The 144,179-nt window shown below is 41.0% G+C and overlaps 1 protein-coding gene across 4 annotated transcripts; it reads left to right on the top strand.

Annotated features, from left to right (window-relative positions):
* Positions 1 to 33,704: 33,704 nt before the first annotated feature.
* SOCS5 (suppressor of cytokine signaling 5) lies at positions 33,705 to 94,670 on the top strand. 4 transcript variants are annotated; one of them, XM_087436814.1, is made up of 4 exons: positions 33,905 to 34,098; positions 50,795 to 50,871; positions 51,514 to 51,824; positions 91,579 to 94,670. In XM_087436814.1, exon 4 carries the CDS (start codon positions 91,591 to 91,593, stop codon positions 93,199 to 93,201), a length of 1,611 nt encoding a protein of 536 aa, XP_087292940.1. In that variant the 5' UTR covers positions 33,905 to 34,098; positions 50,795 to 50,871; positions 51,514 to 51,824; positions 91,579 to 91,590; the 3' UTR covers positions 93,202 to 94,670. The 4 variants fall into 4 exon arrangements, with proteins under 4 accessions (XP_004436739.1, XP_087292940.1, XP_087292941.1 ...); XM_087436815.1 differs by lacking the exon at positions 51,514 to 51,824; XM_004436682.3 differs by lacking the exons at positions 33,905 to 34,098; positions 50,795 to 50,871; positions 51,514 to 51,824 and adding an exon at positions 33,705 to 33,761.
* Positions 94,671 to 144,179: the final 49,509 nt, after the last annotated feature.

Raw genomic sequence — 144,179 nt, 5'->3', positions numbered from 1 at the left:
GGGCCAAGGCCTCTGGGAGTCAGAACAAGACCACTGAGTATGGGAAAGCTCAGCCAACGTCAAAAAGTGATGTGAGGAGCCAGCCCTGATGGCCTAGTGGTTAAAATTTGGCACACTCCTCTTTGGCAGCCTGGGTTCTGTCCCCGGGCATGGAACCATACCACTCGTCTGTCAGTAACCATGCTGTGGCAACGGCTCACATACAAGAACTACAATAATTTACAACTGCACACAACTATGTACTGGGGCTTTGGGGAGGGAGGCGGAAAGGAAGACAAAGGAGGAAGATTGGCAACAGATGTTAGCTTGGGGTGAATCTTCCCCTGCAAAAAAAAAAAAAAAATTGCACTTAAAAAAACGGCACTGTTTAAAAAAAAAAAAGGTGATGTGAAGCTGTCTCTGCTTGTTTTTATCAGCCCAGTGGCCCAGGAACATCATAAAGGTATTAAACCTCTATCATAAGCTTTCTTTGGGGAGGTTTATTAAGGAACTGGAATTATTTATTCTAAAAAAGAGAAAAACTAGGAGTGACTTAATTGTTGAGTACTGTTGTAGGCCAAGCAGATAAGTGAAATGGGAAAAGAAGCCAGAGTTGGGGCTTCAGATTCACAGGGATGAATTAGTATCACAAGGAGACAAACCTAGCTGAACCCATAGTACCAGCCCATTTTCTCTCAAAGAGAATGTGGATGGTTCCAGTACAAATCTATGTCCATTATTGCTTTTTTTTTTTGGTTTGTTTGTTTTGTAGGTAACACCTATTGAGCATTTACTATGGGCCTGGCTCTCTTCTAAGCACTTACCATGTATTAATTGATTTAAATCCCGCTCCCCAACCCAAATCAACTTCAAGTATGTATCCAACTGATGACGGATCAGTTGGCATGTTCCCACAAGGATCAGATCACTGAAGGAGGCTGAGGAATTCCCTTTATGTAGAGACCTTTAACAAGCACTCTTCAAACTGGTCTTTTGAACACTTCCTAGTGGATCTTGTTTGTTTGACCTGAATGGGAAAATATAAAGCCAAGAGTCAGGTCACGGAGTTTAAAAACAAAAAGAAACAGGATCATGGTGACCACATTTTCTCTGTGGAGGCAGGCAGAGGGAAGGGCTGAGCAGGAAGAGGGGTATTTCAGAACAGACTGCCTGGAGTAGCCATTATGCCCTCCACAGAGGTGTGTGAGCGAGACTTGGCCCCTTGCTCCAGGCCGGGAAGTCCACAGTATCAGATGCCAAGTATTGGCATCAAGGGTTTTCCAACAAGAAGGCAGTGCTTCAAATCCTTTGTGGAGCAAGACAGGTTATAAATAGATCTATAAATTTTTTTTCAACTGGAAGGCAACAGGCTTAGCACAGCTATTCTTCCCTTCTGGTTCCCCTCCCTGCACCATTTTGCCTATTAAATCCCTGCTACCAGGCAGAGCCACCTGCCTCTCAGCCAATCCGCTGCAGCAGCCTCAGGAGAGCCAGGATGGAAACTGGCTTCTATTATGACTTCAGGTTGTGACCTTGCTTGTGGAAAAGAGTAAATCTTCCTATCTTATCTCTGCTAATTGAGCAGGAGGTAGAGGAGACAAGAATTTATTGTACAATGTGCCACCTGCTGACCAGAACACTAATGTTTCCATTTCAGAGGCTGGCTCTGATTTTAGCGACAGGCTGAGGAGAAAGAGGATGTGGGCTGGGTTTCTGGGACACATCGTGAAAACCAGCTCCTGGGGCTTTTAACGACAAGATCAGAAGACTGGTAGAGGCCGAGAGATTGGTTTCATCTCTCTAACAAATCCAAAGGCATTTGAGCCTGCAGGGACTTAAAAATTATTTCGCCCAGTGCTTCTCAAACTTTGTTGTACATCAGAATCACCTGGAGGCTTGTTGAAGCACAGATCGCAGGGTCCCACTCCCAGAGTTTCTGATTCGGTAGTTCTGGGGTGGGACCTGATAATCTGCATTTCTCATACATTACCAGATGACGCTGAGGCTGCCTGTCTGAGGACCACATTTTGAGAACCAGTGATTTAGCCCAACCTCCTGAAGTCACAGATGAGGAAACTCAAGACCAATAGTTAATGAAAATACATGTCCAAAGATCCACAACTGGTTATCGGCTATAGACAGTCTAGAACAGAGACTTCTGACTCCTAATCTAGTGCTTTTCCCACCACTTCAGACTGGTGTATGGCCAGAGTGCCAGGGAGGTGATGTTCTAATAATAAACATGTTATCCTTTATGCTGAAGATTACTAGTCTCCATGTTGTTTCCACTTCCTCTGCCTTCCCCAGTCCAACATCACTGGCCATGCTGGCTCAGGACATGAACAGCCCAACCCAGCTCACTTACGCCACTATCCAGTGGGACTTAGAATCAGGTCCTATTCCCACAACCAGGTGCCCATTCCTAAAGGCCTGGTAGCTACTTTACTCCTCTAATATATATCCTTGCTGGCAAATGAATCAGAGATCTGGGGCCTTTGCGGTGACCACTGGTCATGCATATTATGAGTTATAGCTCTTCCTACATCCTCCATGTTCACTAGTGCTTTGACCTTATGTCTGACATTAACTTCTTTATCCTGCCTAGTACCTAAGTCCCCTTCTGAGGCTGGAGCTCCACTCTGGGTGACCATCCAATGGTGCGGGACTATGTTTCTGTTGGTCCCATTCCTGGGCTGGGGTGTTGGCCTATACCCAAACCTGGTGGCTGGGTCCTGCAGGCCATGGGCAAACCTCCTACGTGGTGTCTTCCCACCCAGTGATCTTCTGAGCCCTAACTGCCTCTTGAATTCCCTGGGGCTGTGCTCTGACTGCCAGATTGGAAACCTTAGCCTTGACCTGGTATGAAATCAAAGCTGAGATTTTCATGGCCTTGGATGCTTGTCTTCCTATCACTGGCACTTCCAGAGCCAGCTTCTGCATCGGATCAGTTCTCCAACCCCATCTCCCCCTGGCCACACTCCTTCATTTGCCCAGTGAGATCTAGTACAAAGATGTCCTAAAGAGGGCAAGTGCTTCAAGTGGTCTTTCTCCCGCATGGGGAAAGGATACACTGACCCATCCACAATAGTACCTCAGAGGCCTCTTTTTGTATGAAGGTGATGCTCCAAAGGCATGGTCTGAAAGGAGACAAAGAGTTGGCTAAATTATTCTGCATAAAGAATTGGTAGATACTGGAGGTGAGGGAGAACATATGAAAGAGGGGCCTGGAGAAGGTTGCAGTTGTATGAGGAACACAGTAGGAAGCTGGAACCTAGGGGAAAAGTAGCCAATAAGTGATTCCCCGTGTGGCGTGAACTGCTGCTGTTCAATTTTAATTTGTCTGCTGTGGGACAATATGACCTGCTTTTTGCTCCACATCTTGATACACCTTTTGTGGTGGTGACATGGGGAGTGAGAGAGTAGGACAGTGTTCAGAAGTGTGGCCTGCTCCACTCACCTCTGCTGAGACTCATGTGCAGCTAGCAGCATTGTATCTTGATTCCACGCTGTGATCTGCTAGGTCCAGATGGTCAACACCAGCGGGGTGAGCAGTGGCTAAAAGTGGGGCTGGGGGAAGCAGGGAGGAGTGCTTGACCCAGAAACAACTGCCAGGTGGACGACTCAGGCAGGGACATGAAACATACCCCCTGTTTGCCAAACATACTGGAGGCTTCGAAGGCAACTCTTAGGTGATGGTGCTGGATTATTCTGGGACTCGTTGCTACGCTCTAACCATTTGCGAGAACTAGCCTATGAGACACACTAGATTCTCTTTAATTTGGATCCAATTAACTTGGAATCTGTGCTCCCTTGGTCAGGTGCTTTGGGTAAAATTATCTGTTTCTTGTCTACGAAGAAACAAACCAGAAGCAGAGACAAGATGGTAGGAAAAATGTTTAGCCTTTGTAAGGGAACTAAGTAATTTTTGCATTCTAACAAAGTGTTTACCACCCTAGGAAAAAATAGTTTGCAGTAAATGCATTGATATTGGAAGGGTTTATGGTTTTAGAGAAAAATTTTGTAAAACCTCAACCCTCTTTTTGCAATTTGGTTTGAAGATAGTTCCAAACCTCTTCCTAACCACTCCCTCCCCTTTATTTCTCCCAAGCAGACCTTGCATGATGAGGAGACGATATGGAAAGCCAAGTTGCCATTTTTTAAAGGTTCCCCAAAGCATCCTGGAATGGGATAAATTTTCCTTCTCCTCTCCAAATAAGTGTCAATCATCAGGGCTGGAGTGGATGGTCAGGATATTGCAGTGGGAATAGAGAGAGAGGACAGGAAAAGGTTCTTGCTGAAACTATTCCCTTTCCTTTATTTGTTCCTAGTCCAAGAGCTGCTGGAAAGTGTCTCTCAGAGAACACCTTGGTCCTTTTCTTGAGAAAGCCAAACTTGGAAGTGACTAGCAGGTCTAATTGTGCCTCTCTGGAATTCAAACTGTGGAAGGAGACAAAGAGAGGTCTGGAGGCCTCCGACTAGAGAGCCTGATGGATTAAATCCAAGCCTCAAACAGTCCCAAAAAACTGTCAGTGTGCCTGGGCAGTGTGGAGCCGATCTGGACGATGCATTCCAGATGGTTTGCCTTCCTTGCTTGGGTTTGGGGCCAGTTGGAGCTCCCGGGCAGTCTCCCAAGGTAGACCCCCAGAGAGATCAGGGCAACTGTCCAGATGGGAGGGACAAGGCTCAAGATGACTGTGGCAGGCTTGGAATTAGAAAGAAGGGCCCCCTCCTTTGTGTGGAGCATCTGGATATCATTTTTCAGGCTATTAAAAACACTAACTCTACTCTGCTAAATGCAGCCAATTCATTTAAAAAAAAAAAAAAGGAAAGAATAAAGCACTCGGGGGACAATTCCAGGCCAAGCAGTTGCCCCAAAACGGATCCAAGTAATTTTGGGCTATATAATATGGTGAAGCTCAGAGAAGGGGCTCCAAAACTCTAATAGGCGTCCAACCATTACCCCTACTCCCATCTCCCAACTTCACCAGCTCACAGGCAATGATGCCATGACTGCAAAGACTCAAGGGCAATGCCAGGGCTTTGCAGCATATTTTACTTTTTGTTTTATTTTAGCTTGTGCAAAAGGTACAAGGCAGATGTAGAAGACTTTCTTCCACATTCAAGGCTTTCCGGCTAGGTGACAGAAAATAAGCATGAGACAGAGAGAATAGCAGGGACATGCAGAACAAGTGAGAGAATGGAGAGAAGCAGCAGACTCCATGAGCCACCTGAAAATTCCCAGTGGACTCCATAGTCTGTGAATCAGCTTTAGCCAGGATCGAATTTCTTACTGTGAAGAGGAGGCTATTTGCCTGTGGTGCTGTCGAAACCAGGTGGCTGGATGGTAACCTGAGGTCAGTCAGCTAACAGAAGCCCCCTCCCCAAGGAGCTGGGGAGGAAACAGGAGATGAAAACCGTGCTTCTGCCTCACGAGCGTCCCAGGCTGAGTGGGAAAGAACTAGTCCCTGCTCTGGGGAAATCCTGGCTAATAAGGCAGCAGGTCCCAGTGCTGGTGAGCTTCTGGCTTCCTAGAAAAGAGTGATCACAGAGCAGTATGCACTAAACAAGTCCAAAGGAAAGAAGTCCATAAATAATGAGGGGAAACAGTGAAGGAGTGAACAGAACAGGTCGGAGTTATTCAGAAGGAGAACAGAAACAGAAAACCCTTTCCAATCCAATAGTCATATACAGAGGAAGCCCAGGTACAGATCCTGCCCAACCATCCCCACGTCTATTCTGTTGCTTTTGGAACTGTGCTTTAGTGAAATTATTTTGGATACATTTTCAGTGGGTAGGTATGAGAGAATTAAAATCTTATACATCCAATTAATCCCTTAAAGTTGCCTTGTTTGAGGTGTGGAAATGTCTTCTATATATATCTCCAACTCTATGAACTACTTATAATGGTAAAAACACGTTTCCTAAAATTTTCAGGCTAGTCCACGTTGGGAGAAAAAAATGACATTCAGTACATAAATGTCTACTATAAATATATATCATTGACAAAAACAAGCCATGAATAATCAAATGCACAAGTCTATACAGTGCAAACTTGTGCTGACATACCCTACACGACATATCCACGCTCTCCTAACTGCTTACTGGGTCCTCAGGGGTCAGTCAAAAGTGTTGTTATCTCCGTGATTCAGAGACTTCATTTGACCCTGGTCTTCCTGGATGTCTCAGCATGTAAATGTACAGCCTTGAGGCTCAGACCCTCGCCTGGCTTGACAGGGCTTCTCTGGGCTGCCAAACAACCCCCTGCTGTATGCCAAGGTGTCATTAATTAATGTTGATCTCGCTCATGGCAGCTCTGCTGTGAAATGCCAGTCCTGTTAATAGCTCACCATTGGGCTCCATGCTTGTCTTCTTGGAGTCATACCTCAGGCCTAACCTTTATCTCCTTGTACGATTCTAGGACATTGACAGACTCAAATGCCATAAACAATAATTTTCTGAAACTCATCCACGTGGCAGCTGAAACACATCCTGAGCACCAGCCAATCCTTCTGAAATAATATTGATGTAAGTGACAGGCACACGAGGACATGACAGGTATTTTTACCTCGCTATTTAAATGGAGGTGTTTGCGTATTGTTTCCCAGACCAGGAGACTTACATGGTGGAGAATGTCCCTGGACTGAATGTTTCTTGCTTACTTGAACTTTAAGAGAAACTTTCTCAAGGGGTCCAGACAAGCGTTGCTCTAATTCTTTATATGGAGCAGTGTTAGTTCATGTCTTGTCCATACCTGGTAACCAGCAGCGTTGCTCTTCTGCATGATGTTAGGTTATTTCCCACCATGGTTGGACCTCTCCCTTTGTGACTTCTGCTTCTCAATGACAGGTTGAGTGAGGGAGCCCAGGGTTTTCCCAGAGACACCTGAGACTGGCTCCAAATTGGCTTGCCTAGGGAACAATAGGTGCAAGGCGTCTCTGCCCAGCCCCAAATTTCACGGCCATCTAGTCCTCATTTCCTTTCCTGGAACTGCCCATAAGCTCTACTTGAGATGGAGGCTCCAGTGTTTGCTTAAGAAGAAGATGCTTGGGGAACTACTCCATGATGAAAACCAGGGTCCATGAGGCTCTGCTCCATAGGGGTTTGTCTAGATTTTCTAGGAACTGGAGGAAATGAGCTCATCTGATCAGTGACCTGACAGATGGCAATGACTCTGGTCATGAGTGCCAAGGAAAACTCCCCAGAAGATTGTTACTCCTCCCTGTGGCTTTGGTGACAATGTCACATGGATGGGTCTGTCTGCTGGTAGCCTTCTTATACCCACAGAGTGTAAACACCAAAAGAAGCCATGTTCTCTGGGATCTGCATAGGGGATGTCTCGACGGGAATCTGACCTGATCTGAGTCAGCAGAGGAGAATCTGTCAAACCAAATTTCATTTGGGAAGTGTAGGGCTGTTCTTAGACTCTAACCCGGTAGAGTCCACCCTAGAAACTAAGAGCTGAGGAAAGTTGGCTGAAAACAACAAGCCATCCAAGAAGCGTGATCGAGGGATACCAGTTCTGCCCTGATGGCTGGCTGCCAAAGTAGATTGGCTCCAGGTAAGTCACTGGCAAAGAAAAGAATACCTGTTCCTGCTCTGCATCAGTAACCTGTGCGTGGATCATGAGCTGCTGGAGCAAGGACACAGTGTACAATTGGAAGGACACCAAGAGGCTTTTGCAATGTGATGGTATTCCTGGGGCTCAATGAATTCTTCCATCTGATCTCCTACTTCCAGGAGGCTTCCTCCCCTGGCTTCTCTCCAGGGACGCAACAGGCCTTTCATTTGATAGTGAGCAGCTCTTTTCACACTGTCTCTGTCCATGCCTCCATCGGAGAGAATCTGGTGTGTGCTTGGCTGACCCAGGTGATCACAATCTGAGCTTTTGTTTTCCCCCAGCTTCTTTCACTTGTAACTGAGAAATGAGATTATCCTGCAGTAAGTACTGAAGGAAGAAGGTACATACATTTGTTGTTACCAAGACTATCTAAATTTACTTTAATCCGTAGCAATTCATGTTAGGGGAAAAGGCACAGCAATTTTCTTTTCCAAGAATTTTCCTCCTGGTTTTTCATTTCACCCGTGTAACTCTCGGGACCAGGTAGGGACTAGTCAAATTACCTCCATCTGACAGGTGAGGACAACGCAACCCCATAGTGACTCGTTTGAGGGAGTCCAGAGAATTGGTGACAAAACTGATGTCTGGTCTCTTGATTTCCATTCTGGGGTTCTTTCTATCACTCTTCCTTAGTTCATTTATTTAGTGTACCAACTAAAATGAAAAAGGGCCTACTACATGTCACGGAAAAAACAGATTTCTAGTGTCTCTCCTACAGCCCGCCCGCACAAACCATCTGTCCAGCCTTACCAAAACTACGTTGTGTTTTCAGCCTCTGAAACTTTGCTCCCGCCATGTCTCTTGCTTGAACTCCCCTCCCCCAATTCTCCGCTTAATGAAACTTAATCATCCTTTAAGCCCAAGCTCAATTGTCCTCTCATCTATATGGCCCTCTTGATTATTGCAGCCGGAGGTAATTTCTCTTGCTGGGGCTGAAGCTAATTTTAAAAAGGCAACTCTGATGCCATCACATACTACCTTGGATTATAATTTTTTGCAGGTGAATTTTATCTCCCCAAGTAAACTGTGAGCCCAAAGGAGGCAGAAACTGTGTTTCATACATCTTAGTGGTCCCTAGAGTCTTGCACATAATATAAGCTCAATATTTATCGAATGAGCAAATGAGACATGAGGAGGTTAAGTGGCTTCTGCAAAGTGTCACACTACTGGGACTTGAACTCAGAACTCCAGAATCTGATCTCCATGTTCTTTCCACCAAGTCATGCTGAAAATAATGCAGTTTTCACTATAATTAGCCTCTTTGTAGGTAAAAAATGGTTGAAAATCAGCTATTTCATATGGCTCGGTCTAATACAATGCATATTGAGCTGTTCATAAAGTATAGAAGAGTTTAAATGGTTGGGCTTGAAAAACTGAACTTCCTGTGCTATTGGCTAGCGTAAAATGAGTAGCCCTCCCCAAGGATGCCTCTTCCTTTCATAAACTTGAATTGATTCTCACCATGAGTCAGTGTAAGAATAAAGTATGATGGTCATTAAGGTGTCTTCATGGACCAAACGAAGAGGAAAATGAGAGAGTGATCAGTGTCATCTTCTTTCAGTCATCATGCACTATTTCCATCAGCATTGACTAAGCACACTCTGTCTGCCCACACTGAGCTAGATGATGAGGATACAGAAATAATACAAAATCTCTACCCTCGTGGAATGCCAGGATAGTGACTATCTATGAATACTGCAAATAATTTAAGTAAAATCTTAAAGTTACTGGATGATTTTTCTCACTCTTCTTTTTATCTGAAGAGCTGAATTAAAGGTGAAACTCCAGGCATCATTCTGTAAATGAAATGTGTACTCAATCTGTAGACTGAATCAATCTGTACACTGAAATGTAATAAAATAGAGATAATATGGTTACTCAGAACCTCTGAGAAAACTGCTTGGGGTGGAAGACTCCCAAGGGAGCTGCTCAAGTAACAAGAGAAGTTCTCTCACCTGCCTTCAAAGAGGGGTAGAGTGTGGTTAACTTCTGCTGAGCAGAGGGTACAAGTTTGGGTCAGAACTAAATTGTTCAAGCCAATAGAGAAGAGACTGATCCTATCCTCTTTCCTCTGTGTTTGTCAGGCTGTCTTTAAATAAATATTAAGCACATATTTAAAGAGTATGGGTTTCAAGCAATACCAAATTGGCCTATTAAGGCAGCTGTCTGTCTCTGTCTAGCTTTGATTATCTGTGTCATTTTACTTATCAAAGGGAATGGACCACTCCTTGGGCAGTAGCCGAAGCCACAATGGAACTCAGGAGTCTAAACCCAGTCTTGCATCCTATGCATTAACACCCCATTACTAATAGCAATTCATGCCATTTGTTTATTTATTAATGACAATTATCTGCATTGCTCAAATGATTTCCTCATCCAAATTAAATATTAGGATATTAGGTCAACAACATCAGTTTACTGAAGGCCACACCTCTCTGTAGTACAAAAGGGATTCAACAAATCACACAAAGACTAATAGCCTACTTCCTACCAGGCACAGTGCCAGGCACTGAATGTCACAGTAGGTAAGACCTAGTATGGTTCATTCAGAAGACTACACTGATAGACAAACCAAGAAATGTTTTTGTGGCTGGATAAAAATGATTTTCAATACATCATATTTACAAAATTATAGACATATTCTAAACACCTCTTGCTCCCTTTAACAACTCCTTATGAGTTCTTTCTCCATGCAGTTTCCTAAATTCCTACAGCATTTATTTTGTTCCTGTTTCTAGCACTTCTTGGTATGACGAATTTATAATTCAAAGAGTAAAGTAGAATTTCCTCTTATATATTCTAAAATTACTTCTTTCAAAGTTCAACGGCTCCTTCTTCCCTTTAGTTTTAGTGTTGGATAATCTGGTGAATCATTCCTGATTACACAGTATATAAACATCATATTTTCATAAAAGTTAATCATGCTCCTGTTCAGTCTTCTTTCCAAAGTGCTTTACCCCCTGCAGTAAGTCACCAGTCTTCCAGACATTTCTGAGGCCTTTCTGGAACTTTTCTAGTTCTTCCTGTTTGTATTGATGTATATGGCTTCCAGAAGAGTAGGCAAAAGCATGCAAGGTGTAGACTACCATGATTCTATATATATCCAGGTTTATGTCTACATAGTTCTTTAATAATAAACAGGTCAGTATTTCACACAACCCTTTGTCATCAATCCATGCTTCTTGTCCAGACGTCTCTTTGCTGTATGAACTTCCTTACTGCAAAAACAAACAGAACAGCCCTACTGCAGCAAACACCTATCTAGAATATTCCTTTAAAACTCCTTGTCTGCTGCTGCATTCTCTTCCCTGATTTGGGTTTTCTGTATACACTTAAGCACTCATCTATGTGCTCAGAATAAACAAACACACAAAACAAAAGAAAAAAAACAGCATATCCTCCTTTCCTCCTGCAAAACACCAAACAACAAACCCTCTCGTTCCCTACACATCCCCACTTTCTCTTTAACCTATTTCTACTCCCTCATTAAAATCTATTTTCTCTTCTGGCCTCTAGGGGTTCTTTCTCATCTTTTTTTTATGGGGTATATGTTAAAAAACACAACAAAAAGAAAGACTCCTTATTCTCTAGCTAATGGGTAGCCAATGCAGTGAGGAGAAAATAGGTCTCTTAAGCAAAATAAATTTTAGCAATTAACAGTATCTTCTCTGCATGGAACTTAAAAACAAAGTTTTTCATACTTCACAAATGCCAATCGTGAAACTTGCATTTGGGTAATAATTAACCACTTTAAAACTAGATTCCACAACGTTGGGTATGATTTAGCATGGCGCCTTGTATATTGGAAATGTATAGTAAATAATTGATGAGGCTTTACTCATAACTACATGAGAAATGTCGCACTATCCTGCAGGTTATACTTCTTAACGCAGATGTCTGGTGGAAGTTTAATTAACTCTTTGAATGTTTTTGATGGATGGATGGAAATCATGGGGTGGACTCAAGAGGAATGGATGGAGCGTATGGGTTTTAAGTTTTTAGAAGGTAATATTCCCTTTGGGACCTTCTACATAGTCTGCAGGCTAATATTCTACAGAATTAATACAAATATGACAGCAATATACATTTAAATAAATTAGTTCTAGAAATTGATGCCTTTTAATGTTTCATTGGTGTATCTTCAAAAAAGGCAGCACTGTACCCATTCACTCAGGAAAAGCTGTATATTTATTTATTTATTTATTTTGAGGAAGATTGGCCCTGTGCTAACATCTGTTACCAATCTTACTCTTTTTTTTTTTTTTCCTTTTTTCTCACCAAAGCCCCAGAACATAGTTGTATATCATAGTTGCAGAGTTGTAGCTCTTCTATATGGGACGCCGCCTCAGCATGGCTTGATGAGTGGTGAGTAGGTCCGCACCCAGGATCCAAACCGGCGAACCTAGGCCACTGAAGGGGAGCATGCAAACTTAACCACTATGCCACTGGGCCAGCCCCAGGAAAAGATTTTTTTAAAAAGCAGATGAAATTTGGGAGCGGAGGCATTCAGGGTGTCTTCAATCTTTCACTGAACTGTCCACTCTGAGTACTGTTAGTCTAATCTAGAGAATCATCATTGGCCTTGAAACTCCCCAAAGAAAGCCTCTAGAGTTTTCATCCTGAGTTTTCTAGTGACAGGTTCAATGCCAGTGGGGCTGCATGGAGATGTAGGTGAGATCTTCACCTTTACATGATGATGCCACTGAGTGGTGGCATCATATTTCAGTGAATTGAGAGTGACCACAGAATTTACAGGGACATATGTTGACCCAAGCTTAAGGAATAAGATTGCTGAGTTGATTATTTTAAAATATATATTAGTCAATGACTAGGAACCCTTCCACACATTAGTCTGGAAAGATAAGTCAAATACAGAATGTGTTCTTTTTCTACCTTAAATATCTGCACTAGTTGACTAGAAAATACTATGTCAGTTGCTAATTTTAGAGGCCTTGGACTCATTTTTACAGTATAGACATAAACTAAATACGAGGTCCAAAAAAGCTAGTGTTTTTGAGAACATAACTAAAAGTCCCTGTCAGAAGCTGCCTGTTGTTAATGAGAAGCCTGTTGAAATCAAAGAACATGATAAAAACCAACTGTCCTTCCCAGCTGACTTAATTTTTGAAGAAAGCTGAAAAAAAATCAGACATGTGACCTGTGGTTTGAGAGATGCCCAAGTCAACTCCTCCAACATATTTATGTTCAAACTTGACCCTGCAGAGGTCTTCAGTTTCTGTGTCAAAGATGCTATGGCTTATGGAAGAATTCACATGCACCTTTCTCCTGAATGGGCTTCTAGAAGGCAGTATGTTTCCTTGTCCTCCATCTGTATTAATCATCTCAGAGCAGCCCGTAAAGATTCTACAGAATTTAAGATCCCACTAGCTCTTATTTACAAAGCTCTTTGATACGTCTTTGCAGACTTCGGTTCAGAATGAGAATGCGTAGGATGTATAGCCTTTTCCCAGAGTGGTCACTATGCTCCTCCTGCTCTTTAGGAATAAGAAGTCTGTTAATTTAGAGCAAATGTCCACAGGAAGCACGTCATCCTCCAGGTAATTTGGTAATATCCACCAAATTTTAAAATGAGGAGGGATTCTGGGAAGAGCAAGAGGTGGCAGCATAGCTTTGAATCTCCCCAGATCCCTTCACAAAAACAGAGTAACTAGACAGCAAAACTAAAAACCGTTGAAATATTTACAGTAAAGCTAGGTGACAAAGTATCTCCATGAACTTCAAAATACAAGCAGAAGGGGAGAGTCACAAGACCCACGTGTTATCAGCACCTATGCAGAAAGAAGCAAAAGGTATCCAAAAAGAAGGGTCTATTCAAAAGATATGGGAATGGAAAGCTCAAAAATAGCCAACAGATAATCACTGGAAAGCATAGTGGGCTGATGTGATAACAACAGCCAAATCTGGAGGGATTTTGTCCTCCATAGTAGGTGAGTGCATGGAGCCCACAGTGAGAAGGACTGAAGGGGTTGAAGCCATGTACACCCTCTGAACTCTTGAGATTGACAAGCCAGAGCATCTTTCCAAGACAGGACCTACAATGAGGAGAAACTTTTGAGAATAGAACTAAAATTGAGCTGGACAAGACAATAGAGACAACGTAGAGAAACTTCAGATAAAAATGGGAGAACAGAGCCAGAAAATCCCAGAAAGCCAGCCTCCTTGTTTTTGAGTGTGTCACAAAAACAACAACAATTGAGAGACGTCTGTGAAGTTAGCTTTTCTACATTCTGAGCCATGTCTTTTAACCAAGCCGTGCCTCCTTCTAAAAGTTCAGGAAAATGAATTTTACATAGAAATGAACCACAGATAAGGATGAGGGTCAAGTCCTATACAAACATTATTAGAAAAAAGAGAATAAGGAGCAGGGTAACGTTCCTACAGACAATGAAATCTCTCTAGAAAGGTAAGTCCTCAAACTGTAACCTACTATTTCAAAATGAAGTGAAAGACATTAGGAAAGTTGTACAATACATGAAAAGATAATATAAGTCAAAATTAGGAAAAATCAGAAATGAGGAGACAGAACTCAGAAAAGGATTAGAAATAAAAGAAAAATTTATTTCAGAAGTGAAAACTGAATTAAAGGAACACAAAAGCAAATAAATACAAGAAATAATGCTTTAAAATAAATATAAGGTAAAAAGGAAGGAAAATCTAGGGCCAGCCTGGTCGGGTAGTGGTTAAGTTCTCGCGCTTTGCTTTGGAGGCCTGGGGTTTGCGGGTTTGGATCCCGGGTATGGACCTACACACTGCTCATCAAGCCGTGCTGTGGCAGTGTCCCATATACAAAACACAGAGGAAGAGTGGCACAGGTGTTAGCTCAGGGACAATCTTCCTCAAGCAAAAAGAGGAATATTGGCAATGGATGTTACCTCGGGGCCAATCTTCCTCACCAAAAAAAAGAAAAAGAAAAAGAAAAAAAGTAGGGAAAATCTTAAAAATCTATATGAAATAAAGAAATAAAAAGTTCAAGAGAAAGCAACCAATATTGACAGTAGACAAAGAAAATCCAACGTACCATAATGGGAGTCCCTGAAGAAGAAACCCAAAACAAGGGACAAGAACAAATATTTCTTTTAAAATAATCAAGAAACTTTACTGAATTAAAAAAAAAAAGATACATATAGAACTACATATAGAGAAAGCACATCATGTACCTGAAAATATTGATTCAGAATGATACTCTTAGTGCGTAGACTATGGTTTTGAAATGCCATTTCCTGCTAAAAAAAAACAAAAAAAAAAGAGGGCTTGTTGAAGAAATGGCAGATTCCAGGTCTGGGGCCTGAGATGTACAACATGAGCCTAGAATATCTTGTCATATCAGATAGCAAGGAAGCTACCAAAGACCAGTAGGATCATGTCAAAAGGATTCAAGTGTCAATGGAAGAGGCTCTTGCTGGCCAAAGATGAGACAAATTGAGCTGCAATAAAGATAATGATTGCAATGACTTGAAATCCATAAAATATGTTGAATACATGTATGAATATGTGAGTTCATGATGACTGAAATAAAAAGTCACCTTTGTAGGATCACAGTAGAAAACATTCATTATCTTGAACACTGGTAAATAAAGAATCAAGCATTTACTTTGCCTTGCCTATCTGAATTGTATCACTGATTAAACAAATAATAGACGAGGGGAAGTGTCTTCTTATAGAAATATTCCAGCTAGTAAATGAAAAAGATATAACAGAATTAGAATATTCTGCAGCCCACAATAAATGAATGGATCTAGGCATTGAGCATCAATAACTGCTAACATCACACAGAGACAACTAGACATACGTACCTCCTGATGTTCCACCCATCATCTTTCCAAAGAAATCAAACTTGAGTCTCATCAAGCCTCCAAATCCAGCTGCCAGTTTGCAGGAAATATGAAGGAAAGAGGAACTGCTGAACTGCCTCAAGAGTATGCAACATACAGACTGCAGGAAACTCTACTAGTCAAATGCCCTGGTTTCTTCAACAGAGAAATTGCATGGAAAAGAATAGTTTGGAGGGGAAAACTGTAAGTTTAAAGAGATTTAAAAGACATATTAAAGTTTTTTAAAATGGACAAAACTAAGCTATTGTGTTTATGGATGCCACTTGGGCAGTAGAACCACAAAAAAATAGAAGGAAGTGACTTCTGTAGAAGTCAGTATAGTGGTTACCTTCAGAGAGGGAAGCAGTGGTAATCACAGAGCACATGGAGGCCTTCTGATGTGGCTGACAAAGTTCTGTTTCTTGATCTGAGTGACAGTTAAAAGGGTTCTTGCTTTACGACAATCCATTAAGCTCTGCATCTGTTTGGGTTGGTTTTCTGTATTTTTGTTGTATTTTATAATAAAAAGAGACTTTAAAAGTAAAAAGTGCACATATACTTTGGCCTAGCAATTCTACTGCTAGGGATTCATTTATAAGATAAACTCACTGAAATATGCAAAGATATGTGTATAGTCGTGTCCATTGAAGCCCTATTTGTAATAGCTAAAAAGTTAGGGGTGTGGTGGAAATGAATGTCTATTAGGTGGAGACTCATTGAATAAATTATCGTATGTCCATACAATGGAATATTATGCAGCCAAGAAAAATTGAAATGGATCTATATGGGTTCCCAGACATATCATTAAGTGAAAAAAAAGCAAGGTGTAGAACAATATTATTATGATCCTGTATGTATAAATACACACACACATGCACACTGTATTTGCATTGAAAATATTGGGAAGAATATCTAAAAAACAGTTGAACTTGTAACCTTTGAAGTTGAGGTGGGACTAGGGTCAAAGGTTGAGAACTTACTTGTCTTTTTATATGCTTTTATACTTTTTTAAAGTATTGCATATTTTATTTTTATAATTTTTTAAAACCTAGTTCAATTTTTAAAAAATTTTTTAAAAATTCCTTCACAGTCATCTCAAACAACAGGTGATAGGCCACAGAAAGTAAGACTGTTAATGGAGAAAAGTCCACTCCCTTTATGAGAAAATGGAGTTAGCCCTTCTTTTATTAGACACTCTGAGTTGTTAGTCATGTTGGTAACTGACTGGGACCGCCTTTGGAAACTCCAAGTGCTAAAAATCTCTTCTTTCCTCTCTTGGATACAAATGCAAATATGTCTGATGCTCAGTTTCTAATGGAGTGTAGTTAAGTGCCTGGCACATGATACCATAACAGATCCACAATAAATATAGTCGAAGCCATTCATTTGACAGCTCTTTGTTGAATATCTACCATACGTTAAGCCCTGTGATAGGCACTGGGGATATAACAGAGAACAAGATGGATGAAGTCCCTGTCCTCATAGAGCTTACATTCCAATGAAATGTATAAATGAATATTTCCTTAATTGATTCAATTAGTTTGCCCACTGGCTAAGATGATCTGGGCTACTCAGTGGCCTATGAATGATATAAGTAAATAAAGCCATTTGCTGATGAGTGTAAGAGACATGAAACATATAGATTTCTGGAGCATTTTTTCCAAAGAAAGTACTTTTGTTCTTGAAGACAGCAATTTATTATCTCTATGCTATAAAATTAATGGAAGAATAAAATAAGTTGATGTGGTAGACAGCTCTTAAGGTGGCTCCCAGTAATACTGCTTCCTGGTATTCACAGCCTTATGTAATCCCCACCCCTTGAGTGTGAGCTGCTCTTAGTGACTTGGTTTTAATAAATAAAATACTGCAAAAGTCAATTCTGAGATTAGGTTACAAAAGACTGACTTCCGTCTTCCTTGCATATTCTCTTGGCGTTCCTTGCATATTCTCTTGGCGTTCTTTTGCTCACTTGCTCTGAGGGAAGCCAGCAGCAATATATCAGCAGCTGTGGAGAGGCCCACGTGGCACATGGCATCAAACTGAGACAATCTCTGGCCAACAACCAGTGAGGAACTGAAGTCCTCAGTCCAATAGCCTGTGAGGGACCAACACCACTGAGTGAGCTGGAAGATGAATCCGCAGCCCCCCTGCTGATGCCTTGATTGTAATCTTGTGAGAGACCCTTAGCAGGAGAAACCAGCCAAGCTGCAGGTGGTTCCTGGCAGAAAGCAACTGTGAGATAGTAAATGTCATTTTAAGCTCTGAGTTTTGGGATATTTGTTACACAGCAATATATAACTAATATGGTTGACTAAACCCCATCTCCCTTTAGAATCAGACCACATAAGGCAAGACATTTACCTTTGGGAGTGTCATCTGGTGCATAGGATGGATGTAGCAAAGCCATGATGGTTTTCAGCAAATACATCCATCTGTGACACTTTGCTTTGTTCCAACTCTTTCCAATGAGCTGACCTTGTCTCTGAAGGCTCTTAGTTCAAAATGGACTTTTTTTACGAATTGATTTTGTTATCTTTTCTGGCAATTAGTTTTAGTCTTTTCCATCTCATATTTTATTTGAAAACTGCAATTTGAAAGTGATTTAGTTAAGAATCATCCCAGACTCTGATTTATTACTTTATACACTTATTTTCTGTACTCCTCTGCTTTTCACCATTTTCTACATTCTCCTTTTCTTTAGAGCTTAATTCTTTCAGCTTTTGGTTGGAACATAAGAATCTACTTGAGTAAAACCTCATATTGTTTCCACATTTCAACATTTTTTCTCTTTTCTTTTTTTTTTTTTGGCTGGAACTACATTTTTATATTATAGTCTTTGCTCTGAAAGCTTGTGCATAACTACCTTTTATTTCTCATTTAATTAAAAAAGAAGGAATAAGTTCTACTTTAAGAGACCATATGACTGCTCTTAGCAATTTCTATTGGAAGGAGAGTATTTACATTATTTTTTCTAGAATTTTCAGAATATTTAGTTCTTTGAACAACATAGGTAATCCAGACTTAGGAGGTCTTGAATGAGAGGGAGGCTTTCCCCTACCATCCCTCAGACGGCAATTCCTTGGCTATACGGGAGAATTTAGGAAGCTAAGAGGAAAGGGAAGATTTTGGGTACATTTTTACTTTGTTTTCCAAGTAGGCTTTGTTTTCCAAATAGGCTTTCTGAAAAAGCCTATTTGGCATGAAATACAAGGTGACCCAAAGATTATTTTGATTGAATCAAGAAAATAGGCTCTCTAAACTACGGGGCAAAACAAACAAACAAAAAAAGAATAACGAAACAAACAATGCATTACTTTTCCTGCAGAAATATTTAAAGAGAGAAGTAAGCCATAGCAGGAAAATGGCCTTAGAAGAACATGGCAATTTACATCTTCTACCAAGAAAAATACACATGAGATACTGTCAAATAAGTGCTTTTGGAGATCACAGAAGCTGGCAGCCAGTCCTGGAAGGTTCTTACTTGCAGGAAGTATTTCGCCCCTTTCTAACTGCAGCATAGTCCTGAAACATAAACGTGCTCTTCACCAATCAAACAACAGCAGCAACAACAACAAAGACAATTGCATGAAAGATTTTTAAAATTTTATTTTGTTTGTTTTATTAGCAACTCCAAAAAGGCACATGGCCCCAGAGAAGCTAACCAAAGACCCAGTCATCTAGCTATGTGGAGTTCCTCTGAGTTGCTCCTCAGGGCAATGCAGATGTCAGATATGTGTACTTGGGGATGAAAGATACTCCTTTCCAACTTTGAAGAAAATATGCAAGGATTTGGGAGAGGGCACATGATGTTTTTCAAGATGCCACCAGCCTTTCTCAATAAACCAACCCAAATGAAAAAACACAGAGGCCAGAAAGGGTTAGTGTGGGAAAAGTAGGACAAGAATGGCCAGCAAAATTAGACCCTTGGTGAATTCACCCCAAGAAAGCAGACTTCCTACAGTGTGCAAGATTTGTTTAGCTTAGTTTTAATAAATAGTAAAGAGACACAAATTAAACTAAAGGTCATCTTACCACCGATGGTTCCTTAGAGTCTTTAGAGTATGGTAATTCAATTTAAACTTGGAGCCCCTGTCCTGCTGGGCGTTGACAGGAAATTCAACTCGGGTCAGTCTGAAGTATCTTTCGCACCCTCCCTGAGGGCTCTGGCAGGGACCAGCATCTTTAGAAGCACCAGAACATCTGGAGGTCCTTCCCATCATTACTCCACACAAGCAAGTACCCATGGGCATGGTCCCTTTGGGTTTACTCCTCTGCTATTTTCTAGAAAACAGAGATTCTGGCAAAGACTCAGCCTCCTTGAGGCATACACAACAAGGGTACTGCCAAGAGACACAGTGACATCTTTGCTGCTTCTGGGAGAACACATCTTTATAGTCTGGGGAAATATAGCTGTTCTCAAACCACATTCTCCTCGATGGGTTTACTCAGAACAAAAGCCTGGAAGCCCAGCTTCCAGTCTCTCCTGTGGTAAAGACACATACAATCAGTTAGAATGGGAGAGGGAAAAGGGGAAAATACAGAGGGAGAACATAAATCTATATCTCAAATGTTTTTCTCACTGAATTCCTTTCATTTTCTTGTTCACTTTAGAGTCGAGGAAACATGGGCATGATGACCAAAGGCATACAACTGGTTACTGATAGAGCTGGCTCTCTCTACTATATCACAGTGCCTCTTCACTTTTCTAATTTCCAACCTCTGTTCTATTCTAATTGCTCTGTTAATTGGCACTTAATTCTCTGTACCTAGAGTTTTAGACATATTTGGAAACTTCTATTACTACCTTGATCCACTCAGGCCTGAATTATTTGTGACAGCAAAAATAACTCCACCCTGGGGCATATCCTGCAGGATGACGGATTCAGGGATAAATCACGTTGTGTTCCATGCTTCCTGGCTCGATATTTTCACACAGGAAAAATCAGTTTCCTGAGAGTGGCCCCAAAAGGCCATTGTCAGGCTGTCTGTGAAGGAAGGAAGGCAAAGTCCCATGGGTCAGCCACCTTCCACAGACACCCTTAGGATGACCTTGGGGAACCTGATTCCTCCCGTGGCAATGATGTATGTGGACTGGGTGATTTGGGAGAGGCAGGTTGAGCTATTTATGTGTAGTTAAGTCTTTGGTCCTTCTTAGCATCAGCTGACAAAACCATGTCCTTCTCCCACTGCCTCTGAGAGTCATGGTTCAGCTGCATCTAAGCAAGGAGGGGAAGACAGAGTGGTATGGTGTCTAATTTGGAGAGTAATCACTACTGTATCACTGTGCAAATGACATTCTCCAATGGGCAGTGTAGGAGTGCCCACACTTATCTAGCTATCTTGTATATTATAAGCATGGTCTAATACTTCCTTATACTGTTTCTTCTAATAGTGAATTAGGAGAGAACAGAATGTACTATTGTGCTTTATAATTCAGGCAAACAATTCAGGTATTGGCTAACATGGTTTGACATGATCAGCTGCTCTTTTTTAAGCCAATCTGGCAGAAAAGCATTGGTCTATTGTGGGAGTTGCCTCGGCCCTTCCAATGCTTTTCTGTCCAGACATTAATCAGCAGCAGAATAGCCAAGGGACCACGTTACTTCACTGTAGCACAAAGAGATCTGTGGTTGTGAGTGGGTTGACTGGGAACAAAGGTATATCGTTCCAATTCTGATTGATTAGTGCTGAAGTCATTGCTAAATAAAGATTACCAGTCCCAGTCTCCATAAATCATTCAGTAGGTGATTAAGGACTAAGTTAAACAAACTTGGCCCTGTGAACACAGATTTTCCTTGCAGTGGAGGCAGAGGTGTGGATATGGGGGAGAAGGGGAGAGAAAAAGTAGATGTGACTAAACAAGTGAAGAGAAAACTGCAGTTCGGGTTCTCATGATGTCTTGGGCACATCCCTTCCTCATGCTGTTGCCTTCTCTCTGTCTTTGCGTTCACCATCTCTCTGCAGTCAGAACACCTCTGAATGCCACCACCACAGTCACTCTTCTGTCACCCTTGGCTCCCTCCTTACAGAGTCCATGACTAGCCAGATGGAGGTTTTGCCTACTCAAATGATTTAAACCTCCCCTCTCTCAAGGCTTTTCTACCCACGTTCTCCAACTCCCTCCAATTCTTCCCAAAGACTTGTTTCTAGCAAAGTACATTCCATGTCATTCCCCTTGTCTCTTTCTCTCTGTGTCTCTTTTTTATCCCTCCTATGTCCAAGTATGCTCATGCATGGAAAGATAACATTCTTCTACTTAGGTTAGATGACCTTTTCAAAAATGTTGAGTGTATTTCCACTAATCTTGGACACAGAGTGGGTAGGATATTAGAGTCACAAGAATGTTTCGAAAAATGTCAAATTTAAATATTGTTTTTCTGCTTGTGGTTCTTTGAGATGTATCCAAACAACAAATGAGGAAAAAAATTTTTAAGTTTTAAGGAAGCTCTGGTTGCTTCGGTGTCAGCAAGCTCTAACGTTGCTTCTTGCCAGCTTTCCACTTGGTGGAAGGTGCTTCCTAAAGATGCACTTTTGTGAAGTACGAATCAGTGTAGACTGAGCCAAATCGTGATTAAAATTCTTGCTGGCTGCTCCTCTGGCCAGTATAGTTCTGTGTTTCCACTTGTCGGAAATATATCTGGCTGTCAGTGTTTGAGAACACCAGTACTTTTTTGATATTACAAACTCACAATGTTCCTCTCAAGAATGCCAGCATTCATAATTTTTAAGCCTCAAACTTTCAAGAAATGGAAGCAATTGAATTTCTCTGCATTTTAAAGTAGAAATGGTAATATTACATAGCTGGAAATTTCTATAAAGTATAGATTGGCAATAATGTTATTTATGCTTTCAAAAATGGGGTCCTTCTAAATTTATGTCTGTGTATCAGTCACAAGCTAATACATTATTTAACTTCAAACTACTTTCTTTCTTGTCCCAGAAATTCTGAATGATGGCTACTGTGCAGAAATTTACAGAAGTTTAAGTTGAAATGAAATGTTTCAAAACTCAGGTAGACATAAATTATAATTTATTACTGCGAGGAAAACACTCAGTTGCAACATCTCTTGCAGGAAAGTTTTTGAATTTTCTAGATATGACAAATAAAGATTTATGAGGTGTGATTTCAGAAGGAGAAAAAGCATTTTGGTGCAAAATTTTTTTTTGTAGGTAAAATAGGAAATCACAAGAGTAACTAGGTGAACTTCTGTGAAAATCATCTGCTAACTTAATAGAGCAAATGTAATCCATTAAACTCTGGAAAGCCAAAAATGCATATTTATTATTTAGTTTCTGGTACAGAGTGTTTTAAATTTTCCTACAGAGTTGTTTGTGAGCTCTATTATTTTGAAAACATGCTAGTTTAACAAAGGTTGCCCCAATAACTGCATCTAGTAATACGGTAGAAAGGGCATTCAATTAGGAACCATATGATATGGCCTGGGTTTCATTCTCGCTCTGCCACTCACCAGGTTTGTGACAACGGTCATTTCTCTTCTACACTTTGGACCTCTATCTTCTCATCTGTTTAACCGGAATAAGAAACACCTGATCTCCTTGCTTTTTAACCTTGATGTGAGGATCAAATAAGATCCTAGTTGTTAAATTGCTTTGAAACTATAAAGTGCTATACAATATAAGGCATTCTACTCATTATCACCTCAGAATTCCTCTCAGATTACATTGCCTCAAATGCATTATTTAGGAAAAGTACAAACTTGAATGCCATATGGAGTCCTTGTTGACACTGCAGATGTTGGTTAATTTTAGATTCTAAAAGAACAAAAGAACAGAAACACTACCAAGCAAATTAGCCTCTCTCTAGCTTTTTCTTCGAAATTTCCTATTATACAAATACCAAACTAAAAATGGCAGGCTAAATATCATAGAAAATTACATCATTTGAAGCATTGAAATTCTGTATATCCAAGCCCTTTTGCAGAAGACGAGTTTATTCCATCCACAGCACATCGCCAATGAATTTAATGCTATAAGATTAATTATGGTTATTTCTTCAAGAACCAAGTAAAAGGATTTTCATCTTGAACTTGAACTTCAAACAACACAGAGCCAGGGGAAATGTAGAAGTCTCAGAAGAGTCACAAAAAGATATGCAATCCATTTTGGTGGTCATAGTCTCTCTTGAACTAATGGAAAACTGAACTAAGCTCGGCTAGCCTTGGGCTCCAATTCTGAAGATCCATATTTACAAGCAGGAATTTCTTTGCAGAACAGGTGTGACAGACATGCACATACTCATGACAACTGCTTTTACAGCTCCATCCGTTTAGGAAGACCTGTCGTGCTCACGTGTGCCATCTGTAAGACATCTCTTTGTCAAATCCTGTCAAATCCGACTTCCTGCTTACACATGCATAAGCAAGAGGTGTTTTTGTAAAATATATAGATGGCATCTGTCATTCCATCTCTTGTTTGCATACCACCCACTAACAAAAAGTATCCTGGAACGAGCTGAGCATTTTGTAAGTGTCTTGAAATTATTTATATATATGAAGCAATAAAACAAAGGATGCTTCATATCAGAGCATATTCATTATATTACCCAAAGCAATTTAAAAATGGTCGTCGATATTCTGAGCCTAGATTTTGAATAACATTTTCCAGAGAATAATCCCTTCCCAAAATTTCTCACTAAGTCTTAGCGCCTTAAGATATTGACAGACTATCACTCTAATTAGAAATAATTTTCAAATAGAGGCCATAAATATTTCACCTATAAGATACCTGTTTCTCTAAAAGAGGCAAAAATTTCAAAAGATGTTTCAACCTATATTTTAGTAATTTGGTGGATACTATGCGATATGATATTTCAAAGTGTGCTCTCATGTGGATTAGAAATATTAAAAGTAAATCTGAAGGGCAGATTTTTCTGACACTGCTTATTATGGATGTAGTCGAGGCTGATTATTCTAGTATTAAGTACACTATTAATCACCTCTCTATCCTGCCCATATGCCACCTCTTTTAGCACAAAGGCCTAATAAGACAGGTGCAACTTGATTTCACGTTATATAGTTCCTCAAACTGGAACAAAACTTTAACCCCCCTCAAAATATTTTTCCCATGTGAAGGACTTTGGATTACGGCAGATGATTACAGGCCCAAACCAGGAATGGATACAAACAACTTTCATTCACTGCTGAAACTGAACTGGAACTGACCCCCAAAATAAATTGGCTTAGTTCCCTGTAAGAAGAATATGAATCAGGTTGCCATCTGCTCCCTTCCTTCTTTACCTTCTCCAGTGGGCTGGGTTTAAGCATAGAACTGGAGGAGTCCTTGGGGAGGGGGAAGAGAACTCGGGCGTGGTGTTTAGATGGGTATACTGCAATGGTAGAGTCACCGCAAGTGTGAGAGGAGAGGAGTCTGAGAATTAGCTGGGGAAATCATGTAATTTGTCAACCATGGGAACAACATGAGTTTAATTTGCCTAATTTTGTTTGAAGATATTGCATCAACTAAAAATCCTTTGCTTGCCAGAGATGAAAAATATAGTCCAAACTAGCTTAATCAAAAAGGTAAATTTATTGGCTCATGTACATGAATAATTTAGAGTTTCTGGTTCAGGTGAAGCTTGATCCAGGGCTCAAGCAGTGTGACCCAGGACCTGATTTCTCTCTCTCTCCATTTTTCAGTTCAGCATCTTCAATATTGGCTCCACTCTTGTGCAAGCTCTCTCCTCATGTACCCAATATGGATGCAAGCCATTCCAGGGACAACTTGCCTCTAGCTTCAAATCCAGAGCCAACTTTTCTAGTAGGTCTAGAATGGATTACTGTGGCCAGGGGAATAGGATATACTAGATGACGTAGACCAAGGTCATATGTTTCACTCCTGAGGCTGGGGGATGGGGGGTGGGCATGGAGACCTCACTCTTCTCCCTAAACCTATGGACTGAAAGAAAGGAAGGACCATAGTCCCCAGAACAAAATGAGAGTGTGCTCAGTAGAACTGATGTCCTCTGCAGATACTCGGGGACCAGATGCAGAAATAATTCCATCAAGTATTATTTTTCACTTAAGAAGGAATTCTAGCTATAGCCTAAGGATAGAGTCCAAGTCTTACCAGCTGAGGGGGGAAAAGAAAGGTAATGGCCAAAAGACAGACTGGAAAATCCTTACATGAGACATTTTAAAAATGGAAGGTAGTTTCAACTAGAGCTGGGACTAGATACTCTTCAGAGAAATTGGACAGTTTTACAATTTGTAGATTTTGTGATTCTCTCTTGAGGAAGTGAGCTTTAGAGCTAAGAAAAGCTTTCTGGGTGGCTATTTGCTGCACGTTGTCAATCTCATGGTTTATTTTTAAATGCTTTCTCTCATGCTATAATTAAAAAAAAAAAAAAACCTCACACGTGGAACGGAACCAACAAAGTATTATGTGGAAAGATATTTTTATTTTCTAACAATGATAGTAATATGGCTGGGCTAGCATCTTAAGATGTACATATATATTTTTAAATGGCAGCTTTCATTGCTGCATCACTTGTACATATTTCTGCATCTGTATATGTTCTCCCAAAGATTTTATGTAAATTAAGTGCTCTAGGATTCTTCCATCCTGGTCTCATGTATCTGGAATCTAATAAATAAGAAAAAGTCTTGGGGGGGCGGTGCCTAGAGTAAAGATAGAATACTTACTTTACATGGCCCAGTTATAAAGTGCTTTACCAAAGTCTACCCATTTTAAACCTATTTTCCAAAACCAACTATGGAAAAATGAAGACGTACTAAGGGAAATGAAAAGGGATGCTACTCAAAAATGGCCAACGGGTATTTGTCCCTGGGGCTAGGGTAGCACTAGAGCTGTTTGGGGCACTTTATAAGTTCTCAACTCCAAACCCATCATCTCCATTTGAGACTTCATTCTAGAGATGCTTCTATATGTTGAATTAAGAAAACTCAAGTATTTTCTAGAGCTTGCAATTCATTAACTGGGGCATAATCAAACTGAATTTTATTCTCTTTCTTCTATTTTTTTTAACATCATGCCAACTATTGTTGGTTGCAGGAGAGGCAGATTAAATATAAAAATTTTCCCTTATTGGAAAAAATACAAAGATATAATTTACAGGCCAAAGAATGAGGAACTACTCTTAATGGAATGTGAGAGTTAATCCTTGGAAAACTGAGGTTCTAACTTGGAAACCCAGTCACACCATCTTAGAATATTCCTTTGGAAGACTTTATTCAAGTCTTTGGGAGACTTGTAGGGATTTATCCTAAGGATATACCTGCAGACAAAGGTGCCAGGTTATTCATTACAGCATTGTTTGTAGTAAAAAAAAAAAAAATAGCAAAGACTGGAAACAGCTCAAGTGTTCATCAATAGGGGAATGGTTAAATAAACTGTGGTATATCCTGCAGTGTAATACTATGCACCTCATTAAAAGAATGAGTAGGGGCTGGCCCGGTGGTGCGGTGGTTAAGTTTGCAGCCTGGGGTTTGCTGGTTTGGATCCTGGGCGCACCTACACACCCCTTATCAAGCCATGCTGTGGCAGGCGTCCCACATATAAAATAGAGGAAGATGGGCACGGATGTTAGCCCAGGGCCAATCCTCCTCAGCAAAAAGAGGAGGATTGGCAACGGATGTTAGCTCAGGGCTAATCTTCCTCACCAAATAAAAAAAGAATGAGGAAGCTCTTAGTACTGATATGAAAGATCTCCAAGATACATTGTTAGAGGGAAAAGCAAGATGCAGATCAGAGGATATAATATGCTTGCTTGTGTGTAAGAAGAGGGGAAGAAAAGAACCTAACAATTGCTTGTATTTGCATGAAGACACACTGGAAGTATACACGGAGAAACCAATATAAAGAGTTATCTCTACCTACGAGGGTGGGTAGGCATGGAGAGCTGGGCGGAAGGAACAGGGATGGGGAGAGACTTTTCACTCTGCATCTTTTTGTTTTGTTTCGATTTTTGGAACATGTGACTCTATCAGCTGGTCAAATATCAATAATTAAATAAATACCAGAAAGAAAAAGGCTTGAGAGAAGTCATTCAGGAGTCATACGGTAATTTCATAAAAGTTACCGTTGCAATTAAAACTTAAAAAACCTGGAATCCATCCTCAACTGAAGGCACACTCTTGGTAGGGTTTGAGTAGGGGCTATAGCAGAAGCCCAGACCATACTGACTCCCATTCTTGTTAGCTGAGCACCTGGCCTCTGTCCAGTCTCTTTAGCCTACTGGCTCTTTTTCCATATCCTTCTTTCCTTAAAAATCAGAGATCCTGAAAGATGCTGCTGACAACTACTATACTTTATTCATAAAAGGTTAAGTTACAGCTTTACCTAGAATGTGGATTACTGCACATATTCACAAATGCCGAGAAAGTCTCCTAGTTATCGTCTCAAGAGTATGGGACTCCTGGTTCACAAAGCTGGACTGGACGAGGGGCTCCTTCTTGATCCTTTCATTGTAACCTGTGCATAGCTCTGTCATTGTACTTAAAGCATCTCACAGAAAACAGTCTTCCCTACTAGGTTGTGAGTTTTTCAGTGCAAGGACTGTGTCTTCTTCATTGATCTCGGTATTCTCAGAGCCTAGCACAGCGCCTCCACAGGCATTGCGTAAACTCAGTAAATTGAACCTTCATCTACCTAATTGCTTAGACCATAATCCTAAGAGTCATCTTTAATGTCTTTCCCTCACTCACTGTCATTAAATCCATCAGTTAGCCCTGTCAGTTCTACCTGCCAAACATACCCCCAAACCTACTACTCTCGATCATCTTGGCATTACCACCCTAATGCAGACCACCAATATCTCTAGTCTGGACCAAGACAACTAGCCTGCCTTCTGAGCCTCTCTCCCTCTGCCCCTAGAATGCACTCTCCATATGCAGTTAGGGCAACCTTTTTAAAAACAAATCAAATCATACATTTCTGCTGAAAACCCTTCAATGGTTTCTATTACAATTAGAATACAATGTAAACTCTTCACCCTGACCTTCCAAGCCATACAGGATCTGGCCCCTGTCTGCTTCTTTGCCTTCATCTCCCACCACTGCCCCTCACTCCCTCCACACCTCTTCCAGCTCCTCACATCTGCTTTGCTGGCTCCTGTCTCAGGGCCTCTCTCTGTGCTCCTGCCTGTGCCTGGAAGGCTGTACCTCCTTCTTTTTGAATGGTTACTTCCATACACAAATCATTGTAAGCTCCAGTATCATTGATGCTCAAAGGATGAGGCTTTCCTTCCCAGGGAGGCTTTCTCTGACCACACCAGTTACATCAGCCCCGCCCTCAACATTGTTCTCTTTGTAGCACCTTGAACTATACAAATTAACATCTTTATTTGTTGGTTTGTGCTATTGTCCCCACTATAATGTAAGTTCTGTGAAGTCTCTTGTTCGCCTCTGTATCACCAGTGCCTAGAAAAGGGCTGGACATATAATGGCTAGGCATTTAAAATTAATCATGTATAGAATATTTATTTCATGTCCTTAGAGATCTTTTAATGTAACTATTCAATTATAAAGGCAATAAACAATTATAAAAAAAAATGAAGATGTCATGATTGGCTTTTGAAGAAATATTGTGAAAATAGGCTAAGAGAGTTAATTAAGACAATATGATTCTACCAAAAATGGTAACTTATGTCATAAATCAATCTAGGCAACAGGCAGCCCCAGGTACTACGTTAGGTAGAAGGGATATAAAGATGCGGACATTGGTTTTGCACTCAAGGAGCTCAAAATCTATCAGAAGATATAGGTTTGTAATTATACTATATAATATCTGTAAAGTGCAAATCACATTCACATTTATAATTACTTCATTTGATCACCACAAGAGTCCTATGCGGTAGGGTATTATTATAACTGTTATTATTACCATTTTATAGGTTAAATAACTGGGGCTCAGAGAGGTTAGGTGACTTGCCTTTGACGGCACAGCAAGTGATGGATGAGATTTTTAAGTTAGACTCACATCTTTTGACTCAGCTCTCCTGCTCTATTTTTCACCACTATATCTATTCAGTGTGATAAAAGTATGTGTTACATGCTATGAGAGGTCAAGAGTAACAGAGAGAAAGGCTATTTTTATCTGGAGAGGTCAGGGAAGGCCTCACTGAGGAAAAGTCATATAAATGGGGCTGTGAAAGTTGAGCAGGAACTTTCAGGTGGAGGAGGAGGCACATTACAGACAGAGATCTGATGAAAAGCGCAGAAAGATAAAAATGGATGCTCTTTGTGGTAGGGAGCAGAGGAGTTCAGAAGGGGAGGTTGGACCCAGCTGTGAAAGATTTCAGTGCCATTTTGTACGCAGTTGGGCAGTCCCTGAATGCAGAGGATAGAAACAGTCAGATCTGGGTTTTCAACAGAAAATTCAAGTGGCAGATTGGTGAATGAATTGGATCACGAAGAAACAAGTTAGGAGTTTTTTATGATCCTGCAAGCAAGATAAGCATCTGAATGAGGATAGTGGAAATGGAAAGGGCTGATTACAGAACGTTTGTGTGAAGCAGAATCACTTTTTTGGGAGGTGGAAGAGAGGGAGGAGTAAAGATTGTTTTTAAAAATTTCTAGCTTATATCACGTGGTAGATGATGATTACTTCAACCAAACTGAAGAATACAGAAAAATGTTTGAGAAGGGAATTGGAGGTGGGAGACGAGGGTTTTCTCATAGCTAAGACAAAGCGTGGGCTTTATTTTTTATTCATGTTTGGTTTGAGGTGTCTATTTATAACATCCAAGTAGATATGTCAAGCAGGTAGCTAAAAATATTGGCCTAGACTTTGAAAGCAAGGTTGAACCTGGAGATTTAGATTCTGTAGTCATCAAAATACAGGTTGTAATAAAATTCCTACTGCAAAAGGGGCACAAGGGAACTTTTGGGGGTGATGGAAATGTTTTATTTCATGATTATGATGGCAGTTACAAGGGTGTACATGCCTCAAAAGAGCTCATACTGCACACTTAAAATGGGTGAGTTTTATTGAATCTTAAACTCCTTAAAAAAAAACCCATTAAAAATAGGAGAGGTGAGGGGCCGGTCCATTGGTGTAGCAGTTAAGTTCATGCGCTCCTCTTCAGCGGCCCAGGGTTCGCAGGTTTGGATCCTAGGTGCAGACCTACGCACTGCTCGTCAAGCCATGCTGTGGCGGTGTCCCATATACAAAATGGAGGAAGATGGGCACAGATGTTAGCTCAGGGCCAATCTTCCTCAGCAAAAATAGGAAGATTGGCAACAGATGTTAGCTCGTGACCAATCTACCTCACCAAAAAAAAAAAAAAATAGTAGAGGTGAACTGCCTTGTACAACATAGTAAGTGCTAAATAAATTGTTTTTAAAAATTGTTAATCAATTGTTTTAGGGAAAAGAAGAGAAGGGAAACTGTTCTACATCATCAGTTAGAAACAACTGATTGGCAGCAGGGAAAGCTGCCATGGTTTCGGTTGTTCCAGAAGCAGTGCTGGATGTGCCGGTTTATGTGCCATTTGACAGCCCTCCATTCAAAAACGTATTCCCTCCTCAAACCACCCTCCTGCATCCTCAGCCCACCCTGGTACCACCTGGGCTGACTTTCACATTTGGAAGAGCTGAGACAATAAACGTACTTGAAGAATATAATATGACTCATCGCTGAACAAGAAATCTTTCCTTATTGATTGATTTTAGGCTGATGGCCAATTTGGCCTCCTTGCTTGGCACCATTCCCTCAGAATCACTTCTGAATTGTCCCTTCAGTGTTCAGCTGAAAATCTACTTTGTACAGAAAACTATCTTTAATTTGATAGACGGAGGTGAAGTCAGATACCTATATTCATCTACCAATGTGGACACATCTACCATGAATATACAATCACCAAATTTGTATATTTATGTTGAAATCTCAGTTCTGTCATTTAGTAAGTCTTTGAGAACTTGAAGAAAATGAGGATAATAAAACCTACCTTGTGGGGTGGTGCGGATTAAGTCAGACAGCATATGTGAAAATGCCAAGTATGGCACTGGAGTAGGCGCTCGATAAAAGGCAGATGTCTTGTCAAGCTTGACTACACTTTCTGAATTATTTAGTCTGTATCATAAGTTTCTTGAAAGTAAAAGCATTCTTTCCTGCGCTCTGTACTCCCACCCTAATGAATACATCCTCAGGAGACATTGGGGAATGATGTTCAGGAAGCTAGCAAGTCAAGGATAAAGCTGAAAAAGATTTACACAATAAATAGGTAGATGAGAAGAGATCATTCTGGGGAGGTGAAAAAAAAAGGAACTCGATTCAGAGGTGATAGCAAAGGTCTTTCTTTACATTTCCTCTTTCCATTCATTTAAAATTTTATCTTGCCAAAAAGAGGGGACAGAAGGTTTCATCTTGAGTGGAGCTGCAGGACTGTGTGCCAGTACACCTGGTACTGACTCATGCCAGCTGGGAGACAAGCTTGGCTTCTCAGGCTCTCACTAGTGTGGTTTCCTGGGCTGGGCAGCTGGGTGCCTAATAATGATAAAAATCATAATAATACTTCATAATTACGTACTGCCCTTTGCCAGAACTTGGGTTTAATTACAATGACTATGACGGAACTGGCAACATCTCGCTCCCTGTTGGGGTGCAATACCCAAGGGCCTGGAAATACAAAGTGAAGTGGCAACTGCAACCTTCTCCTGCAGGGCCTCTCCTGGCAATCCACCCAGAGTGCTCTGGGTTTGAAGCTCAGCACCAGAAACAAAGAGTACTTGTAAATTGCCCACACGCACTTGGCACCATGAAGTAAAGTAGTGTTTATGAGCAACTACTGCCACACACAGGGCACAGCACCATGGAATCCCGGGCCGGGAAGGGACCAACACAGGTGATCTCATTCATTCTTACCCTGTCCCCAGCAGTGAGGCTTCACTGAACTTCATCATGACATATCCAGATCTGAACTCAGATGCCCTCACAAGTCCACAAAACCTGCTCCTTCTCTGTTCCTTATCTTCATTGATGACATCACCATCCATTCGCTTAGCTAAGTGAGTTCAGATCTGGATATGTCATGATGAAGTTCAAGTGGAGATGCCCAAAGCACTTACATAGGCAGATCGGGACCTCATTAAAGGTACACTCAGCCATCAAAATGGTTAGATCACCTAGTGTGCAGTAGAACGACCACGTACCTAGTGAGGATCAGATCCTGGGACTCTCTTAAAGAACCAACAGAAAACAGATTTAGAAAGGTTAACAGAAGAGAAAGACAATCCGAGGGTTTATGGTCTCAGGGAAACTGGGGTGAGGGGTGCGTTGGGGAGGAGAAAAACCTTCAAGAAGGATGAGTCCATAGAATCTACTGCCACAGAGATCAATTAAGAACTAAAACGTGACCGTTGAACTCAGTCGTAGGAACATCACTGGTAGCCTTGAGAGGAGCACTTTCAGTGGACTAGTAGGGAATATAATTTAGCCTGTAGTACTTGAAGCATGAATTGAAACAAGGATGAGAGCTAGACAGGGTCTCATAGGCAAGTTTTGTTTTGTTTTTTTAAATTCAGAGGCGTTGGAACACGATCAGGGGTATGTCTAACACAGAAGTGGCCGCTAATTTGGTGAATGACGACAAGGTTTCCAAAAGGCCAGATGGAAAGAGTCCTGGCGCCGTCACAATGCCTCAACTATGCTTCTACCCTTTCAGCCATTTCTAGGGCGGGGGCCCTTCCCTATAAAGTGCAGGCAAGAAGTGGGAGCTAAACACCCCTCCATCAGATCTGTGAGTCTCGTTTGTGACAGCTGGGAGTGGGGATGGGAGTACTTGAATTAAACGCAGTGCCCAGTTGCCCGTGGATCTTGGAATTTAGTAACGGCGAGGCTCCAGGCTGGAGGGAGCTTGGGAGACTCATTCACATTTTCCGACCCGGCACTCATGCCCTCCATTCATCATTTTTTCTTTCCCCTAACAGAGTTGAAACCAGGGACAAAGCTTTCCCCCTTCTCCCACCTCAGGTTGACCTTCCGCCCCTAAGCCCACCGAAGGCCCTTCTCCGACCACGTGACCGTTCTCAGCCCCCGTGACTCGCCGCCACCGCCCCCTCCCCTCGGGCCGCAGCCCGCTTTGCCCCGCCCCTCCAGCCCACGTGACCGTCTCTCGCCCACCTGACTGGCTCCTCCCTCTTCCCGCCCCCCCAGGCCGGACCGGGCCGCCGTCGCAGCTGCCCGATTCCAAAATGGCAGCCGCGCACAGCGCGCAGCCGAGCGGCCGGACCTCCCTGACTCCTGAGCCGCCCCCCTCTCCCTCCCTGCCTCCCTCCTTCGGCCTTCACTTACATGCCTCCGGATTGGCCGCTAGGAATCCCGCCCCTCCAGAGCCCCGCCTGCTATTGGTCACGGTAGGCTGCCCTTCAGAGAGGCGTGCCCCCGCCGCCCCCCGCCCCGGGAGGTATTTTCCATTCCGGTGGGGGTTGGGGGGAGGGGGGAGGGGAAAAGGGTGAAGAGGGGGAGGCGGCCGGGGAAGGGGTGGGGGCCTGGCGGGGGCATCCGGCGGAGCTGGGGTCCCCGGGCTCCGTCCGGAGGAAGCGAGAGTGCGCTCGCTCGGGCGGTCAGAGGGGACAGGACGGGACCGGCGGGCGGGCCGGCGGATTCGCCCTTTCGGTGACTGCGCCGTCCGGGCCCGTCCTGCCTGGCCGCAGGTGCCCCTGGATGAGGCCGCCCCGCGCGCCCCGGCCGGTGAGTGTCCCCGTGGCCCGCTCCCCGGCCCCCGCGCTGCCGTTAGCGGCTGCCTCTCCGGCCCTCGGTGCCCTCGCCCAGCGCGGTGCGCCTTCGGCCGGCCCCTCCACACCCCGGGCGGAGGCAGCGCCGGCCCTCTGGCCGGGAAGAGGACGGCGGGCGGGGGACGGCAAGCCCGGGCCGCAAGCCCCGTGCAGACGGCGCCGCGCGTAGTGGGAGCCTGCGCTTAGTAGGCTCTCGATGCATTTCTGTGCAATTGTATTTCTGGTGGAGGAATGTGCGGCGCCTACGGGGAAGGGGGTCGCCCCGGGCTAGGATGAGGGCGTTCGTGATCCGGGTCGTGGTGGGTCGGGGGGAGGCCACTGGAGACTGGGGGGCAGTTGCGCGCGCTGCAGGGAAGGAGGCACCGGCCGAGTCGCTTGGGGCTGTAAGGCTCCAATCCGGGGGTCCTCAAGGTCGACGAGAAGAGGTCCACTTGGAGATGAGAGAGGGAACCGGGGAGCTTGGATGGGAGAAGTGACTGGAGCGCCTCAGGGGTTTAACTCAAGGTGGAAAGGGATTCGAAGGCGGGCGCTGGAAGACCCCTCTGCAACTCTTGGGGTTCTAAGATTCTTTGGTGCTGGGATTTGGGCATTCAAGTAGCTGAAGCGAAGTCACTTTCTGGAGAGGGAGTAGCATTTAAAGGATGCTAGGAAACAGTTGAAGTACACATCTTGGCTTGGTTCTGAACTTTGAAGGGCTTGGGGATTGGAGTCACGAGGTGATTTTTGACATTTTCTTTTGGCATTCCAACCAAAAGGTGGCTCGCTGCTGGACCTTGTCAGTTATCCTTTATTTTAAAATGTATGTATGTGTTTGGTGTTTTACCAGTTGTTAGTTTTACTGGAAATTCTCATAACTGCACCTTGAAATTCTTGTAGCAGCCTCTCCATCTGCTGAAGATCCTTTCTTCAGGTCTCTCCATCTATAGCGGTGGCTTACTTCTTCCCAATTTAACGTTTAGACTGGACTATACTATTATAGTTTGCTACTAACTTTTATTCTGCAAGATTAATAAGTAATTCCCATGCTTTCTTTCCCTAGGTTTTAGTTGTTTCTTTACAAGGTCATTGCAAAATTGAACCACAAATTTTATAGAAGTTTTAAGATAATTTTTCTAGTGTTGAATTGGGAAGATGTTGGTAAGCTAGCAGCTGTAGAAAGCAGTACTAAAATCAGGTTGTTTTGGGAACAGTTGGGAATCTTAACGTCAGATGCCTAGTTTAATTTTAATAATCTTGTATTTGCATAACACTCTTGAGAATGGGTTAGGAACATTGAAAATGCATACCAGGGTTAGGCAGTGGCAGTCCACAGAATCCACCTCTTGGCAGCCCATGGAGGTTCTTCATGTCACTGAGAAGAGGAAGCTAAGAATTGCACAGCTAGATCTTTAATCGTTTTAATATTTTCTTAATCATATATATGTTATGTTACTAATTCCTCACAATTTACAAAATGAAAACTTTTTTTTAGGGAGTGCTTAAATATATTTGAGAGAATTTTATAGATCATATTTTGCCCTTTAATGTAATTCATCAGTCAGAGAAAACATTTCTGCAAAAAGGTGTTAAAATTTTCGGTTGATGTCTTCCGAGTTCTTGAATAACTAATGGATAATTACATTTTTTTCCTTCCTATTGTCCTTGAATTTTACAGTTGGTCCTTAGGGAGAATATACTGGCACACAAAACAGTAGCCTAAAATGTTGAAACCTAACACCTTTTAACATTATAATAGCTTCTACATTATTCACCTTGAGACTCATCTATGGCAAACCATTGGTCAAGAAGGCTTTCTCCTATCTCCTTTGTTTAGAATGGGCTGTTTTCTCCTTTTGTAGAACTAAACAAAAATAATGCTTAATGCATGCAAAGTAATGGTAATAATTAAACAGAATGAGAATGGGAAGCTTGGAAAAAAGATGTATGTGTATGAGTCACATTTCTTTTAGAACTGGAAGAGTAGACCATGGAGATGATTATTTTGCAGATCAGGAAACCAAGGCCCAGAGTAGTGGAAGGGACTGAATTGCTAGTTAGTAACCAAGCCAGGATTGGTAGGCAGGTCTCTTGACTCTAGTCTAGGATTTTTCTACTTTGTCACATTCACATTGTTTATTTCTAAAGCATTCTAGTGACAAATATAAATGGTTTTTGGATTATTTGTTATGTTGTTCCCTTCTAAGGATGGGGAAGTTTGAGTCGACTACTTTCATACATGAAATGATGTAAAACTGTATGAGGTTTTATTGAAGTTTAGAACAATATGCTGCATTGTTAGTGGAAGTGCTGATATTTCCCTCTTGTTGGAAAGAGACAAACTGTCATCTAGATTAAAATATTAGATGACCTTCTTAGAGTAGGCTAGTGTTCTATAATTTTTATGCTAAAAATTAATTGCTTAAAAGATTTTAAGAAATCAAAAGGCTCTTATATTTTCAAAGTAAATTATATGAAAATTATTATTTTCAGTAACTCTGGGGTTTTGTTATGTTAAAATGGATTTGAGTACCTTTGAAAAGAGCAGTAGTAAGATTACATGATAATTATGAAAACATAATTTCTATCATAGTTGTAATAGAGAAAGACTGGATTTGTATCTCAGCCGTTTAATAACATTATGATCTCTAGCAAGTGATTTAACCATTGTGTACCTAGGTTTCCTCATCTGTAAAGTGAGGGTAATAAAAGTACTTACCTCCTAGGGTATTCGTGAGGATTAAAAGTGCTTCCTTAGCGCATAGTAAGGGTACAACAAATATTAGACGTTATTCTTTATGGTTCATTAGGTATATACAGGCACTTGTATGTGCATTTGTTTCCTTACTGTTAATGAAGTTACTTTGAGGCTACAAAAAATTCCTAGATAAATACATGATCAAATAATAATCTGCCTTAAGAAGCATTTAGTGCAAATGAAGCCCTCCTTTTTTTTTCCTCCTTCCTCTGCTCACCTTGGACTTTTAATTAGGTGTACATATCAGATGAGAGTGAATGTTTCCGTTTTTCTGAATGTCATTGGGACAGCTTTGTTGGAGTTTCGTTATTCTAGAACCAAAATGTTAATTATTGATTTGCAAGTATTCTATTGAAAATACAGTGAACTCTGGAGGCCTACTGGGTAAGCTTAGATGAGGAAACCAGGAATTTCTAAGGTCTGTTATGAATTGCGACTCCTTCCTGCCAGTGGAACCAGGAGAAAAATCATTGAACCTTGAATATTTTGATGACTTCATTCATTTAACTGTTAGATTTTAGTGATAAAATTTGTGTAACTCCAATTTTGTAACATTTTGTTCTTTTCAATTTGCTGTAACTCAGGTCTAATTAGTGTCATGAAAATGTGGTTTAGCAAATGTTTTTTGTGGTGACAGTGGTGGATTTCTTCTCCTGGATGGTCTTTGATTTTTCCCTGTCAGGTTCTTTTATTGCTGTTATAGCAGTTCTTCTGTTTGTAGGGCTCTAAACTTTGATTCTCATGCGTATTTGTGGTCTTTCCTTCTACAGCATCTTTACCTCCTGTAACAACATGTAACTTCTTACCATCTGTCATACAAGATTACTTTTCTTATGCTTTTAAACTTTAATTTCAATTATTTTTTTAAATGTATATCACATAATATTTTTTAATTGTTATTTTTAGAGTTCCATTGAATTGAGTCTGTTTTACAGATTAGAGATTAAAATCAGAAACAAATTATAGCTCAAAATCATCTTTATTATAGCAAGTAGTAGATTCTTGCTATTTTGTTTTAGATCTCAGGCAGGCATTCTGTTGGTGGTACTTCAGCTCTTAAATACATGGGTCATTCATTCAGTCTGAAGTAATGCTAGCAGGGCAAAGAGAGTTACTTGGAGCCACCAAGTTTCCAGGGTCATATTTTTCTTTCACTGATATAGAATTTTAATGTTTGAGAGTGACCAACTCCTGATCTTCTTTTGATTAACTACTATAATAAAGATTATGAAATTATTATAGTTAATTGGACATTTTTGGACTCATGACATGCTTTTAGGGATTTTGCAGAACTTAGACAAGTAGATCTTTTCTTCAGTCTATTACATAATCTAATGATGTGAATAGAATATTTAGTTAAATATGATTTCAAAAGACATCAGAAATACCATGTTATAATAAAATATAACCAACCATTGCTCAATTTTTCATTAAGTTGGAGTTTTCTTTATATATTTAAAAATAGTTATGGCATTGTGAATTGCCTGTTATTCATGTTTAAAATTCATGGATACATGGAATGAGTAGATGTAGACCATGCAAACTACTTTCTTAACTTCAATGTAGATGTTAGAGAAGGACAGAGGGAAAATATGAATCATTTGCTTTGCCCACCTTAGTATTGAGTTAGCCCATTATCCTTTTTTTTTTTTTTTTTTTGGTGAGGAAGATTGGCCCTGAGCTAACATCTGTTGCCAATCCTCCTCTTTTTGCTTGAGGAAGATTGGCCCTGAGCTAACATCTGTGCCCATCTTCCTCAATTTTGTATGTGAGTCACCGCCACAGGATGGCTTGATGAGTGGTGTAGGTCCGTGCCCAGGATCCCAACCGGTGAACCCTGGGCAGCCGAAGTGGAGCACGCTGAACTTAACCACCAGGCCAGCCCCTCACTATCCTACTTTTAAGGAGGGAAAAGGGCATTTGAATCTGGTTAAAGCAGAAGTAATCTTGAAGGGTAATTGGCTAGACTGTTGATTCATGTTAATGTTGGATAAATTTACATCTGAGTAGTTTGAGAATTAGTTGCCTGCCTTTACCCTCCATGTGGGTGAAAAATTCTAAGGAATGACTTGAGAGAGACTATAATGACACTATTGCCAAATACAGTATAGCGAGAATATATTTCCACGGGTTCTGTAATAGTCCATAAGCATTTTACTTATATGCTGTTTAACACCAAAATTCAATTTACCTTTACTTTGATGAGATGTCGTACAGTAATCTTTTATCAAAGGTAATAAGAGGAAGCAATGATGAAGATAATTTTGAAAAAATTATTTTTGAAATGAGCTTATCTGCTCTGGGATTGTCTTCAAATTGTGACTTCCTCATTTTGTTTGAAGACTACTATAACAGGAATAATATCCAGTCTTTCAATTTTGAGTGAAATTCTTCAGTTAGAGGTGGTAATTAAGTATTGATATGCTGTATTTCAAGCAAGTGAAAAGGATAGAAGTTTATTTAAATAATATATATACTTAAAATGGAACATGAAAGATAGAATGTTGGAATGGAAATGATTTGGGAGCTGAACTTCAAGCCTGCATATATGATGGGTAGTCAGAGGAAGGGGAATTAAGATAATAATTGGAGGTTGGTTGGAGAAAAATCTTGAGGAAAACGAGGATTTTGTTGGACTTTAGCCCTAGTTTAGATCCTGGATTCTACAGATTGGCATGTCTTTGTATCAGGAATATGCTGAAGTATATTCTAAAGCTAAAGGATAAATTTGCTGAACAGTAAATATAATCTGTTGGGAGAAGTCCAAGTACTTTCTTAAGGGTTAAAATAAGCATGTAGCCAAAGGGGAGCTGATTTATCTAATATTTATTTAGTTTTTGACTTTGGTTATTAACGTGAGACAGCAATCCAACCTCATTACACTTCAGGTGATCAGTGCTGGGACCAATTTTATTTAACATTTATGTAAATGATTTAAAAGACACACTGGCACTGGAAGTTGCCAGATTTGCAGCTGACTCTGTGTGCTGTTCCAGGTAGTTAAAAGCCAAGCCAATAAGAAGAAGCTACAGGAACATCCTTTGATGAGTTTTCATGTGGCAGAGAACAAGATAATGCATTTAGGAAGAGATATTCCAAATCATATTTCTGGAACCTGAGTTGTGACCCAGGAAGGGGATGCAGAAGTCATGGAGATAACTTCCTTGAAGGCATTTATCGTAGTTGCTGCTGGGCCACAAGTCCAAGAACGTGTTGAGGGTTGTTGGGCATGGTTCTGAAAACAAAAATGATGTTGTACATAAAAATAATTATAAAAGGGGTTACCATTTTTTGACTATTATGTTCCAGGCTAAGTGATTTGCAGTCATTCTTTCATTTAATTCTCTTAACAATTCTGAAAGGTAGGTGGCATTATCCAGTTTTATCAGAGAGAAAATTTGACTCAGGGAGGTTAAGTGACTTTCCCAAGTCAGCCAGTATGTGGTGGAGTTAGGACTCTGGTCTTTTGATTGTTAATCCTAAATGGTTCCCAGAATATTGGGAGGCATCTCTTATAACTTGTAGTAGGTTAATTTAGGGTTTATGAAATGCTGTTCTATGCCTTTGCTGTGGCAGCTTTGGATGTCATTACCACAAGAGATAGTATCTAGATATTTTGAAAGGATTTAGAGACATTCCTTAAATTCCTGATTTTTAAGGAAAGCTAGGGATGTTTTGGTGTATAGTTTAACCCTCGAGATTGGTAAAGCAGTGCTGGCCACTCATAAAATGTTTCTCCTGTTAACTTTATAAAATGCTGGATCATTAATGGGCATTAATAAAGCTAACATTAGTTAATAAGGAAAATATTGTTTGGTAGAAAAGACACCAGAATAGAAGTCCAGAGACCTGGATTCTTCTAGTGGTATAAAATAGCAGTATGGCAACATTAGGATAGCATTGAAACAGGCATAACATTCTTGCTCTGGGAGGAGGGGAAGGCTTGAGCTGTGTCTTAAGAGATGAGCAGGTAAAGAGGGGTTGTGGAGTTCTAGGCAGAGGGAATAAGCAGTATGTTAGATGAATCTTGGAACTTTTTTGAACTGCAGATTTCCTCAGATGTGAGTTAAAATTCAAGAAAGTGTTATATGTACACCCACACACACACACATTTTATGTTTGTTGATTTTGGAATCCCAAAAAATGAGGTTGTAAGAACCAACTGAGTAAGTATATGTGAAAGTGCTTTGTCAAGTTTTAAGCGCTCCACCGATAAGAGAGATGGAGGAATACTGATGTTCTCGTGAAGGATGGACAAAGAGGATGCTGTGAAAACTTACGTAGCAGGAGGAGAAAAGTACAAGAGGAGAAACAGCAGAAGTGGGGAAGGGAGGTGTTAAAGATGAAAGAAAGGAAAGGATAGATGTGAAGAAAATTGAATTATAGTTCTCTTTGTGCCTGTTGATCACAAGGAGAGTAATAAGTCTGTAATTGAAGGCTTTTAACATTAATTTACTGTAAGGAAGAAGCTCAGCAGGTGGATGAAACCTTGTATTCACTTTTTCATTTAGTCTGTACTGACCATGTTAATAAGGCTGTGAAAATAAGCTAATTGAGAGTTGGCTGTATTGTCTGATTGTTTCTTCACTCATTACTTCTGTACAGGTTTAGCTAATGGCTTTAAATAGTATAAGGGTACTCAAAAAAATAAAATACGCTGGACTGAGTTACTATTTAGTCTAGATTATTAAAAATGAAAGGGCATAGTGTGTTTAAGGAGAAGGGTGAAGTTTGATCTGTCAAAATGAGTGCAAAAGAAAATTAGGAAATCAGACTAGAATGAAGGTAGAAGGGGAACAAATTGTGAATAGTCTCGTATGCCATACTAAGAGTTTGGATTTTTATTTTGTTTTATAGGTGAGGAAGTCACACAAATAATTTGGTGTTTTGGAAAACTATAGTTTTCTAAACAGTCTGGAGGAGCAGAGATTAGAGACATTTATTTACCAAGCATACATATGGTAGGGTGAGTGAGGCATTGTCCCTGGCCTCTGGATGTCAAGGATGCCATTTAAGGCTCTGCCCTAGTTCAGGAAAGAGATTTTGGTGATCTGAATTTTAAGGAATTTGTAGTGGAGATAGAAACAAGAGCACAGATTGCAGAGATATTTAGGAGTTTCAAGTCCTCCAGACTTGGTTAATATTTGGAGGTGATAGAAGTTGGGGATGTCTAAGATTCCTGACTTGGCAGTAGAATAACGTGCAAGTTTGAGAGGGGGAATACTGAGTCTGCTTTCAGATGGGTAGTTATGCTTTTTACGTAAGTAATAACGTGATCAAGATATCGTTGGAAATATTGGGTGTAGCTTAGGAGCATGGTCAGATTTATATTTGGAAGGCAAAAAGTTTATAGTTGAAAGTTGTGAAATTAGATGACTAATGATCATAATTCCTATATAATAATGCATGCAGAACAAAAAGTAACTGCCAATATTGGCACTTAGTTCAAGAATGTAGACATTTTTTAATATTTACCTTTTGCCTGCCTCCAATGAAACCCCTACCACCTAGCCTTACAAAGAATATATAGAAATATTTGCTGCAAGAAAGCCAGAAATATTTTAGTGTCCTTGAAACTGTGTACTGCATCTTGTCCGGCCATCCAGTACAACACAGGGAATTTGTAGACAAATGCACTTCCCTAGTCCTCACCTGAAGTCTCCTTTTGAAATCCTGTTTGCTTCTTTGGGCTGGTGAGGTAGTCTGAACAGATCCTGAAGCCTGAAGGCTTTTTTCACCTTTTTTAAAATCTAGTCCAGAGCAGCCTTCATCAACCATCTCTTTGCCGCTCTTTCTCCTCTATCCCTCCAGCCGTGTAGAGCTTAAGGCTCTCGCAAATAGAATGCACTCCAAGAGGGAAAAGTAAAAACAGCACAAGAGAAAGAACCTTGAAGAGGACTGTAATCTTTTCAGTTCTCTCCCAGAAGTTCTACTCTCTAAGCCAGAGGATGGAGTTGGTGAGTCATTAAGAAGAGATGTCCAAATTCAGTAAAATAAATACATCTATTAGGAGCAAGATCTTCAAGTGCTGAGGGAATTTGGAAAGAATCTGAGGTGTTTTAGCACTTAGTGGAAAAGATGAGTTTTTGGTTCAGTTTTAAAGGAGGTAGAAAGACAAGGCTGCGCAGTGAAAAGTAAGAATAACGCTATTAAGAGGTGGGGAAAACAGTACCAAGGAAGTAGAACATTAAGGAAGAAAAAGCTAAGGAACTGGTGAACAGGATTCCTCATCTAAAATGCACAGTTTGAGTTGGGATTAATGAGAAATTAGGGTAGTTAGGTGATTGAAAACTAAAATTTGGAATTGGAACTCCTTGCAGCACATAAGTAGAAAATTGAACATGAACAGAGGAGTATTATAACATGATTTAAATAGCAATTAAGCACTTATGGAAGATGACAACTATTATGTATAGTTTATGATGTATCTAGCACTGGTTTATTTATATACTACCTAAATCCCTTATATTTTCTCTTTTTGTTTCTTATTGTTTATGTACTTTTGTAACCGTGGTTCTCAAACTTTCCTGAGCAGAAAAATTATACAAAGCTCTTGTTTAAAATTGGATTCATCCATGTTACATGTAACAATAGTTAGTTCCTTTTAGTTGCTGACTAGTATTCCATTTTATGGATATACTGTAGTTTGTTTATCAATTATTATTGTGGAAAGGATTGTTTCTAGTTTTCACTCTTATGACTGAAGCTGCATGAATATTCTTCTAGAAGGCTTTTTGTGACGCTGGTATTCTTCACTGATAGGTGAATGCCCAGAAGTGGAATTGCTGGGTTATAGGATAGATGTATATTTAACATTATGAGAAACTGACAGAACAATTTCCAAGGTGGATTTACCATTTTACACTCTTCCCAGCAATGTTCCCTCTTCCTTTCTTTAATGGAAGAGTTTGGGTGCAATTGATGTTGTTCCTTAAATGTTTATAAAATTCATCAGTGAAGCCATCTGGAGATTTTTTATGGAAAGGTGCTTAATTAAGGATCCACTTTTTAAAAAAATAGATATAAGACTATTCAGATTTCTGTTTCTTTTCATGCCTGTTTTGATAATTTGTGTCTTTCGAGGAATTTGTGCATTTCATCTAACTTGTCAAATTTGTTGGCTTGAATATTAATGATACATTTTGTGAAACAATATTTCCTTTTAATGTTGGTCAGATCTGTACTGATATTCCCTTTTTCATTCCAGATATTGGATACATTTTGTCCTTTCCCTCCTTGATTAGTCTAGCTAGGGGTTGTTGATCTTATCAGTCATATTAGTCCTTTCAAATAATCAACTTCTAGTTTTGTTGATTTTCTCTGTGGTTTATCTGTTTTCTATTTCATGATTGGAGCTCTTATCTTTCTTTAATTCCTTCCTCCTTACTTCAGGTTTAATTTGCTCTACTTTTTCTAGCTTTTAAAAGGTGAAAGCTCAGATCATTAATTTTAAAGTTTTTTTTTTTTTTAATTATCGGCATTTAAAGCTATAAATTTTCATTATCATTCCATTCAGAATATTTCCTAATTTCTCTTGTAACTTTTACTTTGACCCATGGGTTGATTCAAATAGTGTTGCCAAGTAATTTCCGAATATTTGGGATTTTCCAAGTGTTTTGTTACTGTGTTTTCAGTTAATACCATTGTGGTCAGAGACCACACTCTTAATAATTTCAATTCATTTAAGCTTTTTTATTGTTTTATGGCCCAACATATGGTGAATGTTCAGTGTATACTCGAGGAGAATGTATATGCTCTTGTTGTTGGGTGGAGTATTCTGTAAATGTCTTTTAGATTAGGTTGGTCTTTGTATATCTTATATTTTTACTAATTTTCTGTCTATTCTGTCAGTTACTGAGAGAGGAGAGTTGAAAGTTTTTATCTACCATTTTGGATTTGTCTATTTCTCCTTTCATTTCTATGAGATTTTGTTTCATGTTCCAAGCACTGTTACAGCACCCTTAGGTGTATGCACATTTAGGATTGTTAAGTTTTGCTGATGAATTGACCCCTCTGTCATCATGAAATGTCCCTTTTTATCCCTGGTAATTTTCCTTGTTCTGAAGTCTCTGTGTCTGATACTGAAATTTCTTTTGATTAATATTTGCATGTTGTATCTTTTTCCATCCTTTTACTTTTAACCTATTTTTATCATTATATTTAAAGTGGGTTTCTTGTAGACAGCATGTAATTGGGTCTTGCTTTTTTTTATCCGATCTGACAATATCTCTTTTATTTTGGTGTGTTTAAACTGTGGGTTGGCAAATTGGCTGGCAGACCAAACTTGACCTGCCACCTGTTTATGTAAATAAAGTTTTATTGGGACACAGTCATGCCCATTCATTTACATATTGGCTATGACTGCTTTTGTGCTACAGTGGCAAGGTTAAGTAGTTGGGACAGAAACCATATGGTCCTCAAAGCCTGAAATATTTTCTGGCTCTTTATAGAAAAAGTTTGCCAACCACTGGTTTAGACCATTTACACTTAATATAATTATGGATATGATTGGATTAAAATGTACTGTCTTACTGTTTGTTTACTATTCTTTTTTCCTTGATTTTCTATCTGCTTTTGGATGGGTTATTTTTTATGATTGCATTTTATTTCTTCTATTGGTTTATAACATTTCTCTTAAGATTTTTTTTTTTAGTGGCAGTCCTTATAATTTATTAATCAATTAATAACAGTCTGCCCTCAAGTAATATTATACCACTTCATGTGTAATGTAAGAATCTTACATAATGGTATACTCCCAATTTCTTCCATCTTTTGTCCTTTTTTGTCATACATCTTGATTTTATGTGTGCTTTAACTCCATTGCTGTTCTTTTTGCTTTTTGTCAGGCAGTTCCCTTTTAGAGCAATTAAAAATGAGAAAAATGTCTTTAATATTTACCTTCATTTAACCATTTTTTTAGATCTTCGTTTCTTTGTGTTGATCCAAGTTTGTGTCTTGTATCATATTCCTTTTGCTTGAAAAACTTCTTTTTACATTTCTTATAGTGCAACATTCTCTCTCTCTCTTATTTTGCCTTTAGTTTTGAAAGTTATTATTAGTGGATATAGAATTCTAGGTTTTCGGGGGATTTTTCCCCTTCCAGCACGTTAAAAGTGATATTCCACTATCTTCTTATTTGCGTAGTTTCGTTGGACAAGAACTCTGTGGTGATTCTTATATTTGTTTCTCTGTATGTAATGTGCTTTTTCCCTTTGGCTGCTTTTAAGATTTTCTATCACTGGTTTTCAGCAACTTTATTATGATGCCCCTTGGTGTGGTTTTGTTTGTATTTATCGTTGGGGTTTATTGAGCTTCTTGGATCTGTAGGTGTATTGTTTTCATCATATTTATAAAGTTTTTAGCTATCTTCAAATTTTTAAATTCCCAAGTATTTCTTGTCTCTTCAGACTCCAATCCTGCATATGTTCGTTCAACCACTTAATGTTAACTCACAGGTCACTGAAGCCTTGTCCATTTTTCTTGCACTCTCTTTTTCTTTTTGCTTCAGTTTGAAAAATTTCTGTTGCCCTGTCTTCAAGTACACTGATTTTTTTTTTGTCTTCTTTGTCTAATATGCTATTATGCCCATCCAGTTAATTTTTTGTATCAGATATTCTTTTTCTCAGTTCTAGAATTAACATTGGTGTTTTTTTGTTAAATAATTTCCACTTCTCTGTTGAGATTTTTCTTTTTTTTCTTTATTATGTTCATGTTTTCTTTTAAGCCTTTGAACTCTTTTCTAATAGCTGTTTTAATAAGGATCTCATATTAAAATTCTCTTTATCCCTGCCACTTCTGGATCCTGATTATAGGTTACAATTTCTTATTTTTTCTTATGTCTGGTAATTTTTGATGGAGTTATGATGTTGAGTGTCTTGATTTTTTTTTCTTTCTTGAGTATTAAGTTTTGTTCAGCAAGCAGTTAGTTTATTTGTAGATGAGCTTGATCTTTTTGAGTTTTGTTTTCAGGGTGTTTTTGGTTTTGGCTTTGGGCAGTTCTAGAGTAGCTTTCAGCTTAGGGCTAGTTTGAGCCCATTACTGAGGTGTGCCCCTTCTTGTGTCTCCCTTAATTGCCACATATGCATCAAGGTTTATTCACCCTGGCTGGTGGAAACAGAATGATCCTGGCCCTGTGTGAACTCTGTAAGCTGTTTGGCCTAGAGCTCCCTAGTATTTGTTATTTTCTTGGAAGTTTTTCTGTGTTTAGCCTCATAGATTTGCGCACCACACATATGCAGATTGTATTTAGCCAGAAACGCAAGGAAACCCCTTTTGCAGATTGTTGGAGCATTTCTGTTTAGTTTCTCCTTTGTGGTAATATGCCCTGCAAAGTCTGGCTGTCTCAGACTCCATAGATTCTAAGCTCTTTGTCACCTCAACTCAGTGAGACTATTGGCTCTATTTGGGCTCCCCTTCCCTGTGTTGTAGTTCCAGACAGAAGGCTGGAGCAGTCTTTGGGCCCACCTCATTTGTTTCCCTTCTTTTAGGGGTCATGTTTCTACACTGCCTGTTATCCAGTGTCTGAAAACAATTGTTTCATATTTTGTCTGATTTTCTACTTGTGTATGGCAGGAGGACAATTCTGGATCTTGTTATCCCCTTTGCCTTTGTTTTTGAAGGATATTTATGCTGGATATAGAATTTTAAGTTGTCAGCTTTTTTTCTTGTAGCACTTTAAAGTCATCATTTCAATATCTTCTAGCTTAAGTTGTTTCTGATGAGAAGTTTTTCCCCTCTGGCTGCCTAAAGATTTTCTCTTTATCTTTGGTTTTCAGCAATTTTGTTTATTCTAGGACTAGCTTAGCCCTATTACAGAGGCACAGCCTCTCTGGGGTCTCTGTCAAATGCATGTCATGTTCAGTGAGGTCTCTCCACTCTGGCTCCCAGGAATTCGAACGTTTCGCAGACCTTTGCAAGCTCACACTCCGCAGTTGTTCTTTCCCCAGATTCTATTCTTTGTCTGGCCTCACGGAGTCTTGCTTTGTGCATATGCAGCTTAGTCTCTAGGCAAAGAATTAAGAGATCTCTCTACAGATTTCTGAAACTTTTTCTCTCTACAGCTCCCTTCTTCCTTGTATTCTGCCTTTTAAATTCCAGTGACTTCAGTAGCCTCAAACTTAGAGTTCTATTTTCTCAGCTCGGTGAGATCTCTGTGTTCTTTTTGGGTTTCCATTCCCTGTGGCACAAGCAGAAAGCCAGGGCTTTCATGAGTCTTTGTTTCCCTTCTCTCAAGAATCACAGTCCTGCACTGCCTATTGTCCAACATCTGAAGATAACATTTCATATATATTACCCAGTTTTATGGTCATTTACAGCAGGAGGTCTAGCCCAGTAGCAGTTACTCCATCATAACTGGAAATGACTGTAGAATTTAATTTTAATTTTTCTTCTTTTTAAAAACGCTTGATAATTTTTGGTATATCATATGTTTTAGAGTATGGCTTCATTTAAAAAAAAATACTAGCTCCTACTTTAATTTTCAAGGCATACAGAGAGATACAAAGAAGAAAGTTTTGGAAAAAAGAAAGAAAAATAACTCAGTATCCCAAAGCCCAGAGTTTACCATAGTGGTCTTCATCATTTCAGACATCTCTCATTGCAGATATACACATAGAAGAATAATTTTATGTTTAAAATGGATTTATGCAATTCATACTATTTTTAATTAAAGGCATTTACATTTAATTAACAGAGGTAAATTTGTCAAACAAGCAACACTGGAAAAAATTGCTCAACCACAGATAAATATTTATTTACTACAAGAGATATTATTTCATAAAAGATTTTCTTCTAAGCTTATGAAATAAGATTATGGAAAAAGCCTAAGAGGTTAGAACCATTAGGTCATAGACTACGTGCTTTAATAGGTCTCTCATATAAAAAAGAATCAAGTGTTGGCAAATCAAGTGTTGGTAGGAGCATAAATTGGTACAACTTTCTAAATGGCTATCTTAGCTCAGGCTGCTATAACAAAATACTATAAACTTACAGTATTATAAACAAGTGGCTTATAGACAACAGAATTTATTTCTCACAGTTCTGGAGGCTAGAAGTCTGAGATCACGGTACCAGCATGACTGAGTTCTGGTGAGTTGCAGACTGCAGAGTTCTTGTGTCCTCACATGGCAGAAAGGGAGCTACTAGCTCTCTGGCTTCTTCTTGTAAGGGCACTAATCCCATTCATGAGGGCTCCACCCTCATGATCTAATTACCTCCCAAAAGCCCCACTTCTATATACCATCACACTGGGGATTAGGTTTCAACATATGAATTTCGGGGGACACATAAATTCAGTCTGTTACAATGGCAATTTGGTAATATTCAGAATCCTTAAAAATGTTCATACCCCTTGCCCAAATTTCAGTAAGGAAATAAGAGATGTGCACAATGTATGTGGGGGTGTGTGTTACTTATATTACAGTGCTATTTATAATGTTAAAAAATTGGAAGCCTCTTAAATGATTAAATTATGCTATAGACATATAAACAAATATTATAAAACCATTGTAAATCATGTTCTTTAAAATTTTGAGGGGGCTGGCGTGCACTTTGCTTTGGCGGCCCGAGGGTTCACAGGTTCAGAACCCCAGGCGGGCACCGCCGCACTGTTTATCAAGCCATGCTTGGCAGCATCCCATATAAAGTAGAGGAGGATGGGCACGGATGTTAGCCCAGGGCCAGTCTTCCTGAGCAAAAAGAGGAGGATTGGCATCGGATGTTAGCTCAGGGCTGATCTTCCTCACATACATACATACATAAATAAAATAAAAAATTGTTTTGATATACTGATTATAAAAAAAATAATTGACAGGTGATAAAAATCATGAGCTTTAGGATGTTTAAGGGTTTAAAGTATAAGAAAACGTTCACAATATAGTAAATGAAAAAAGTAGGATGAGACTTGAGTTTCTTAAAAAGGAAACATTTATTAAAAAGATAAGATATAAAATAAAATAGGCTAACTTTGCCTAGTTAGATTATAGGTTATTTTTCAGTCATATACTATTTTTCACATTTTCTACAATAAGCGTGTACTATGTTCATAATCATCCAAAAAACTTACTTTAATTTTTAAAATTCTGATAAAATTAATGATTGGAGGGTGAAGGAAGAAGGATTTAGTGATTTTAGTTTTTCTCATCTTGATTATGCCTCTTTTCCATTTTTGCGTATACTTTAGCTTTAGCTTTATTGGTTTCCACTTAGTGAAAGAGACATTGATTCTTACACTGTGTGTGTAATGTATGTCCTAAACTTTTTCCAAACTAAGGCAGTCTCCCATGTTTCATAGTTTAAAATTGTGGTTTCTAGCAAGCACTTCGTACATTTAAATAGAATTAATATTGCTTTCTTTCCTCCCTTTTTTCTTTTTTCTGGAGCTGTTTTTTAGAGAAGTTTTTGTCTTGCTTTCTCAGCCACTGTTACTGCCCACCTCCTTGCAGGTGTGGGTGTTAAGCACAGAATGGAAGTCATAGTCTTTAGTTTTCTCAATAAAATATTATATTTGCTGTCTCTATCCTTGGCATCTTAAGCATATGGACATGGTGCTCTTCAGGAACTCACTCTAGTGACTCAGCTTCACATTTTTTGCTATATATAGAACATGTTAGAAATCCAGTGGAGAAAGTTAAGATTCAAAAGAAGAGACAAAGGAATGTTGTGGTTAATGAACAAAGACAGACACATCCTCCAGGGAGGTGCCATTCATACCAGACCTCAGAGAATGACCTTAACTTGAATAGTCTGGTGTCTGTTCATCAGCGATTGCAGATCCAGAAACTCAGTTTGGTCAGGGGAACGGATTTCATGCTAGGCAAATTTACTGAAGACTCATATGGAAAACAAAGTTAATTTCTTAACTTACATTAAGAAATAATATCAAGTGATGGTAGTTTCATGGCCCACATTTTCGTTGCAGGGCTGCATCTACCAAAGGGATGTGAACGATTGGGTCTGCTAATCAGCGTGTGATTGTCCTGAAGGCTCGAGACAGTGGTACATTCTTCTTTGAAAACCTTATTTTTAGGCTTTCTGAAGGGCTCTGTAACTATGGGCAAATTTCTTAACCTCCTGAGCCTCGATTTCCTCATCATTAAAATTGTCATAATAACTAGCTACCTCAGAGAACTAAAGCAGGTAATGCATGTAAAGTGGCTAGCCCAGTGCCTAGCACATAGTTGCCTTTCAGTAATTGTTCAGATGATCTGTTTTCTTCTTCTGGCTCTGAGGCCTGGAAGTTAAGAAAGGCACTCTTGATCTTTTCTTGCTCCCTGCAGACATTGCCGGGAACTCCACTGCGCTTGGTGTTGTAGAGGTACTAACACTACTTCATTTACAAGAATATTGTTGTTCTGAGTCATTAAAATTTAACACAGTCTAGTGAAGAATTGTGATGAGTCTTTGCATAGGTTATGTTTTACGTGCGATCTAGCCATTTTAATATTTTGAGACTAAGGTAAGAATCATTCTTTTAAGGAATTCAGTAGTGTTTGCTTTTCCAATTTGGCATTTCTAAAACAGCTTGATATTTCTTGTGAAACAAACAAGTCCAGATAACAGATTTAATAAGCTGTTTTTACTCAGCTGACATATAGTTTGTGTTCTATGGTTAATATTTCTAATTCATTATATTTGTAGATTGTGATGTTGTAAAGGACCTCATCCACTTCCCTTCCTTTCGGATGAACTTACTGAGACCCAGAGAACCAGACTGAAACTAAGGCAGACAGCTGATGCATCATAGGGGGTCCCTGGGCCTGTGAGGTGCCAGTGCAGTTGGGCCCAGGACAGTAAGGCCCTTGATATGAGTCTGTGCTCTGGAGGAGGCAAGAAGAGCTGCCAGCTCCTTCTTCTGGGTGTCAGCATCCTCTCTTTCACATGGTTGTGAGAAGGCGGTATTGAATTCAAGCAGTGAGCTTGCCATAGTCCTGAGTTACAGACATCCTGAGGTGAGTCCCTTCTAGAAGGAGCCCCTGCCTGCCCCTCCTTCCTTGCTTAGCCAAATCCAAATCAGAGGTGAATGAAAAAATTTCCCCTTTGTGTCAGGTACCAAGTCTCCTAACTAGGCACTCTGGGGCAGTTGGGACTTTCTCAGGAGTTTTTAATTGCAGCACTGAGACAGGTCTCGAGACTGCAGCACCCTCTTCTTCTTACTGTATCCCAGTGCCTCATTCCATCAGATGAATTTAGTTTCTCTTCTGAGTTACCGTTTGACTTGTATGGGAGACTTGTTAAAGAATGTTTTGACATCTATTTAGATGTTATTCTCTAATTGTTCCATGTAGTACTTTCTTATATTTATAGTTCTGGCGTCTAATTATCTCATGGGTCTGTATTGTCTCCTCAGCTAAGTTCTTGAGGACCTACAGCATTTTGATCTCTTTTGTATGACCCTTAGGGCTTAGAATATTTTAAGCATTCAGTAATTAACTTGTTGATCAATAGGTAAATATTTGTTATCAATTTTTTAATTGCACCAAACTTTACGTTTTAACATAGTTTCAGCTATAGAAAGAGATGGATTTGCTATTTGAAACTCATATCCCCAGAAGATTTAAGATTGAAAAGAGTTATAAAAGTGCTGTTGTCGTTTGAAAGGAAAGGAAAAGTTAAGGATAGTGAGGTTGGTCACTTATTTAAATAAATGACTTTTGGTCATCTGGTTGTGTTTTTGTTTTTTAAAATTACACTCTAAGAAGATCTACTAACTTTTATGGCAGCCATGCAAAAATATATATAGTTATAGAGAATAGCTGTCTTGAATTATAATCTTCTGTGTGTTTTGGTGGACTGATTTGCTGTGGGTTTATTTCTTGGGAGAAAAAGAAGAAATATTTCATGACTTCTTAGGATGGTTTATGACCATTCTTAATACCTGATCCCAGTCAGCATTCTTTCCCCCGCCAGATTTATTGAGATATAATTAGAAAATAAAAATTGTATATATTTAAGGTGTATAGCGTGATGATTTGATATATGTATACATTGTGAAATGATTACCACAATCAAATTAATTCACACATCCATCACCTCAGATAGGTACTATTTTTTTGTGAGAACATTCAAGATCTACTATCCTAGCAAATTTCAAGTATACAGTACAGTAATATTGACTAAAGTCACCATATTGTACATTAGATCCCCAGAAATTATTCATCTTATAACTGAAAGGTTGTACCCTTTGACCTATATTGCCCCATTTCTCCCACCCCCTAGCCCCTTGCAACCACCATTCTACTCTCTGCTTCTGTGAGTTGAACTTTTATAGATTCTGCATGTAAGTGAGATCATACAAGTACTTGTCTGTGTCTGGCGTATTTCACTTAGCTTAATGTCCTCCAGGTTCATCCGTGTTGTCACAAATGGCAAAATTTCCTGCTTTTTTGTGGCTGAATAATACTCCATTATATATATCTCTCTCTCACATTTTCTTTATCCATCTAGTCAGCATTCTTAAAAGTGCATATTTTTTGTGTCAAGAGGAATCAGATGAGAAAAATATGGATAAGCGATTGTAAATCTGTAACTGCGATTAGAAAAAACAAGGCACGTACCATACTGATAATGGACAATAATGTCATTTCTATTCCAGGGACCAAATGAATATCTAGTATGAATGTGGAATCTTCATTCAGACTTCCTTTTGATTTGATATCTGCTGTATTTGTTTTGTCTCAAATTATCTTTTTTACATGATGATATTAAATATTCATGTTTAGTTGATGTTAGGTGTTAACAGCTTCTGTGGTTGGTTGAGAGAGATAGTTGTTTCTGAGTCTAGAATTTATACCTATGCCATATCTTTGTAGGTAGTTTTTTAAAATTTAAGTCACCTGCCAGCTGTCTTTGCATGCTCCCATTTCGCTGATTTACACATACTCAAAATATTTACTTTTGAGCCTTAATTTGTAAAGAATTAGAAAGTTCTGAGATAATTTATGCTATGTATTTTTAAGAGCTTGAAAATTTTTTTAATTTACGTACAGTAAATTTGCCTTTTTTAGGGGGGAGGGTTTATAGTTCTATGAATTTTAACTTCTATGTAGATCCGTGTAACCACTACCACAATCAGGATACAAAACAGTTCCATCACCCCAAAAACTCTCTCGTGTTGTCTCTTTGTATCACACCCCTGACCCCTGGCTATCCCATTTTAACCCCTGACAACCACTGATGTCATATAAATGGAATCATGCAGTATTTAACCTTTTGAGACTGGCTTCTTCCACTCAGCATAAGGCTTTTGAAATTCATTCAAGCTGTTGCGTGTATCAATAATTCATTCCATTTTATTGCTCAATAGTATTCCGTTGATAAACTGCGCTACAATTTGTCTGTTTACCTATTCAGGGACATTTGGGTTGTTTCCAGTTTTGGGTAATTATGAATATAACTGTTAACAACATTTATGTATAGTTTTTGGGTGAACACAAGTTTTCATTTCTCTAGGATAAATACCAAGGAGTGGGATTGCTGGGTCATATGGTAAGTGTATTCTTAATAAGAAACTGCCAAACTGTTCTTTAGAATGACTGTTTCATCTTGCATCCCTACTAGCAATGTGTGAATTGTGGTTGCTCTGCATCTTCTCCAGCATTTGGTGTTACCACTTTTTAAAAATTTTTTTAGCTGTTCTAATATCGTCATGCCTTTAATTTGGATTTCCCTGATGGCTAAAAATGTTGAATATCTTTTCATGTAGTCAGTTGCCTTCCATCTATTCTCTTTGGTAAACTCTTCGTTCAAGTCTTTTGCCATTTCTTAATGTTTTCTTCTATGCATTTCTTCTGTGTTTTCTTACTTTGAGTTTTGAGAGTTCTTTACATATCCTGGGTACAAATCTTTGTCAGGTATGCCATTTGTAAATATTTTCTCCCAGTCTGTAGCTTGCTTTTCATTCTTTTGGCAGTTCTTTCACAGAACAAAAGTTTTTAATTTTGAAGTCCAATTGATAATTTTTTTTCTTTTATGGATTGTGCTTTTGGTGTCATATATAAAAATTCTTTGCCTAATCTTATGTCACAACGATTTTATCCTTAGATTCTAAAAGTTTTATAGCTTTGCGTTTTATATTTAGACCTATGATCCATTTTGAGTTAATTTTTGTGTAAGCTGTAAGGTTTAGGTTGAGGTTCATACATTTTTGCGTATGGATGTCCAGTTGTTACAACTCCATTTTTGGAAAAAACTACCTTTCTCCATTAAATTGCCTTTGCATCTTTGTCAAAAATCAGTTGGCCATATTTATGTGGATCTGTCTCTCAACTCTATTCCATTCTTCTCTCTTCCTTCCCCAATACCATACTGTCTCAGTTACTGTACCCTTAGAGTAAGTTTTAAAATCAATTAGTATGATTCTTTCAATTTTGTTTTTCTTCAAGATTGTTTGGCTATTTTAGTTACTTTGCTTTTAATTTTAGAATAAGTTTGTATCTACAGAAAGTAACCTGGGGGCAGTGGTTTGATTAGAACTGTGTTAATCTGTAGATCAAATGAAAAGAATTGACACCTTTGCTATGTTGAGCTTCCAGTCTGTGAATGTGATATATCTTTCCATTTATTTAGGTCGTTTTTTATTTCTTTAATAGTGTTGTAGTTTTCAGCATACAGCTCTTGTACATGTTTTATTAGATTTATACCTCATTATTTCAGTTTTTTTGGAGCTATTGTAATGGTGTTTTAAAATTTCAGTTTCCAGTTGTTCATTGCTGGTATATAAAAATATGATTGAATTTTGTGTGTTGACCTTGTATCCTATGACCTTGTAATTTTACTTATTAGTTCTAGGAGATTTTGTGTAGATTCTTTGAGATTTCAATGTAGACAATCATGTCTGCAGATAGGAACTTTGTTTTTTTTCTAATCTGCATGCTTTTTTTTTTCCCTTGCCTTCTCACACTGGCTAGGACTTCAAGTATAATGTTGAGTAGAAGTGGTGAGAGTGGATATTATTGACTTGTTCCCAGTTATAGGGGGAATGCATTCAGTCTTTCACTATTATTTATGATGTTAGCTTGTCCTTCCTTCTACTTAATTTGAATTTCTTTTGCTATCCTTTTTTTCTAACTTCCTAAGGTGGGCACTTAGATTATTGGGTTGAGAATTTTCTTCTTTGCTAAAGTAGGCATATAAATGCTATAAATTTTCCTCTGAGCATTGCTTAACTGCATTGTATAAATTCTGATATATTTTTATTTCCTTTCAATTAAGAATATTTTCTGGGGCCGGCCTGGTGGCGTAGCAGTTAAGTGTGCTCGCTCCACTGCAGTGGCCTGGGGTTCGGATCCCGGGCATGCACTGACACACCGCTTGTCAAGCCATGCTGTGATGGTGTGACGGCGTCCCATATAAAGTAGAGGAAGATGGGCACGGATGTTAGCCCAGGACCAGTCTTCCTCAGCAAAAAGAGGAAGATTGGCGACAGATGTTAGCTCAGGGCTGATCTTCCTCACAAAAAAAAAAAAAAGAAATATTTTCTAATTTCCTTTGAGGCTTCTTCCCTGACCTGTAGATTATTTATAAGTGCATCATTTAATATTGAAATTTTTAGATATTTTTCTGTACTGATTTCTAGTTTTAAGTTCTTATGGTCAGAGAACATATTTTATGTTACTTCAGTTCTTTTGTTTTGTTTTGTTTGTTGGTGAGGAAGATTAGCCCTGAGCTAACATCTGTTGCCAATCCTCCTCTTTTTGCTGAGGAAGATTGGCCCTGGGCTAACATCTGTGCCCATCTTCCTCTACTTTTTATATGTGGGACGCCTACCACAGCATGGCTTGATAAGCTGTGCGTCGGTCCGTGCCTGGGATCCAAACCTGCGTACCTGAGGCCGCCGAAGCGGAGCGGTAGAACTTAACCACTATGCCGCTGGGCCGCCCGTTACTTCAGTTCTTTTAAATTTGTAAAGATTTGTTTTATGAACCAGGATATGGTCAGTCTTGGTGAGCATTTTCCATGTACTTGAAAAGAAAATGTGCTCTGCTCTCGTTAGGTGGAGTGTTCTATAAACGGCAGTTAGATCCAGTTGGTTGATGGTGGTGTTTATTTCTATATCCTTGTTGATTTTTTGACTACTAGTTATATAGATTACTGAGATAAGAATATTGAAGTCTCAACTGTAATTGGAGATTTGTCAGTTTCTCCTTCCAGTTCTGTCAATTTTTGCTTCATGTATTTTGAAATTCTGTTGTTAGGTGCATATGCATTTAGGATTATTATATCTTCTTGATGAATTGTCCCTTTTATCATCATATAATGCCCTTTTTTATGCTTGGTCATTTTCTTTGCTTTCAGATTTACTTTATTTGATATTAATGTAGCCACTTAAGCTTTCTTTTGATTAGTATTTCCATGATATATATTTTTCCCATCCTTTTATTTCTAACCTACCTATATCATCATATTTAAAAGAAATTTCTTCTAGGTGGTATATAATTGGATCATCTTTTTTTTTTAATCCATCCTGATAATCTTTGTCTTTTAATTGATGTGTTGATGTGTTTTACATTTAATATAATTACACTTATGTGTTTGGATTTAGTGCTACCATTTTATTATTTGCTCTCTGTTTGTTCTTATTGTTTTTTGTTCCTCTTTTTCCCCATCCTGCCTTCTTTGGGGTTATTTGAACAGTTTTTAGTATTCCATTTTAATTTATCTATTATATATTTTTTCTATATCTCATTCTAGTGTCAGTGATGTGTGTGGTTACTCTAGGGATTATAATATATATATATTTAAATTTTTATAGTCTACTTAGAGTAACCATTTTTCCACTAAGTGGAATGAAAAAATCTGAACACTCTATATCTCTTTACCCTCTTCCTTTTTTGTTGTATTGTCTTATATATTACATCTATATACATGGAAAACCCCATCTGACAATGTTGTAGTTTTTGCTTTCAACTGCCAAACATATTTTAATGAATTCAAGAAGAGAAAAATAGTTTATTATATTTACCCGGATGGTTATCATTTCTTTATTCTTTCTTCATTACTGATGTTCCGCTTTTCCCTTGGCATCATTTCCCTTCTGCCGTTTACTAATTCTTTTAGAGCAGATCTGCTGGCAGTGAATTCTCTTAACTTTACCTTCACCTGAGAATGTCTTGATTTCACCTTCATTCCTGAAGGATATTTTCACTGGATGTAGAAATTCTGTGTTGACAGTTCTTTTCTTTCAGCCCTTTAAAAATATGCCATTTCTTCCTGGACTTGTGGTTTCTAGTGAGAAATTCACATTCATTCAAACTTTTGTTCCCCTATAAGCAATGCATCACTTTTTTCTGGCTACTTTCAAATTTTTTCTTCATCTTTAGTTTGACTGTGATGAGTTTGGCATGGATTTCTTAGGAAGGAGTTTATTCTGTTTGAGTTGTCTGAGCTTCTCAAATCTGTACATATGTTGTGTCTTTTACCAAGTTTGGAAAGTTTTCAGTCATTATTTCCTCAAATACTTTTCTGTGCTGCACTCTTTCATTCTCCTTTTAGGATGCCAATGACACCAGTGTTAGATCTTCTGGTATCCCAAAGGTTCTTGAGGCTCTATTCATTTTTTTTTTTCTCTTTGTTCTTCAGACTAGATCATTTCTATCAATCTCTCTTTTTGTCTTCTCCATTTTGTTTATTGAGCCCATCCAATGAATTATTAAAGTTATTGTATTTTTCAGTTCTAAAATTTCATTTGGTTCTGTTTCTTTGCTGAGACCTTCTATTTATTTCAAAAGTATTTGCCCTTTTTGGAGCATTTTTATAATAGCTACTTTAAAGTCTTGGTCAGATAATTCCAACATCTGTGTCATCTCTATGTTGATGTCTGTTTATACATGGCTAAGTTGAGATTTTTCTGGTTCTTCATATGCCAAGTAATTTTGGATTGCATCCTGCAGTATTATATTATGAGACCCTGGGTCTTGCTAAAATTCTATGGAGAATGTTCATTTTTGTGTTTTAGCAGGCAGTTGACCCTGTTGGGTTCAGCCTACAAGTTGCAGCCAGCTTTCTGTGGGTAGTGATCTCAATGTCAGTTTGGTTTTCAAAGGCTGCAGCGCTTTGCTATTTGGATCTCTCCTGTGTGTACACTGCCCATTGGCCAGTTTGAGATAGGTGACTGTCTACTTTGTTAAGTTCTCAAAGTTTTTGGTTTGCTGTTTAGGATGAAATCCAAGCCACGTTCAGTTCTGGAGTGAGCCCAAGAGTTCATAAGCAACTTTATGGAGCCGCTTTTCTGAGTTCTTTCCACTCAGCGATTTCCTCTATACTCTCCACTTCCCTGGGGACTCCTTATTCAGTCCTCTAGCCAGAAAGCTTGCCTACTCTGCTCACTTCATGTGATTGTGCCCACATCCAGGGACAAGTGGTGAGAGCACAGAGAGGAAAAAGAAGGTTGGGGGACGGGTTTGCTCCACTCTCTTGAAACCACAGCTTCTGGGATTGGAGAGGAAGATTTCCCTCCTTCAGACGTTTAGGTACCTGTGGGCCCCTGCTGTTACTGCTAGGAGATCCTTTGCGTACTCAAGCCTGAACTAGAGGGCCTCTCCTGGAACATTGTCTACAGTGCTGTCCCCTTCCAGATTTCCCCCCTAATCCAGATGGCAGGATACAAGAGGGATAAAAGTAAATCCAGCCCCGGTTCCATGATACTTGGAATTCTGGTCTTCTTCCCCAGTTTACTTGCTAACATTTATTTTTCAGAGTTTTTAAATAGTTGCTCCATACATTTTGTTTAGATTTTATAGCTGTATTCAGCAGGCGAGACAGGGTGGAGTGTTTTTACTCCATCTTAACCAGCACTGGAACCCTGTAGTGTGTACTTTAAGTATGACATTCATTTTTCCACCAACATATGTGGTTATCATTTGAGTCCTCACCATGTGCTGGTCACTTTAAATATATTATTTGCTTAATTAACAACTGTCCCCCTTTTAGACATGAGGAAATTCAGGGGTAAAACCGTTAAGCTATGTCCAGAGAACACAGATATTAAATGACAGGCTGGGATTTGAACACAGGTATTTCTGACACCACGGTGTGGTCCTGGGACCAGCTCTTGAGAACTTGTTAGAATGCAAAATCTCTAGCCCCGTCTCGGACGTACTAGATCAGAATTCTGGGAGTGGAGCCCAGTAATTTGTTTTGATAAGCCTCTGTTATCCTGATGCATGCTAAATTTGAGCACCACTTCTCTATGCTGTGGGACTTCACAAGCACTAGGTATGTTTTAGTTTCTTAGCAAAACTTTTTTGTGTGTGTGTGAGAGGAGGATTAGCGCTGAGCTCATATCCGATGCTGATCCTCCTCTTTTTGCTGAGGAAGATTGACCCAGGGCCAGCATCTGTGCCCATCTTCCTCCACTTATATGGGATGCTGCCACAGCATGGCTTGACAAGCGGTGCATCGGTGCGCGCCTGGGATCCGAACCCGCAAACCCCGGGCCGCCGCAGTGCAGCGCGCGCACGTAACCCCTGTGCCACCGGACTGGCCCCTTAGCAAAACTTTAATATAAGAAACTGAAGTAACTTTTCACCGTTGTTTGACACATAATGGTAGTATGCTAAGTAAGAACTAATTTTTTTACTGAAGTCATTAACATATAGCTTTAAAATCACATTTTTCTATATTACTCAAGATAACAGTAGTTAAAATATAAATACCATGAATTAAAAAATTTTAAATGTTGTGTGTGTGTGTATATATATATATGTAAAGAAGTCAGCATAGATGTGGTTTTCAGCCAATAAATCACTTAGCCTCTGATAATTACTGTGTTATATAATGCTGTGTATTTTAAATTTCAGGATATTAATACTGTTTGTCCTAGATTTCGGGGTAACTTTTGATATTGGCCTAGATTAAGATTGGGTTGGATAAAATGACCCATATTTGGAAGATAGATCCTATTTTGTGTAATTTTATTTTTTTCATAGAAGATTAAATGTATAACTAAATTTAGTTGGCATACCCTCATAAGATATTTTGTATAGATTTACCAATCAGAAAAAAAATCTATTAGACTACATCTCCAGAATCTGTTTTTTAAATTAGTCTACAATCCACATATACCTTGAGGTATATGTAGATTAATAGATTAGATTAGTAGGTATATGTAGGTTAATTATGGAGCATTGTCTCTTGTGAGGAACTTGGGAGTTAGAAACACTGTTCAAATCCCATCTCTCCTCTTTCTAATAGTGTGGCTGGGGATTGGGGCAGAGAAGATATTAATTCTCCATTGTACAAATAGATTTTATAGTTATCATTATTTATATTAGATTTTAAGTATGTTACCCTGTGGTGTCTGCAATAGCAAGACACATACTAACTGCTGAGTACTATTTAGGGAATGTCAGTATTAAGGTGAAAAGGGCCTTGCCTTCAAGGAGCTTACTATCTATTGAAATAAGTGGGAAAACAGTGGGAATAACAGTTGTTATTCAAAAAAGTGATTGCTATGATAAAGATATGTACAGGGTACTGTGGGTATGGTGTCTTGGAGCCCGGCTAGAGCGGAGAGCCCCACTGTTAGTATTTGAAATCATCTGTGGTGGTATGTACATCACAGAAATCAGCACATGCTACCTACATACCGTCAGTTCTTCTATAACAGGACATGTGCATTCCTAAAAATCATCAAGCTTAGGGAAAAATGGGATTGGGGCACAACAGTCAAACTTCTTCAGGGCTGGCCCTGTGGCTTGGTGGTTAAGTGCGTGCGCTGCGATGCTGGCGGCCCGGGTTCGGATCCCGGGTGCGCATCGAGGCACCACTTCTCTGTCCATCCTGAGGCCGAGTCCCACATACAGCAACTAGAAGGGTGTGCAGCTATGACATGCAACTATCTACTGGGGCTTTGGGGGCAAAAAATAAAATAAATAAAATCTTTAAAAAAAAAAAAAAAAAACTTCTTCAGTAACACATTTAAAAAAAAGTAGGAACCTAATAAAAATGGAAGTCCAATTTTACATGGTAAAATGGTTAAGAAAAACATAAATATTATAATAAATATGATGTTTTGCCTTGGAAAAGACCTGAAGTTTGCTTGTGGAAGTGAGTGTGGGAAAGTTTCCGCTTCTCAATTATTGTGAGATGGTGGAAGGAAAGTGTCTAAAATCTGAGGGAGAGTTCTGCCGGGTGTGGGTGGGTGTGGCTCCTGACACAGGAGGTGAACTCAGGTAGCTGGGAGATGTCTGAGGTATGTGTGTGCTGTGTATTCCTGCCGCACAGCTCTCTCAGTGGAGTGCAGTGTTCTGCATTCATCTAGCCTTTATCGGCCCATGAGCAAATAGGATTCATGTTGTGCTCGTGTTGTTCCCTAATGTAACAACCACATTGAAACAAATTTGAGTTTTCAAAACAAATATTATAGCAGAACTGATTGTATCAGGCTTTTTTCCCCTTCTGAGAGCTAGTTTACCAACACATCTCTGGAGAAGGAGCTCTTCAGTCAGCCGGAAGGAGTCTTGGGAGACTTGACAGAGAAGATGGCACTTGAACTGAGACCTGATGAATGAGTATAATATTTATCCAGGTGTAGTATAAGTAGGGGGAGGGCATTCCAGGCAGCATGCAGATGTAAGCCTGGTGTGTTCAGGAAGCTCATAGTAGTTCAGTGTTAAAAGAGGGTTAGAACTTGGAAGGAAGGAAAAGGAAACATTGTTAATAAAACTTAATAATTAGCCAGCTGCCAGATTCTCAAGGGCCTTGTATGCCACTTGAAAGAATTTACATTTTATCCCTGGGGGTAGAGAAAAACCACAATTTTTCAACAGACACTGATTTTTGTAGCACTCCCTGGTGATAGTATGGAGGGTGGATTTGAAGGAAACTCAGCTGGAGTCTGGGATCTAGTGAGCTAAGGAAGAACTAGTGTGGATCTTGCGTAGGCTTGACCCCTTTGAGAATATTGTAAAAGCTATAGGTGCTGAACTATGTCCTTTCTGTGTTCCTAGAAGTCGCTGTTACTATAATACTATTTCTGATTTTAAGGGCTAGGTCCATGAGAGTTACTCTTCCGTGTGGTGATGAGTCAGGTGGATTTATAACCAGTTTTCACAATAGCTAGTTTCACTGTTAGCTTCATTTTTACAGTGTTTAAAAATGGTGGGTAAATCATCCTCAGAGATGTTTCATCATTGTAATGTGCATTCATTGAGAATAATTACATGGGTCAAAGGTCTCTTTGTTCATTGGACTCCTATTTTTGCTCAAATTATTTTCTAGCAAAGAATAACCATTGTAAGAGATGAATAAATGTCAGGTGAAATTCAGGGGTTAAAAAAGGATATAACTACATCCTTTCAAGCAAAAGTTAGATGCAAATGATTTGAATTACCAATCTGAATTAGGTCTAAATTAAGAAAGCCATCTATCCCACCCTTTAAAAAATTAAATCTTTTTTTCTCAATATTCTTTAGCAAGTGTTTTGATTTCTTTTACCAGATTAGGGTGCTGATAAACCTCATAATCTGGTTGAAGATACTGAAGATACTCTAAACCTAATTGAAAACAGGACTATCAGGATAAAACATAAAAAACCGTGTCCTACAGTTTTCTACTTAATAAACTCCAGTATCTGATCAGCGTGTAATAAATATTTGTTAAAAGGCTAAGTTTAGAGAGGGCTAGAGACAAAAATAAGGGAAACATTGTGAGACTTTTTTAGAATTTTCTGATCTTTGAAACTTTGGAGAGTATAATCAATGGATTATGGATTCACAGCAGCCATATGCCCTCTCAATAATTTGTCTCTGATACTTCTATGAAGTAATAATTGCTGCTGTTTTTTTGTGTGTGTGAAGCATTAGTGGTTGTTTTTTAAATTATAAAACTAAAAATTTACAAAAATAATACATGCTTATTGCATAAAAATAAAAATACTACTTGCTTGAATAAAAATTGAAATTCTTAATAACCTTAAAGAGCACTGATTTTTTTTCTCCCTCATCATATTTATAACTCTTCTTTGATAGGGAAAGGTATTTGATCTTCGAATACTAAATTCCTACTATAGACTAGATGCTGTTCAGCTCTTACTAACCTGTGACAGACACTTGTGAAAGGATACCATGGGTATAGGCATATAATAAAAATGAAATGTACGATCATCAGATGGTCATAGTTATAGTATAATTCACTGACCTCAGTTCACTTTAAAAGGCCGATTCTCATCTTTACCTCATCCAGACATTACCAAATTATATATATGTTCCGTCTTTTCTATATTGGCCATATTCGTCTTCCTTGACTCTCTCAGGAGTCCCAATCTTTTCTGTGCCAGATATTATTTCTTCTAGTCTTCAGCATTTGCAGAAATAATAGTGTGCCTTTTTCTTATAAAATAAGACTTTCTTTTTCTCCCTAACCCCTGTCCTCACCATACCTTAATCCATACTGCTTTGATTATTTTCTGACTGAGCCATTTGGCTCTTCTAGAATATGCAGAGAATCATCTGTGAAGTCATAGTCATTTAATACGACCAAGTACAGGAATGAAAGCACCTTTTTTAGCGTGGCATGTAAGACCTTGTAGAGTTTATTTCTCCCAGCTTTTCAGGTTGCTTTTTCTTTTACTCCACTCACTGCCCTATCCTTCAGCCATCCAAACCACCCCTCACCTTTGGAAAGCCAAACCCTTTCCTGAGTCTGTGCCTTCACATTATCTCTGCCTGAAATGCCTTTCTCCACTTGGCAGGCAACTCATTCTTCAAAAGCCAGCTCAAAGTCACCTTTTCTGTGAAGCCTTTCCTGATCCCCTGCATTAGTTAGGATTAGGCAAGTAAGAGAACCTCCAAAAATAACAATGGCCTAAAAACGAGAGTTTATTTCTCTCCTATAAAAGTTTAGAATTTGCAATGTAGGGCTGAAATGACAGCCTGCTCCGCGAAGTCATTAGGGAAGTTATTTCTAGCTCACGGCTTCAGAATCACTCAGATTTGACTCTTGTCCTCATGGTCCAAAATTGAGGTATCTTTGTTTTAAGCAGCATGACGTATGAAGGGACAAAAAAGGGACTAAGGGCATATGCGAGCTATCTCTTTGTTTCCCTAAAGCTCCCACTCTACATTATCTGCTTGCATCTCCTTGGCTGGAAGGAAGGCTGAGAAATACAGTCTTTATTCTCAGTGGCTCTGTACCACCTAATTACATTATTATGGAAGAAAGGGAGAACAGGTGTGGGGTTCAGCTAGCAGTGTGCCACACTCCCCCAGCTAGAGGTAGTTGCTTTGTGCTTTGTGTTCCTGACAGTACTCTAATTAATTAGCATTTGGGTTGTATTGTTGTTTGCCTTCTCCACCGGGTTGTGGACTTCTCAGAGACTATCTTTTTCATTTTTTTATCTTCAGCATCTTACATAAAGTTTAGCATATAGTCCCTGCTCATAAAGTATTGAATGAATGGGTAAAGACATTCCAGAAGATTACAGCAGAGTTATCAGAGACATAAGCAGGTGACAATATTTAAATACACATGTGAACACAGGTAATTGCTTATGTAAACCTTGATTTCTTAGACTTAAAAATTTTTTTTTCTATTTTCTCCATTACGTGGAGGGATGTGGACACTGCCAATAGTAGAGGGCATGGCTTCTCCTTTTCAATAATGTCTCAAAATTGATTGACTGCACAGATAGAACACAAAGTTATTTTACAAATTGTATATTCTTCTCTGTTGTACTTTTTTAAAAAATGTGGTAAAATATACATAAACGTTACCATTTTAACTATTTTTAAGTGTACAGTTGTATGGCATTAAGTACATTCACATTGTTGTGCAACCATCACTGCAACTTGTTTATCTTCCCCAACTGAAACTCTATACCCATTAAACACCAACTGCCCATTCCCCCTGCCCCCAACTTGTGGCAGCCACCATTCTGCTTTCTGTCTCTGTGAATTTGGCTGCTCTAGGAACCTTATATAAGAGAAATAAGACAATATTTGTCTTTTTATGACTGGCTTATTTCACTTAGCTTAATGTCTTCAAGGTTCATCCATGTTGTAACATGTGTCAGATTTTCTTTCCTTTTTAAGGCTGAATATATTCCATTATATATATATGTACCACATTTTATTTATTCTTTCATCTGTCAGTGGATGCTTGGGTAGCTGTTACACTGTTTTTTGTAACATTTTTGTTTTCTACAGGTATTTTCAATATAAATAGCATCTTATTCTTTTGTAATTTCACCACCACTACCCTCACACACAAACCACAAAATTACATACCTTTTTAAAAGGAAATTTAAGAAAAGTGCAAAGAAGATCAAAACAATCACCTATATTAGGAACTTATTTTTATAGGAAGTAATCCACCCCCTCTCCTAGTCACAATTTCTGAAGTATAAACTAAAAAATAAAATTAAGTTATGAAAAACGTTATCCTGGTTTCAGATCTGGAAAATAGGTACAAGAGAAGAATTAGAAGGAAATATAGCAGCTTTTCACAAGAAAAGATTAGATTTTGTTTTAATTAAGAGTTTCTTGAAAATATGGTAAAGACACAGGGGAGTACAACCTGTGAATCCCTAATCTTTTGAAATATGGAGATTTTACCATGACTGGACAATGAGAAAGAAATTATAGCTGTTTCTTGGTGGTTTTGCTTTTATGAAATTTCTCTAGTATTGAAGAGAAAAGCTTTATGAATGGGTGGAGAGAGGAAAATTAGCTCCATTCCTATCACCTGACTTTCTTTGTTATCAGATGGCAGTTAGTTTAGTGACAGTAATTATTATTGGATGTTTGATTACTGGTAATAAGACTGATTCTAGAAAATTCTGTTTTTTGGCCTCTATCCCACTGGGTACATAGTGCAAATTACCAATCAAATTCTTTTACTAAAATTCTCTTTTACAAAAATTCAAGCTTTCGAATAATTATTTAAGTAGAATATATGTCCGGTAGTTTAAACAGAATCTCATAGAAATTTTCCCATTGCAGCTGATAGTCTGGTCACTTGGCAGAATGGTGAGTCATACTTCAGTAGCCAGTGCACAGACCAGCTGTTGATTTACTCAGTTGCTTGAGCCGAGACCGAAGCACCGGAACAGAATGGAGCACCTTGGCTCTGATACCTTTTTGTCTTGTCCTAAAAATCTGGATGTAAATTTCCATCCTCCCCTAGGTGTTTTGAGTTACAAGAAGTGGTCTAAGACTTCCTTTTCTTTTGAATCTTATAGTACAGTTGTAGAGATAAAATTGACATGCCTGAAATGATCTAAAAAGAAAAGAACAAATTATGGTGTTAGCAGTAAACCCTTTTAGAGAAATTAGAACTTGATGTAGACATTAAAAATAGAATTGAATGGTGAGGGGCTGGCCCAGTGGCTTAGCAGTTAAGTGCGTGCGCTTTGCTACTGGCAGCCCGCGTTCAGATCCTGGGCGTGCACCGACACACCACTTGTCCAGCCATGCTGAGGCGGCATCCCACATACAGCAACTAGAAGGATGTGCAACTATGACATACAACTATCTACTGGGGCTTTGGGGAGAAAAAGGGAAAAAAAGGAGGAGGATTGGCAATAGATGTTAGCTCACAGACGGTCTTCCTCAGCAAAAAGAGGAGGATTGGCATGGATGTTAGCTCAGGGCAGATCTTCCTCACAAAAAAATAAAAAAAGAATTGAATAGTGAAGGACAAAGTAGTGAAGGTGTTTCAGAGTAAGGAGAATTAAATTTGGATAAAATGGGGCCTAATTATGGATGGCTATGAGTGAAAGTTAGGCACAAGATGCTGTGTGTGTGACTGTTGAATGTTCCTGAAAGGAAATGAGTCTGGCAGTATCATGAGTCTAGGAAGAAAGGAGAGACTAAGATGTCGTAGAAATCTAGGAGTGTGGCTGTAGAAATCTGGACAAGGTTACTGGCAGGGAAAGTGCAGAGAAAAGGTAAATTTGAGAGCTATTCTGGAAGAAGAAACTGTTGAAATAGGTAACATTAAATATAATAGTGCTAAGTGGAAGAAGAGTAAAATAAAATTTTTCTAAGAGATTCCATAGAAATGTAGTACTGATATCTCAATTTGGGGAGAAACCTTAAGTTAATTTTTTTGTGTGTGTGAGAGGAAGATCAGCCCTGTGCCTAACATCTGCCAATCCTCCTCTTTTTTTGCTGAGGAAGACTAGCCCTGGGCTAACATCCTTGCCCATCTTCTTCCACTTTATGTGGGACGCAGCCACAGCATGGCTTGCCAAGCGGTGCTTCAGTGCGCGCCCGGGATCTGAACCGGCGAACCCCGGGCCTCCGCAGTGGAGCGCGCACACTTAACCACTTGCGCCACTAGGCTGGCCCCTTTAAGTTAATTTTAGCTATGGTGAATTTCGAGGTGCGATGGGGAATAGCCAAATTGAGACAGACTTTTTAGGTTATTGGTGGACTGAAAAGTGGGTGGAATGTGTGAACTAAAAATGTGCTTCCCATATGTATCCAGCTGTACTTAAGGAGGTGAGATTTGGTCCTAGAAAATACCTGATTATAACTGTAAAGGCAAGAACATATGTTCTCATAGTTTCTACGTGTGTGTAAAAACTCTTAAAATCAAATATTTTTTTTTCCCATTAGTTTCATTTCAACTGAAGGGACTAAGTTAGTTAAATAGATAAAATTCATAAATTATATCCAGGAAACTGAAGTTCTTCCCTCATACTATTAAATAAGAATGTGGAGTCCAAATTGCCTTACATGGCTACTAAAATGCAGAATGGGGGCAAGAACTTGGATTCTTTCATAGAGAACATCTTAGAATAAATAGATATTGTCACAGAATAATGTCATACCAAGGAGAATTTATGTTCTTAAATACTGTAAGTTAAGTTATTGAACTATTTGACTTGTAGTTTAATTTTGTAACCTTTGAAGTAATCTACCAGTATGTGATTGAATGTTTCATGTTTTCCTTTAGTGGAACATTTAGCTGGATCTGCTGTGCCAAAGTTTATGGTTTTCTCTCTCGGAATGGCTCTTTGTATATATAGCAAAACATATATAACCATATGGAGTCAAGTAGGAAAAAAACTTGGCAAAAGAGTATTTCTCTTATAATTAGATTAGAAATTGTCTTAAGATATTATGTTACAGTAATGATAAAGGTGATATAATTAGAGAAATAATAGTCTAGTATAGAGATGGACTGTTTGAGTTTCACTAAAGATGCCTGAAGTGGTGGTTAGTAGCACTTTGCTAGTGCCTGTAACAAATACTGCTTTGTTTGTTCTCTCTCTTGTGTATGCTTCTGTTTTCCTCTTTTCCCCCCTTTTTATGGTGAAATATAACATACAGATAGAACAGCAAATAAAATATAAGGATAGAGTTTAATGAATAATTATAAGGCATATTCACCACCCAGATTAAGAAATAGAACATTGCCAGTATACCAGAAGCCTGCTATGTGCCCTTTCCCAGTCAGACTCCACCTGTCTCCACCCTATCCCATCCCCCAGAAGCAACTGATACAAATCAGTGTATATATCTATTGTGGTCCTATATGTCAGCAACAAGCAAAACGAAAAAAATATATACCATTTGCAATAGCATCAGTGATATGAAGTACCTGGGGCAATCTAAGATCTGCAAATTTCTACAGGAAAAAAAAGCATGATCTGTAAGGGAAAAGAATGATAAATTATATTACATTAAGAACATCTCTATTCATCAAACACACAGGTAGGAAGCAAAATTCTCAACACACAAAATTGATAAGAGACTAAAAAACCAACATCCAGAAAATACAAAGAACTCCTAAAAATCATTAAGAAAAGACAGATACTCAAATAGAAAAATAGGTATAAAACTTTAAAAGGCATGTCACAAGAAAAAAATCCAAATATGAAAAGCGGCTCATCCTCCTTAATAAAACCATAAGAGATGCCATTCTCCTGCCCAAAACGTTTAAGTTTGTTAATACCAAGTGATGGCAAGGATGTAGAACAACAGTAATACTCATATCCTGTTACGGTGAGTATAAACTGGTATAACCACTTTAGAAAACAGTGTGGTATTATCCAATGAATTGGAAGATATGAATTTCCTATGATCCAGCAATTCTACTCCTAATTCTAATAACTTTTTTGTAGATAATTTTGGATTTTTGAAATACGCAATTATTTCATCTGGGAATAATGATAACTGTTTGTTCCTTTCAAATCTATAGAGATAAAGGTAATGCCTTTTGTTTCTTAATTCTGCTGCCTAGGACCTCTATGACTGTGTAGAATAGAAGTGATGACAATAGGCATCTTTCCCTTATTCCAGTCTCAGCATTTCTTCAAGGATGATGTTAGCTGTCATTTTTTGGAAATGCTCTTTATCAAGCTAGGTAAGGCTTATTTTTCAGTCTTAGTTTTGCTAAAAATTTTCATCACAAGTGGATGTTGAATTTTATGAAATGCTTTTTCTACATCTAGTGAGATTATCATATATTTTTTGTTCTGTAACTGTCAGTGTGATAAATTACATTAATTGATTTTCTAATGTAAATCCAACCTTGCATTCCTAGGCTATAACTAACTTGATCATTTTTATATATTGTAGGATTCAGCTTGCTAATGTTTTGTTTAAAAAACTTATATCTATATTCATGACTGAGATTGTCCTGTATTCTTTCTTCTCATTATGTCCTTGTTAGGCTTTGGTATTAGGTTATATTAGCCTAATAAAATAAGTTGGGGAACGTTTCTCCTGATTTCTGAAAAAGCTTGTGTTAAGATTGGAATTTTTTTTTTTTCTTAAATGGTGGTAGAATTCACCAATGAAGCCATCTACGTGTGGATTTTCTTTTTGGAAAGAATTTGACTACTGATACTTTTATTTTATTTCCTGTGGACTCATGTTCTCACTCATGATGTCTTCTGTGTGATGCTTTTTGTGTCTACTGCTTATGGTCCTTAAAATTACTTGTGGGTATTCTTTGAGGCCTAGAATGAAGGTGTCTTCCTTTAGAGAGGGTTTCTGTTTCTTTCTGCTTAGATGCATGAATGTATTACTAGACCAGGAATATTTTAAAAGAATTTCACAGTTTGAAGTTCCCTAGATTAGGAGACCATGCAAATCCAGACTGCAAACTCCTGCCCAGGCTAATCAAACTTCTTAGGGACCTATATCTGGGATGTCCTACCTACCATTCTTTTTTTCTCTCACTTCTCTTTGGGCTAAAACCACCACCTTCCCTGCAGTCTCCTGGGGGTAGGATTAGGGTTTAGGTTTAGTTATAGTTGACCTTTACCTGAGATTGTAGCCTTTTAGAATCCCAGTTTAATGTGGGGAACAGTTCCCTTGGACTCTCCACCTTTTGAGGAATCTATGCACTGACATTTGTTCCCTTCATCCTGTGAGGCCACTGAAACCAAAGACCTGATTTGCTGAGCTCTATCTGCAAGTGCCGTCAGGGCCAGAGTGTCTTCTTGGGGGTCCTCTTACCTCCCTGGGTTCCCAGTTGCCCCTAGAATTTGGTCTGGCAGTTTCCCGCCATCTTAACAGCTTTTTATTTTAAGGAGTTTTTGTGTTTTTTTAAGTCTAAGGATTTTTAATTATTTTCAGCAAGAAGGTTGGTCTGAAAAATCCTAGTCTGTCATTACCAGAAGTGGTAGTCCTCTTGATTTTTTTTCCCCACTTAGTCTTCTATTTTCCATTTTTCCTTCAGCCTGCATGTTAATGACTTAGTTTCACAAACATTCATATATTGAGCATCTAATATATACCAAGCATGAGTACCAAGCATGGCGCAAAACAGAGTCCCTGCTTTCTTGAAACTACAGTGTAGTGGGTTCTGGATTGTAGGGAAAGTTGCAGCACTATAGGACAACATTTTCCAGACTGATCCACAGAGCGTTAGTGTCCTGTGAAATCTTAATAAGGTTGCCATTGTTAAGTAGGTTTGGAAAATAATGCCCAACAAGATATCCTCTCTCAGAGAGCTAAGGCATTAACTTAATTGAACTGAAACCTCTATTTGTAGAATACCTCTTAATACCTTGTAGCATACTAGGATCCCAGGGAACATGATTTATGAAATGCTGGAGTAGGACTAAAGCATTCAACATCTCTATATTATTAGATGTTGTCAACGAGTAATTTCAGCTCCTGCTTTCCCACAGTTGTGTCTAAGGGGAACGTGTCTAATTTGCTGAGGGATTAAACCAAGGCAGCTGTGCTGTACATTGTGAATAACCTTCCCTTTCTTGGCCATAGGTGGTTGGACTGGTGTGGGTATCCAGATCAAAGACGCCAATCACAGGTCAGCCTTTGGCCAGTCAGGTGCAGTAGCACAGAAAGTTTTCTCCAGATGGGAACAAGCTGAGCCAATCAGGTGCTCACAGATCTCATTGACTGTTTAAAGAAATATCACTCTTGCTATATTTCTGTCTGGATGTACTCAAGATTGACAAGTAAGGAGGAATGGTTGTTACTGTAAGGATACACATGATGATGTGGATCACAAAACTTGCAAAAAGAAACAGAGATTTGGCATTTAAACAGTAGAAGGAAGCAGAATTTGAGAAGTCAAGAGAAAGAAATAGGGGGGACCTGTGATAGGCCAAGAATTAGCCAAAGGTATGACAAAGTGGCAGCTATGAGGTAGAAAGAGAATAGAGTGTAGGAACAGAGAGGCCAGCTGGTGGCTGGAGGCAAATCAGATACCAAAAGCTGGTACCCAGGGAGTTGCTGAGTCACAATAACGGTAGGCGCACTAGAATGAGGACCCACAAACTCCTGCTGCTCCAGTCCCATAGGGCAACCTTGGGACTGGACCTGGTTCTCAGTTCCAGTATCCTTGAGGCCTAGGCCTGCTTGTGTTACTGATTTTGTTCTTAGATTTCTGTGAGAATTCTTATTTCTCTTATCAAATTCATACTTATCTCATAGTTATCTCCAGTACTTCTCCCCCACCACACATACCTACATTTGCCAACCAGTACCCTGCAACCAGAAGAGACTGATACATAAGGAAAGAGTTGAATTCGTAAGAGATTGATGTGTAAGAATTGAATTCATATCAGAGTGCTACTTTTTTTATTAACAAGTAGAAAACATTTTTACAGCAGCGGGATACCCACCCTTCCTACCACTGCTTTTTCCCTTTTTTTTTTAATTACATTTTGGAAACTCATCTTCTAAGCTCAGCTATACTAGAAGTGTTAATGTTATGGCATCACATAATCTATTTCTGTTGGTTATCCTATAAATAGTTATCTCCATATATAAAAGAATGCACATTACCTATTATTAGTACTCTCTTGGGAAGGGTATTTCCTGCTTTGCAATCCAATGTTGAGAAAATCAGGCTGGCTTTGGTGGAGATCTCTGTATTTGTTGTTCCTTTCTCCATTGGTCGTGTTCATCTGCCCTTCTAACCTCCCATTTCTGTATGTGTCCTTTTCCTCCTCACTTCCTTTCTGCCTTTTCTTTAAAAAGTTTTTTTAGGGGGCCGGCCCCATGCTGTAGCAGGTGCGCGCGCTCTGCTGCTGGCGGCCTGGGTTCGTATCCCGAGCACGCACCGACGTTTACTGCTTGTCAGGCCATGCTGTGGGGGCATCCCATATAAAGTGGAGGAAGATGGGCACGGATGTTAGCCTAGTGCCAGTTTTCCTCAGCAAAAAGAGGAGGATTAGCGTGGATGTTAGCTCAGGGCTGATCTTCCTCACAAAAAAAAAAAAAAAATTTTAATACTTAATTATTTATTTCTTCTAAATTTTACACATAATTTGGAGTTTGTAATATGAAATTAGATTAGTCTTTTTCAAGATCTACTTCTTTTTAAGTAGCATTTTTCCAACCAGGAAATTAATACATTTGAATGTAATATCTTGGAAAATACAGGAAAGAAAAAATGAAATTACAATAATCAAAAACCACCCAAGATAACCACAGTGGTATTTCTTATCCATAATGTTTTTATTAAAATATATATTTGTATGAATATGTGTGTGTTGAGGTCAATTTATACCTACTGTTTTATAACCATATTCATTTAATATCATAAACATTTCCAGAATATTAAATGCTTCAAAAACATGTTTTTCTAATGTCTTTCTATTATTCCAACATATGAAAGTACCACAATTTATTTAATCAATCCTCTCTTAACTGAACAATACTGTTATTGCCAATTTTTTGCTAATTTAACTAATGGTATGATGAATATCTCTTGTATATAAATCTTTGTGTCCTTATCTGATTTTTTTCTTAGAATAAATTTCTAATTCTGAAACCCTGGGTCAAAAGGCATACATCTTTTTAAAGCTTTGATACATAATAAAAAATTTCCTTCTTGAAATGCCATGTGGATGTATGTTCTCACATTAATATGTGAAAATACTAGTTTGCCAATACTCATGCTTAGATACTACCATTAAAATGTGAAAGAAATAAAACAAAGTTTTCCAAGTTGATGAGTGAAAAATCTTATATGACTTTTTAATTTGGATGTCTTTGATAAATTCCAAGAATGACCTTTTGTCATATATTTATTGGCCAAGTATATATCTGATTTTGTGATTTTTCTGGATGTGTCCTTTGCTATTTTCTATTGAGATGTTGGGTTTTATCTTTTTTCTTATAAACATATTAACACTTTGTCATATGTTGAAGATGTTTTGTCTAGCTTATCATTTGCCCTTTTGTTTTGTTTATGGCATATTTTTTGACATGGCAAAAGTTTAAAATTTCATGTCATTAAGTATTTTGATCATTTTCTTTTGGTTTCTTTCTTCAACGCTTTGCTTAGATAGGCTTTCCCATCTCTTTGAGAGGTCATATGGTTTCTTATATTTACTACTTTATTTATGATGGGTTTATCTGTTTTTACAATCCATTGAAATTCTCACCCATTCTTATAGGAACATTTGAGATGACTGAATTTTAGACCCAGAAGTATGGAGTTCTCTAGTTTCAGAAAATTTGACTGTTAACTTTATTTTTATTACCATCTACTTCCAAAAAAAAGATGATTAGCAATAAACCTATATTTGGACATTTAGTGTAATGATAATTGATTTAGACTTATACAGAGGAGAAGGAGGGGGATCTCCAAGGCTGACAGAAATTTGTAAACTACAGCCTTTCATTTGGGTTTCCTGTTTTTAAAAGCAGAAAAGAGGAGGAACACAATGAGTTTTATATTTCTCATTGGCTGCTTAAAGGGAGCATATCAGTTTTTTTAAGAGAGAAATCTTGACAGTAAAATCAAAGAGGAATTTTTGTGTAGGTTTTTATATGAGGAATGATACCGTTTTTATAGAACGTGGAATAATACAAGGCCATGTATTTTATAATCTCTTAATAAAAGTTGAGGGCATAATACTAAATCGTAATTCAGGTTAAGTATATCTGTAGGGAGTCAGAATACTACAAACCACATATGTATCTTTCTGGTAAAGTAATTTGATAAGGGATAGAGCATAGAAAATCTTTCTGAATAGTTAGATATTCCTCAAACTAACTCTTTGTACATAATAATTGAGATTTTTTTAGAATCAGATTTTGACATACATATATTTATGATTTCTAGTTAGAAATAGCAATTGTGGAGTGGTTCATCCACATTAGATCCAAGTGTTTAACTGGAAAGTTTGACGTTTTATTGTGAAAATGAGAGTCTATGGTTATTTGACAAGGTGGAGAATTATCTCATGTAAGTGGGTTTCCAGGATTACCTGCAAGCAATAACAGACTATTTTTACTTGCTGCACTTCAAACAATTGTAATGTGAATGGTTTAAGTAAATAGTAAATCTTACTTTATTTCAGATCTGACAAAATGGCTAAGAAGTTTTTGAGTTTTCTTGAAGGACTGTTTCCTTCATTATCAAAGAATATTGAGAATTAACTGTACTTTAAACTACTCAATTCATTTTTGAAGCTGTTAAACTTGATTTTCTTTATCTGTAAAAGAACCCTCATTTTAAGCTGTAGTTATGGGAAGTGAATATCCCTTAAGCTGTGGAGGAAGGTTTTTTTAGGGGGAGACTAAAAGGGGAAAGTTTGTGTTGACAGAGCAGTATTGCTTTTATTAGGTGTTTTTTTGCAGGTGATACTGAACTTATAGTGCTTAAATAGAACATTTAAATTAGCCCCTGACTGAAACATGACTAGCTATAGAGTATGAGACTATTTGGATAACTCAGTATATTAGGCATTTGGATTATACTTTAGCTTAATTGGACAATAGTATGATTAGGAATTGGAGTTGTAACTGCTGTGCTACTCTAGACCTTAAATAACTTGAGTCTATTTGTGGAATGCTATGCTTATTTTTTAAATTCTGATATTAAAAAAATCATAGATCTTTGAGGTTAGTTAATTCAGTTGCTTGTAGAGAGGAAGAACTACCTAGGCTGGCTAGAGACAGAGGGGTACTTATCCGCTTTAACATCTCCCATGAAAGACTCCTCACAAATCTCTTTTGGTTGTTTATTTACATTTTTAACTATTTGAAATATTAATTTTTTTCTAAGAGTTTCTTTGTTTTTGTTTTCAGAAGGATTGAAGAGTGACCATTCAGAATTCTCCTTTTTAGAGAAGGACTCTTTATATAAAAACAAGCATTTGATCACCTTCTTTCTCCAAGTGATATAATTTCAGCTATGTTATCCTTATATTCCTAAGTTATAATACTGATAACTGTTGTTTTGTTGCTCCTTTTGTGCCAGGTTCTTAAAAAGTGGAAAAAGTAGCCAGACATAGAGGCCTTTGACTTTTTCTTAGCTGCTTGAAATCTTGAGATCAATATTATGGAAGGTGTTCTGCAGGGAAGTGAGAGAGAAAGAAAGTAGACTATGTAAGCAGCTGTTATGACTAATACAGGCAAAGGATGATGAAGGCTGAACCTGGGAGAGGGGCGGTGAAGATAGAGAGGAGGGATGAACCTGATATGGCTATGGAGTGGACTGTGGACTGCATTCTTACAGTTCACCACCCTCAAGGGGAAGTGTAAAGGCAATGATAACTCTAGGATATCTAGCATATTTTTTCTCCTGCCATTTCAATCTCATCCTTCTGGAGCATACAGAAGTTAGGACTTTGGTTAAGGAATTATTTTAAAGAAATATCTTATCAGCCTGTTTCCTTGCCCTTTAAGGTCATGTTCTTTGTTTCATCTCTCTTAATTTCAGTTTCCACATGTTTGTTGTTAGTATATAGATATGTTATTTGGTTTTTGTGTTGATCTTATATCCTGTGACCTTGCTGAACTTATATTAGTTCTAGGGTTTTCTTTCCTTTTTTTTTTTTAGATCCCTTAGGGTTTTCTATGTGGACAATCATGTCATCTGAAAATGGACAGTTTTATTTCTTCCTTTCCAGTTAATAAGCCTTTATTTCTTTTTCATGCCTTATTGTGCTGGCTGTCACTTCTCTTTTGACCCTAACCTCTTGCTCTGGCCACCAGTGATTAGAAATCATAGTTGTTAGACAGATTGACTTCTGCCTGGAACTTGCCTGGGTTGGTGCTTTCCTTGTGCAGAGAAGTTTAATTATTGATTCAAAGTCTTTAAGAATTATAGGCAGTTGATTTTTTATTTTTTCCTGAGTTAGTTTTAGAAATTTATATTTTTCTAAAAGTTAGCCATTTCTTCTAAGTTTTTTAATTTATTGGCTTAAAGTTGTTCATAATGGTCTCTTATCTTTTAAACCTTTGTGTTATATCTCTACTTGTTAATCCCTATTTTTATGTTTTACAGTGTATATCCATGTAGTTTGTGACCCCAGGCTATTATGCTTTCTAAGGTTTTTTGATCTTCTCTTGCTCTGGGCAGTGTATTTGTTCAAGGCACCTCTCTTCTCTCTAACCACCCCCCTCTTATTTGCAATTTCTAAGTTGCTCTCCACTTGGTGTCCAGAAAATAAAGTTTGCTTAAACTGTGGGTCCATTTAGAGTAAATATGCGTAAAGTAAGGGCTTTAATAAAGTATTCTCATCTGAGGACTTGAACTTTATTATACTGTATTCCACATGTGGTATCAGTAAATTTTAAAATGAATTTTTTTATCATCTTTCAGCTTACTCGTTTCTCAGCTTTTGATAGGTGAGGTGTGATTTCAGTTCTGTTAACAAGCTAAAGGTTTTTTGATCATCCTAATTTTTTTTAAATAAAATTGTATGTTACATGGTAATACATAACACAGATCTGGGGTGTATTACTTGGAGTTCCTAATCCATAATTGTGGTCAAAGTGCTTCTCTTCGCATTAGCTTTCCTTTTTTTTTTTTTTTAAATAATTTTACTTTTTTATTTTTCCCCCAAAGCCCCAGTGGATAGTTGTATGTCATAGCTGCACATCCTTCTAGTTGCTGCATGTGGGACGCGGCCCCAGCATGGCCAGAGAAGCGGTGCATCGGTGCGCGCCCGGGATCCGAACCCGGGCTGCCAGTAGCAGAGCGCGCGCACTTAACCGCTAAGCCACGGGGCCGGCCCCACATTAGCTTTCTTAAATGGTTGAAATTTATCCTTATTTGCCTTTACTTTTCCCAGTATCTCTCCCAGATATCTTTCTAAAAAATAGACTAATTTCAAGATGTTTAAATTTTCTTTTTTCTTATGCTGGTAGAGAATCTAGAATAAAAAAAGAGAAGTTAACCTGATTATGTTTTCTTTCTTTCTTTCTTGGATTCATTATGAGCTGTTAAATTATTTGAAGACCCTTGGTTTTCTTCAGGCCTAAAATTTGGCATACAAGAGAGTAGTATCCTTTAGTTTATAAAAGGATGATGCGTGTATTCTGAGTAGTTTTAGATAAAAAGTAAAAGGAAAGTGTTATCAAAAAATCATTTTATTTTAGTTATTAGAGTCTTTGCATTTCTTGTGATACTAAACTGCTGGGGTTATAAAATGGTTATCCTTCCTAGAGAAGGAAATGGTCCAGATTACAATTGCTCACTTACCATTGGTGACTGAATATTCTTTGTAAATTATTAAAAGGATCACAATGAGCTCATTGTTAAACACTTCTCCAAATCAGAGATTCTTTTCTGGATTAAGGCTAGCCAGTGTAGTAGCTTGATCCACCAAGTTTCTCAACTGAGAATTGTTCTGCTTTGTTCGTGTTTGCTTCTTTCTCACTACCTTTTGGTGTTAAGGGAGATTTGTGGAGGTTTTGATGCCCTGTGCTCTAGAAAGCATGGTCTATAGACGCAGTGCCAACCGTACCGGTCACATAAAGTTAACAATGCTTATAGTAAAGTTGCTTGATTTACCTAATTGAAGTAGCCTCTCTTGAGGTGGGAGATAGACAAGACTAACTCACCAATAATCTCTCCCTAGACGTAAAACAGCTTTACTTTTTGCTACTATCACCAATATGTACCTTCTCCTGCCTTGGACTGGTCATATAACAGAAGTTACCATTTTGAGCCCCTGTTATTTTGTGGCTGTAGTACGGCTACACTAAGCTGTACTTACCTTATGTCATGTTATCCTCTTAAAAACCCTTGTGAGAGCGGTAATTGTGCCTATTTTTAGATGGCAAGGCTGAGACTTGGATTTTGCACAGTGAGTGCTTGAATTGGATTGTAGGGCTGTCTGAAGCTAAAGCACATGTTCCTCTGTTCCCCCACAGTCTGCCAGTACTGCTGGCCAGATAAGAAACATTTCAATGAATGGAGTATTTGTTAGTATATTACATAGGATACTTTCTCTGTAGAAAATGAAGCATAACTTATTGAGATTTTATGCGTCGCTAGTGTGCAGTACCTATATGGTAAAATTTAAATTGTGGCAGTGTTTTATAGACTAAAAAGGAATTTTGAAGCAAGAAAAATGAATGAGGACTGTGTTCCTGGGCCTTGCCTAGTACTGTACAGGTTAGCTATGCTTGGTTTAGGTTGTCGATGAGCTGTAGCTTCAACTGCTAAGGAACACTGAAATCCCCATAGTGTTTTGTAGGAAGTAGTATAGAAGTTTAAATGATTAATAGAACTTGCAGTCTGGCAGATATTGTACATAGGAAGATATTTATGTTAGTGGCATGACCCAGAAGAACTGAAAGGGAGAATTATTATTATTTTTTTATTGATGTTTTAATAGTTTATAACATTGTGAAATTTTGGGTTGTACATTTTTGTTTGTCCATCACCATATATATGTCTCCCTTCACCGCTTGTGCCCACCCCCCACCCTCCACCCCCATTGCCCCTGGTAACCACAATACAGTTTTCTCTGTCCATGTGTTGGTTTATATTCCACATATGAGTGAGATCATACAGTGTTTGTCTTTCTCTTTCTGGCTTACTTCACTTAACATAATACCCTCCAGGCCCATCCATGTTGTTGCAAATGGGACGATTTTGTCTTTTTTTATGGCTCGTTAGTATTCCATTGTTTATATATACCACATCTTCTTGATCTAATCATCAGTCGAGGGACACTTAGGTTGCTTCCACTTCTTGGCTATAGTGAATAATGCTGCAGTGAACATAGGGGTGCATAACCGTCTTTGGATTGTTGATTTCAGGTTCGTTGGATAGATTCCCAGTAATGGGATAGCTGGATCATAGGGCATCTCTATTTTTAATTCTTTGAGGAATCTCCATACCGTTTTCTGTAGAGGCTGCACCAGTTTGCATTCCCACCAGCTATGTATGAGGGTTCCTGTTTAGGACAATTATTTTTGAAAAGAAAGAAAAGCAGGGGGCTGGCCCGGTAGTGTAGTGGTTAGGTTCATGCTCTGCTTCAGCGGCCCAGGGTTCCCAGGTTCAATCCCGGGCGCGGTCCAGCACACCACTTATCAAGCCATGCTGTGGCAGGCATCCCACATATAAAGTAGAGGAAGATGGGCAAGGATATTAGCCCAGGGCCGGTCTTCCTCAGCAAAAAGAGATGTTAGCTCAGGGCTAATCTTCCTCATACAGGAAAAACAAAACAAAAAAAAGGAAGAAAGGCTAAAGCTTTATGCTAGATAGTACTGGTAACGTTTTAAAAAGCTACTGTCTTTTTGAGTGTCTCTTATGAGCCAAAGGCTTTATAGATATGGTTTCTAATCCTCACATCCAACCTGTAAGGTAGGTATTATTATTCTCATTTTACCACGAGGGACATTTAGGTTCAGAAATGTGAAGGAATACACTCAAGTTCACAACATTACTAAGTGGTAAAGCTGGAATTCATCCTCCACCGCCCCCCCCTTCACACACCTGTGTCCTTTTCATTACGCTGCCCTAAGCAAAGCACAGGTAGCTCTCCACTAGTGATTTGGGTTTAAGAATGAGATTTTGATGGCCAGGAGCACCGTCTTGCATACCACTGAAGTTAGAATTGTATGAGTAAATTTAGTAAACAGAGATGCAAATTTTAGATACTTGGTTTTTATTAGGAAAAGAAATAGCCCTTAAATTGTCTTTGTGGAGGTGGAGGAGAGAGGGGTAGTAATTAATGCAGAGTCTGTATAACACAGCCAGCCCTGTTGGTAGTGATAAAGATTCAGCTCTCTCAGGGAACCACACCGCATGTGTGTCGGTTGTCATACTGTGGCAGTGGCGTGTTGCTGTGATGCTGAAAGCTACGGACCGGTGTTTCAGATCCAGCAGGGTCACCCATGGTGGACAGGTTTCAGCAGAGCTTCAGACTAGACAAACTAGGAAGAAGGCTCTGGCCACCCACTTCTGAAAAACTTGGCCTAGAAAACCCTGTGAATAGCAGCAAAGCATTACGAACAGGGTTCCACTCTGCTGTACCCAGGGTCGCTAGGAGTCAGTCGACTCGACGGCACTAACAACTGTATAACACTGTGACTCTTAATTTGATTTTATGTCTTCTTTCTTTTTTCTTCTTTTTTAAATGGATTACTGTATTTCCCTTAATATGCAGAAAGAAATATAAGAACTTCTTAAACTTCATCCCTTGAAATTAGTCATGTGGTTCCAAACACATTCTTAACTGTCCATATGGATAAAAGTGGTATTCTAGAAAAGAAGTAGAACTCGGTCATGTAGATCCATTATTCATAATAATATCAGAACATTTTTGAGTGGTATACAAGCCTCCACAAAGGGTTATGACTTTCATAGTAGATAGGCGTAGCGTATAGGCACCAAAACATTCACAGTGCTCCTGTGAATATACCTTTTACTCTGGATTCTTTGGGTCAGAGTATTGTTTCACAGATTACAATTAAAATGGAACAAGCCAGTAATTTTCTTTTGAGTGTGCATATGCTAGCTTTGTCAAATTTTAATATCAGTTCCATCCTTTTTTTATTCTGCAATAGTTGAAAAAATGTAAAAATCATATATTCCTTGAGGTTTTAAAGAATTTATTAATGACACTACTTGAACTTAGAGTTGTTAATATACAGTTTCAAAACTGATTCAAGAAGAGGTAGAAAACCTGAATGGATTAATACTGAAAGAAGCTTAAGTCCAAGTTATTATTTATCTCTCAGTTATATGAGTTTCTACATCTATAAAATTGAGATAATTTTTACTCATAGGGTTGTTGGGAGAAGTAAAATGCTTATATCAGTGCCTGGCACATGGTGAGCATTCAGTCATGTAAATTGTCCTCACAGCCATCGTTATCATCATCATTATTCTCTTTTTTCAGCTTTCCAGAGGTTTGTCTGTTTTATTGCTTACTTCAAAGACTTTTGAATTTGTTTATCAATTTAAAAAATATAGCTGGCAGAGGTTTTTCTTTTTTACTAGTCTGGTCCTATCTCTGACATAGTTAACTAAAAAAAAAGAAAAATACACTTTTCAAGAAATGAAAAGGGATATAGCCACAGACATGAAGGAGATTTTTTTATTTATTAAAAGAAGATTATGTACAGCTTTTTACATAAAAGAACATTTGGGAAGATGCTCACCAAGATAGTAACAGTGGTTATCTTGGGGTGGTGGGATTTCAGGTTGTGGGTTAGACTTTTTTTTGGTATGCTTATGTAGTGTTTTAATTCTTTCATAATATGTGTATGTTTCATTTTTACAAGAAATTGTTTTCAGTTTTTTCACTGTTATGCTCTAGGAACCATCTATATGCCTTTATCATTACGCACTTCGATTATTTTCTTAGAGTATTGTTTCCCCAAATTGTTCTGTCAGAGTATGTAGCACATCATAAAACCTTTGATATTACATTTACTGAAACTAATGTTCAGTAAATGTAAAACTATGGCCCATAGGCCAAATCTGGCCTGCCACTTATTTTGGTACAGCCCATGAGCCTAAGAATGGATTTTACATTTTTAATGGTTGAAAAAAAACAGAAGAATATTTTGTGACAAGTGGAAATTATATGAAATTTGAATTTCACTGACCATAAATAAAGTTTTATTGATATGCAGTCATGCCTATTCATTTATATATTGTCTATGGCTGTGTTCAGGCTGCAATGGCAGAGTTCAGTAGTTGCCACGGAGAATGTGTGGCCTGCAGAGTCTAAAATATTTTATTCTATGGCCCTTTTCAGAAAAAGTTTGCTGACCCCTATACTACATTAGAGAAACCTGTTTAGTTTAGTGTTTTGTTCTGGTTGTTATTGTTATAACTTTGCCTGCTTTTAGGGTAACCATCTAGTCTAGAATATGTAATTGCCAAGTTAAAGAGTAAGAACATTTTGATAAATATCACCAAATTGACATGCAAAAAAAATCCCCAAAACATTAATATGCTATTTTCCAGATAATCTGCAATTTTCAGTTTTGAATTCCTCTTTTAACTAAGAGTTATGAGAACTTTTTATTTTCCTAGTGGTCTTTTTGTTTACTCTTTGGTTATTAATTCTCATTGTCATCAAAGTGTGGACTGTATAATTTTAAAAATTTTATTGTGCAATGTATTGTGTGTAGGAAAGAGTGTATAAAATTGTAAGTGCAGTCTAAAGAATATTTAATAAGTAAAAACCATGTAACCATTATCCAGGCTAAGAAATAGAAAATGACCAGTGTTTTAGAAGCCTCCTGAGTGCCTCTCCCTAATTCTGTATCCCTCCCCCAATAGGTAACCATTTCCTTTTTAGATTCTTGTTATATTAACAAGACATATATATATATTGTTACGTATGTATGTATACCTAAACAGTATATTTTGGAGTTTGCCTGTTTAAAAGGTAAATTGATTCATAATCTATATATCATCTGTATCATTTCTTTGTCTAAGCATTATATCTTTGAGATTCATGTGTATATATGCAAGTAACTGTAGTTTATCATTCTTGCTGTATAGTAATTCATTATATGAATATACGCTAATGGACTAATGAGGCTTCACTTAGATGTCTCAAAGACGATTTAATTGCAACGTTTTCTAAACTGAATTTATTAACTGTCTCCAACCCCTCACTTGCCAAAACTGCTCTGTCTACTGTGTTGCCTATCTCTGAAGTAGCATTTCTATCCAACCATTTGCCCAAGCCAGAAACCTGGAAGTCGTTTTTGACACCTCCCTCTTCCTTATTCCCATTTCCAATCAATCATTAATCCTGTAGATTTGACTTCTAAAATTTCAAATCCATCTCCACTATCACCACCCTCGTCAAACTCTACTTGGACCTTTACAGTAGTCGTCAGTGCAGTATCAACATCCTTTGTTGCTGTCTTATCACAGATTACAAGGCCAACCCCTTCAACTTCATCTTGGCACTCTTCCCCTCACTTGCTAGTCTATGTTCATTTCAGCCACTGTTCCTGTCACGCTTGTTCCTGCTTCAGGACCTTTGCAATGCCATTCCCTCTGCCTATAGAACCCTGTCCTAATTCATTCTTTCTCATCCTTCAGGACAAATTTTTGAAATATTGCCTCCTCAGAGAGAAGTCTTCCTTGCTTGCAATCACTTAGACTAGATTATGTCTCCCTGTTATCATTAGGACTTTGTACTACTCCCTCCTGGCACTACTATAAATTTCAATTAAATGGGTATTGAGGAAGACCTCTTATTTGATTCAGTCAGGCCCAGTAGTCTACAAAGTCTAATAAAGCAAGATATCATAAAAAGGATATATTCCTTAAATATTTTGCTCTAAGAATATGACAGCATGTTCACTTGTCAGTCTTTTGATTAAGGGCCAAGGCTTTTTTCTGAGAGTAGGTTAACTAGTTGCAGTTCCATATTGGTTGTCTTGCAGAAATCATACCCATAATATAGCATTGAAGATTTCCAGTTTGGGTTTTTAAGTAGAACAAGAATTTAGACTCTTTTGATGCATTCTGAGTTTAGAATCCTTGTAGATCTTTATAGTATTTTTTCTAATTTTTTAAACTATTTGTTTGCCTATACCTAATTCAACAATGTAGGTATCTCACTTTTATTGAGTGTTTCAAAGTATTTCAGCTCAATCTTCCCCACATTTTATTAGGTTAATTAACACTTAATTAAATTGCATAATTACATTAATAAATGACATGAACAGGTTTGGAAGCTAACAGTGAAAGTAACTCAGTAAAAGTATAACTCCACTGGTGGGAACAGAAGTATCTGGGTGTACGAGATCAGTGGGCTCCACGTTTTTTGAGTGCACATGTACATGGTCTACTGTATTAATATATTATGTATATTGTAGTAGTGTAACTCTAAGGTTAACTTATATGACCATTACCCACAAAACAGCAATTTTATATGGTTGGACATAATATTAAATAGCAATATAAAAGATAAATAAGTATCCAATTAGATAATAAAGTGTGTAAATAACAATTAAAAAATAAACCCAAATGGTTCTCAGATTCTTTTAAGGGACTATAGCTGTGACAGTCATGCATCCCTGAATTTCTGGGTCAGTCTTAATACTAAACATTGTATTTTGTTTTTCTAAAAATTATTGAAATGTTAGCAAAATATCAGTCAAAACTTGAATCTCCTAAACTGCCTCTTGTATTTGAATTGGCACAGAAGTACTTTAATCAGTCCATGTGTCCCAGTTTTTGTTACTGTAACTGAAGGGCTTTCAATAGGAAAGGTATTATCATGACTAAGTAGTCTAGATAGACTAAACAGTAGAGGAGGGATTTGAGTTGGGTTATATTCTTCCTCATGCCCATTATGGCATGCCTTGTTGTCTTAAAACTTGTTGAATTTAATTTATTTCTAATAAAGTGTGGATTAAATTCCATTGACATGAACTCCTGGGAACTATTTCAATTATTTTGTTTTGTGGAAATTTTGTAATAGATACTACTTGGCATTAAGAGGGCCATTGACTGTAGTCTTTAATTTTTTTGTATATGTGAATTTTTGTAGTAATGAAATTTGATCTCTAATGTTCCATAATTCTGATTTATAGCTTATCCTGTTAAATATCATTTTTCAACAAAAGCTATTTAACTTAGAACAGTATTATAAAACCAGCTTTAAATTATGATTGTCCTTGGGGGAAGGAATGACTTTTTAGAAATTACTTTGGTTAGTTTTAAGGATAGCTATGCAGGTGTAGAAATGTGAAAGATTGTGATGGATGATGAGCTATCAATCTAGAATCAATACAAGTGAAATTTCGTACTTTTTTAGCCCTTGTGTAACTATATAAAACCATAAAGTAGTAGAGTTATAATTTAAGTCTCAAAGGATTTCAGCTAAACACATTTCCCAAAATTTAACAACAAAACCAACAAAAGAATTTCAAAACTGACATTGTAAATATTAAGATAGTTGAAATGCCTTCCTAATGCTTAAATGGAGTCTTCTATGAATCACTGTCAGTATTTTTTTCTTCCCAGTATTATAGCCGCCCACATAGCATTCCCCACATCAAGAAAAATCCACTTTCTATCCCCAAGGGGTGTGGAAGCATAATGGTCTTTCTTTAAATTAGAATATTATGTCATGATGCGGTATAGCAACAATCCTCAGATTAACAATAGAGAAATCACTAAATTTCATGCTCTATAAAACTGAACCAAAGGTTTAGTGTTAGAAACTGCCTTCTGTAACCTAGCTGGTACAAATGTTTTCTGCATGTCCCACTTGTTTATACAGCTTAGAAAGAACTGTATTAAGGAGATAAGTGGTCTTAAATTTGGTTGCTTTCTAAAAAAGACAGATATTTTTCAGGTATAATTTTCTTGTCAAAGAAATATCTTTAGATAGCTAGCTACAAAATTTATCTTATAAACATGAAGAAGAGAAACTTCTGGCCTTGTTGAATATTGCTCTTCTAGTGTCTACAGTGATATGGTTTATAATCTTACACACTCTAGACCAGAGTTAGCAAACTTTTTCTGTAAAGGACCAGATAGAAAGGGTACATGTGGTCTCTTCTTTGTGGGGGTTTTTGTTTTTGTTTTTTTAATCTCTTTAAAAGTATAAAAACCATTCTTAGCTAGAGTAGGTACAAAAACAGGCCATAGGCCAGATTTGGTTCTTGAGTTATAGTTTGCTGACCCCTGGTCTAGATCAGTACTGTCCAATAGAAATATAATTTGAACCATACATCTAATTTTAAATTTTCTAAGTAGCCACATTTAAAAAGTAAAAAAAAACAGATGAAATTAATTTTAATAATATATTTAACGAATTATATCCAAACTATTATCATTTCAAAATGTGTCACTAGCCACATTTCAAGGGCTCAGTAACCACATGCATTGGACAGCACAGCTCTAGACCAGAGCTACTCAAAGTACGGGCCATGAACTGGTACCAGTCTACAGTTTGTTACCAGTCTGTGACAAGTTAAGTATAGAAATTACAAGTAAGCATTTAAAATATTTTATAGCAATTTGACAGTTTTATTTTATGTCTGTTCAATCTAATAAGAAAGTTGGCACTTCTGTTTTGTATGTCTTTTTTTACATTTCATTTTTCTCATAATTTATTCTTATTATATATCTTACAAAAGAATCAGTCTGTGAAATTAAAAAGAAACTGGCTCTTCTTTATGGATGGTTAAGAGGCCCTGCTCTAGATGGTCTCTCATAAGCTTCTGTAGGCCTCTTGTATACATGACAAAAATAAAAAGAAGAAATGGTAGTGAGATTGTGGTAGGTAGTTTATTTAGTGCTATTCACATCCCACCAACCACTACAGACCAGTGTCCTTTTACTTGTCTCTTTTGGAGCTACCACTGGAGCTTATGACTAGGGTACCCTAGGCCAGTGGCTTTCCCACTCTGCTCTATAATCACCCAGCAAGCTTATACAAAACAGCTGTCTCCAGGCCCAGCTACAGGCTGATTAAATTAGAGTTTCTTGGGATTGGACCTGTGCATTGTGTAGTTTAAAAAGCTCTCCTGGTGATTATATTATGCAGCCAGCGCTATTGTATGGATCCCTCATCCCAGAAAAATTTGCTATTTCTCCATTTGGAAAGAAACACTTGTCTGAGTGGGGCATTTTCTCTGTGGTACCATTCACTCTCTTTAACAGTGAAAAGGGGACTTTCCAGTTAAATATGTCAGATTGAACATTGGCATTTTATCTTTATTCCCTCCTGGCATCCCACTAAAATTAAAATAAAGGAATAAAAAAAAGTAGAAGACATAAACTCACATGTAGAAGGCAAATGAGAGGAGACAAAAGTAGGCCTGATTGATCAGCAAGTTTTGGGTAGCAGCAGGTAGCTAGAAATTAACAGAACTGAGAAAACAGAACTAAGTGCCTGCAAATGAGGATATCAAAAAGAAGCAAACCAGTTTATCCTGCTGGCTCAGAAATTAGAGGAACCAGTTACCTCAGAAGGTAAAGGTGAAGTATGGAGCTGAAAACAGAAATGGTTGAAAGTCTGTATCAGTCTCCCACATGTCCTCCATCCCCCTGAGCAGCCAGGAGACTATTGTTCCTTTACCTTGGATAAAAGTAGAGGTTAGAGCTTGGAGAAATTTAATCTAAGAGGGTCAGTGATAGCAGAAGTTGGGATATCTTTTGAAAATAAGGACAGCTTGTGAAAAACAGGGACTAAGCAGAAGTCTGAATATTGAGGTTAAAACCCCACCATTCCCATTGCCCTGTTCTCAGAACATGGCAGTCAGGTATATACACCCCAGATAGGAGACTGGAGTGTTTCTTTCTGGGATAAGCAGCCAGGAGACAAGATACTGACTTTTGGGGATTCCCTAATAAAAAAAAACCATCCCATTGCCTCATCACCTTATAAAGCCAACCAGTTGATGAGCACTGCCCCTACCACCCCCGTCCTCAGGCAGACAGAGCTTCTGATCGGCGTGGTAGTGCTGATGGACAGCCAGGGATCATCAAACACTTGTGGAAAGCCTCTGAAATACAAAACAGAGACCTAAAGATTTCGGGAGAAAAAAGGTACTGAGAAGAAACGGATAAAAATATTTAAAACATTAAAAGAAAAAAAGGAAGAAAACATTAAAAAAATTTTTATCCTTAGAGAAATGAGATAATACATCCAAGAAGCTAGAATAGGGTGCTATTAAAAAGAACATTCAGAGAACAAGAAAACAGTCTCGGAAATTAAAACTGTGGTAGGAAGAATTTTAACTGCAATACAAGTGTTGGAAAGTGATGCCAAAGAAATGTACCAGGCAGTAAAAAAGGAAAAGAAGTGCAGTATTGAAAAGAAAATATATGATAATCAAAAGATGACTCTAAGAGGTCTAGTGTCTAATGAAAAGGACTTTCAGGAGGAAGGGAGGGGGGCAGTGGAAGGACATTGAAGACCCCAGCACAATGAATGTAAAAAAGGCCCATACTAGGGATAAAGAGAAGCAGCTGCAATTTTTACTAAATAAAAACAAGTCATATACAGATGACTGGAAATTGGTGTGACATTTGACTTTTCAACAGCCACACTAGAAGCTACTATAACAGTGGAGTAATGCCCTCAAAATTCTGGGGGTAAATTATTTCCAACCTAGAATTTTATCAACCAATAGCAATATGGACATGTTATCTGCAAATGATGAGGAAAATACCAGCAGAAACAGCTAAATGAATTTAATTTTCTTTGATTCCGTAGGGGTGGGAATCAAGGATGGAAAGGGTTTGGGAGGCAGTGCTGTTTTTTGTTGTAAGGCTTGTAGTAGTGTTTGACCTTTGAAACTGTAAATGTATGAATTGGGTAAAAGTAAAAAGCAACTTAAAAGTAAAGAAATGAGAGGGAAAGTAGGCTAGAAGGGGCTAGGATATTGGAAGAGTACCTCTACAAAGATTTTGGAGTCACCAGGAATGTGGCAAGAATTTGTCCTGTATATAACAGGACTATGAGCAAAGAACAGAAATCCTAATGTAAAAAAAAAAGGATATGTGATAACAACAAGCTATGTTAAGTTCAAATGGTGTAATCTTCAAAAAAGGCTTACAAAAAAGATTTTTGCAAGGAGGAGGAGGCAAAATGTTCTGATAGAGTTTAATAGGATTTAACAGTTACATCTAATGGATTTTTATTAGAACATATACCACCCGCCATGCAAACTCCTATGTACCTAACAGCGTGCTTTTAATAAAGAATAATCTGAAGGTACATTTCATGATTTCATAGACATAAATTCTCTATGTTGGCATTGGCATTAGTCCAAGAGTGTTGTTAGTCCAAGAGCCCTTTCTAAAACTAACTAACGGGAAACTAACGGGAAGGTAGGTAATTCATTTTAAGAAAGTTTATTTTTTATTGTTCTCTTAAGATAGTGAACTTCTTGATAATGCACATATTTATGACAGAGAGGATTAGTCAAAATTATGGAAGGAGCAGCTCTAATGACTCACCCATGTAACAAAAAATACTCAAATAGTTTTCCAATACTAATTCTAAACTGTTGAAGAATAGTGCATAATGAGGTAAGAAACATGAACAAAAAATTCTGAAAAAAGTTAAAAGTGCCATATTAAATTGTAAGAAAGAGACCTTTTTAAAAAAATTCTGCTGTCATGTTGTAACAAAACCAATTGAATTTTAAGTGTAAGTTTTTCCATTTCTTCTGATGTTGACTTTTAGGTTACTGAATGAGAACAGTGTGCCTGTCGATGTTGTAATCTTAACATAATTTATTTGTAAAGTGCTATAAACTACTTTAGATTTTTTTAAAAGGAGCAAGAATAAAGATGCCAAGTTGCATTTTTTTTGTTTTTGTTTTGTTAGTTACTACAGTATGATAGCTTTTTGCTATTACTCTATTATTTCCAAACTCTTCCAGGATTAAGAGTTGGGAAGGTTATAAACACCTTTCCATTTAAACCTATTTTCCATTCTATTCAAACTACTTCTTCAAAATCATGGATAAAATTTGATACATTGTAGGGTGGGGAGGGAAGATATGGAATTTTACAAATGATTGGCCTGTAAATTTTAGATTGCTCTGAGGAGCCAGGGTAGCAGTTGGTAAGTGAAATTGGGAAGATTACTACGTAAAGGTTTTTGAACTAATTTTAATGTGTTATACAAGTGTGTCCTGATTATGACTTTTGAAAAGTTGAATTCAGATATATTTCAACGATACAGAACATATTTTCCCTTTGTAATGCTTGAGGCACTACTCATTCAAAGTAAGGAGACAGAAATCAATGTGATAATGAAATTAGGTTGATGCGTGGGAAAAAGAAACCAGAGTCTGAGAGGGTTTATTTCCTTTCCCCTGAGTTCTGAGTATTCTGTCTGAGAGGAAATTGGAAGTGAGGACTAGCTTGAATAATGGTGCACTGCCACAGAAGGGCCTGGTGACCTTACGACTGCCAAACAGAGAGTTTGCGTCGTCACTTTAGCAGGCAATGTAAGGCGAGTTCTTGACCAGTATCACTGAAATCCCCGATCAGAAGAGGGGTGGGTGCTGCCTTTTCTATTTTCACACACCACTTTGATTAACTTTTCTCCTTTTCCTATTTTGTTTTTAGATCTTATAATCAATGGATAAAGTGGGAAAAATGTGGAATAACTTCAAATACAGGTGCCAGAATCTCTTTGGTCATGAGGGAGGAAGCCGTAGTGAAAATGTGGACATGAACTCCAACAGATGTTTGTCTGTCAAGGAGAAAAACATCAGTCTAGGAGACTCAGCTCCTCAGCAACAGAGCAGCCCCTTAAGAGAAAATGTTGCCTTACAACTGGGAGTAAGCCCTTCAAAGAATTCTTCAAGGAGAAACCAAAACTGTGCCACTGAAATTCCTCAGATTGTTGAAATAAGCATTGAAAAGGATAATGATTCGTGTGTCACCCCAGGAACAAGACTTGCAAGAAGAGATTCCTACTCACGACATGCTCCATGGGGTGGGAAGAAAAAACATTCCTGTTCTACAAAGACACAAAGTTCATTGGATACCGATAAAAAATTTGGTAGAACTCGAAGTGGACTTCAAAGGAGAGAGAGGCGCTATGGCGTAAGCTCCGTACATGATATGGACAGCATTTCCAGCAGAACCGGAGGAAGTCGCTCTCTGAGACAGAGGTTGCAGGATACTGTGGGCTTGTGTTTTCCCATGAGAACTTACAACAAGCAGTCAAAGCCCCTCTTTTCTAATAAAAGAAAAATACACCTTTCTGAATTAATGCTTGAGAAATGCCCTTTTCCTGCTGGCTCAGATTTAGCCCAAAAATGGCATTTGATTAAACAGCATACAGCCCCTGTGAGCCCACATTCAACATTTTTTGATACATTTGATCCATCTTTGGTTTCCACAGAAGATGAAGAAGATAGGCTTAGAGAAAGAAGGCGGCTCAGTATTGAAGAAGGGGTTGACCCCCCTCCCAATGCACAAATACATACATTTGAAGCCACTGCACAGGTTAATCCGTTATACAAACTGGGACCAAAGTTAGCTCCTGGAATGACTGAAATAAGTGGGGACAGTTCTGCACTTCCACAAGCTAGTTGTGACTCAGAAGAGGACACCACCACCCTGTGTTTGCAGTCACGTAGGCAGAAGCAGCGTCAGGTGTCGGGAGACAGCCATGCCCACGTGAGCAGACAGGGAGCTTGGAAGGTCCACACGCAGATTGATTACATACACTGCCTCGTGCCCGATTTGCTTCAGATTACAGGTAATCCCTGTTACTGGGGAGTGATGGACCGTTATGAAGCAGAAGCCCTTCTTGAAGGGAAACCTGAAGGCACATTTTTGCTCAGGGACTCTGCGCAAGAGGACTACCTCTTCTCTGTGAGCTTCCGTCGCTACAACAGATCCCTGCATGCCCGCATTGAACAGTGGAATCACAACTTTAGTTTTGACGCTCATGACCCATGTGTATTTCACTCCTCCACTGTAACAGGACTTTTGGAACATTATAAAGATCCCAGTTCTTGCATGTTCTTTGAACCATTGCTTACTATATCACTAAACAGGACTTTCCCTTTTAGCCTGCAATATATCTGCCGGGCAGTCATCTGCAGATGCACTACGTATGATGGGATTGATGGGCTCCCTTTACCGTCAATGTTACAGGATTTTTTAAAAGAGTATCATTATAAACAAAAAGTCAGAGTTCGCTGGTTAGAGCGAGAACCAGTCAAGGCGAAGTAAACTCTCCTGTCCCCAAAGGGCATTAACTAGATCTGCTTTTATGTGCATCGACAGTACACCTATAGCAAGCACACATATCAGTGTTAGGTTTTTTCAGTACAGTATGTAAGCTTAGTGTTAGTGTCTGTCAGATGCGATCTGCTGTTACTTACTCGGATAAACGTGGTGCCTATTGAGACAACAGAGGATAGAGCTACCGATGTTCAGTAAGGCTACAAAAACATCTTGCCAGTTTAGCTAACAGTTTGGTTTTTAATGGCTGTAGTAATTGAGTGACACAACTCTGGGGCATTTGCTATGAAGAATTCTCTTTCTTACTGAAGAACAAATTATTAATATTGGATGAGTATTTCAACAGTGTGACTAATGTTTGAAATTATTATTTTTTTCTAAGAATTTTTCTATAACCTTCCAAAAGTAGTAATGTTTGTAGTTACTATAAATCAAGTTTTGGAAGTCCAAAAAATAAAGACTGCCTTCCTTTTAGGAAAAAATGCAATTTTCTGGCCACAAGGGCATAGTGCAGTTCACTTAAGTGTTGATATAGTTCATAGTCAGTCTCCTTTTCTCTTCTGCGAAAGGTACGGTTAAGTAAACCAGGTTTTCTAAATAGTAGTTCTTAAAATTTCAGACTTATAAAGTTGGTAGTAGAATTTTATTTAAAGGCCTTAGGTATTAATTTTTTTAATGAGTGCTTTAACTCAAAATACATTGGGAATAGCTGCTACAACGTGGTCCTGTGTGTGAGTTTTTAAGTTAACGTGCAGTCTAATCATTGATTCATTCAAGTTGGATCTTTTCCTATGCCCATGATGAGTTTGTGAACCATGAAGAAAATGAGACTAGAAGAGGGCCAAACAAGTCTGATAATAATAACTACAGTGGTTGCTGGTGTTGAAATTATTGATAACTGTAATTAATAATTTGGATGGCAGTATTTATCTCTTCGTTGTAAACTCATAGCTGAATTGCTTAAGTACAATTTATAGAATTTCAGTGCAGTTAATTTTTACTGGAAACTCTTAAACCTAAATTGCAGATTTAAAAGGTACTGTACGACCATTGTATCTGTAAATAACTTTACTTAGCACCTTTTTGTCACTTAGAATAGTATGCAATACTACTTGAGTGAGCTATTTTGGAAGAATACCGAGTTCTAGTGTTTGCTTCTTAGTATCAAACTGAATTTACAGTTCTGTCCTAGACATTTTGCACTAAAGTAGTCAAAACCATTCTTGTGTCTTTTTGTTAATGTGTTCTGTACCACTGGTGAGTGCTCCTTAGTTTCCTTACCTGCTGCTACAGAAAGTTATTTTACATCCCGATGGCTATTGCCAAGGCTACAAAAAAGAAAAGCTATATTTGTATGCAACACTAACCCTTTAACTGCTAATGTATGTTTCTGCTTGCTGTGCCTTGTTATGGCTGCTTTTTTGTGCTAATAAAGTATGTTTGGTGTTCTCCTTGTATATCTGCTGTTTTATACATTTGCAACAATTTCTCTTGTAAATGGAATGGTTTGGGGTTTTTAAATAAGCATTACCTGACAACCTACTATAGTTAATGCAGAATTACTGTACAGTCTAATATTGACTTATTCTGAGTAAGCTAACTCTAAATTTAATGCTATACATCTTTCCAATCATAATCACATATACTGTGGAACAGTATCTGTAGTTACTGCAAATTACTGTACAGTTTAGGTTATAACAGAAAATGGGCAGAGAAATATTGACTAAACCTATTGATTTCTCTGCTTATAAGTGAAAGATTGAAACTATCAATGACATGTTATAATAAATGAATATCTGTAACTTCCCACTGCATCAGAAACAAGTTAAATGAAGTCTTGTGACCTGATAATACATCAACGCCGTTTATTGGTTTGGGGACCATTTTAATGAACAGTAAATGCCCAAAATATAGTACTTTAACCAAAGACTTGTCCATTTTAAAGCAAAATGGGGATTGAAGGGACTTACAATTCCTGTTATTTCTAATAGAAGTCCCTGAAGAACATATACCAAAGTGTTTGAGAACTTCATCCAAACCTACTTTAAAGCATTATGTGCAATTCAGTTGTTATGACATAATTATATTGCATAATTGTTGGGTCTGTTTTCTTGAGCTTATAGTGTACCTGGAAAATAAACCTCTTGGAAAAAAGAGTTCATACTGATTATTGGAGAAAGACTGTATATGCAAGCAAGATCTTGTTTTAAAGAGGTAACTTGAAACTCCAAGAAAGCACTTGATGTTTTATATGCTTGTAGCAAATTGATGTTCTAATTGTAGTTTTATAGAAAGTATTAATGCTTTTATGTATTTCAGAACTTTCATATGTTAAATGGAAATTGTTTTAAATGTGTAAATATTTGAGTTTATGTAAGCATGTATACACTGTGCTAAAAGTCACTTATGTTTCAGTTTGTGTATAATAATAATATGCAACTTCTGGTTCAAAAAATTTTCTTAAAAAATTAGCAGCTTACACTTTAAAAAAGAAAAATCACCAGCATGAAATTGCATCTAAGTCTATATTCACTGTGTCTTTTTCTGAATCCCATTATAGCCTGTCAACTAAATTTGTGTTTTCATGGTCTTGAAGTGCATTTTAGTACAAACCAGGAAATTCTTTAGAAGTTTGGACACATCTTAATAGTGAAGTAATTAACCCAAGGAAAGGTTTCTCTAATTCATATTCATTCCCATTCTTTCATTCAGCTTCTCTATATTTATACACACGCATATATATACACATACATACGTGTATACATTATGATATTACTTTAGACAATAATATTGCCATCTGATTTAAAATCATTTAGAGGCCTTATTCTGTATATAGTTATACTATCCTTCACCTTACAAAGAGCATTCATCAGTATTTTCTTTTCTGGCTACGTACAGTAAAAAAAAAATTTGAAGAAGAAATAGCTTGGTTTAAATATAGTTATTGAGTCATAATTAAATTTATATTTCTTAGACAAAAATTGAGCTCAAATAATCATGCTCCACAAACTGATCTGTGTTCTTCTAACCTGTGTTAGAAGGTTTATGTAAGATTTATAATGGCTTGAACCATAAAAATTGATACTTGAATTCTAAGCTTCCTTTTGACAAAATTCAAAGTTTATGAACCTTTTTATTTAACATTTTGATCTGGTTGCTATTCACTTTCATCCCAAGCTTCCCTTGCTCCCTGGCACTAAACACCACTTTGGTAAGTTTTATTGAGATTGGTCTTAGATCTCTTATTTTTGTAGCAAAGAAAGCTATAAAGTTGCTTTTTGGTAGAGGCCAAGAGTGAGTTGGAACTCTCCTAGGGAAGATGCAGACAGAGCCTGTATCCATCTCTGGGGTCTGTTAACACAGGGCAAATCACACCAGTTCTTTCACTTATTCTGTACCCCAACACATACAGTTTTACCTGGATGAAATTAGATAAAAATGCACACAAAGGGCTGACTTGAAGGTGAGAAAAGTTTCCAAAGGGGACAAGACTGCTTTGTGTGTGTGCATAAAAACTACGTATCTGAGGCTGAGGTTTTGTTGCATATTTTTGTAACAGCTGATACAGACCATAGACTTTTAAATTGTGGTATGTTCTAAGGGGGTTTAGGGTAGAATTTTTATGGGAGGTGGTTGGTTGGTGGTGGGTTATTTTTGGGGGGGGGCTGGTGGAGGAATTGCCGTTGCAAAGTATGGATCGGTTGGAATAATTGTTTTCATGCCCAGGAAAGCTTGCTTGAATTTTTAGACTCTCTTCAGCCATTCATTCAACAAATATTCATTGAAGACCCATGTGCCAGTAATTATTTTGGGTGATGAGTATACATTGGGGTACAACACAAAGTTATAGGGTCATTGCGGAATAGTGACCTTGAATGAAGAGAAGAAAATCACCAAGATCAAAGAAAAGAGCGTTTTGATGAAAAGAACAATAAAACTAAAAGTCTCAAATCAGGAATGAGTTTATATGCTGAGAAAGAATGCCAGTGAGACTGGAGTCCAGTGAATGTGGTGGGGAATGGCCGGTGATAAGGCCGTAGAGGTTGGCAAGGACCTGACCACTTAGGGCTATGAGCCCATAGTATAGAATTTAGATTTTATTCTGAGTGTGGTGATGGTGAGCCACTGGATGGTGTTAAGAAAGGAAGTGACATGGTCTGCTGTATATTCCTCTGTTAGATGGAGAACAGGCTAGAGGGGGGCAAAATAAGGGAGGCTGTTGGCAGTCATCTAGGTGAGAGATGGTGCGAGCCTGGACTGGGGTGGGAGTCATAGGGAGAAGTCAGATTCAGGATGTCTTTTGGTGGTAAAATTTGGTAGTGGATTAGATGTGATGAAGAAAGAAGAAATCAAAGATGACTGATTTTGAGCGAGGATGGGTGATGCCATTAGCTGTGATTTCAGAAAACGAGTGGAGGAGCAAATTGAAGGATGTAAATTGAATCCTACCTTAGATATGGTGAGTTTTGAGATTCCTATTAACTATCCCAATGGAGACATTGAGTAGGCAGTTGGGTGTATGAATGTAGAGTTAAAGGGAAAAAATAAAATATGGGGAATCACTATATGGATAGCCCTTAAAACCATAGGACAGGATGGCAACAGCTAGGGATTTTGCCTCGGGTTAAGTATTTCTTTGGAGGAAGTATTTATGTTAGTTTGTAAATCCAAGATTCAGTATCATTAGATTTTCTTAAAAGCCATCTGATTTCAATAGCACACTTGTTTAAATACTGGAATCATAAACCTTGCACTAAATTTTAAAACTTTATCCACATCAAATTTGGTTGTCATGCTTTCCATTCAAGTTTACTTGTGTGTCTTTTTTTAGTACAGATTTTTATATGAGAAATGCAAGTTCATTATGGAATATTTAGAAAGTACTGAAGATTATAAAGAATCAGTACCAAAAAAAAAAACAATCCATGTTATCATTTTCTCTACCATCATCAACCCTGCCACTGCCCCCCCAACTCCAATTTTGCAATCTTCCAGAGGTAACTGCTATTGACATACATTATATTCCGTTTCACTATTTTTCCATGCATTTTAACAGTTAAAAGATGAAGGTTTATAGACTATAGATAGATGATAACATACAAAGAGAGGAAGAGAGTTGTAGGCCTCGAATCACTTTTAGAGAGTATACTCAGGTGTGCTCCAAATTCTACTCTTTACCTGATTCAGCGTGGACCTAGATTTCTTAGGTCAGTTTAGACTTTTGAAGCAGATCATTCAATGGTTAGAGTAACTGATATTGCAAAAGCTCCGACACTGATGATTTCTTGAAATAAAATTTTAGTAGAAGATGAGAACCCTCACCTTATGGAGCTTAGAAACTCATGGGACACAGGCAAATATAAGAGTGTATAATGATGAGAACATATGGAAATAGACCAGGCAAAAACTGGTTGCATGCTTGATAAGGGAAAATAGAAAAGTGACGGAAGTGGAGGCAGGGTGATTAGATTCGTTTCATCACGAGAGTGTGTAAGAATTTGACTTGGCGGAAGATGGTAGAGAAGCCGGGCATGAAAGTGCAGCGGTGAGTAGCAGCTGATGAGGGGCAGGACTGAGGCAGAAGAATCTGTTGATTGTAGCATTTGAATATGCTAGACTAAAGAGTCTGAATTTATCTAGGTTCCTAAACAAGATAGGTATTATGCCAGCAGCTGTACAATGGATTATAACCAGGAGAGACTGGAGGCAGGAAGCCCTGTGAAATTTGCCTAGATCAGATTGATAGCACTGGAATTAACCTCAGGAGTACATCTGAAAGAAGTTGCAAAAGAAAAAAAAAAACAAAACACAATTTCGGATAAGGAAAAGCCAGCAATTTGCTTGCCTAGGAGATTTTTAGTTAAATATGGTGTAGTGTCTCCAAATTCAATCAAGTCATAAAGCCATGGTAGTATGTCCCATTTGGTATGAGTATCCTATCTGTTTTTAAATAAAGCTATGTATAGTATAATTTGAAAGGCACATTTTCGATGCAAAAAACTAATATTTGATCAAATAAGGAAAATGTCATCACTCCTAGCTATACTTTTTTATGTATGTGAGGAAGATCATCCCTGAGCTAACATCTGCCAATCCTCCTCTTTTTTTTTTTTTTTTTTTTTTTGCTGAGGAAGACTGGCCCTGGGCTAACATCTATGCCCATCTTCCTCCACTTTATATGGGACGCCTGCCACAGCATGGCCTGACAAGCGGTGTGTCGGTGCACGCCTGGGATCTGAACTGGCGAACCCCGGGCTGCCTCGGCGGAGTGTGCACACTTAACCACTTGTGCCACCGGGCCGGCCCCTCTAGCTGTACTTAAACATTGAGAAAATAGGAAAATTAGGTAAAATCTAAAGCAACATCAGAAAAATTTTTTCCTACCCAGCAAACATGCTGAGAAAAATAGCAAAATAAGGGGGCCAGCCCAGTGTCACAGTGGTTAAGTTCATGCACTCCACTTTGGTGGCCCGGAGTTTGCGGGTTCAGATCCTGGGTGTGGACCTACACACTGCTCATCAAGCCATGCTGTGGTGGCGTCCCACATACAAAATAGAGGAAGACTGGCAAAGATGTTAGCTCAGGGCCAATCTTCCTCACACACACACACAAAAAAGGACAAAATTTAAGGGGGAGTTATTGACTTTAACTCCCAAAATGCTATTGTGATTGATCTAATTTTCTTAGTAAAAACTGCATTGAATTTTTATTTAGTAGTCAGTATTACATTTAGAAATGTATTACTGCTTGATATTTGTTTCTCTAGGTATTTACTAAACATCCCTTTCTAATTAGAAACCCAAGATTTTAGAGACTTTTTTTTAACTTAATGTAAATCTGTCATTACACTGAATGGTTTAATCTTTTCTCATCTGTCTTAAAATACATAGAATTGTGCACTTAGTCCTACTTTTTATTTGCTTCTATTTTTAGGATGAATTATTTTTAATTTATAGTGCTTTTCTTAAACCCTTTAAGATATTTTTTAAAATTGTACTGGAATAATTTCAAACTTTATCACCTAATTTTATAAATATTGTTTAGGTGCACTTGGGTGTAATTGAGAGAGTATTGAATTTTAATGATGTTACCGGAATAGAGAAGTATTTTGGTATAGTAGTTCCAAAACTGTGAATGATAGAAATTTTTAAATTATATCTTTAAAATATTGTCTTAACTTTCAGCAGTTTCTTTCTGAATGATGATAATAGGATTAGAAGGCTAAAATTAATTTCTAAAATTTGGCTAAGCTAAATTTCTCATCCTTCAAACAGTCAGATAATCCGAGAGGCAGTTTAGTTTATTGGTGACATGAACAAATAAATGTAAGGGCCTACATTTGATCTATAAACAGTTCTGTTGGAGGCTGGGCTATGTACCTAAAATAATCCCAGAGGGAAAGCTGCCAGAATAGCTTCCTGGCCCAGCAAACAAACCTGATACAGCAGACGGATTATAATGTAATATGTACGATTTACCTGAGCTGCCTGTGTCTAATCCTCTAATTCTCTGTGGCACCTGACTTAGAGGGGTTAAGTAACTTGTCCAAGGTCACAGAGAGAGTGAGCGTCAGAACTAGAGTTCAAACGTGTTGGAGGCCAGACCCTAAGCTCTTACCTGCTATACTCTGCTTTTTTGGATCCTAATTTTGTCAGCCAAATTAATATTTCTTCCAACACTTTGTTCTCTTTTATTGTCATCTCAAGAAGATAATAGATTTTCAAGAACTGATAAAAATAGATTCTAACCCATTGATAAAAGTGTTGAAAGAATAGGCCACTAGAGTCTCCTTAATCCGTATTCTCCAGCTTGTTTTCTGGGGAGTGCCCCTGCCTGTTTCCCCAACTTCATCAAGCTCTACTCTCTCCCTCGCTCGCTACTCTCCTGTCACACTGGCCTTCTTTCAATGGCTCCAACACCCTAATATCTTTCCCACCTCAGAGCCTTTGCATATGTTGCTCCCTCCTGAAATTTTCATCTTCCCACTCTTCCTCATAGCAAGATAGATTCTTTTCATTCTTTGTACCTAAGCTTAAATGCCACCTCCTCAGAGAGACCTGGTCATGCCATTTAAAGGAGATTTCTCCCATACTGTTCTCTACCTCTGCTCTGCCTTTCTTTTCTTCACAGTCTTTGTTACAAAAACTTGCAAATATCTTATTTCTTTGGGTTTTGGGGTTTTGACTCTCCCTCTCGAGAAACTCTCCGAGAACAGTGACCGTGTCTCTCTTGTTTGCTATTATATCATTAGTGCCTCACAGAGAGTAGATACTTAATATTTGTTAAATGAGTGAATTAATAATCCACTTGTATTTATTTCTCCACTTGGCTAACAAAAATATCATGAAAACCTTATTGCATATCCTTCTAAAATCTAGATTGCTCTACCTATTTCCATAATCTATTAAGTTGTTTTGTCCTCTGAAAAAAGGAAAGGTTAATCTGACATGAATTGTTCTTGGTGAGCCCATGCTGGTTCCTGGAGGTTACCACTTTCTTTTGTAAATTCTCGCAGGCCCTACCTTTAAGGCCTCGGATTTTGCCCAGGATTATGTCAAATTCATTGGTCTGCAGTTTGTGGAACCACCTGCCTCTCCATTTTTAAACGTAGGAATCGCCTCTCTCTGGTCTTCCGGCATATGCCTTCCCTTTTCCTCAACACCTCTGATGACTCAGACTTCAGAGACCTTATTTGGAGACTCTTAGCTCTCTGGAAAAAATAATCTAGGCCAGGATATGTGAACATCTTTACAGCAGCTGTGTTTTTTTCTAGAATCCCTTCACCCATTTGGACCATCACTTCCTTCTTGCCAGCATCTGTAATGTCTTTTTCAGAAAAGGTGGGAGTGTAATAGGACTTGGGTAACGGAGCTTTCCCATCAAATTAACATTATTCCATTGACTGCGTCCATCATCTTATCTCAAACGTAACTAAAATTCTGTGTGTGCGTGTGTGTTTAAATTGAAATACTTTCCTAATAGTAAGATTGCATATCTTTTGCAATGCATTTGGATCATCTTTAAACATGCCACAGCCGTGTAGCAAAAACAGGTGACTCTAAAATAGTTCCTCTTGAAAGGCTTGCACTTGAAGATGAAATATACTGTTGTAGATGCTAAAAGTACAACTAGATATTTAAAAGAATGCAGAGTAAGATCTTTCATTTAAAGCAGAAAATGGGAAATATGCCATATCTGAAACTTCAAAAGTGTTTCAGAGTAGATTTTATATAAAAAATATAGATTGTGTTTTCTGCCTGAATGTCCAGAATGCAGGGCCTTGTGGGTGATAAAATTGAATGGACACATCTCTCCTTTTTCCTCTTCATCTGTTTGCCTAATCTTGTTTTCACACTTAGTGTCCAAATCATCTTCCTCCTTTATATGTTAAGAGATTTTTTTAAGCATGCATGTTTTTTTCGAAGTTCTTTGGGTAGCTTCTAGCAAATTCCAATGCAAAGAAGGTATATATACAATAAGTACAAAAGATAGAAGTAATTGCTTTTGTACTAACACCTTAAAACTATTTAGAACTTCAGTAAACCCACAAAAGAATGCTGCTTTGGAGATGGAGAAATATTCAAAATAGGGTATGATATTTTCAAATGGATTGTGATTATAGTCTCAGTTCACTGAACTGAACCTCTAGTGGACAGGTGTGGATTGCCATTTCTTCAGTCCTCATTAAATGAGTGAAGAGACTCAAGGGCACTCATATGGTCATGTTTGAATGGATGAAGTGTAGGTATGGAGACTGTGTTCTCTCTTGTGGTATGGGCACAAAGCTGTGCCTCCAGATAGCTTTAAAAAAGAGACAAGGAGATAATCTGATGGCCTTCCTGTGGTAAATGGAGAAACCCACGGATGCTACAAAGAACAAATGAATGCTGGCAACGCTAAGGGAATAGTCTCATGTAGTTAGAGGTAACTGTATCTGTGAAACTACAGGTCGTAAGTTACATGGTACTAAAAGTCATTTTTTTTAAAAAAAATGGAAAACAATGTCTTTGAATAAACATTGTATGAGATTTTATGGGATTTTAGGGAGTTGGGATGTGGCAGGGTTAGAAGACATGGCTTCAGGTTCAGGGACTGCCACTCATGTCATCTTGGTCAAGTCACAGTTTCTCTTGGCCTTTGTTTCTTCTTGTCATGAAGAAAATATCTGCCTATTTCATGAAATCATATTTTGGAAATCATCTCAGGTAAATGACAGATAAAGCACCAATCAATAATTTTCAGAAATCTATGGCATTTGGAAAAATGGACATTTTGTAATTTATGTATATGAAATAACATGAGACAGAGAAGATTTCATAGCTGTGTAGCTGTTGTCAGACTGCCCAGGTTGTACCTCAGCTCAGCTGCCTACTAACAGGGAAGTTTCGTAACTGTCCTCAGGCTCGGTTTCTTCATCTGCCTCATCTTCCTACCTCACTGTGGTGTGGAAATGTTACACTGAGTAATCCTTGAGAGGTGCTTAGCACAGTGCCGGGGGTGTAGTAAGTGCTGAATAAATATTGTCTTCTTTATCCTTACATCCATCATTATTATTCCATTGGTAGAAATGAGGAACTGGAATCTAGAGCTCCTAATCAAAACTGGTCTTTCTTTTTTCTGCTGAAGGTTTGACAAAAATGTAAATTCAGCCAGTAGTTCTCCTATATACTGTCGGTTTAATGTGGAGTTTTATTGAAGGACGTAGTCAAAATGTTGAAACATTACCTCCAAATTTTCATGGGGAAAAATCTATAAAATTTCTTGCTCAGAAAATTACTGGGAAGCAGGTAGGATAAAGCCAACCATAATTCTATTCAGATTTTTATTTCAATGCTCATAAAATGTTTTAGTTTTCCATAAAGCAAAAGAATTTATCTTTGGAATCAGTAGAAATATAGTTATTATAAATTTAGTTCATGTTTTTACATCCTGGTAGAAATGTGGCAATACACATAGAAAGAAAATTTCATTAATTACTTTTCTCCAAATGAACCATTCTGTTTTATAACCTTGACTATGACTATGGGACCAGGAAACACACACGCACGCGCGCGCGCACACACACACACACACACACACACGACCTGTTGTAGCCATCTTGTACCACCGATAAAAATGATCACAACTGTGTCATCCTGTGGGAAATCCACATCGTTATCAACTGCTGCCCGAGACTTTGAAAACCAAAGTGACTCCTTTCCTGATTGAGATTTCTGGAAAAATTCCCTCATGTTCCTTTTCATCTAATCTCTGTGACTTCCCCATTTTACACACAGAATCCTCGCTAATTGTCACTGTGGGCTTCTTGAGAGCAGAGACCTTACCGTTGTGTTCTCAGCTCTCTCCCTGGGGCCTAGCCCACTCCTTGGCTCATGGCAGGCACTCAGTAAATATTTGTTGAAATAGTGAATTAATTTTCTAAAATAAACTAATTTAAGTATCTACTGTGCATATATTTAAAAAGCATAAAACATGATCTTTTGCCCTAGAACTTAAATCTCTTTGATTTGAAAGAATTACAGAATATGATAGCATTGTGTAACTGCTAGTTTTACCTTGCCGTATGTCAAAAACTTTAATAAAAAGTCATTGTGCTTTATTCTAACCTTTTGACTTAATTAGCTGACTGCCTTAATAGGTAAAAGTCTCTAACTTTGTTGATTCTGAAATGGGGACTCAACCTTTTTAGGCCTTTTTGCATCCTGCTGATTATATGCCCCCTTTAAACCATACAGAAGCTGCATTCAGGTCTTCTAACTCTGGAACTGCTAGAGGTCTAGAGATGTTGGTTTTGCCTTGAAGTTGAAGGGCCTACCACTTGTTGAGAAGTGGGGCTCAGAGGACCTGTAAGACCAGAGGACCAGTAAGAGGAGGAAGGTGCTTCCACCTAATTAACAGAATGTTTTTCTTAAAAAAGAGACAAGAGACGGGGACATAAGTAAAAGGCCACATAGCTGTCACTCCTGCACGCTTCTGTTTATGCCGGCTGGATATCAGAGTGGTGCTTTTGTTCTCTGGGCCAAAACGTTTAGAATCTTGCCCTTGGGACCTATACTGAAGGAGTTTCTAACAGGATGTTCTGAAAACGAGATTATACTTTTAGGGAATGTTCGGGAATGTCTCCGAACACCATGATACAGATCAAGCCAAAGAAAGCGGTATTTTGATTTTAATGGTTTGTGACTGTAGCGCACATCTTGTCCTTAGGTCTTGGCCCGTGTGACAGCGTGTGCTGTTCAGCGCAGAGGCGCAGGTCTGTCAGTGTGGGAAGGCAGGCCGAGCTGAAGGAAGGGTGTTCCAAACAAACTACTTTGGCCATAGGCTTAGAATCGAAGCTCAATTCTACCTTAAATTATTTGATTCTTCTTTGAGTTCAAGAAAGATAATACCCTGTCTTATGTAATCAAACCAGAAAAATTTTGAGGAGAAAATAGTCCCAATCTCTTTGGGTGATTCTAGTTCTATTAGGTTTAAAAACTTAACAGTGTTTGGATTCTATGATTATTTTATTCTGTTATTGAATGAAAGGATAACGTTGAATGACCCAAAATATACTTCATTTGAATTTTTTGGTTCAATATATTAAGTGGTTAAAAATAATAATAACCATCTGGAATCTCTCAACTCCACATCTTGGAAAAATAATATTTCCATACTTACCAGAAAGTCTCTGTGTCCAATAAATGACTCCTTCAAGAAAGGACATGGCCCAACCCTTACAAAAGCTCTGCTCCTGTCCCTCCCAGACATTCAGGCGTGGCAGTTGTGTGTCTACGTTCTCTTATCTCTTTCTGGAATTAGTTAGAACCACCTCTGTAACTGACTCACACCTCAGGTCACTTGAACCCATTTCCCTAAGTATCCTAGGTTCCCATCAATTTAGAGTAGCAGTTCTCAAACTTTTTGGTCTCAAGACTCCATTACACTATATAAAATTATTGAAGACCCCCAAAAAATTTTATTTGTTGATTTATCTATCAATATTTACCATATTAGAAATTAAAACAGGAATCAAAATATATATCTCTTTTAAAAAAATAATAAACCCATTATATGTTAACATTTTTTGAAAAATAACTATATTTTGTAAAACTTCAGTGAGAAGAGCAGCGTTGTTTTAATTTTTGAAAGTTTCTTTAATATCTGGCTTAATAGAAGACAGCTGGCTATTCTTATCTGCCTCTGCATTCAATCTGTTGCAATATGTTACTTTGGTTAAAGAATATGAAGAAAATCTGGCCTCGTGCAGATATGTAGTTGAAAAAGGAGAGGAGTCTTTTAACAGCCTTTTCAAATAATTGTGGATATTCTTCAATGATACTTGAGCAAAACCCAGCAAATGGTAATTTCTTTGCTTTTGTTTTTTTTTGCTAAGGAAGATTCGCCCTGAGCTAACACCTGTCGCCAGTCCTTGTCTATTTTGTGTGTGGGCCGCCACCGCAGCATGGCCACTGACCAGCTGTGTAGGTCCACACCCGGTAACTGAACCTGGGCCAGCAAAGCAGAGTGCGCCAAACTTAATCACCAGGCTACTGGGACTGGCCCAACAAATGGTAGTTTCTTGTTTTTTTTTTTTTTTGTGAGGAAGATCAGCCCTGAGCTGACATCCAGGCTAATCCTCCTCTTTTTGCTGAGGAAGACCGGCTCCGAGCTAACATCTATTGCCAATCCTCCTCCTTTTTCTCCCCAAAGCCCCAGTAGATAGTTGTATGTCATAGTTGCACATCCTTGTAGTTGCTGTATGTGGGACGCGGCCTCAGCATGGCCGGAGAAGCGGTGCCTTGGTGCGCGCCTGGGATCCGAACCCGGGCCGCCAGTAGCGGAGCGCGTGCACTTAACTGCTAAGCCATGGGGCTGGCCCCCAAATGGTAGTTTCTTAAAGGCTGGTTGCAAAGTAGAGTCTGAAACTCTATCAATGAACTTTTAAAATTTATTACATTAAAGTCCAATGCTCTATCTTGCACGCTCAGTGAGTTTTGTAGCATCATGCATTGGTCATTTGGAAAATATTAGTTCACTGAGTTATGCAGTTCTTCCAAATGTTTACTCATTTCGACACACAACATCAAAACAATCACGTTTGATAATAGCACCCTTGATCTCATCTGTAAGCATTGGTATTGGGCAACTCATAACATTGGATACAAGCTTTCCAAAATTCTAATTTTTGCTTGAAAGCTCAAATTATATCATTAGCAACGAATACTTTCAATTGTTTTCCTCGAAGTGGCATTTTCAAGAAAATGTCTGCCAGATACTCAAGTCTGAATAAACATAGTTTTTCTGTCAGTCATTCTTTCAAATAAAAATAAATGGTGTTCCATTAAGAAGCGTTAGTTCAACTTGAAACTCAAACAGTCACACGACTGCTCTTCTTGGAGACAACCGTTTAGTTTGGGATGCGGTAGAATCCTTTGCACACTTCCCATTTTGTCACACAGAATATTAAAAATATGTGTACTCAAGAACTGAAATTTAATAAAGTGAATCATTTTTAATGCTTCATCAAGGACGTTCTTAGGTAAAGCTGGCTTTTTGTGTGTGTTGCCAGTGCATGGCGGTAGGGAATACAATAACTCCTAGTACGGTGTGGTGCCACTGCCTTGATTGCCACAAAGGCCCCATCTTTGCCCACCATTGCTTCTGCGCTATCAATGCAGATTCCAGCACAGTTGTATCAGGATACACCATGTGATTCGAACAAGTTATTCAACACTTTGACCATTTCAGGACATGTGTGTGTTGCCAAGCATTCGTATAATAAAACATCTTCATGATTAATTGGTGCTGATATGGACAAATATAAGCAAACAGCAAATCCAGCCACATCTGTAGATTTGTCCATTTTTAAGGCACAAGTGCAATTCTGATGTTTACAGTGAAATCTGTAATTTGATATGTTATCGTGTGTTTGGGAAGGGGCACTGGTTTCTTTTACTGACTTCTCGTCCAGCAGGCATTCAGCCATGTCAACTGTGCAAGGCTTTATTATTCTTTCAGCTTCTCCAGCCAAGGCAATATGATAACTCATTTGGTAAGATGGTTCTATATCTTTTCCGTTTCTAGTTTGAAAACCCAAAGCAAACAATTTTTAGCTTTTAAAGAGCACCTCATGTCTACCTTTAAACTATTCCTTTTTTTAAAACTCATCAGTCTCAAAATGACAATTTGAAATTGTTTTGTTGCATAAGACATAAGAGGGTGAATTATTAGCATCCATAGAGGTGAGGAGAAGATACCTTTCATTGTATTTTCATTTCTTATTAACAGTTTCATCCAGTTTCTTTGAAGCTGATCCTCTCTTTCATGAGTCAGGGAAATCTATTTCAGTTTCCTCTTCTTCAGCATCTTTGGACATAGATGCTACAGATGTGGACTGAGAAAGTGAGTCTTCTTTTCCCTTCCTTTCAAGCCAATAATCCATACTTAAGAAAATATCATATAAATAATTTTTTATTTTAGAATAAAATAATGAATTATAAAGTAATAACAATTCTAGATAAAATTTTTAAAATTTGAAAAGTTTTTGGAAAAAATTTTAAATATTATTGCAAAAACAACAACAAAGTAAGTTGTTTTTGTTGACTGTCTTGTTGAATTTCCAAATAGATGCAAAGAAAACTTTGGGATTTCAAAATAATACATTGGACAATAATGAAGTTACAGAAATTATAGCAGGTATAATGAAAGATAGTAAGAGCATAGTCAAAGTATTAAGAACAAACTGAGTTAATCTCTGAAAATGCACCTATTTATACCCTAAACCTACCACCTTAGAAAATTCTAGAAAACACAAGAATTCACAAAGCATACCTCCAGTTAGTTGCCAGAGCAATGATATCATATGCCACGTGGCCTCTGGAAAACCCAACTGTATACTTGTGAGAGAATGAAAATGATGAAAGCAAATAATGTTTTAGTATTATTATAAAGTAGTTTTGACCCCACAGACCTCCTGAAACAATCTCTGAGCCCCCAGGAACTCCCGTACTACACTTGATGAATCACTGGTCTAGAGAACCATCGGTTTTGAATGAGTTTAAATTATCTTAAATATGCCAAGGAGGAATATGCTACTTTTTCTTTATTCGATGCACCTTATAGAGTATAAAATTAGATTTCAGGAGTTGCTGATGCTTTGAATGAAATAATTGGTGGTTCCCAAGGTGAACAGTTCAAGAGCCATGGATTCTAACTTGGATCGGTTAACTCCTTCCACCTTTGCAGTATGACTCTGGAAACCCATTCAGTCCTGGTTAAGAAGCTAGAAATAACTGTTTTGCTGTTTGATAAATGAATGAATTCACATTCCCACATGTTCCTCCTCCGGATCCCCTCGTGATCACTCATTTTCCTTCAAATAGGAAACTGCAGCACCTAGGAGTGTTTGTATATGGCTGGAATTCTATCACTTTACGTTTTGAACATTCCTTCTAAAAGATATTTCCTTTGATTCAGTACAAAAATACGTGAGTACATATCTAGTACATATTCAGTGCAAAAATACATGAGCACCCAGTATTATCCAGGCACTTCGGGGAGTATAAAAGGTGCATATCCCTACTCCTCAATTATTAATTTTTGTAAAGACTTATTGCATAAAACAAAGGGTTTAAGAGAATGTATAGTTAAATGTTTCCTCAAATGTAATCAAAAGCTCCAATGTTGGTTATGAGCAGTGAGAATAGGGTACCGTAAGAGATTTTGGGGTTTCCCAGAAAAGATGAGACAAAAAGGGCCATGAAGCATGAATGGAAATAGGTAGAGGCAGGGTGGAGGGTCTGTTCCAGGGGATTAATGGTTTGGAAAAGGCACTGAAGCTGGAAGCTGGAGCCCAGCCTGAGGGATTGGAGATCATCAGGGCTGTAAATATTTGCACACAGCACGTTCAGAGCTGGCGAGGTGAAGGAAAGGGCTGGAATATTTCTTTTCTTCACCCTCCTACCCTCCAATTGCCTTTTGTTTAGCAAAGTTTAGAAAGTGGACCAAGAGAAATGGAGGAGGCAGCAGAGGGAGGTGGAAGGGAGACTTCAGGGTGAGTTATAGTCAACCAAAAGAGGTTGTCAAAATAAAATGACCAAGAGTATCAGGCAGGCCACCGTTGTCTGTGGTAGACGAGATGCACCGCCTAGATCCCCATCCTGGAAAGGACCCACTACCCATCTTTGGGAAGCGTGGTCAGTAGTCAGCCTCCAGCTGTCAGCTCCTGCAGGGTTGACCTCAGCTGCAAAGAGCCACGTCGCTGCAAAGAGCTGCTTTGCTCAGACTTCCCCCGCAAACTTACAGTTTGCGACCAGTAACAGAGAGGCAGGGATGTAAAGGCACAGCCATTTCAGACCACTCTGCAAGACAGTATTCGCTCCAGAGCTCCCTGCTGGATTAGCCAAGGCCTCATTGCAATTCAGCTTCTCCCTCTGCCCCATCCTATCCTACTTCACATATGACACAACACCCTTCCAACGGTAAACGTCTATTTCCCCCTCCTGTACGCTATACTACTGTTGTCATATGTTTCACTGCTGCATGTGTTATTAACACCACAATACATTCTTTTGCTTAAACCATTATTTTTTTTTAAAAAATTTAAATGAGGAATAAAAGGTCTTTTATTTTTACCCACATATTTACCATTCCCTGATCTCTCCAGTCCTTTGTGTTGATCCAAGTTTCCATCTGGCATCGTTTTCCTACTGCCTGAAGAACTTTAATATTTTTTAAGTTCAAGCCTACTGGCAACATATGCTCTCATCTTTGTCTGTCTGAAAAAGTCATCATTTCACCTTCGTTTTTGAATTATATTTTTGCTAGGTTTAAAATTCTAGGTTGACATTTTTTCCTTTCAACACTTTTAGACGCATTCCACTGTCTTCTGGATCGCATTGTTTCTGATAAGTCTGTGATAAGTTTTATCTTTGTTCCTTTGTACAAAATGTGTCCTTTTTCTCTGGGTGCTTTAAATATATTCTCTTTGTCACTGTTTTTCAGAAACTTGATCATATTGTGTCATGGTGTAAGACATTTGGATCTGTAGATTTACGGTTCTCATCAAATTTGGAAAAATGTTTTGGCCATAATTTCTTCTGTTTCCTCCCCTCTTCTATCTTTCTGGAACTCCAATTTCATGGACATTAGACTGCTCGATATTATTGCACGGGTCACTGAAGCTATGCTGTACCCTTAGAATGCGTGCATTCTCAGGCCAGCCCAGTGGAGCAAGCGGTTAAGTGCACATACTCTGCTGTGGCAGCCCTGGGTTCGCCAGTTTGGATCCCGGGCGCACAGTGATGCACTGCTTGTCAAGCCATGCTGTGGCGGTGTCCCATATAAAGTGGAGGAAGATGGGCATGGATGTTAGCCCAGGGCCAGTCTTCCTCAGCAAAAAAAAAAAAAAAAAGGAGGAGGATTGGCAGATGTTAGCTCAGGGCCAATCTTCCTCACACACATACAAAAAAATGCGTGCATTCTCTAAAGTGCAAAAAAAACTAAATATAACTGATTTAAACAAATGAAATAATATATACAAGCCCCCCAGCACCATTCATGGCACACAATAGGAGCTTAATAAATACTATTTCTCACCTCACCAGCCCCACCTCTTTAATTTCCCTCTGTGCTCCTGCTCTGTTGACACACTCTCAGCCTCTTATGCTTCTCACACCTCTCTGCCTCTCCAAATTCCTCCCATCCTTCAAGGTGCAGCTTAAATCCGTCCACCCCGAATGCTTTCCAGGTTACTCCAGGCCACAGTTCAGAACTCTTAAAGCATTCATGGCTCACTTGCCCAGAATTCAGCGTGGTGGTATATTGACATGTCGTTCACAGCTATGGATGTGTCTGTGTCTTGCCTCATCTTTGGTTTTGAATTCCTCAAGGATCCTGCTTTTTCCCTTCTGCAACCTCATCACTGCCTGCTCCAACACTGCCAGGAGCAGTGTTCATTGCCATGACCTGAGATCGAGCCCCCCAAGTTTGCTGGAGGCCTGCAGGTCTCCTGCCCCTGGCCAGCAAGCTCCCAGGGGAAAGAGACTGGTCTGGAGAGACAATGTGATGGTCTGAAGGAAAATGGACTTTGGAGCCCAGTGGGTCTGGTCTAAGTCTCAATCCTGCCTGCTGCCTACTGTGTGACTCTGGCCAAGTTACTTAGCCAAACTGAACCTAAGTTTCCTCATCAGTTTCATGGGTGTGGTTGTTGGACTGAGATGAGACAGAATTGTGTCCACCCCTGGCTGATATCTGCTGCCATTGAGAGCTGGGTGAATGAGTGCGGCACCAGGCCCCCACCTGGCAGGGGACACATGGAGCTGGTACTCAGTATTCAGAGAACACCTAAACCTGTGGAATTTTTGCCAGATATGAAGTTATTTCCCCAGAAAGGAGAGAAACAGTCTGCATCTAAGGACTCTGCATCCCTCACAAAAGCTTGCTGTGTTTCTTCAGCCCCATCCACACATCTGGTTGTACTTAATGATCTAAAAATGTATCCATCCTGCTTGCCATGTTCACATTTCAGAACATGGTGCAACCCCAGGGGGAACAACTCATAAATACCATGCATTTAAAAAAATCAGTGCCGTGCATTTATATACTTGCACAAGATGAAGCTCTAGGACAAGGAACATGGTCCTCTGCAAGTGGCAGGCGCCCGAACAGCTCTGCACATTGGGGCTGACACACCAGGGTCCCCAGGACTTGAGCTTACTGGTCCTGGGCTAGGAAAACCCCTCCAAAGCAGTGAGGAGGACTTCCAGACCAGGGAATCCAGAAAATAAAAGGTCCTTTTGACTGCCTAGTGAAGGTTCACTTGCAAAGATGGAGTAGCAAGGAACAGCAAGGAGATGCTGAAGAACAGCAAGGAGATGCCAAGAGTCAGGTGGCACATTCCCCCAAGTGGCACGTTCACTGAAGGGCTTGGGCCCTTGGTTGTTGTTAGGAGAGCCTGGGATGGGGTAGGTGGAGGTAAAGGGGAGTGACTTGTTGTGATCGGCATTGGGACAGAGAAGAGATAGAAATCTTCTCTCTTTGTGTATCTTACCTGCTTCACTGGCTTTGTCTGTGGCAGTTGAGGATAGGGAGTGCTGACCTATGACTGGCAGGGATTTGTGAAGAATGAGGTTAAACTGAGCTGAGCTAATGAGTTGAGCTGAGCTGAGCTGACTTGAGTTGAACTGAGCTGACCTGAGCTGAGCTGAGTTGAGTTGAACTGAGTTGAGATGAACTGAGCTGAGCTGAGCTGAGTTGAACTGAGTTGAGCTGAACTGAGCTGAGCTGAACTGAGCTGAGTTGAGCTGAGCTGAGCCTCGCTGACTTGAGTTGAGCTGACTTGAGCTGAGCTGAGCTAAGTGGAGTTGCAAAGACAGATCTCACACTCTTAGAATCCCCTGGGATGAGGCATCCATTCTGTGCAGAGATTGAGTTTGATTTCCTCAAAACTGCCTCTGGCAACTGAGGAAGAGAAATGCTTTACTTGTAGACAAGACATCCAGGAAGACATCTCATGATTCTCATCTGGTCCCCAGAAGCGACAGTCCTGCAGGTGCCTCCATAAAACTCCTCACTCCAGCCAGCCCCTGGGCTGCCTCCATTTCCACTGTGCCTTCTCATCCCTGCTCCTCATTCCTGCTCTTCCTCTCTGCTCTCATGCCTCTTCCTCCATGGGAAGGACTTCCTGGAGCCTTCCGGGGCCTTTCTGGAATAACCTTGTGCCATCCAGAGTTTCTGCACTTACCTGACTGTATATTACCTTGCCCTGACTCCCATTCTCCATTTGTTATGTTATTCTGGGTCCTTTCCCCTGAATAATTGTGAACGCTAGAAAGGAGAGACTTGTAATTCTTTGGTGTCTCCTAGAGTACAAAGCTCAGTATACAATAGGTGCTCAATAAATGCTTCTTGAATGAATGACTGAAAGGCTATATTACCTCATATCTTAAGTTGCACTTTTAAAAAGTTTGTGTCATAACAGGTATACACTCAACTTATACCTTAAGGTTTATTACTGAGAAGTTTGGGGATTCTCTGGCTCCAGGCTCTGAGTGCTCTGAGGCTGGTGAAGAGCTCTGGACTAGGAATAAGGACATTTGGACTGCGTCCCAGCCCTGCCACCAATTTGTGTGTGATCTAGAGTAAGTCATGTAACCTTTCTCCATTTCCCTACCTGTGCAGTGGGTCACCACCTACTCTTATCGAGTGTTGTGAGCATAAAATGGAACAGAGCTTTGACAGAGCTTTGGTAAATGCTGAATAAATGAGGGAGATTTTTATTCTAAGGGGCTCAGGAGGGATTCACTCCACCAACCTTTATTGATAATCTACTCTGCGTCAGATACTAGGAATGCAGATATAAATGCACTTCAGAGCTCGCCCTTGGGACGTTGGGGAGAGAGACTCAAATACTAGCAATAGGTAAGTGTTATGGTGAAGTGCCTGGAACCTAGGGGAAGGAAGGGGGGAAGCGTCTAGGGGTGCAGAAGGGAGTGGCAATTGAAGAGAACTTGAAGAAGTCATCGGATGTCACCAGGAAGAAAGGCAGATAGGCCGAAGCATGTTCCTGACAGTGGGCTAAAGGCCGAAGGTGTGGACAAAGCAGTGAATGGGGCCTTGTGATTACAGCAGAAAAAAACAGGGTGACGAGGCTTCAGGGGAGGCTATCAGAGACGCAAGAGATGACAGCAAGCTGGTGAGCTCTGCTGCTGCAGCGAGTGGGGTGGGAGGGGCAGGGTGGGGGAGGAGATCTCAGAACTCAGCCTGGACTCTGCAAGCACAGGCGGGGCCTGGAACTACTGGGTGAGCGGGGAGGCCAGGCCTTCCCGGGTGCTCTGGAAGTGATGGGTGGAAGCACAGGGCCTGGTCCTTCCCACTCTTGAGGAGCTCCAAAGGCAGAGAAGGCCAGGAGGGGACCCAGGGTCTTGAGGGTAGGAGGTGGGAAGGAGGCCCAGGGCCAGATTATCCTCCTCCTCAAATATGTAAAGCTCTCCTCCCCTCCATGACTGCACGTGCTTTCCTTCTGTGAGGGGTGTTGTTACTGCCTCTCACGCTCCAGGTCCCGGCTTCCATGTCGCTCCCTCCAGGGCCCTCCTTGCCCACGGGTCCTCCTCGCTGTTCCTTCTCTATCATGGCACCCCATTTGTTCCCTTCACAGCACCTAACACAATTTGTGCTTGTTGCCTTTTCTTGCCTGTCTCTCCCCACTGAAGTGTCAGTTCCATGAGGGTGAGGACTTTGTCTCACAGTGTCTGGCACACAGTAGGTGCTGAATAACTGAATCATGGTCTGGCTGTGCAGCATGGCTTGAAGGGCATTGTATTTAAACGTGTAATATTGTCCCTGGGTTACAGTAGGGATCAACATCCCACATAGTACAGATCAAGAAACTGAGGTCACATTGTTAGTCTCAAAGATATGTCACATTAAATTTCACAGTAAGTGACAAGGAGAGTCAGCAACAAGCCCTGAGGAGGGAATCCTGGCTCTGCATCCCCCACCCCGACTCAAGTACACAGATCAGGTCTTAAATCCTAAATCCTAAATCCAGCCAGAGTGAAGAGTCCAGGGTGGACCCAGTCCTACATCCAGCCTGGTCAAGGGATGCCCAGGCTTGCAGACGAACGTCTCCCATGGGGCCACAGCCAGCTCCAGAGAATGGAAGGAACAGGCTTCAATGGGCAAAGCTGCCACCGCCTTACTTAGCAATACATGAGTCTTTTTAAATAACAGATTTAAATAAGTAATGCAAACTGTGAAAATCTGGTTAAAAATGAAAGGGGAGGTTGGGAATAAAGAATCTAGCAGATGGTTGCCGTGCCTCCCTCGGTGACAGGTGGGGTAGAATCGTCTGCATGAACACATCTCTAAAGGTCTTCTTTTTTCTTGGTGCCTTTATTGGCATACTGCAGAAGGAGCCCTGCACATCCACACTGCATAGTCAACCCAGCCCGGAGCAGCTCTGGAAAGGCGGACCTCGGCCTTGGCTGTGCCTCACTGATGGCCACAGAGTTGCCCCTCACCAAAAGGAGGAAAACGAGAGAGGAAACGTACATGCCTGGTAAAAAGCATGGAGAAGGTGGGGAAGGAAGAGCTGAAGCTGGCCCTTGGGGTGGCCAAGTCGGCATCTCTTACTCACACAGACGCGCGCGCACACACACACACACGCCACTTCCCGCAGCCCCTTGGCTATCTCCCTGCACCTGCTCTCTGGCTGCCAGGACTGTGGGGCGCTTCGGAAGATCTCACCTAGTCCACTAGTTGGTTTGTGTAGGACAGTCCTGTGCCCCACTTGGAGGTAGAGACCAACCCATGTCCTCCAGCATCCCTATGGCCAATCACAGGCCACCCATGTCCAGCTGTTCCCACACACAGGTCAGGCGCAGCCATCCCCATTTGCCAACATGGCCATCAGTTTGGAGCCTGGCTCCGTGGCTGGGGCCACTTATAGCTTTTTGCCTCCTCTCTGTGACTGCCACTTCCTTTGCAGGCTAGCCTCCTCCCCACAGCCGCCAGCTCCTGCATGTGTGAGCGCTGAAGGCTGGACGCTGGTGCTGAGTCAGCAGGAGTCCACAGGGCGTCCACAAAGCACAAGATGGGGTGGCAGGGAGCTCTCCTAGGAAGCAAATCCTGGTCTCAGGGATGCCGGCCATTTATCAAGCACTTGTCAGGCCAGCCACTGTGCTAAACCCTTTACCTGCAGAATTGTGTTAGATCCTTACAACCACCCCATGAGATATGTCTTCATCATCATCATCATCATCAATCCTCATTTACTATGTGAGGAACCTGAGACCCAGAAAGGGCAAGAAACTTGTCCGAGGCAATGCAAACCCCGGCAGTCCCACTCCACCCTCTCTGTTCTAAACCCCACCAGGCTGCAGTGGTATTGCACAGCCCACCCTGACCTCACCTGTCCCACAGTGTCACAGGTACTGGTGCGGAGGCCGCAGGACGAGTGCTGCCTCAGCTGGGAGGCTGCCTTTTGGTGGCAGGACTCTGGGTCTGGTCATTGTCGCTCTCTGAGCCCCTGGTTTCTCATCAGTAACGTGGGGTTTGTGATAGAGGCTACCACGTAGCGCAGTTGGAGGATTAAATGTGCTAATACATGTAACAGGCTTAGAACAGTGCCTGGCACTGGATGCACTTGATAAATGTGAGCCTTTATCACTGTTGGAATATAATTATTCCAACTGGAACATTCCAGGTCTCTGTCTGACCCCATCTCTTCTCTAGGAGATTCATGTATTGACTTCTAGTATCTGTTCTCTGTTTAGTTTATCCCTCCATTTCCTTCTTCCAGCTTCTCCTTTTCTCCTCCTACCTACTCCAACATGCCGTTGAATCTGTTTAATTCATTTTAATGCTCAGAGCCCCAGATCCCTGAACGTGACAGATCGAGGGGGTGGAGAACGGGGGAGCTTGTGTAAGAGGACATAAATAAATTTGCACATGCTTCTCTTTTTTAATTGCAGATTTTAGCCCGTCACGGGGCAATTCTTGCTTTGTCTTCCCTTGACTCAGCAGGGAGATGTTTTATTCATGCGTGTCCCCCCGCACGCAACACAGCAGGTGCGCGATGTGTGTCGGTGCACACGGGTCTGTTTGAGCCAGCATGGATGCCAGGTGCCATGCTAAGCACTTCACACGCACTAACTCTTTGAATGCTCTGGGACCATTTTAAAGTCCCCACGCCTGGCAGATCATAAGCACTCAAATGTCTGGCTAATGAAGGAAGTGTGTTCAGTTTCTACCCTCTTAATGGACACACCCCTTTAAGTCCCCAACTCAATCTTTGTGGCTCATTACCCTTCTGGTTTACTCCTGGCATCACTCCCCTCTAACATTCAGGAAGAGGTTTTCAGCACAAACTTTCAGCTTGGTGAATGGCGAGGCCCAGGCGACAGTGACAAAGGCAAGTGCACACCTAGAGGGACTTAGATGTTTTCCTATAGGGTTTGATTTGAGCAGCATCAAGAAAGCCCCTCAAATCACCGAAAAACATCTTCCTCGCCACTGGAAAGACTTTCTTTGGGGTTACTTCCCCAAGTAGCCCTCTATAAACTGTAAATCATGGAGGCCATGTCATGATCAGACTGGCCCAGGTTCAAATCCTTGTCCCATCATTGATTGAGCAGATTCCTTGCACTCTCTGAGCCACAGCCTCCTCACTGATAGAGCAGGGCTAAAATGCCGCCCTGCAGGGTTGTAGGGAGACCACCCGGCTCAGTGGTCTGACGTGTCGTGGGTGCCTTCCTCACTGGAACAGCCCGCTGAGCACAGGCCACTCAGGACAGAAGAATTTTGAGGGGGGAGAGGAGGGAAAAGAAAGGAAGGAAAGATGCTTTTAGCATCTGTCAGGCCGGGGGTAGGACAGGGTGGTGGGCGGAGGCTGGGAAGGGAGGGAGCCACTTACCGGCACAGTCAACAAACAAGGATTGAGAATATAAAGCAAGGCATTGTGCTAAGTGCTGAGGAAGTAAAAAGGAATTTTTATTTATAAGTTATACTCCACCTACTTCCAGAGAGAATTTGGAGGTGACTCACAATGAAAACCACATATGCAGCAAGATCACTAAAATAGAAAATCAAATCCATGGAAGTGAAGAAAAGAAACCAATATTTACTATCACCGGGCACCAAGTCCCTGAGTGCACCCCGTCCTGTAAGCCAACAACCCATTTTACAGATGAGAAAAGCAAGAGCACAGAGGCTGCCCAGGGCAAGTGCAGGCGCAAGCAGGGCCCACTCCTCCGTTAGCACAGCAGGAGCACAGCAGGCATGCGCCTGGGGCCCACGATACTTTTAGGAGCCCGTGAAAAGGTTTTAAAGTTTCTTTTAAAATCAGAAGAAGAAAAAAAGAAAGTTTAGGTTAAAGAAAATGTTTTAAAATATAGTATTAATATATTCTTCTTCATACCAACATAATCCTAAAATATAATTGTTAATATTTTCTAATGGAGGAAGGGACCCACAAATGGTAAAGTGCCGAGGGCCCCCGAAAGTCGTCATGCAGCCCTGGGCCACAGATTCCGGCCTAACTCCAACCTGTGCTCTTCCCACACGGAGGCGAGAATATTTGCTGTCATCAAGAACCATATGCGAGTCGGCTCTGAAGCTTCAAGAGACCATGATGAGATAAATAATTCTCAGTTTCATAAAAAGAATGTGTAAGGGGTCACATGTACTCACTTTTACGATGAGGTCATGGGGGAAAAATGCAGTTTCCTTGTTTTCTTTATAACTAATCTACTCTTTCTTATCAGTTCCACTACATAGCAGGGAGGGGGGAACAAAATTTTGTCCAGTTTGGCAAGCTTCCAGTCTGATTCAGTAACTGAAATAGTCTTTGGTAACTTGGGTGACTTGGGTGAATCTCATCCTTTGGGAGACTGCTTTCCTGAACCCCATGTAGTGGATAGTTCTGGCCAGATCCTCATGGCAGCCCAGGAGAAGGTCCTTGCAGTCGCGTGGCGTGACCTGGAGCCTCGCTGCTCTCCGCTTTGAGGGGCTAGACTAGCCTGCCCCCTGAACTGATGACCACTGCGGTGGGATGGGCCCCATCTTGCTTTCCCCGCTGCTGGGCCAGGACGCATCAGGGGAGCCCATAGTCCCTGCCAGCTGCCTGGGTGACCACTTGGTCCTGTCTCCAGGCCTGTCCTCCACCATTCTGCTGGCTCTTTCAGCACCTGCTGGGTGCTTGCTGTCTAGGGCTCCCCTGTCTACCAATTCCTGCCTCACCTCCACGCCGTCATGTGGGTACTTCTCCTGGACTTGTGGTCTCCCCCACATGCTTGGATAAGGGCACTTGTAGCCCAGACACTCCATCTCCTTCATTCTCCTCTGGATGCTTCAAAAACTCCCAACATGCCAGGTTGTGCCCTGACATATCGGTGGGGAAGGTGGAGGAGACGACAATGGTAGTGGCAGAGAAAACCCTGCTGCCTGATCTACCTGTTCTCTCTCTACCCCCTTCTCCTTCTCCCAATTGATCAGCGGAGAAGGAGCAGGCTTTCCCCTCTCCATTTCCTAAGAACTAGTCAGGGAGGTCTAACTCTTGGCCTAACGCTTGACATGTTAAATGAGAACTCAAGGAATTTAGAAAACCTTTTCTCTTAACAATGACTAGCTTTCCATCTGAGTATCTTGCTACAGACCCAGACAAAAATCTACTCTGAATATGTTGAGCTAGTATTCTATCTGCCCTCCTCTTACCTCCTGTCTTAAACATTGCTTCAATGGACAAGAAACCCCAGAACAACAAGATTTACGGGATATAAAAGTCCATCTAAAAATAATTCCAAAAAGTATTAACTCCTTTGCAGAAATACATTAGTTCAACAGGAGAGACCAAATATGCTGATATTAAATTCTAAAAGAAATGTATTGTGTGGGTCCTTATACAAGGAACATTGAACAACGTGGTAAATGCTGTCTTCAAGACTTAGTTTACAAATCTTCTTCCAGTAAGTGTTATATCAACCCTCAGGAAAAGTCAATGAGAACATTAGGCATTTCTCTGATGGAAGGGGGCTGATCTGGTGAGTCTTGTTGTGCTATACCTGGTGTTCTTACACCTGGATGCAGCTTAGACACCCCGGAGAAAACAGCATCACACTGCTAGCACTTCATGCCTCAGGTCTTCCGGGCAGGATTTGGATGGAGGAGCAAAGGCACTGTCCTTCTTTCCCATTGTGAAGGAGGTCTCTGAAGGACAGTTTCAAAAAAGGGAGATGGGCACAGCGACCCTCTCAGCCATCACAGTTTTTTTGAAGTTTAGTCGTGATTTAAAATGTGAACCAGAAATGGCTTGGGCGCTTGGGAAGGAACTGAGTTTGCAGAGGAAATGACTCAACAAGTATGAATTGTTGGAGAATAAGAGCTCAGGCTCCAGGATCTCCTAGATTCAGCCTGGAGATATGCAACTCCCAAAGGTCTCGATACAGATTATGACTCTTACTCTGGACCAAGAGAAAGACTCTAGAAGGCTGTGAGTAGCTGCCTTAATCAGAAAGAACAAGATCATGAGGAAAAGCAAGATCTTTGCATGGCAAGAGATCATCTTGTCCAACCACTGCCTTTGAGTTGGAGAACAAAACGAGGATGGTTAGCATCACTACTTCTATCAACATTGTACCCATTTCAATAAAGAAAAAAAAATGTAGGAATTAAGATTGAGAAAAAAGAAACAAAACTTTAAATACGTACAGATAATATTATTGTGTGAATAGAAAATCTGAGAGTCTACAAATAATATTAGAAAAAAGTTAATAAATATTACTAGTAAAAAGTTTAGCAAGATCGCTGGATATAAGATTAACATACAAAAAAATGATTTTATTTCAATACATGAACAATCAGCATTGAGAAAATGAAAATTTTAAAAAGTGATCATTTACATTTGCAATAAAAATGAAGTATTTATGAATGAACCTAACAAAATTTATGCTAGACTTCTATAAAAAATTATTAAACTTTGGGCCCGCCCGGTGGCACAAGCAGTTAAGTGCGCACACTCTGCTGTGGCGGCCCGGGGTTCACCGGTTCGGATCCCGGGCGCGCACCAACGCACCGCTTGTCAGGCCATGCTGTGGCGGCATCCCATATAAAGTGGAGGAAGATGAGCATAGATGTTAGCCCAGAGCCAGTCTTCCTCAGCAAAAAGAGAAGGATTGGCAGATGTTAGCTCAGGGCCGATCTTCCTCATACAAAAAAAAAAATTATTAAACTTTATTGAGAGACGTTAAAGGATGCTCTAAGAAATGCAGAGGTATACTATCTTCGTGGATGGATGAGTCAGTATTGTAAAGATGTCATTTTTCCCAAATTTATATATATAGATTCAATGCATCCCAGTGAAAATCCTGACACTTTTTTTTTTTTTTTTTTTTTGCTGAGGAAGATTCACCTTGAGCTAACATCCGTGTCAATCTTCCTCTATTTTGTATGTGGGTCGCCGCCACAGCATGGCTGCTGATGAGTGATGTAGGTCCGCGTCTGGAAACTGAATATGGGCTGCCGAAGCGGAGTGCGCCAAACTTAACCACTAGGCCACAGGGCCGGCACCCCCAACACATTTTTGCATGTAGAATTTGGTAAACTTATTGTAAAATTCATATGAAAGTGCAGTAAAAAGAAAAAGAAGGAAAACAACGTGAAGAAATTGTCCTACCAAATATCATGACTTATCATAGAGCCATAGTAGTTAAAACAGTGTGACATTGGCACAAGCATAGAGAAATAAATCAGTTAAACAGAATAGAGAGCCCATGAACAGATCCACACCTATATATGTAGATACTTAATATATGATAGAGGTAGGATTACAGAGCAGTGGGAAAGAACAGACTTAAAAAAAGAATGATGCTGGGAAAAAAGAGCTATGGGGAAATGTGTTGTAAATGAGGAAGTAAGTCCCCTTGTGGGGGCTTTAAGGATCACTCCAACTCGGTCACAGAAATTACACTCAGAGGGGCATATGAGATGAAAGGATTTATTACATTCACAAGTCCTGGAAGAGGAAGGCATGGCAGCCAGACAGGGTCAATTATATCTCAATTAAAAAAAAAAAAAAAGAATGCATACAGTAGGATACTTATTTACCAAGCCTAAAAATAGACTAACCTACTAGCTTAAACTACATGAAATTGCTGAGACAAAAATGGTTGTTTCCTACAGTTCACCCTAATATTGTTTAGGGTGCATACATATATGGTAAAACCATAAAAGAAAGCAAGGTAATGAAGAACAGAAAAGTCAGGTAGTGTTACCTCTGGGGAGGAGGGAGGGAGGTTTGGTTGGGAGGTGGGTGGCAGGGGGACTTCACAGCTACTGGAGAGTCTGTTTCTTGACAACATGGGTGGTTACAAAGATATTTGCTTTATAGTTCTTTAAACTATAAATAAGTTTTATGCATTTTAAAGACGATTTTTTTAAAGGAAAATAAGAAAAATGTAGATGCCAATTCTGAACTCAGGGCACGCTGGCCAAACAAGTTGTCTACCTGTGCTTGGGTGGCAGAAAGAACAGGGCGCCTCCTGCTGGAAGCCAGGGGACCCACATTACAGATTACCCGGCTCAGTTGATTTGTCTTGTTTTGCTTTTCCGAGATAACAACTGGTAATACTTGTATTATTCCACTTATAATGATATATTATAATAAATTATTTATGTGTGTTTCCCCAACGGAGGGTGAGCCCCTTGACGGTAAGGACCGAGATGTTTTCACGGTTGACCTAGGAAAGCAAGCAGAATGCCTGACACACTGTAGATACTTGATTAAAAGTCCACTGAAAGGATAGACCCCAGATGAATGGATGTGTGGGTAGATGGGTGGATGGAGAGAGAGAGATCTTAATGGTTGCAGGTCTTTATTAAATTGGGGATTTTATTTTCAGAAGTAATGAAGTGATTTTTAAAGCTAAACATGGTGAATAGAGTGTGTTTATATATGTAGAAGTGCTAGAACGGTATAAACAGAGACTAAAGCATATTTAATGATTTCGTGAATGGGACAATACCTGCTGTATTTTGAATACTCAGGTCTGTCCCATCTAATTATGCTGCTAGGACATGCTTCTGGGACTTGCCAGCCACACAGGGCCTGCTACTTCCTTGCACAGCCCCAGAGCACTTATTCCCCTTGTGTTTTAGGTAAATAGTGCTCGCAGAGTTGTGCAATGAGGATGTGCGGAACCTGCCAATGTTGGGGAGTCCCTGGAGCGACAGGCACAGCAATGACCCAGGACGGGGTGTTAGGGAGTCACCCCATGTGCGGCTGGTTCCTTGATGCGCCCGCCTGACGCCTCGGTCATAGATGCTGAGCTCCGATGGCCCAGTTTGGGAAACAACTTCCCTCGTCACTCTCCTTCCTTCCTGTCCTTCCTTCCTGCCTGCTTTTCTCCCTCCCTTCCCTCGCCCTTTCCTTCTCTCTTTTCTCTCTTTCTCTTTCTCTTTTTCTTCCCTCTTCCTCTTTCCCCTTGCTTCCCCTCTGCCTCTCTCCATCCCTGTCCCTTATCCCTCATCCCTCTCTCACTCTCCCTCTCCCTCCAAGCCCCTGCACTCGCCATCTGTCCAGTCCCCTATTGATATCTCCTACTGTCAGTCAGATGGACTCAGCGGTCAAGACCCGAACCTTTTAGCTGTCCTCCCTGCCCCTCCCCAAGAGACCAGCTCTGACTGTGGTTTTCGGGAGGCTGAATTCCCTTCGGGCCTTCACCCCGTGTACTCAGCACCCCACACCCCGCACTGTCCACGGACCCCTCTGGGTAGCCTAGAACCTGCTCCACCAGGTGACCACAAAGCCCCCTTGGGCTGGCCCAAGATTCCCTTCCAAAGCTGCAGCCAGGGATGGGGCCGTTTTACTTCTCAATGTATCCATCCTTAGCTGTGAGCAAACACTGCCCCACCACCGCCCTTCTGGACCCCATAATAGAAACATGGATTTTGGCTGCCCTTGTCTTCACCCCAAAGAAGGGCTGCTTTTGCAATAAGGGGCATTAGAAGATTGTCCTCTGCCAGGAATGCATAGACTTTTTTCTCCACAGTCTCTGCCCTGGGCTGATCCGGCCTGATTGACGGGAGAGATAGAGACTCTGGGACAAGGGTGAGGAGGAGGGAGGGAAGGGGGCAGGAGAGGCGGAGACTGGAAGGGTACAGAGAAGCAGAGGGAGAAAGAAAGATCAAGTTCCAGACTTTCAGAACCTGGGGAGGAGAAGGAAGATCATCCAGTAGGATTGCTCCAACGGACACACCACCCATTTTTCAGGGGAAGAAACTGAGGCCTCAGAGACAGGCGGCAGTTTGCTGCTGTCCCCCGTTGATAATTGGCAGAGTCTGAAGGAGCAGGCAGGCCTCCGACTGCGATCTCAGCCCAGCGACGCCCCTGCGCCTGACTCAAGACTGAGAAAGTTGACTGTCTTGGCAGCAAAATGAAACCTTTTGATTTACGAGGAATTCAGAGTTATCTTCCAGTCGACAGTCTTTGGAGAATTGCATAAGCCCACACTTTTGTGGGGGCAGCATTTAATGAAATGAACACAAGAGTTATTCATTTTTCATTAAGGATGACATGCAGAGAGTACATATCTAAGGATGAAAAATAGGTTCCAGCCTGCGGCCCCACCGTCCCGTGGTCCCAGGGAGCACTTGTCTCAAAACACAAGGAGGGGAAGGGGGGTGGTTAACACCTCCCGAACACTTACTGTCATGTCCATTATCTCGTGTAATCCTCACAGGGACACGGGCAGCGAGGTACTGTTGCTCCAGTGTTAGAGATGAGAAAACTGAAGTTCAGAGAGGGCAAGTCACAAGCCCAAAGTCACCCAGCTAGTGAGTGACAGAGCCAGAATTGAAATCCCAGGCTGCTTTGGCTCAGCTTCAACAAGCTGTCCGTGCAGGAATGGGAGGCCAACTGTGCAGGGCTGAGGGTTCAATTGTGCAGATGGAGCTCAGAGCGAGGCCCAGAGACACTCCAAAGACAGAGGAGCCTCGGGGCCTGGCAAGGGGAACCCTGGGCTTTGGTGGTTAGCCAGGCCCAGCTGGACGGTGGCCGAGCCTGTAAAGCCTAGGGAGCAGTGGGGCCATGAAAATGATGCCCGGAGGCTCTGTTTTCGCTGCTTTCCAGCTCCCCAGCCTTGGAACAACTTAGCGTCTGAATCAGGAAACCCTCTCGGGCCCCCGTCTCAGATCAGCTGTGACACATGTGGGCCTTGGAGCCAGGCAGACCTGAGTTTGAATTCTAAGCCTGCCGCTCATTAACTGTCAGGCCCTGAAAAAGCGCCTCACTCCCTCTTGAGCCTCAGTTTCCAGACCTGCAAGAGTTACATAACCATACTTACTCTTAGCACCGCCATGAAAGTTTGAAAATGATATTATTATTATTAATAGCAGCTATTTAAGAGTAACGACAGGGCCGGCGCCATGGCTTAGCGGTTAAGTGCGCGCGCTCTGCTGCTGGCGGCCCGGGTTCGGATCCCGGGTGCGCACCGACGCACTGCTTCTCCAGCCGTGCTGAGGCCGCGTCCCACATACAGCAACTAGAAGGATGTGCAGCTATGACATACAACTATCTACTGGGGCTTTGGGGGAAAACATAAATAAATAAATAAAATTATAAGAGTAATGACACCTAGCATATATTGAGTGCATCTTATGTGCCATGCATTATGCTAAGCACTTTACTTCATAACCTAAGGTAACCTTCAAAACAACTCTGCGAAGTGTACCATCATTAGCTCCGTGTTACCTATGAGGAACTGGAACCTCAGAGGCGTTATTTGCTTGCCCAGACCACACGGTTAGCAAATGACAGGATCAGAATGTGAAGCCAGGTCTGTGTGTCCCCCCCTCCCCCCCCAGCACACTAACATGACTTTCTTTAGAAGCAATGCACCTAGCACGTAGAAGACCCCCAACAAATGGGAGTTCCAGTCCCTTCTTTTTCCCCTAAAATCCCAGGTTCCCATAGTGCCCTCTGGGATTTGCTTTAGGGCTTGCCTACGTGGAGTTTTCTGGAAGTCAGGAGAAAGCTGGGGGTGAGGGGCATCTCCCACTCCAGGCCTCCCTCCCCTCCCCTGGCCTTCCTTCCTTATAGGGTTTGGCAAAAGCTGCTTCACTCGAGGCCTCTTGTGTTGCTGGAAACAATGCAAGTTTATTTTGGCAGCGCAGAGAGGGCCCGATGCTCCCCCTCTGGACGCCTCTGTGGGAAGAGGACCTCGAGAATGTGGCCTGGGCCCTGTCAGTTCCCGTTGCTCTCCCGGCACATCCACAGCGCAGTCGTATTCGTCGCATGTAGCTCAGAGAAGGAAACGAGATAAGAGCTTTCTTTCCACTTCAGACAGATCGCAAGATTTGCCCACCCCCTCCAGACTCCCCTCCAAAAAGAAGTCAAGCCGAGGACACGTTGCTGCAGTTAACTGCCCGCTCTTAGCAGGTCCCCTCTCAACCCTGCGCATTTCATCTGGTGGCGCCCCAGGTACCCCAATACCTGGGTATTTGGCTACCCGTGGCAAATACCACAATAAACAGGGCCCACGGCCAGGGTGCTGATTAAAGTCACACACACTCAGAGTTGCAGGGGGTTGTCATTGTCATCTGGTTCAGGCCCCCACCCAGCTTAGACTCACAGCCCACTGGCTCTTATCCATGCCAGCCCCGGCCAAGCAAGGTGTGCTCTGGCCTCTGGTAATTCATATTTCAGAATCCTCACACCACCCTTTGTTAGTATGGCCTTATTCTCCCGTTTTCACAAATGCGGAGCCTGCAGCTCAGGGAGGCAGGGCACTTGGCTCAAGGTCATGAAGAGTAGGTCAGAGGTGGAACCGGGACGTGGTCTTCCATCTGACACCAGCTCTGTCTGTCCCAGCCCAGGACGTGCCCCTTCTGCAGCACTCTCCATAGAAGGTTCATCCAGGGTCTCTCTGAGCTCCTCTGGCATTCTCTGAGAGAGCGTCATCTAAAAGGTTTTTCGGGATTGAGCTAAAATCTGCCTCCCTGTCACTTTCTCCCACTGGTCCCAAAAGTCCTAAATCTAACTCCAGGGGAAGAGGGGAAATCCAGAAGTCTGCTCTTGGCCATACCCTTTCTTCAGAGATGGGAAGATGGTCCCAGATGACCCTTGATGGTCGTCTGTTCCTGCCCCAGGAGTAGTGTGGGCGAACGGGGGTGCCCTCCCAAGGAGACTGGCCATCAGAACCCTGGCTCTATGGAGCTTCTCTGGACCTCTCTTCTGACTGTGCCACTTGGCTGCCAGGGGGAGGTAGGGGAAGCTGGAGGAGAAAGGTGCAGCCAGCTGAGCCTGCCAGGGGGAGGTAGGGGAAGCTGGAGGAGAAAGGTGCAGCCAGCTGAGCCTGCCAGGCAGGCCCTAGGTGAGAAGGGTGGACAGGAACTCCTGTCCTGGCCCAGAGAGCAGGAAACATCCAGCAACACCAAGGAAGGCACCGAGGCACCACTGAGCAGGTGGTGACCTGTGGGTGGGGAGAGCCCTTGGGCTCAGAGGGCACACTTGGGTTTCCCTCTCCCCACCTACACACTCCGTACCCGACACACCCCACTTGGCCAGGGCCAGGGAGGGAAGCACTGATGGGCCAGCAGTAACAGCACGGACGACAGCTTTCAGAGCTCCTCGTCCTCATTAGCCCTCCTGATCCCTCAACAACTCACTGAAGGAGGTGGGTAGGGCAAGCTTCGTCTTAGGATACAGATGTGGAAACTGAGGCTCAGCAAGCTCTCCTGACTTTCCAAGGCCACTCAGTTAATGAGGGGCATAGTGAGGCCCAAGTGCAGGACCTCTGGCTCCAGAGCACAGTGGCTTTTCTGCTCTGCCATGTCCCCTCCTCCTTTGTGGACTCTAGAAGGTTGGTCTGGGAACAGCTGCAAAGGCACAGACGGGGGTAAGCAAGCTCGTCTAACAGATGAAGAAAGTGATTGATAGATTGGTTGATTGACTGGTAGATTGAATCATAGAGAGCTCGTCTCCCGGAGTCCCGATCAGGCTCTTCTTAGATCTCTCTCCTAGAATAATAAACCACTGGGGAACAGGTGAAGCAGCCCAGGCCAGGTCAGCCCAGCTCAGTCCACCCTCTCGATTGCCGGCCTCCTCCAGAGAGCCCTGCGAAGAGGAGGAGACCTGGTCTGCATTGGCAGTTCCCACCCAGGGCGAGGTTGAAACACTTATGGTTCCTATTTAAAGCTGTACCTCATCCATCATTTCAGTACCAACCAACAATTAAACCTGATTCAATCAAGCACCGACAACTAGTTTAAACCGGGCCTCACAACTAGCCTGGCTATTTAAAACCCCTTCCCGTTCTCAGGGGCCTTCGGAACCAGGACTGTTTGTCCTGCCAAGTTTAAAGGCCTGCCTGCCGCGCCCGGGGTCCGGACCTATGTGGCGTGTAGGGCCTGTTCCAGCGTCCCTGTGCTGGGGATGCCTCTGCCCCTGCCCAGGCTGGGCTGGCTCCCTGGAAAGGCTAAGGGATGGGCTTCCGGGAGGGGTAGGGGATGCGAGGAGGAGGGAGTAGGGGGAAGCAGAGGAAAGTCAGAAGCCCACTTAAGGGGTCATCTGAGCCCCGGGTGCACACACTGGCAGTGCTCTGTTGGCTGTATTCAGGCCCAGAGCAAATGTGGCCGCCTGGGGAGTGCCAAGAGCATCAGAATCTGGGGACGAATCCTGACTCTGCAATCGGCTAGCCAGTCCTGTGACCTTGGCTTGCTCTCGTGGGCCTTGTCGGCCTCACTTTCCTCACCAATGTAGTGGGAATAACAAAAATCTCTCCCCAAACCATCTTCCTGGGTTGTTAAGAGATCTCTCACATCTGCCCATCCCAGTAAAAGCACCTGGAAAACAAGAAGTCCTAAGACATGGAAGTTCTGAGCAGAGCAGGCTGGAGCTTATATCGGGTCTGGGCTGGGGGGGCAGCACAGCAGATTCCAGCACGTGGTCATAAGAGTGACACCTGCCAATCACACGGCTCTCCAGAGCTGCAGGAACACACGATGTATCACCAAGTGCGGATGATGACCCCTCCAGGCCAAGGACTCCGTCCAGACTAGTGTAGTCAGGGAGGTCTTCCTGGAAGCGGTGAGCTTGAGCTGAGCTTTGAAGGCTGGACAAAACTGAAGCCAAGAGTGGGAGGGAAGCCAAACTAGGTAGAGCAGCTTAAAACTGACAGAGAGCTTCCACAGCCATTTCCCGTTTAATCCTCACAACCACCCCCATTTTACGGGATGAGGATGCTGACAGTTTAAATGACTCGCCACTGAGAGACTAAGGGAACCAGATACTGGCTTGGTCCCACTGTGCCCCAATTTGCCCCTCCACAGAGCAGAGAAAACCAGAGGAGGGAGTGGAGAAGCTGAGGAGAATGGGAAGGGGAGGGTCTGCCAACAGGGCTCTTCCCTCTAGGATTCCTAACGCATATCCTTCTCAAAGGGAGAAAGTGCAAGAGATGCTGTTTGGAGGCTGGAGATGATGGGATCAATTGGGGAGGGGGTGCCGTATCAGGGCTGAGGAGCCTGGGGTATGGACAGCCACCCTCCCTGTCACTGCCGTGAGCCTGAGCTGCCCTGACGGGGGAGAGGGGTCTTGTGGGTCTCCAAGTTCCCGTGTGTGGGAGGAATCAGCCTCTTCTCTGGGGCCTCCGGGGGTGAGGAGGAGTGAGATCATGTCTGGGGAGGGAGGGCCAGAGACACAGGATATGAGCTTGCTCCCAGGGGAGCACCGTGAGGCCGAGGAGTGGGGGTTGAGAGTGCTGCCTCCCTCTCAGACGTCCCCTACGGCCTCCACCCCAGCATCCTTCCCTCCTCTACGTTTCTGGGCCTACAGTCAGGACTATCTGACTCTTCTGGAAATATTCAAGGGTCTCACAGACACAACTAGACTGCAAGCCCCTCGAGGGCAGGTCCACGGTGTCCAACTGTGGTTAAGAGCTTGAGGCCTGGAGTAGGGCAGTGGCTTGAGGCCACCTCTAGTCCTGCCGCTTATTAGCTGTGTGATTTTAACCTCCTTGAGATTCTCCTGTGCAGTGAAGGTAAAAATAGGACCTATCTCATGAGATTGTCGTGAAAATTAAATGAGCTAATCAGAGTAAGTGCTTACCAAAAATATCTTCCTTTGGTGTACCCCCGGAGCATCTAGGACCCGCCTCGTATAGAGCAGGGGCTTGACCGTGAGTTGACCGCAAGCTCAGGGCAGCAGCTACAGTGGCGGGGACAGGAATCCGGCAGGAGGGAAAGCTCCCTGACATGGACCCATGATGCCAAATGAAGGGCAGAGGTTATCTGGGGAATTTCCTTCCTGTGAGGCCCCGGGAACATGGCAGTGGTCCACGTCAGTCCACCCTGAGGGTCTCACGTCCCATGTCCTGGAGAAATTGGGAGCTCCCAGACTCTCCCTGGGGTCTTCCTGGAGATTCTTGGCCCTACCTCGTGGTTGGGGTGGGAGAGGGGACCCAGGAACAGAGCCTCCCTCCTCTGGCTGCTAGCCAGAGGCTAACCCTGTGGCAGGCAAACCCTGGGATGGATCCTGGCTTACTGTAGGACACAAGGGGAGAAAAAAGGACCCCCTAATTCAAGACCCTGCCGAGGCTGTGTGAGGATTAAATAAGATACCATACACCCGTCTCTAGACCAGTCCCTCTCAAGCTTTCTGTGAAGGACCAATTCTTTAAATATCTAATTGGTCACAGATCAATGCTTTTGTAAAATACAACAAAAATGAATGACTAGAGAAAACGATCACACACTTGGATACCGTGGCAATATCAAATCCCTCTAAAAATTTGTAAGCGTTTGCTCTCGATTTCTGAGCTTATCTCATCAGCCACCGGTGACAAATGGTTTGTACGAGACGACAACCACACTGCACTTGAAGCAGACGCTCAATAGAGGCCAGTTTCCCTCTTTTCCTCCTGCAGTCTTACCTCCTCCTGGATTGGATGGCAAGCAGGGTTCCCAGAGCCCCTCACTGTGTGTTTAGAAACCACCCCCCCACCCCAGGTCTTCCCTGGTCGTCTAGGGCCGTATGCCTCAGCTTCTCTGGAACAGCCCTGATTATGCAGTCTGTCTCGTGTCAGTGTGTTCTGACTTTTTTGGTGACTGCCACACAACAGATGTGCTCCTGAAAGAGTTAGCATAAATTCTGTATTTGATGCAAAGGATGATGAGGAGAAACGGGTCCTGAGACAACAAAGCCCTTCCTAGGGGTGTGTGTAGAAGTAGAGTGTCCATCTATTGGGAAATCGTGCAGAGGCTTCCACTTGGAACTAGAACAACAGCAGTTACTATTTTTTTGAGCACCTAACATATGCCAGATCCTGAGCTCCAGAAGCACTATCTGTTTTTCCCAACAATTCTGCAAGATAGATATCATTTTGTCTGATTTAAAAAGAGACATCTCAACTTGGTGAGTTCCTAGAAGGGGCTATGCAGGTGCGATGCAGGCCAGAGGGCTTTAAAACAGCCCCTCCCAAATCCTGGTCCTGAATGGCTTCAGGGCATCCCGAGGGACATTATAAAAAACGCAGATTCTCCAGCCCCGCATCCTAGATTCTGATGCCGGAAACCTGGGCGGTCCCCAGGTGAATCTGATGGTCAGCTGGTCCGGGTACCACTTTCCTCACCGATGCTGAGGACTGGAGTCAACAGGCTGGGGGGTCCAAGGTGAGCCCATAGGATGCAGCCTTTAAAAATAAAGAATGTTTAACAACATGGGAACATACTTATGTTATATGAAGGGAACAAAGCAGGTAATAAAGTTGTATATATAGTTTTGCCTCAACCATGTAACAAAAAAAGAGTACATGTTAAAAAAAAAAAACTGGAAGGAAAAACCCAAAATGTTGACGTTAATTATCTCCATATGAAGGGATTATATGTGATTTTATTTTCTTCTTTATACTTTTCTACATAGAGCACATATTACCTTCATAAACAGAAAAGCAACAAGCACTGTTTTTAAAAGAGAAACTCTCCCGTCGTCTATGCCACACCAACAGCATGAGTCAACTCTGGCATTCTGGGGTTTTATTCCCTCTCCTCTCTGACGGCAGGAAGTCACTATGTCCCACTGGGTTTCCTGCTGGAGTTGGAGGCCGAGAAAAATTCTGGCTGGAGATTAAAGACAGGTATAAAAACCCAAGACCTGCAAGACGCTTTGAGTGTAGTTTCTGCTTATCTTTGCAGCCTCCTCCCTCTCCACCACCTGCTCTGGGGATCATTTCTAGAAAGTACCATCACTAGTCTTGGCTTGAGGCCTTTGCCCCCACTGTCCCCTGCACCTGGAAAGCTCATCCCTACCCCCCCTCACTTCACTAACATCTTCAGGCATCGTCTTAGGTGTCCATGTTCTGTGAAGAGCTTCCCTGACCCCCAGAACTGAGAGAGGGCCCCCTGAGCACCCAGAACGCCCTGTCCTCCCCTATTAGCGTGTATGTCACGTCTGATTGTGATCATGGCTTACTTCTGTGCTTCCCCACCCACCTTTATGCTCCATGAGGGTTGGGACTCCATATCCCCAGCCTGGCACAGAGCAGGCACTCAGTAAATGTTTACTGAGTAAATGAAGGAACCCTGCCTCTGGTGGCTGGGTGTCACTTCAAGGAGCTCTAGGTACCTGCCTCTCCCAGAGCCCCCTGGAGGAAAGTGGCCCCAAATAGTTCTTTCTGCATGAAGTTATTATGGCTGATGCCGTGTGATCAGCAAAACCCCTCCTCAACCTGCTCCAGCACATTAGACCACGGATTGGGACCCCAGCTGAAGGCAACTGCATAGAGGCTGGCTGGAGGGAGGCCGGCCTCTGCTCTGATGGCTTGCCTAGAGTTTCTGCCCAATACGGGGACTCTATGTGGGATAGTGGCTAGCTGGCCAATCAGACAGCTTCTTGGGAAGAGAGTCATTGGCACGGAAGCATGTCCTAAAGGCTGCTGAGTTTCATCTCTGAGAAGGTGGCTCTCCAGCCCAGTCTGGAAGCCTTTAAAGACAGAGTCCTCTCCCACCTTCCCATGTCTCAGAACTGAAGGCATCTCCATCTGTCTCTTCCAAGCAAACGAAAGAGCCGGAATTACAGGAGAGGGCAGCCGTCCATGTTGTCTCTCTCTCTGGCTGCTCACTGGCCACCCTTTGGCCACTCCTCTGGGTGGCCCCTTCCTCTTGAGTTGGGGGACACAGCTCCCTGTGTCCAGAGCTGGCCCAGCTGGCCAAGTGCAGGGCATGGACTGCGTGCACGCAGGACCAAGTCCGGACTGGGATATTTGCAATTGGCCGGTGAGTTCGGGGCCCTGCTGGCCTGTCTCCCTGGCCTCCCCCTGGCTGGAGGAGGGAAATGGGACTGCCCCTTCCTCACACACACCATCTCTTGACAGAGAGAGAGGGGAAGCATTTGGCACACAGGCTCCCTTTGGTGAGGTGGAATGAGCTGCGCCAGGAAGGCTGGGGCAAAAACAGAAACATTGCTGATGCTGCAGGAGATATGCTGGGAGCAGGGGTCCCAAGAGGGCAGGAGGGGAGGCTTCCAGGGTCAAGGAGGAATTGACCCACGCTCTAGGCAGGCAGCAGCCTTCCCAGGGCGGGCCTTAGTAAGCTGGGGGTTGTGCTAGGTGGGTCTTGGCCCCGGCACCCACCTTCTCCACCCTTTCTCCTCGCTTGCCCTCCTCCTCCCCTCCTCGGGGAACCAGTGCCCTCATGCTTCTGGAAACCACATGTTCCAGTCTTTGAAGCATAACTCAGATTTAAAATATTCTCATCCCACATCAGACCGTGTGTCACTGTGCTGTGGCCACCCCAGAGCCTCCTGCCCAGAGGATGCTGGCTGACACACTCACCCACAATGAGGACTGAGGTGGCTCGGGGCAGAGGGCAGGGAAGGGAGATAGATTGAAACGAGCAGCGCCTGGAAAACAAGGCTCTGCCAAAGAAACGAATCTCTTGGACTGAGTGGGCCAGTGCAGTCAGGGACGCAGAGTGGGGGTTCCCTCAGAGGGGCTGCCTTCTCCCCTAAAGCAGGAAGGGCTTTCTCGGGGCCGGAAAGTGGGGAGGAAACCCAGCGTCAGTGCGGTACAGGCCACCCCGGCTGCGGAAGATGAGCTGGGAGTCCAGGCCCCTCTCACTTCCAGCCCCAGCCCTGCCTTGGACGAGCCCTGTGACTCACCCGCTGGGCCTCAGTTTCCCTACTGGTAAATGAGAATAATCCTACTTACATATCAGGGTTGTTGGGAGCCCCATTGTGATAAAAGACCTGAAAGATGCAGGCAAGTTAGATGTGGGGCACTGTGAGGAGGTAGAAGGCTACTGAACAGGGCATCAAAAGATGGGTCTGGCTGTGTGGCCTTGGGCAAATTGCTGCCCCTCTCTGTGCACTGACAGGGTTGACCAGCCAATCTCCAATGACCCTTGCAGCTCTGGCCCCTCTCATCGCCATCTTCTTTATGAAGAACCACACCGTTATCTTCATCCTTCTTAAGGGATCCTTTCCGAGGAGGTGCTGCCAGCAGCGTCTACATTGTTCTTCCTGACAATTCAGAGCTGCTGCCAAGGGCCTTGCTCTGCACAGTGACTTTTCTGCGGACGTGTGGGGGACCCCAGGGCAGAGGGAGAGAGGTGGGTCCTACCCTTCTGTCCCTGGTATCTGAGGGTGGGCTGTTGCTTCCCCTCCCTCCACACCCTCTGGCTCCCTAGGTGGGTTTCCTGCCCTCATCTCTGTGATTGCCTGACAGCCAGTTCTACCCATCCCCCACCTACCCCATACACAGGCTGTCCCCTGCCCTGCTGGTCCCTTCTGGCCAAGCCCAGTCTTGGATGCTGAACCAAACTCCTACAGTCTGGGGGTCCCCAGTGGGTGCCTGAAGAAGCCAATGGAACCTCAGTTCTAGGAAAGCTGCCTTCTCCCCCCTGCCAGGCTCAGATGGGCCCTGGCCTGCTGGGACTTGCTCTCAGGGAAGGGTCTCGCCATGGGCCTGCTCTGAGGATGGGCGTGATTCACCGCCATCTGGTCCAGGAAGACCACGCTCTCCGGAAGGGAAGGCAACTCAGAGCTGATGTTCTCAAAGTGTGGTTTTCCTTCTCTCGTTCTCTCCTGGTTGAGATGTCCTCTCCCTCCCTCCCAACAAAAACAACAACAGCAACACAGTTACTATGAAGGGAGCATCATAAATTGTTGGTGACTCTCCACTGCTGTAACATAGGAGGTCACCATCCCCACCCCTAGCCTCCAGGCCTGGCCACACTGGACCCATCAACCACCCTGTGGGCTAGGACCTTGGGGTCCTAACCCTTCCCCTCTGGCCCCTGATCTCCTCTGGAGGTGATGGATAGGACTAGAGGAGAGAGGGCAGCCAGCTGAGACCATGGGGGAGACCCTGATGTCCAGGGAGCTACACAGCGCCAGAGGGGGTTCTCCCTGGTTCCTGCCATTTCTTCCGGTCTTGTGGTTGGTTTTGGGGTGGGCAAGGGGCCCCCTGAGAAGGACCAAGACCTCCATGCCCTCTGTCTGCCACCCGTCACTTGGGGCCCTCTCCTCTGCTGGGCCCTCCTCCCTGTCCCCAGCCCACCTGCCTTAGGCATTCTCTGTATCTTCTAACTGACCCCATCTCCGCATGTGTCTCTCTGAATCCTCATCACTCTGATCCTCTGTTTCTCTCTCTCTCTCGCTCCCTCTTTTCCTGTGTCTTTGCCTGCCCCTGTCTCTCTCAGTGTCTTCGCATGGTTCTCTGCTTTCTGTATCTCTCTGTCCAGTCCTGCCTCTCTCTGACCATTTCTCTGACTCTCCTTCCCTTTCATGGTCCTCCTGTCTGCATTCATCACTATGGGCTTTGTAGCTCACTTTGCAACAAACTTATGATGAAAAAGAAAAGAAAAGAAAAGGCACCAGTTGGTTTTCATCAGCGTGATAAAACCCTGGTGGCCTTGGAATACAGCTGCGGGGCCTGCCCACCTCCCTGCAGCAGTCCTCCCTCCCTCCAGGACAGCCTGTGCTGGACCCCACTGTGCACCAGCAGGAGACATGGCTCCCGCCTGACTCGTCCATCAGGCCAGAGCAGAAACACACCAGCCACGATGCGCGCCCCGAAGCCACAGCCAAGCAGGGGACAGAGCAGGACCCCACAGGGGCCAGGGCATGTTTCTAACTGGAGTTAGGTGTTTATTATGGACCTAATGTTTGTGTTTCCCCAAAATTCAGATGTTGAAGTCCTAAGCCCCAGTGCAGCTGTATTTGGAGGTGGAACCTTTGGGAGGTTACCAGGTTTAGGTAAGGTCATGTGGGTAGGGCCCCCATGATGGGATTTGTGTCCTTATAAAAAGAAGAAGAGAGACCAGAGCTCTCTCTCTCCACCATGTGAGGACATAGCAAGAAGGCAGCCATCTGCAAGTCAGGAAGAGAGCTCTTGCCAGGAGTGGAATCGGCCAGCATCTGGATCTTGGACTTAACCTCCCGAACTGTGAGAAACAAATGTCTGTTGTTTAAGCCACCCAGTCTATGGTATTTTTTGTGGCATCCCAGTCTGACTAAGATACTCTTCCATCTAGTTGGCCCTTCTCGGAGGAGGGGGCAGCCTGGTCAGACCTCCAGGCCTGACCTGGACCAAGGCTGACCCCATCCTGCACTCTATACCCTCACCTTCAGCTTTTGTAGCCTCTGACTTCTGCTCCAGGGGATCCCTCAGGGATGTGAAGAAGGCCCCCTCCCCCAGGGCTGGGCCTGCCTGAGGGCTGGCCCCCAATGCAGGAGCCCGGGAACCTCACTGGCTTGACTACAGGGGGCTTGGAGGCCCCAGGACTGGCCCCTGGCTAGCACAGGACACTAACCCACTGTGCTCCTCGTCAGGAACGGGAAGTAGGAGGAACAGACGCTGGGCAATCCAGGGCTACCCTCCTCCATTCTCCCGGTCACTGTCTTGCACCCTAGGAGTGTCTCTGTGCCTTGTCTTGCCCCACCAAAGGCTCCTGTCCTCCTGTCTGCCCGTATGTCCTCCGCTCACCACCCACATCCCCCACCTGCCCAAGGGTACCACAAGTGGGGAGCTACCTGGCAGGTGGAGTGCACACTCCTCCCCATCCTGTTCCAAGCCTGGGCCTCAGTCATGATGACAGTGGTTATTGTTTTTTAGACATCTACAGTGTATAGGAGCTTACAGTTTACAAAGGTCTTCCTCCTACAGCATTGAGTCCTCACAACAGGATCGTCTCTCTGTGTATTTTTCAGAGGAAACCAAGGATCTGTGGTTAAGTGAGGCTATGCTGATTACACAGCCAGCACAAGATTGAGCCCCCCGCTCCCAGGGCTGTGCCCCAGGCAGCCAGCCTCCTGACACAAAGCCTCTGCTTAGCCAAGACAACCCTATGAACCCACAGGTGCACCTCATGCCTTCCTGCCTTTGGGCCTTTGTTTGGTCATTCCTCTGCCAGAAATGCCCTGACCCATCCTTTCTGCTCATTTAAATCGTGCTCATCTTTCACAGCCCAGCTCGTGCCTTACCTCCACCTGCAAGCCTTCCATTGCCGTTACGGAACAAGCCTTCTTAGAGCCCATGTTGCACTTGGGCTTTACTATAGAGTTTACTAATTGTGGCAGAGCCTGCTACTTGTCCCTCAACATTCCTTCTCTCCTTCTTCCTCAGTAATGGAACCCCTGAATTTTAGTAGGGTCCATGGCTGCCTAGATGAAAGCCTGTATTTCCCAGCTCCATGTGGTTAGATATAGTCAGGTTCTAGCCAGTGGGATAAAAGCAGAGTGTCATTTATGACTTTTGGGAAGTATTCATAAAAGGAAAGATGCCCTTTTTCTGTCTTCCTTTCCTACGTCCTGCCAGCTGAAATGTGAACATGATGGCTGGTGCTGAAGCAGTCATTTTGGGCCATAAGGTGGATGCCATGTTTGAGGATGGCAGAGTAACATGACTAAAGGAACTTGAGACCCTGATGATCATGGAGCTGCCCTACCTTCCCTGGGCTGTTTACTTCTATGCTTTGTTTATCTGAGGGGGTAATCAACTTCCACCTTGTTTAAATCATTATTATTGTAGGTGTTCTATCGATTTAGCCAAACATAATCCTACCTGGTACAAAAACAACCACCACCAAGTAAGTGCTTATTGAACACTTACTTTGTGCCAAGTATAGGACAAGCCAGGATTTTTTTTTTTAAACATTTATTTATTTTTTTGTGAGGAAGATCAGCCCTGAGCTAACATCCGTGCTAATCCTCCTCTTTTTGCTGAGGAAGACCGGCTCTGAGCTAACATCTATTGCCAATCCTCCTCCTTTTTTTTCCCCAAAGCCCCAGTAGATAGTTGTATGTCATAGTTGCACATCCTTCCAGTTGCTGTACGTGGGACACTTAGCATGGCCAGAGAAGCGGTGCGTCGGTGTGCGCCCGGGATCTGAACCCAGGCCACTAGTAGCGGAGAGCACGTACTTAACCACTACGCCATGGGGGCAGCCCAAGCCAGGATTTTTTAAAGCTATTTCTTTGTTTAATTTTCACAGCAACCTTAAAGTCAGGTGTTAATACTAATGAATTAATTTGAGTTTCATCTCTTAGATGAGTTTTGTTCATTCCACATCATTCGTTGGAACGTGTCTACACTGTGTGTCTACATACCAGACACTGGGCAAGGCATTGAGGAGTCAGTAGTGAGTAAGACAAACTCCTTTTCTTCAAAATATTGACAGTCTAGTGGGGAAAACAAACAAGTAAATGGACATAACAATGCAATGTGATTATGTTAATAATACTGTATCATCATTTTAAGATGCCATCAATTGTAAGATACACTGTTTTTTATGTACCATCAGGAAAAATAAGACTGCCATTAAACTGAGGCATGATGCCTTAATAATAGTCCCATGTGACACATGAACCAGTCACACCAACGTCCCATTACTTTGAAATTTTTTGTTACTTATTCCAAGAGATTTCACAATTTCTCCGACCTTCAGTTTCCTTGCTTCACATGTGACAGGGCATCTTTTTAGACAAATCTCATTAACAAAATGTAACACAGCTTCAACAATTTGTATCTTCCTTCCCTGTCCATAAAGCACCTGGTTGTTGCTTTGGAAGAAGCACAGACTATGGTTATTCCTCTGAGGATGAATATTTGCTTCACTAACATCAAATTTATGCCCTGCCACTCCGTTGCATGTCTTTCCTCATACTCAACAACTTTTCACCTCTCTGCTGCATCATAGCCTTCTTGAAGGCGGTTTGGATGGCAGTTAAACTCATCAAATAAAATACCTAAGAATGCACAAAACTCTACTGAAGAGCTGTGGCCAAGTTTCTGCTCCTGCAAGCGATGACGACGACGTGGGACTGCCACCTGAGAAACAGTGATCACGAGACACTTTTGATTGTAAGCACAGCTCTATCTCAGAGAGGTGAAGATGAGAAAAAAAATGTATGTCTTCCAGAGGCTGGAAGAGGGAGGAATGGGGAATGGCTGCTTAATTTGTATGGGGTTTGTTTTTGGGGTGATGAAAATGTTCTGGAACTAGATGATAGCTGCACACATTTTGAATGTACTAAATGCCACTGAATTGTACACTTTAAAATGGTAAATTTTATGTTATGTGTATTTACCACAATAAAAAAGTATATCTTAGATTTGATGAAAATGGTGGCTGCTTTTATTTAAACGTCACTAAGTTTCCGGCACTGTTCTAGGTACATTACGTCCATAATTGAACGTAATCCCCATGACAACTCTATTCCATAGCTGCTAAGAATCACGACCATCTATGGACCATGGACCCGTCCCTGACTTAGTAAGGGCTTCGCAGGCACCGGTTCACTCACCTCCCATAATAACCCTATAAAGTTCAGTCATTTCTGCTGTAACGCTTGTTTTGAAAACACAAATTTGTTCCCATACAACTGGGCTATTAGGGAACAATGTGAGCATAATGTAAGTTTCACTTTTGCTCACATGGGATTTCGTCCATGAGAAACACTAGGTCAGGAGTTGGCAAACCACAGCGCTCTGGCCCGTGGCCAGTTTTTGTAAATAAAGCTTTACTGCACACAAGGACATTCATTCATCGAGTCTGATCGATGACTGCTTTCGCACCACAACAGCAGAGCTGGATCGTTGCAACAGAGACCACAAAGCTGAAAGTATTCATTATCTGGCCTTTTAAGAAAAAGTTTGCCGAGCCCTGTGTTGCATGAACCCAGAAAACTGCTCCCAGCTGAGCCAAGCCTTATAGACAGAACACGCCCGCCCTCCAACCGGAAAGATGGTCAGTAACCAGACAGTTACAATGCAGTGCAAGAGAGGGGATTGTGATGCACGAGGAGGGCCACCAGGAGGACCGGAGGATCGGGAAAGGCTTCCCAAGGTGCTGAACCACCCTGAATGCCAGGGTTAGATTTGGGAGCACCAGCCATCACGTCTAGGTCCTGGTTGATCCCCTAAACCCAGCCTTTCATGGAGTCTGCCCTGGGGTCCAGGCAGAAAGCAGCGCTATGGCAGATGGGGCATTTTGGATTTGGGGAGCGAGAGCGTTCCAACATCTCTCGGCTGCCTCCAACCTCAGCCAAGCCCTAATTTCCACAGAGCTGGTAGGCCCCTTTCTCCACCATTTCTTGTTTCATTTTAGACACCAGCAACTGAGACCAGAGAGAAAGCTGCTAGCGGAGAGGGGAAATGAGTGTTAAGGTTCCATGTGGTTTTAACTTTCTGGAATTCAACTGACCTTATCAAGTTATAAACAAGAATCTACTGAGCAGCAGCAGCTGAAGGTCCAGCCGTATGTTGGGCTCAGTGGGGAGACGTAGGGGACGCCTCCACAGCATCAGCATGGAGAAATGTCCGGTAGTGGTCTGGCTGAGCTGCGGAATCGGGCAGACCTGAGTTCACATCTTTCCTTTGCCGTTTACTTTGTGATCTAGGGCAAGTGACTTGATCTTTCCGAACCTCAGTTCCCTCATCTGTAAAATGGGAATACAGTGTCTGCTTCTAGTTACTCTGAGGATTAGGGGAGACAACCCATGCCTGCCTGTGATCCTTGGGAGCCTCGTCTTTGCTTGTAGCAGCCTCCTCCTTCGCCTCCTGCTTCAGATGCAACTGTCACACTGAGCAGACGCAACTCATGGGTAAAATTACAAAGCAATTTTATTTTTGCCTTTATTTAATGGGAGAAGTTCTTCTGTCTCCTGACCTTTCTGTTCGCTTTTAGATAATGCAGCTTCGCAAAACACTGTTTTAATTCATGCACTTAGAATATCCAGTCCCGTGAAATGGCCCATGAATTTAATTCAAAATTACAGCTCCTCTCTCTTCCCCAGCTGCCTGCCAGCCATCTGAGGAGAAGGTGACTGGCTTCCTCTCTCTCCTTTACTTCCTCTCCATCTCCTCCATCTCTCTGGCTATTATTTCTGACTCCACTGGGGATGGGGCAGCAGGAAGAACAAGGAGGGGAGGCAGGGGACAGGACCACTCTTAACTGATTGGTGCTGGCATAAGCTGGTTTCAGGCTCTGGGCCCTACAGATGGTTCAAAATGACTCTTTCTCTCATGAGGGCACTTTTGTGGGTTTCTTTAGAGATGTCCCATCACTGGGGATCTCTTACCTACAATTCTCGTGACCTGGGTGAATGCCATGAAGGTCACTTTCCTCCTTCCTAAGCCCCAGGAAAGCTGGTGGTCCTCTCCAGGTTCTGTCTGCTGATGTTCCATTAACTGTCTGGGCAGCCCCATTGGACAGAACATCATAGGACCCCACGTGGGCCCTGTATTTTTTCCTAGGGCTATGTAACAAATTACCACAAACCAGGTGGCTTAAAACAACAGCAGTTTATTCTCTCACAGTTCTGGAGGTTACAAGTCTGAAATCAGATGTCACAGCTGCCTTTGAGGGCTCTAGGAAGAATCCTTCCCTGCCTCTTCCCAGCTTCAGTTGGTTGCCGGCAATCCTTGGCATTCCTTGGCTTGTAGCTGCATCACTGCAATCTCTGCCTCTGTCAGCACACGGCCTTCTCCCCTGTCCCTCTGGGTCCTTGTATCTCTGTGTGTCCAAGTCTCATAAGGACACTAGTCAACAGATTTAGGGCCTGCCCTAATCCAGTTTGAATTTGTCTTAACTCGATTATATCTACAAAGACCCTGTTTCTAAATAAGGTCGCATTCACATTACTGGGGTTTAGGACTTGAATATATCTATTTGGGGAACAGATCCACTCTGGTCTGTTCTGTGGGGTACATCCGGGCATGCTTTCTCCCAGCAGACTCAGGAACTTTGGGCTAGCTCAGCACAGCATCTTCTCCTTCAGCTTGACCACTGGGCAGCTGGCCAGCTGTCTCTAGGCCTTTAGATTTCTCAGGTGGCAGTCGAGCCCCAGTCCCTGGCCCCATAGAACAGGGATCCCATACTCATCTCTCTAGAAGCTCTGACGAAGTCCTCTCCTGGGTTCAACATGAGAGGCAGGCACCTTCCCCTTCTCTTCCTCACAAGAGGAGGAACATGGCATCCAATAAATAAATCCTTTCCCCAAATTCTCCCTGTTACTCTCCAATAACTTGACCCTCAACCACAAGAAGGGCTGTAAGATTTGTAAAACAAGTTTAAAAATATTTCCTTATAAAATTTGCATTTTGCTCCAGTGACTCTGGAAGCTGACACCTATCATCTTAAGATCTCAGCAGAAACTTCCATTGTAACATCCTGTTACACCCCCTCCCCAGGCCTGAGGAACTGGGGACCAAACAGCCCTTCACAGACGGCCTCTCCAACTGGCCAGTCAGGCCTTCTCCAAGAGATAAGGGCCTCGAGGCTTGGCCCCAGCCGGGTCCTGCCTGCTCGGGGGACATCCTACTGTTAGAACCCTGTGTGGTGAGGAAGCAAGTCTGTGGCCTGGTGTGTTGCCACTTCCTCGATCTGTGACCATATACAAACTATTTACCTCCCTGAGCTTCATTTTCTTCATCATAAAATGGAGATAAAAATAATAACACAGTCCCGATTTCCCAGAGCCATTGTCAGAATTAAGTGTGTTGAGTGTGACCCAAGAGGATCCAATGAATTCATTCAGCTCCTGGACAACGAGTCTTCAGTGAAGGCTCCTGGGCAGCCCAGGGCTTCCAGGGAGGGAAAGAGTGAGGATTCTTGTCCTCAGAGCGCTTACCATCTGGTTGGGCAGAGAATATGCACATGACTGAAAACAGAAAGAACAACCCATGTCATGTAACAGCCACAGGGAAGATTCACAGGCTGGCCACGAGTCCCTAGTCAAATCAGACTGTGTGGGATTTGGAGGAAATAAATAATCCTGAGGTGGGACAGCGTCTTAGAGGAGGTAGGCCTCAGGCAGGGCCCTGACAGTAGTAAGATCGGATTGGGGGTGGGAGATGGGGGAAGAGGATGGAAATCACTCCCTGTGGTTTCCCTGTGAACAAGTGTGGACAAGGCCTGGACAAGTGTGCCTGGTGAACAGAATCACAGATTTGTCCCATGTGTCCATGTATTTTAGATTCACAAACCAGCTGGCAAAG

Source organism: Ceratotherium simum, chromosome 11, assembly GCF_057802395.1.
Source record: "Ceratotherium simum simum isolate JZ-2026a chromosome 11, ASM5780239v1, whole genome shotgun sequence".
Taxonomy (NCBI): Eukaryota; Metazoa; Chordata; class Mammalia; order Perissodactyla; family Rhinocerotidae; genus Ceratotherium; species Ceratotherium simum.
This window is presented reverse-complemented; position numbering and strand designations above follow the sequence as displayed.

Excerpts from the sequence above, each read along its gene's own strand:
- SOCS5 (XM_004436682.3), top strand. The coding sequence starts at position 91,591 with ATGGATAAAGTGGGAAAAATGTGGAATAACTTCAAATACAGGTGCCAG.